Source organism: Pelmatolapia mariae, linkage group LG15 (assembly GCF_036321145.2).
Source record: "Pelmatolapia mariae isolate MD_Pm_ZW linkage group LG15, Pm_UMD_F_2, whole genome shotgun sequence".
Taxonomy (NCBI): domain Eukaryota; kingdom Metazoa; phylum Chordata; class Actinopteri; order Cichliformes; family Cichlidae; genus Pelmatolapia; species Pelmatolapia mariae.
Window position 1 is genome coordinate 20,177,164 of NC_086240.1, and position 144,179 is coordinate 20,321,342.

At 38.5% G+C, this 144,179-nt stretch overlaps 1 protein-coding gene across 1 annotated transcript; it reads right to left on the reverse strand.

Annotated features, from left to right (window-relative positions):
- Positions 1-4,387: 4,387 nt before the first annotated feature.
- On the reverse strand, positions 4,388-103,985 carry scara5 (scavenger receptor class A, member 5 (putative)). Its single transcript, XM_063495580.1, has 12 exons — positions 103,789-103,985; positions 98,390-98,507; positions 88,201-88,329; positions 58,652-58,851; positions 58,158-58,336; positions 57,949-58,075; positions 57,693-57,861; positions 45,524-45,604; positions 39,557-39,664; positions 31,561-31,626; positions 22,010-22,198; positions 4,388-10,267 (listed from the first exon to the last, which is right to left on the reverse strand). Exons 2-12 carry the CDS (start codon positions 98,499-98,501, stop codon positions 10,134-10,136), a joined length of 1,494 nt encoding a protein of 497 aa, XP_063351650.1. The 5' UTR covers positions 98,502-98,507; positions 103,789-103,985; the 3' UTR covers positions 4,388-10,133.
- Positions 103,986-144,179: the final 40,194 nt, after the last annotated feature.

Sequence of the window (144,179 nt, forward strand, 5' to 3'; positions counted from 1 at the left end):
GCAATAGTCAGGTACATGCAATTTGAAACCTGACATTCCAGAGCAAAGCATGAAGCACACAGCACGTGGTCAACATGACTCATATGGAGACTTACAACATTACAAGGAATAAAGGAAAATTGAGGACTTATCCACAGAAAAGACTTTCTTCTTTTCCTTTTTTTGTTACAGTAACTCAGAAAGTAGGTCGACTATTATTTTTGAATTCATATCATGGGTGTGAGTTTAGAGTTCTGATTTTTTCTGCACATTCTTTCTTTTTGTATTTAACTATGATAGTAAATACATTTTGCAACATATTTGCCTTCATAGTTACTGACTCCATCAAAACATTTTCTTTTGCTTTAATTAATGAAAATGAAGGGTTTTAGTTTCCCCTCAGATCCTTTCATCCTCTTGGTTTATGAAAGCCTCCACTTGCTCTTAAAGTAGGAACAGTTCACCTTTCCAGCTGTATTACCTGAAAACATACTGAGACCTGCTGATCACGAAGTATGTGGGAAATAAAAGCATGTTAGGAAGAGAATAGGGCCATTTTCAGTTCGTGCCTGCTTTCTCTTCAACGCCTTGGCTCAAAGAATGCCCTCAGTGATGATGCTGAAGTTGACCTCGACCTTGTGAGGCAATTTTTGTTTCATCTCCCACTTCACATGCTGCAGATGCTCCTGCAGCTCAGTCTTCTCATTGTTTGCAGGGATAACCATTTCATTATGAGGAAGAGGAGCAGGAATGTAGTCCAAAGACAAATGGATGTGGAGAGGAACACTGGGACTTTCTCTCTTTCTATCACTGTTTTTTAGTTGCTAGTTCCCCTCAAGAGGAATGAGCTCATGTTTGTGGCCTCTGTTGCCACATGTTGTGGTGCACTTTCTAGAATAAGGATGAGTTAGTTTCTGGTCAGACCACAGAGAAGCAGCCATAAAGAAAACGTGCTTCACTGTCAAGAACAAACACAAAACAGTTGCATGACTTAGTGTAATTATTTGAGTACAGAGATTAGACTTAAAGCAGGATCATAACAATTTGTGATTTTAAAAAAATTATTGTCAAAGGGAACTTATTATGCTCATTTCCCTTAAAATTCCTGGATTCTATCAGAGCGGTTTTGCATGATTCACAGTTTTTAAAAAATCCTTAGCTTTTTGGTTGAGATGAACATTTAGAGACATTCCATTCACCTAAAGTAATTTACAGTCAGTAGTATAACAAAACTGCCTGAACAAGGCATGACGGAGACACACTTTTGTGTTTTTTATGCAAAATTCTGATCCTACCTTCTGAATGTTGCTCACATTGTTTTTCCAGTCTTCTAATTTCCAATTTTGGTGAGCCTGTGCTGTCTTAGTTGACAGGAGTGGGACCTGATGTAGTCTTCTGCTGTTGTAGACCATCTGCTTCAGGATTCAATGTGTTATTCATTCAGAGATGCCTTTCTACACAACTTGGTTGATATGAGTGGTTATTTGAGTTATTGCTGCCTTCCTATTACCTTGAAGCAGTCTCGCCATTCTCCTCTGACCTCTGACATCAACAAGGCATTTTTACTCAAAGGACTGCTGCTCACTACATATGTTCCTCTTTTTAATCCCCAGAGATGGTTGTGTGGGAAAATCCTAGCAGATCAACAGTTTCTGAAATACTCACACCAGCCTGTATTACACCAACAACTATGCAAAGTTTAAAGTTACTTAACTCACTTTTCTTCCCAACTCTGATGCTAAATTTGAACCTCAGCAGGTCGTCTTGACCAAATGTCTAAAATGCATCAAGTGGCTGCCATGTGATTAGATGAAGTCTGAAAGGATTCAGGACTTTCATGCACAAGATCATAAAAAGTATGTGGATCCTTGAATATAACTAGAAGAATTTCTATCCTGCTTGTTCAGAATCATTATGGCTTAGGAAAAGAAATGCACAGAATATATTTTTGCTAAATGTAGTGTTTTTGGTGAGGTTAGGATAGCACTTCAAGTGCAGCATCATCCAGGATTTATGTGTCAAGACTCATATGCATCTTTCTCTCCCTGTGGCTTTTTTCATCTGGAATCAAACAGAATTGCAACTCATGAAAGAAATGTTTCCATACTGCAAACATGCAGAGACTGCCTTCCAGTTTAACTCCACTCCTCAGCTTGTATAAAACACTTTATAGTTCACTCTGTCTCCCTGCCCAAAAAAGCCACAGTATAACCAGAGATTATATATGCCAAGTAATGAGATGAAGAATAGGGACGATGCCATGTGGAGTTGATGCTGAGGAGAATTTACAACATCTGCCTTCTTTGTTGTGGCAAATGCATGAGTTGGACCAATGTTTTGGTTAATTTCATGTCTGAACCAGACATGAAGAACCCTCGGTTTCTTGTTATGAAACTGAGTGCTGTCATGGGATGAACAAGAAAATAATCTCATGTATTGTAATTGAGAAAAAACATGAGAAATGAGAAAAAATATTTTTAAAAAAAAACCCCAAAACAAAACACTGGTCATATCTTTAGAAAGCAACATTATGCCATCCATTAGTTTGCAAAAACGTGTTGAATCTGGGACGTGACGAGTGTGGATTTCACTGCTAAATTGAGGCACACACTCAAAGGCTTGCAAGTTGTCAGTTACACAAAGGAGAACATAATTTATACAATGAAAGTCACATTGTATTAAACAAGACTTGAAACTAGTGACTCTGGCCACAAATTCATCAGGAAAGTGTTTCCTGAGGTTGTGGATCAAAGTCTTTGTTTTCCAGACTTCCATAGAAGGAGAATTATTTTCAAAACCAAATGAGTCCCCTCCTCATGGCCATCAGGAATAATGAAAGCTGAATTATTGGCTTCACTTTCCAAACGCCAAAGCTACATTCATGTTTTATATGCAGTCTATGGTTCTGGCATGGATTGTTACTGTGACTGTGAAGTGTCCCTTGTGTTAACGGCACAAACTGCTTACAACAATCCATGAACGCTCCAACCTCCTGAAAGCATTCACTGTCAAAGTCTCGTGTCCATCTATGGTAGGTCAGCTACACAGTATTACACAGGTGGTTCTAATGTTAAAATCTTTCTCCTGAGATGCAAAGTTTTGAATTATCAGTTGCCATGATAACTTACAGATCTCACTGTGCCATATTATCCCAGTAGAGCACTTTAATCCACGACTGCAGGCTTCCTTGTCGTTCCTAGAGCCTCTAAAAGTAGAATGAGAGGCAGAGCCTTCAAGTCTCAGGTTCCTTTCTTGTAGAACCATTTACACTTTGGATATAGGAGACAGATGACCCCTGAACTTTTAAGGTTAGCCTTAAAGTGTTCCTTTTTGAAGCATCACTTAGTTGTGCATCTTACATCAGACTGATGGAGGCCTTCCCATGATAGGCACAGCATTTCTGCTCCACTCTCCACGTGTGCCACCGCTGCACGTCAGTTACAATGCCCTCTCTCTCCTGTAGTCTGTGTTTTGTTGATCGTTCTTCCTCTTTTATGTTTTTTCTTTAACCTAAGAGCTTGGTTCTGCTGAATGTTTCTTCCTATTTAACGGGAGTGATTTTTGGACTTCTCTCTCTGGTATTGTATGGCCTAGCTGATGATATAAAGCACTTTGAGGTGGGTGGTGTTGTGCATTGGCTCTGTAACTGAACTAGCTAATTATTCTGTATGTAAAAAAAAAAAAAATGCTAGTTTTCATCCTTTTATTAAACTCATTGGCACAATCGGGGTGTGATATTACACCAGACAGAGATGTGAACGGGCAAAGGCATTCCCATGATTTTCCAGCCTATTCTATGGACTAAAATTGACTAAAATTATTATTTTAGTTTCATCAGATCTCTCCATTGTGAACTAAAATGGCTCAAAATGATCAATATATTAAAAACATTTGCTTTCTTTGGAAAAAAAACTCACTCACCATCAGAAAACATCTGATTTTGTGGTTAGAGACAAAAAATATACTTGAAACATCAGTACAATAGTCTACATGTGTGTAAAAGTAGTCCCTCTTGCATACCTTCATGCTTTGATGTATCAAATAAAAAGTTAAAGTCTTACTTTCCTGCAGGATAACTGAAACCATGTTTACACGACTTCACAGCCTTTATTCAGACTGCCGGCCACGGGGTGATTTTTCATCCAATCATTTTTACATCCGTTTCGCATGTGGAAACAATCATACACGTGATTACTGCTAGAAGCTGTCAGTCAAAACACCTATGTGCTGTACACTTCCACATGCCTCAGCTGTGTGATCTCCGTGACACACACACACACACACGTCCAACTTAACTTCCTCCCTCTCTTTTCTTTTCACCTGCTGACGTGCAGACCTTTCCTGCTTCCAATTCCCCTCCACAAATCTGCAGAAATAATGAAGTTCACCTGTTTAAACAAATCTACATTTTATTATTTCAGCAGTACATATGCAGCATTTTAGTGGCACATATAAACAGTACACAAAGTAAAAAGCTCTGTGAGTTTTCAGGTGAAAGTTTTTAATTCCTAAGCTCTTCTATCTGTTATGAGCTGCACAGTGTTATAAAAGATACACAGAACACAGCCAAGACATTACAATCCACAAGGACAGTTTTTTTTTTGCTGTTAAATGTAATTGAATGAAAATGAGAAAAAACATTACAAGATGGTTGCAATATGTGGTCACTTCCAAGGGTATTTCTGAGTAATGGCATGAGGGTGTTTTTGTACTCAAACTATTATCTGAGATCAGAGGAGTCGCCAACTAGCCAGTTAATCACAGCACAACAGTTTTGTTCTGCTGATGTCTAACACACTGCAGCTCAGCCAGTTACCTTGAACCGAGTCAAAATAAACATAACCAAGAAAAGAAAGCCCACAGTAGAAGACACTGGTTTACATTTTCTGCCTGATAAATTGTACCCATAAGGTAGTAGTATATGATTAGCCTGCAATGTATTCACCAGCAGATTACATTCATCTGAGGTAAATTTAAGCTCTTCGCTGCAGTTGCTGTTTTTGGAAGGCCTCAGCCTGTTTTTAAAACGTGCTCTCAAATACTCTCATCATTTGTAGGACTTATATAAACGCCCACGGTTTGATTCCCTTGAACTAAAGTATATGATGCTGTTGTTCACCAGTATGTTCAGTTTTTCGGGTACAAAGAAAGCGTGGGTCTCCTTTCACCTTTGCCACTCCTCCAAGTTTCCTCTGGCATGTCTGGGCTTCCTGCCTTCCTCTCACAACATCCCTACATCTGTGATTTTCAAGCTTTTGGAACCAAAGAAAAAGCAGCACAATGGCCCCTAATGCATAATAGAACAATCAGATCCTTTCACTATATGGGGTTCAGTGTTTTTTTTAATTTATTTTGTCACCAATCTGCAGCTCTTTTTATTTAGAAATGTCCATCTGCTGAAATCTGCTGAAAAATACAGAGAATATGATCTGTACAAATCAACATGCTTCTTTTTTTAATTCAGTCTTACATTCACTGAGTTAAAAAAAAAAAAATCGCAATTTTTTGTCCCTTTACTTCCTGTTTGTTAAGTTGGAAATGAAATGGCACAACATTTGAGCTGGAAACAAAAGCTGAAGAAACTGCCACTTGGATGCTATGAAGATATACTGTAACTTTAATTAAAGAAACATGTTAAAACTACAAATAACAAAACATGTATAAATACTGTAGTACACTACAAACTGCCCTTTATTTTCTAAAAAACTAATGCCAGTACAAAATGATTTACAAAAAAAAAAAAAAAATTCAACCTGCTTTTGCTTGTTTTTATGGTTAACTTAACATATCGATTTTTTAAAAGGAGATGACAAACAAACAGACAGAAAAAATATGGAAGGAGTCAAGGGTGTTATCTCTGGCTGTTGTTTTATAAAGGAAGTAATAACTCTGCAGCCAAAGTGCTGAATCTGACGCCTCTAGAAGATAAATGAGAGACATCAGGACCAAACTCAGAGGCCTGGCCGCCACACAGTCGTACTGTTGCTGTGCACAAAAAAGAGTGCAGCTGTGTATTTACTTTCATTTATTGACCTGGGATGGAAATTATACAACTAAAATTCTGATGGGTTCCATTAATCTGTGGATAAATATATAACTAGAAATAGAAATGTAACCATTTTGGATTTCAAATTTCTAACACTCTAAATCGGTTTATTAACTTTACTATGTCAGATTTTATTGGATCCTGTTTTCATTGCAAATTAGTGTTGCTATAGGCATTTCCCCACTTTGGCAACTTTCTTTAGCAAATTTAATTTAATATATTTGTGAAAGGTGAAAGATTACATAAGTGGAGTCAGAAAAACAGCTCAGGGAGGCCATTTTTCATGCGTCACCTGGGTGTTGAGGAGGTTCAGTGTCATGGTGAGCTGCAGCATTTCACATTTTGCTTTATCGCTTCCTGCGCCGAAAAGAATTTCCACATATCCTTCTTCCTGATGTCTAAGAAGAATTTGAATGAGAATGAAATAATCTGCTGTAAAATTCAGCCAGGAGTTTACTCTTTAACACACAACTATTTATGGAGATTTCTACAATAAAAAAATATCTCCGTTATATGATATTGATGCAGGCAGTGTTTGTGTGGGTGTGGCTTAGGGCTGCAATCACAGACTGGATTCAGTGACATAGCCTGAAAAAGTGAAACAGTCATAAAACCTGCATTCTATTTAATGGCCAGCAGGGGGTGAAAATATAAGCCTACAAGCCTATTTGCAGATCTTTAACCTCAGTGAACACTTTTTACCGGGTTCACGGCTTCAGAGTATTTTTTAAATATAGCACAATCTTTATTTTCTAAATTGTAGTTTCATTGAGAATAAAATAGTAAAGCAGGGCCTGCCTTTGGTTGGCTGGCTTCTTTCTTCAGCATTGAGTTTCTCAGACAGATCCCGCCATGCTTTTCATAACTAGTTTCAAAAACACAAAAACAGTAATGCCACTCGCCACAACGCCACACATTTATATACAATCTAATGGTCTACTTTCCAGATTAAATTTATGCAAATTTTGATTTTATGCAGAGTAAATAGAAAGTCAAAGATGCAAAGTGATGCAAATACAATATTTCAAATATTTTAAGAACAGGTAAAAAACAAACAAACAAACAAAAAAACCCATCATGCTTGGCAGTAAAAGCCCGTGTGCAGTACAAACTTACTGCTGCTTGTACATACCTGCAGCTGAAAGATTTACCTTTGCTTTAATGTAGAAAAACAACAGCAAAAGAAGATGTCAGTTATTGGTTGTAACTGTATTTGTGAAAGATACAAAAGGCAAAACTTTGGTCTGAACACTGTATTGTTGAAACATTTATTGGCATTAGTGATTTATCTAATGATTATTTTGTTGTTGTTTCTTCTATAAAATATTAAAAAATACAAAATCCTGTCACACAGAAAGTTTAAGAAGATAATGTGAAGAGTTTTTGTTAATGTACTGATTAGCTGACAAACTATTTGACCTCTAATATGTTTTATATCAGTAATTAGAATGAGCAACAATACAGATGTTTAATTGTTGTTGCATATATTAAAGTGATTATGAAAAAAAGTCCAGCAGCCCAAAGTTTTCATTGCCTTTCACTATTATGCAACACGATGGAGGTATGTAATGTAATGCAGATGTCACATGTGATGATTTAATGTGATCAGCTAGCCAAAGAACACTGATATAACCTGATTATGCATGAGTCCTGAGTCACCCTGTCAATACTTGCAGAAAAATGTACAAGAAAACACATCAACCACTCTCGCTTACATCAATTTGCTGAATCTGGTTTATCACCTCATTTTCTCTTTCCCCAGACTCCCTCTTTTTGTTCGTGCATTTCTTTTTTGCTGTGGCAGGATTGCGGTTTAAAGCAAAAACCTCGACAAACACCAAGGCACTTAGACATGGGGCAGAGAAAACCATTTTTGGCCTCAGCAGAACAAAGTCAAGTTCATCTCCAAAATATTTTTTCCTCTGCTCTCTTGGATCCAGACACCAAGTTTGCAGATTGATTTTCATAAAAAGTAAGTGGGACAAATCTAAGACAGCTCACAGATTTTAAGGCCGGAGAGAATTTAACTTCAGTCTTTTGAGGTTTGTGAGATTGCCAGATTTTTAAGGTGCATAAAAAAACTTTCCAAACTTCAAATATAAAACATGGGTGTGTTCAGGTTCCTGCGTGTATTCTTTTCCAGCTTGCCGCTCCATGTCTTCTGCTGGCTCCGAAGCAATGACGAGGAAACCTGGGAGGTACAAAGTTTTTGGATTTGAAAGCAGCCGTGAAGCTGAAATTCCACTGAGAGTGAGGTAAAATGTGGGAGAACGGTCCATTGTGGTTGGTCTGATGTTTTGATGTGAGTGAGGGTGTGTGCATGCATGTTATTGCTGAAACAAGCCAATTTTTGGCAGTAAACACTGACAGACCCACAGTTATAAATCATACAGGGCAGGCCTCCATGCATCCATCTGTTTATACTCATCTGTTCTTCTTCATCGTCACTTCATCTGTCAACAGGAGTGACTGTTAACTCTTTCCAGAAGTTGTTATTTAATGATATTATTATAATTTTTGCATAAATATAGAAGCCCACGGTAAGCACAGGTTGGTGATTTGCAGTTTAAAGGATGCACACATGAAAGAAACAAACACATTTTTTGGCACTTTGTGCATTTCAAAAACAGACCCTACTTGTATATTATTGCCTTTCAAAATTGCTTATTTGTTTGCTACACAAACCACTACTGAGCAACATTCAGCTGATGAGTAAATGACCAGCATCCAAATTATGTGGTGATTTTAGCTTTTTTTTGGTATTCACAAACTCCTGAAGGAAATATTTTAGGACTTTGAAGCTGTGAAATGTTTTATTTGATTTATGTTTTACTCTTTGTTGTTAGGTTTAACATTTGTTGAGCTTTTTGGATAAAAATAGCTACCACCATGCAACTGGAAATGATGCTGATACTAAAAAGAATACTTAAGCTCAAAGAATCAGCTAAAAGTCTTTGCCAGAATGCAGATTTGACAGATTGCTTAAGCTTTAAAAAAAAAAAAAATCACTATTAGATACCTGATGGAGCTTTAATCACTAAGGACTATACAAAGTGACAGAAATACAAAAAAGTTTAAGTCTTAAACTCCACTTAAATCTCCTTACAGATAGTCAGTAATGGCCACAAGCAAGTGTAAATGTCACACTGTTGGATCTGAAATCATCAGATGCAGCCCTCAATAACTATACACTGGAAAAGCGTGAAAGTGGAGAGACTTTTTGACTCTGTGACGAGCACTTCTGATCGTTTACTGGACCCTAAGTGCAGAAAGAGGGGTATCTACAGGATGCTGTAAACAAAACTTCATTTAGAATAATTAAAAATTTCGTTTTGCAGCAGTTTTACGAATGGAATGGTATAAACAGATCTGAAAGAAAAGCATGCTTCGTTGAGAAATGGTGAATATAAACAGTACTTGTTTGCATTCTAATAAAAGAAAAAAACAAAACAAAAAAGTTCAATTAGTTTGATTTTGTGGCATCGCCTGGTTTGCAAACCACCAAACAGTTACCTACTTGGGCATTGCTGTAACGTGTAATAAGGCAACACTGTGGTATACTGAGCAAAAGCCATTGCTAAATAATACTGTGAAGAGCAGCTGCCTGCATATGAAAACCAGTTCTCCAGAGACTGTCCTGTCAGTTCCATTGCATGCCTTTTCAGCTCTTTAGTAAGTGGAAATGTAGATGAAGTTGTCAGATCCGACAATCCTCTCGTGGATGTTAAAGCAGCAAACCTGGTCTGTGGTGAGTCTCTATTCCTGTTAATGCTGACCTTTGCCCTTTAGTTCAGCCTCATGAAGCATCCTGTCATGTGATCATCCTTCAGCTCATACTGTAGAGTTAATGAAAACATAACTTTTATGTTGGCAAAGGCTGCACTGTGATTCAATCCCGTGGCTCATATAGATATGTTTAGTCATGAACTTCTAACCAAGCTGCAGGTTAAGTTCATGCATCAGGTGAGTTGGCACTTTTTTTATAGGTTTATAGGTAAGTAGGCAGCATACTACTAATATGGCACACGGCAGGGCTTTCAGCACTTGAAGTTTAAGGCAGCGTTTGGGTGATACTTGGCAGCTGCAGCAGTGTTGGGATCCTTAAAGTTCAGACAGTGCAGGTCACACCAGCGTCCTCGACGTGGCCACAGTTGGTTTTGCCCCAACCGGAAAACTTACACTGGTGAATACTGTCTTCTGTCCCTGCGCATGCGACATCATCCATCCAGATCAGACCAGTACCTGCACAGAAAAGAAGAGGAAGCATTACAAAAAAAGACATGTTTTAAAAAATTATCCAGAAAGGAGACTGATGGTTTTATCTGATGTAAGTAACATTTGCTGGCAGGGATCTGCTGTGAGACCTTCCTGACCTTCTGTAAGCCTGTGGGGAAAACTGGAGGGCAGAGCAGAAACAAAACCCCCAGCATAGAACAGAACATCAGTGACATCAGAGATGAAATGAATTAATGCAGACGCTACATGAAAAGGAGGAACTGTGGCAGAGGCGGTTTGCAAAGCAAAGCAAGTATGGGCAATGTAAAGCAACTCAAATACGGTGCTCTAAATAAGACTTCCCAAATGGATATGTAGAATTTTATGAGCCAAACCATCACCTAATGTAGGCTGGCACTGAGATGAGCTGATCTGCTGGGACTGCAGCTGAGCTTAACTTCATGAACTGCCTGAACTAATGCTATGCTTGATTAATAATTTCTGAACTACACAGACCCTAATGTCTCTGCGGTTTTCTTCTCTCCTGTTGTCTTTTTTTCCTGACCTGCTTTTATAAAGCCGTTCTGTTTTCCTCATACTGCTGTAAGAAGAATTAAAATGATAGATTTGAAGAAACTTTAAGATAAAAAATGGTCAAGATGTGCAATCAGTTGAAGAAAACATGAAAACATGTCCTGGAATTTAATGGGTTTTATGATTGAACGTAATCATATATTTGGAAGAAGAAAAAATAACATCTGGACTCAAATACCAACAGAGCACCTCCGACTGGTTCATTTATGCACCACTTTCCCTGTTGTCTATGTGCACATGTTAGAAGTGATACAACTGGAGCCAAAGAGACGAAATAAATTCTGAACAAATTCTGCTTGTGAGTTTAAATCACCAGCTGAAGTTTGTGAGTGCTGCAAATCAGCTTTGTGTATCTGTTTGTGCTTCAAATTCTAAAAAGTTTAGAAGGTCAAAAGTTTCAGAGACAAGTGGGATTAATCAAATTCTTCTCATCTCCAAAGAATCACTCAAATCATCCTATCCAAAGGAGTTTGTGTTTCACAAGACACGAATACAAAGTACTGACACTGCTTCCTCGCAGAACTGTGGATGAGATCGTTTGTATCCGGTAATAAAATAGACATTTCCAGCTGGTAAGCAGACCATTTGGCAGTATTGTTTTACATTATAATCTTTGGTTCCTGTTTGCAAAACTGGAATCGCTGGAGGTTTCAGGAAGTCCCAGATGCTTTAGTTTTGCAACAATTGTAGACGATTGGAGGTTCTCGGCTTCAAGTGTGGGTTAGTGAACATTTGATTGCACTCTCACGCAGATTATGCATTAAACTTAAAAGTAACTAAAAACTTTACTTATAGAGCATCTTTCAAGCTAAATTTAAAAACGAAAACGCTAAAAACATAAAGATAAAACGTTTTAAAAAGTTTAAAGAGATTCAAACACATTTATAAAAAAATAAAAAATCCAAAGGCGATGAACTAAAGGCATGAATAGCAATCTACAATTCAGAGTATGACACAGTGGACCTGGACTTTGCAATAAGTCTTATTTGATAAAAACAAGAGTGAACCAGAGATTTAATGTGAGCATCCAAGGTCAGAACTGAACCAAAAGTCATCCCAAGGTTCCTGAGAGAAGACTTGGCAAAAGGTTTAAGGCGTCTGAACGGTTCACTCATCGATAAAACTGTTAACGCGTGATCCAGGGACGGGGAAATGGCTGTCATCACTGATACTCTGCTCTAAATAACAGCTGTTAATCAGTCAGCAGCCTCCTTAATATCTCACTGGCGACCCTCGCTGGGTCAACAACTATGGAGATGACTGAAGATGAAAGTGACCCCAAATAAATTTAAATAATGACTTAAAAGATTACAAAATAACTACAAACATACACAAAAATGTAAAAAAACATAAACAAGAATCACACAAAGCAACTATATGGGGATGCAATTATCCCCATAAGGACCAAAAACAAGAGGCATAAATCTTCAAATTATTTTCTGTTATAAATATGTGCACCTCTACTTTGCATCTGTCCACTGAAACAAGCACAGAATTCATATAAAACAGAAACATAATCAAGTTCAGGACGGCAGGCTCACAACACCAAAGTTAAATAAACAAGTTTAAGGCAACCTTTACACTTCCAACTTTCCCTTTCTTTCTTACAGCAGGAAAATAGGTCAAGACAGTGACAAGACGAAGACAGCTGGAGATTAAATTTTAAAATATGCATGAATAAATTAAAAAAACTGTGATTACTCTAATTTATTTCTCACCTTATAGACTAATCAGAGTGTGAAAACTATATGAAGCTGACTGTAAACTGCTGCCCTGTAGTGAATGTGATAACATCATCACTAAGTCATAACATAATTAGAAATGTGGGTCAGTCCTGTCACACCAATATGGGAGCTGCATTAATAATCTATAATGTTCAATATACTGAAATAATAATGTCAAGTCTCTGGGCAGTTTAACTGAACAGCATATTAAACCCTGAAAGTCATTTTATGTTTTTGAAGATTTTTTTCTTAATGGCTCCATTGCTTCCTTTATCTGTGATAGATATTCTATAATGATCAAATGGATTTATGGTTTTCAGCCATGCAAAAAGGTGTTTATGCCACATTTGCTTGTTTAGAAAAGGAGATGTGTTGCCCCAAACTGCCCCTGCATCTGAAATCTACCAGCTGTTCATCCCCACATAGATCATGACAATGGAGCCAGTATTTGGGTAACTGGGCTGTAAACACTGTCCAAATGTCCCTGAAAGCAGCATTTTGGTCCATTGTTTGCCTGTCTGCTTAGATTGTTTGGCTGTTAAACTGCATGTACTCCGGGACATCTGTGAATCTTCACAGAAAACATCACAATGCAGTGATTAAAAGTGGAAAATTACAAATTAGACCACGCAACTTTCCGTTTAACCTGGCCAAAACTGTGAAAGGTTTTTGGAGAAGTTACATGACAAATTTATAGTTTATGATTAAAAATATCACAAAAGCTCAAAACATAAATATATAACTTGGTCATTAATAATCCCACTTGGTCAGTTTTCATAACTGCCAAGTAGTTCAAGGCTTGTTAAGATCAAGAAGATTTTATAGGACTATGATGTTATGATGATATCTGCTGTTACCCCAATGTATGTCCGATTCCTGCCCTATATTTTAGGTGATAAAGTCATCTCTCAGTTACAACTCACAGGAAAATGTGGGTCACAGTCTTCAAACCGGTATGGGAGCTGCACTCTACATTAATTATCTATAATGCTAAATATACTGAAATAATAATGCCAAGTCTCAGGATGATTTAGCTGAATAGGATATTCAAAGTGAGCAAACTAAGGATCAAAAACAAAAGGGGCTCATTCATTTTAAAACATTACAGCCTTTGAAGCATTCGTTTTATATGCTGTATGTGATTTCTTTTAAAAAATCTTCATGCCAGTAGGACTAACATGACAGCATGAGGTTTAAGTGTTCCATTGTGAACCAGTGTATTTGTTAAATTATGCTTTTAAATTGAATTTATAAGCACTGTCATAATACCACATTCTGCTTTTATCTTTTATTTTACATGACCTTCAATATGATCAATGAAAATAACAGTTCAGTCAGCAAACACGATGTTTTCACAACACTGTCAAAATGCCTGTTTCCCACTTTTCATCTGGAACACTTTTGATGCATGGACACAGATTTATCAGATGGACCGTGCATAAATGAAACAGATCCATGCAGAGAAAGCGTTTGCCAGTTTCCTCTTCCTCTGACATTTTTTATGTTTTGCTGCCTGATTAAAGTCGTGCTGAGAAGCAGGAGGCTTTCACAGAAACACATCCAGACTTCAGGAGAAAGATAAACTACAGGACCAATGGAATATCAGGCTAATGGAAATGACACTGAGATCTGGGTATACAGTTGTGTTTATCATGGTCAAAGGGGTGACAGCACTTTTTTTTTAAACTTTTAATTATTTATTGATTTCTTTGAACAATTGTTTTTGTCAAAAATATACATACAAGCTCAAATATACACATACACTCCCACTAATATTTGGTTAAATGTGATTTAGCTAGTTGCACCTCGACAAGCCACAAGTTGACCACTCTTCCTAACAGGATTAGTAGAGTTAATTTAAATTGGTTGGTTTTATGGCATGACCAGAGTTTTAAGCCTAGCACACACATTTTCAACATGAGGTTGGGGTTTTGGGATGGCCATTCCAGAAACTTAATGTTAGCCTGCTTTATCTGTTCCAAAACCGGTTTTCATGTATGACTGGAATAATTGTCCCGTTGGAAAACCCAGTTGTGTCCAAGTTTCAACCATTTAGCTGCTGATTTGAGGTGAATTTGAAGAATTTGCAGGTAATCCTCTTTCTTAATTATTTTATCCACTTTCGGCAATGTACCAGTATGACTGTAAACAGCCCCAGAGCATGATGCTACCACCACCATGCTTGACAGCTGGTACATTGCTCTTACATTTGAAAGCTTCACCTTTACTTATCCAAACATACTTGCTGTCAATTTAGCCAAACACCTCGATTGTCATGGTCTTGAGTCTGTGACTCAGGGTTTTTGTATTAATGAATATTATCTTGTGTTCTGGTTATGTTTTCTGTTAAGCTTTTCCTAGTTAGGTTTTGCGCTCCCCCCTGTTTAGTGTCAGGTCATTCCTGCCCGTGTGTTTCCTCTGTTCGCGGTCTGTGTATTTTTCCTGTTTTACTTTGAAAGTCTGTGTCTCGTGATGTCAATTAGGATCAGCTGTGTCTCCCTCCTGTTTTGGCCATTCCTCATTCCCTTCTGTGTGTATTTATAGTGTGTGTATACCTGTGCTCATCGTCGGTCCGTCTGTGTATCTCAGTGTCTCTCTGCCCTACATTCTCTGTGCCGTTTTCCTGTGTTTGTATGATTTCAGGTTTGTTCCCTAGTTTTCCCCAGTTTAGGTTATGACTTAGTTTTGTCCTCACTTCTGTTCATTGTCACTCACTTTAAACTCACTTGCATCACCGCCGTTGTCTGCAACTTGGGTCTTCCTTCACAACAGCACACGACCACTGCCCCAGCAGTGACATCGATCTTTTTCTTTTCTGGCCATCCAGAAAGCATTTGGCTTGTCAAAGTGGGCAGCTGCAAATTTCAGTTGAGCTTGAAGGTGTTGATTTTAGAGCAGGGGCTTGTTTCTTGAATGACACCCTCTCAGTCCATGGTTATGTAAAACTTGTTTCACTGTGGACAGTGTTGCTGGGGGTCCAGCAGTTCTAAGGTCATTCCTGGCTTGACAACCTTGGTGCGTCCTGGGTTGTTTTTGAACATCCTAACAAAGAAGAGTTGAAAGACTTGGCAGAGCCTTTCTTGGAAAAGTGGTGACTCATTTGAATAACTTGTATTTCTGCTGCTGTACAGTTGTTTGAACTGATTATCTTGGAATCTGGAGTTGTTTAGAAATAGCTCCGAGAGACCCTCCCAGCTTGTGTACATCTACAATTCTCCTTCTTAGATCTTCACTTTGTCCCCTAGACCTTCCCATTGTTCTGGGTATTGATCAATCCATTGAGTGCTGTCAAACAAATTCTTTTTATGTTGGCAAAAAGAGAAACTGCCAGTTGTGGTCAATCATCAGAACAGGTCAAAGAAATCATTAAAACCCCCAAATTACCACGAAATTTATGCCAATAATAAGTGTATTCAAACATCTAATCACAACTGTATATGTTTTATGTCTGAAAGATGTATTATATATAATCAGTTCCCTGACTGGTTGTGGGAACTGGTTTCTATCCAGTTCTGAAAGATTTAAATATTCACTTGAAGCTATGTTCTTCATGACTAGTTTAATAAACAGAGGATAAGACAGGAGGGAGAAAAATTTGACTAATGTATGAGTAATAAAATTCAAAACTGTTTACAGTTCTATGAAAAAGGCTAAACATTGTTTATACAAATATTATGTGTGTATGTAAGAGCCATTTGGAAGAGTTAATCACATTCTTCAGTAATTAAACCATATTTCAAATCTTGTAGCTCTTTGAACTGTGGATAACAAACACACAGGGCCAGATCAGTTTCACAAGTGTGGATAATGATAGCACTGCTAGCACCAACAGCCAGATTAACATCCAAATGCTTGTGCAGAATGTTGTTACAGACTGCTCCAGTCAGTTTACATACAGGGTACAAAGAACTATCAATTTTTATAATCAAAGAATTGCTGATTAGTATGGCTCATCTCTCAGCACTAATTATATATAAAAACATCTCAATGTTGTAACTTTTGTAATGAAGTGAACTGAGATGAACCTGCTGATCCAAACAGAGAGTTAAAATCAAAGTTAAACACTGAGTTAAAATATTTCAACTTCAACTTCAACATAATTATTCAGTGGTGCTCTAATGTGACTGTATTCAGGCAAAAAACACAAGGAGAAAAATTTTCTTTGCATTTTGTGTCAATTCATAATTAAATTTCCCTTGACTTGGTCACAGCTCTTTTTCACAGACGGAGAAATATGCAGCCAATGATCCATGGTGGGCGCCTTGGTAACGTCTTAGACTCAAAAGTTAACTGGTGTTGCACATTTATAAAATATGATATTTCAGCCCACTATCTTCCATCTTCATTGACAATTTTAAAATAAATCACAAAAATTAAAAATGAAATGCCTGTAAAATATGTTTGTTTGGAAATGAGTGTATTATATGTGCCAGGCTGCCACGACTCACACTTTGCACCTTAATGTGCACATCCACACAGGATGACAATGATTTCTTTTATGTCAAATGTTTAATTTAAAGGCTCATTACAGAATAATAATGGATAACAAGGGCAAACATCTATCTGATTCAATCTGCATGCCTTCTACATTCTTGCTCTAATTTAAAGATAAACTTGCTGCAGCATTGACATCCTGAAAGCAGCTGGACCCCATAACCACATGTGTCTCCATGCAGGCATGCACAGGGTGGAAATAAGGTATGTAGAGGGGAAAGAGCACATGAGGCTTCAGAGGTAGTTGGTCCATTGTGGTTGTACATGATACTCCAGCTGTTCTGCGGTTGAGCCTTCTGAGGGTTTACTTTAACGGACATGAGCCTTTAAGCCGTTTACTCTGGATCTCAACACACATTTGCAGCACTGTGTGCGCGCCGATGTTTTGTCCGTTTACGCCAAATTTATGACACTTCACACAAACAAGAGTTGAATCACCAAAGCACTGCGTGAGAGTTGAGGGAAACACCCAAGAGAGGGATTTAGAAGACAGAAAAGTAGACTTTTTGTGTAATCAGGCAAAAAACAGCACTGCTGTCTGCAGAAATGAATCAAGCCAAATGTTATTTCTGTGGAGTTTGTCCAAAGTACTGATAATAGCTGTGTTTCAGACAGAGACTTTTGATGTTTCTATTCAACAAGCAGTTTTTAGTAAATTAGACCACATACCTTAGTCCCGGTCTCAGTGTTTGTTACTTCCTGTTTTATTTTGATAGTGCCTTGTCTGTTGTGTGCTATGTTTAATTTTGCGTCCCCTCTTCTTGTTACTCTGATTCCATTTAGCTGTGGAGCCACGCGATGATTTTACCGTCCTTGTTGCTAACGACAATGCATAAAAACAGGCGCTTGTCCGTCCATAGTGTGGTTATATTAAATATAAGAGAAAGAGAGAACTTTAAGAAATTAATATAGCCACTACAGTGACCATCAAAACGATGAAAAAATATTGCCGTAAACAGTTTATTTTGCGACATCACGAAACAAACGATAGCGTAAAATGAAACGATAGACGTTTTTATATCATCGTCCGATATATATCGTTATATTGAACAGCCCTAGTGTAGGCACTCTCTGTTGTACCATAAGACTTGTTGTCACTGAAGTCCAGTTCTTCTTCACAACCTTTTCTCCCTGTTTCCCTTCCTAAAGAGTGGCTTCATGACAGCAACCCTTTCATGGAGACCATTTCTGATGAGGCTTCAGTGAACAATAGATGGATCAACTGAAGGTGCAGAAACACTCCTGTGTGTTATTATTAGCAATCAATATGATGTTTCTTTGAATATGTTTAGGGTACATACTGAATGAGCTGAGGATTTTAGGAGTTGAGAAATGTCCATAGTTTGTTTTACAAGTTTGAAAATAGTGTTTCAAGTTTTAAGTTTTGCTTTTGTGCTTTTTTGATAACTGCTGTGGTATTAATGGAGAAGGACAGGTCATCAGCTAGGTGTACACCCAGGAACTTAACACTGCTGAGGCCTTTCCACAGCAGATCCATCTATGGTGAGGTCTGTGTGGTGATCTCTGCCAGACTTTCTGAAATCGACCACCATCTCTTTTGTTTTGTCCACATTGATGGTGAAATTATGGGATCTACACCACACTTCAAGCTGCTCCACGTCCATTCTATAAGTGGACTCATCGTTGTCAGTGATGAGACCAACCACAGTTGTGTCGTCTGCGAACTTCACAATGTGGTTAGTGCTGAGTCTGGCTGTACAGTCATGTGTGAGCAGACTGAAAAACAGCTGGCTCAGGACAGTTTTGTATTTCCTAAAGAAATTCAGGGGTTGTAATGTCCAAAATTAATATAAAAGTTTGGAAAATACACAGGTTATTTTTAGTTTGGGCAAAAGTTAAAACAGAAAGCTGGGAGGTTAAAAGGGTGTACAGAGTTTAAGCAGGATATTTAGAGATTACACATAAAGTCTTCAGTTCAAATCTGTTTAAAATCAAAGATGAAAAATTGTAATGGAAAACTACTGGTCTGTTTATTGGAGCAGGGATGAAGCATGAAAGGTAACCTGACTTCTCTTTGGACTGCTAATTGAATGTATTTTTTACAGTTGTGCCTGATTTTGTGTAGATCTGGAAAAACTCACCTGTCGTTTCTGCAAACACTCACATACTGTATGTCATTTTGGGAGTCAGGAGGCAAATGAGTGGCTTTCTCATCAAGTCATTTTGTTGTGTTCTGTCCTTTCACAGATGCTATGAGTAAGACAAAGGCTAAAACGAAATCAGAAAGGTTAGTGAGTCATCTGAAAATGTATGTGAATTCCAGATAGTTTAAAATTGAATCCAGCCATGATGTTAGCCTGTGCTGTTTTCTTGAGGTTGTCCCCTGGAACAAAAGCATGATTTCCCTCAATTTTCCAGACTTATTGGTAACAACTCAGCCTGGACAGAGGCTCTGAATGATGTCAGGCTGACTGCTGAATGAAATAAAATGGGGAAAGAAACAGATGGATATGACCCCTGGGAGTCTTTCTTGACGACATCTGGCTAGCACGACTTTCACCATAAAGGTTTAATATTAATCCCTGCAGCATTTTAGGGTACTGTTGTGCCACTCAAATCCAAAAAGCAGAGTTAGTAAAAATCAGAGCGACTTCCATCATTAAGTTTCACCATGGATATGTATTGTAGATAAAAACAATGATTGCCACGTTCCTCATTGCAGATCATGAGTGCTGACCTATAAAGAATGAGCTTAAAAACTCAGAAAAGGCGATTACATTGCTATTACATCAGACTCAACAAGTGAAAGGTTTATTCACTTAGTCAACTGGTTCAAATGGGAACAGCCTGACTTGGTGTCAGATCCCACAGTTTGCCTTCAGAGGTCTTGCTGAGTCCATGCCTTGGTGAATCTGAGCTGTTTTGGCAGTAGCATGCAAGTAACCAACAAACATAATGCCATAAGGTTTTGGCCCATTGATATATGGGTGTTTTGACACAAAATGGTTTATAATGTGCTTCTAATTCACCCCAGCACTCACTCACACTTACATGCTGATGGTGGCAAACCCAAAACCCATTAAAGACACTGTGGCAGAAGAGCTGAAACCAAACATGCATTTTGTGGAAATTCTAACATTTCCTGAAACATGAGCACTACTTTACCACATGACAACAATAAAGCTGTGATTAAAAGACAAGAAAAAAACAAAAACAATGTGATGCCCTTATACTAAAATTCCAGTGGTTAATAGTGTCATGGTCCTGAGTCTTTGACCCAATGTTTTAACTTTTGTAAAGTTTATGGTTCATTGAGTTTTGTATTTTTGGTTATCATTTGGGGCTTTAGTTTTTAGTTCTGGTAACGTGTGTATTGTGGGTTCTCTTTACATCTTAATTATTGATTTGTATGTACTTCTCTGTGACTCAGTTTAGTATGGCCACCCTCAGTGTCCCTTTGTTTCTCATTAAGTCTTTATTTCTGTTATGTCCTGCTTCATTTTGGTACTTCTTTGTCTTTTGTGGTTTGTATATAGTTTGTTTTTTTTTTTTTTACCTTGTCTAGTTACCTAGATTCTGTTTACCTGTGCCTCACAGTGTCTGTTTTTGGTTGTTGTGTCTTCTCTGCCTGAATTATTGGATTCCTCTATTGACTTATATTTTAATTTTGGATTTTCCATCTATTTAAATAAAGCTACATTTCCAGTTTATTCTGTTGCCTTAAGAGTTTGAATTTGTTCACTGGTCCACTGCAGGATACTGTGTTAACGTTATGATCTGATTTAATCTGATATAAAACCCCCCACCTGTATTCAAATCACTCTCAATTCTTTTTTTTAATTTGTATTCAACGGTGAATGCACTAACATATACCTCACCCCCATCTTCTTAAAGGACTTAAACTCGGCCCAGCAGTTTTGCTGCCTCTGGTTCAGATCCAAACACTATTTTGAAATGAACCAAGTTTCTCTCCAAAGGGATGTTTGGTTTTCAATACCTCCTCAGCTGGCTTGGCACCATGTTAGCATTAACCACCTTTTCCTGAATCTTTGACTCATGCATGTAAGAAAGTAATGTGTTTCCTCCTTTGTTAACCATATTTCTGTCAAAAAGGGCCTTTGATGAGTTGCAGTCTCATAATTCCCACCTTGCAAGTGTAGCTGCATTAAATGAATGAATTCATTGATTGCAATAATAGCACATGGCCAAAGCAAATCTGGGCTTTTCTCAAGGCCCACCAGTGCGTCTTGTCACATCACACCATTGATGTAAAGGATGGTCAACATGCAACAGTAAACTACTCCTTTTAAATCATTATACAGTAAATGCTGATTGAGCAATGTTGTGAGTACAAATTAATAAGTCCTTTGCAGTTCTGTTTGGTTTTCTATAAGGCCTACTATACTGATCTGAATAGAAAATCTCCTGGGAAATTGAAGGCTAAAAGGAAGAGGATCTTGTTTATGTTACCTCTGCGAAGGAGGTTATATGCTTGTTGTTGTTTTTTTCATTTAAAGGATCACTTGGAAGTTTATGAATAGATTCAAAGTTTTTACCAGGGGTGGTCTGAGCCTGCTTTTACAGATTATTCTGGAACATAACTTTCACCATTCAAATCTGAAATTTTTCTGTCATAATGTCATAAATACATATAAGACTGGAAGATGTAAAATTGGAAAATTTAGTTTCAACTGGCAAACTGTTTTACTAATTAATGCATGGCCTAACCTACTACACAAGCCACAGCCAAAAAATATGGCCACCTATTTGGTGTTTCTAATTGATGGTTATCTCTAAATTGTCATACCTACTTGTACTTTTTATGCCAAGGTAAGGTAAAACGTAACACTGACATGGTGGACCAAGTTGCCCTATTAAATCCTTTGGCACGATATGAGGTTGAATAAACACACATAAGTGTTACATGAACTGAATGACAGCAAGGTTTGCAACAGATTTAAGTTAAACACACCAATGAAATAAGAGTGTTACGCACCCTGCCCGAAGCGTCCAGTCTTATGAACCTCGGTTGCTCCTTGGTATCCCAGCATCCTGCAGACTACATCTCCATCCTTTTTATCCCAGACATCATCGCACACGGTTCCCCAGCGATGTTCATGGAAAACTTCCACACGGCCTTCGTGAGGACCTGACCCATTCACCAACCGTACCAAGGTCTCCTCCACTGAAAACCAAACACACAAAAACAGAAGCTTTGTATCCAGATACACAAATGCATTGACAGAGGCATTCCTACAGTTTGTTGCAACTATTTAGTGTGTTTGCAGAGTGTTTATAAGCATTCAATTGTTATTTATGCCAAAAAGACAACAATAAAGGCCCTCACTCATTTTTATCTGGCAATGCTGGCATTGCTTCGGACTCATTCATTGTGTTTATAAGTTTAATGAAGCTCTGTGAATCACACCAATATGAAAACAAACTGAGGTGAATGGGATTTTCTTGACATGCTGAAAAATAAAGTTTCCATAAACCACAGAAAAACACTCTGATTTAACAAGAACAATAAATAAAAATACCCTGGAAACTTTTTGTGTTCTTTTGTGAACCCTCTTTAAAAAGTTTTTTGACGTAAGTTTCTTTCTGAATATACTGTTTTCTGTGATTGTAAAGCCTATAATATGGCAACAATCTCACGGATGTGAAGAGAATCCATTGAAGGGTTTTGAAATTCATAACTTCCTACTTTGGAACTTCACAGTATGCATCTGTAAGCATTTATCCAGTTTAGCTTATTTGAGCACTAAAGACTACCAGCTGCTTAAAAATACTGAGGAAAGGAGGGAAAGTGAGTGAATAAGTAAATGGAGAGATAGAAACTGTAAGTGGACATCAAAGATGAGAAGTTAAAAAGGAGACAAAGGGATGAATTAAAGTAGACTGCTAACAGGCTAAGAGTTTTGCATAGTCAAAACATTTTTATAATATTGTTCAAAAAACTGTAGGGGTGTGGTAAATTTGACTGAGGATTAAGGCAACAGTGGGAGCTTTAAGTTACTGATTGGGATTGCTCCACTTTGTTTCTGCTAGTTGTTGCTTTTGGAGCATTTTAATTTGTTTATCTGTCAAATGTCGATCATGTTTGTGCTTCGGTTTTGATGCAAAACCTTTTAGCATTTTATTAGTCTTTCCTTAACACTACTTAGCAGATATGCTTGCACCCATAAGGTCAATGGATACAGCAATGCTCTGGTCCAAACATGGTAACTTCTGGCTCCCCAAAAAACCTAACACAGAGTTAGGTATAACATTCACGTTAAAGCTTCAAAATGTAACCTAACACTGCGACTACACTTTATGACATTCTTTTATATACAGTCTCTGTAAAAAATTCCTCACATAGGTGGACACAACAACCATCTCTGTATTGTTGTTGTTGTTGTTGTTCTGGTTTGATAGAGTGTTTTGGCTCCTGTAGTATAATAAAAATCTAAAGGTTGAAATAAGGTCGCAGGGCCCTGGAGTGTAAGCTATCACAGGGCGGAATTTTAGGATCATCCTTTTTTGAAGGAAGCTGGTTAGTTTTTAAAGTTGTAAACCTCTAGGAATGCATGTAAATAAAATTACTAGAGATGCCCCATTTTCATGGATTTAGGGTTGGAAGGCCTTGCTCAGGGGTGCCATGTCCACAAACTTGCATGTAAGAGCTTACAGAACAAGTGTGTGTGTAAATGAGTGTGTTTGTTTTAGCAGAAGCTTCATGGCTCTGCAGTTCATCTGATATTCCTCAAAGTATGCAGCAGCTGTTCTCATGTAATTGATTTGATTTATCACCTTTCAGAGGGCAGAGAGGAAATAAGAAGAAGAGGTAAACACACACTCGCAGCTACACTTTTCTGGACTGCTCATCACTGTTAAGACAAAGTGCCGCAGAGTAAAGCCAGACATATTATATAGACAGGATATTAGTCTCATCAGACCATCATACATTTTAACTGTGTACCATTTAACTCTCATTACAGTCAAGTATTTTGCACTCACTAGCCCATCATAATTTAATATCTGCTGTATTATTATATTGTCATAACTGCTGCACATATTTGTATCATATTCCCTCCTGAGAACCAGCAAATTCAAACCAGAAATCAAATATTATTTCAACCTTCTGTTGTACTTTTGTACTGCAGGAGGTTTTTTCAGGCAACTCTGCCCCACAAACTGTTAAGAGTAGAGCACCGCATGTTTCGTTTTGAGCTAGGGACAAGCATTTGAATTACTTGAAACAGTTATGTTCACTCATCAAACAATAACACAATACAATTTTTGCTATTGCCATGCATATAAAATGATCACATTGATTAATGGCTCTTGTGATTGTTTAGTACTTCTCTAAACAGACAGTTTACTATATATCCTAAAGCTCTTCTCAGCCAAAATCTGAAGCAATAGACACCCAGCATGCAGTCTGCTAAATATTACATTTCTATGCCTATTTTGGATACCCACAAGTCCTCTAAATGAAAACTTAAATCACATGCTAATGGAAAGTAGATCTCTTCTTGCTATATGACATAATACAACATAATCCACAATTTACAGGAACTTTTCCAGATCAGTTGACCGTATGTGAATGTCCTGATACCAAGAACAACCAATGACATTTGTGGAATGTGTCATTTCCTTTAATAACTGCACGTTAATGAAGCAAGGTCGACATGTTAAGTAACTCAAGTCTTAAATGCAGCATCATTTTTAGCTTTGCATGCATGCATGAAAAAACCCGAGACATGAAAAACCATCTTCTTACATCCTTCTCTTACTATACTCTATGGGGTGATAGAGTATCACTAATGTTCATCTGTTTCAGCTCTTTGTTAGTTTCTTTCGAAGAGCTTGAGAATCCCCATGGAGAAAACGAGAGACTGGGGAGAAGATAAAGGAAAGGAAACGCTCCGGAGGCACCACATGTAGACTAATCTGAGCCATACAACAAAGCTTCACAGGGATTTATATCTTAGTCTATGAAGAGCTGGACAGCTGAACTCAGTTGAACGACGTCGTGTGTGCTTTGTGTTACAAAAAAATTGGTAGAATTCAGGCAATGCATGAATAACATTCAGTGAATAACACTGAAATGTGTTATTCACTGAAATGGCAAGAGTTGGACATGCTTTCAAACGAAAACAAGACCTGACTGCACATTAACCACTTCCCTCAAAAATGATCACCTAATCATTTGTAATCACACTCATTGTTTATCTACTGGTAATAGTATCCTTTCAGCTATACCTGGTCATTAAGATGTGCTCATATTTTGTAGCAGTATGTGTTGGACTATAATAAGAGCTGTGTTCAGAGGATTTGAAGTATGTAGGAAGCCTAGGAGGTAGGGGTTGTCTTTTCGAATCCAAAAACAAAATTGAATACACAAATGTCAAAAGGCAGCTCTGAGACTAAACTTTGAGAAACGTGATTAATCTGACTTTCACTAGTTTGTTTGAATCATCCAAACAAACATGCTAACAATTTAAAAATGATCAAAAATTAGATCAAAAATGATCACCTAATCATTTGTAATCACACTCATTGTTTATCTACTGGTAATAGTATCCTTTCAGCTATACCTGGTCATTAAGATGTGCTCATATTTTGTAGCAGTATGTGTTGGACTATAATAAGAGCTGTGTTCAGAGGATTTGAAGTATGTAAGAAGCCTAGGAGGTAGGGGTTGTCTTTTCGAATCCAAAAACAAAATTGAATACACAAATGTCAAAAGGCAGCTCTGAGACTAAACTTTGAGAAACGTGATTAATCTGACTTTCACTAGTTTGTTTGAATCATCCAAACAAACATGCTAACAATTTAGCCTAGTGTGTGTCCTGTTCACGGGACTCAGTGCTAAGTTAAATATTCAAACACTTTGAATAGGATAACAGATAACATCTGTTACTTGTATGCTTTGGTCTACATCATTTTGTTTTTATGACTCATGTAGACAGCTTTGCAACCTTTCACAAGTTTGTTTTAAAATGAGTCACCTAGATGTTATGCTAGCATTTTGAGTGTTAGCTCAAATAGCTAGTTGGCTGTAAAAAAATATACAAAAAATATGCCACAGATAGTTGTTGAAATTATAAAGTTAATGGTTGTAGACTAGAAATAAGAAGCAAATATTTGCCTGACACTGAGAACATGTTGTTAAGTCATTAGGAATTTTGAGCAATACAAGGACAGAAAGGTTGACAGGTTTAGCCAAAGTAACTAGGGGCAATACATTATTTGGTGAAATAAAAAGTGGGGTAGTCTAGATATAATAACATGTCAGAATAACCACTAATTACATTTTGGATCAGAATATGTGGAAACAGGTAGCTATTGGTGGACAAAAGTCCTCTGAAATGTGTTTCCCACTAAGCCCTCAACTTTATATAAGTAATGACTTTTTCTAGTGACACATGCTCACAGAGACAAAAGTCACTTCTCAAATTCCTGAAAGTAATTAAACCAAAGGTCAATATCCTGGTTTCTAACTTATCCCATTGGTACAGCCTAACAGCTTCTGTCTTACATTCACTTTTGACAGCCAGCAAAGTGATTCATCATAAAACAGAGGCAATCTAATCTGGACATAAATCATGTACTGCTTCTGTAAAAGTAAGGAAATTAAAATGAGCTTTGAGAGATATAATGACTGTTTCTGTTCAGTGAATACTAGTCAAATGAGCTTCAACTGCTGGGGGCCTTCCAAGTGGTTCAAGCCTCTGAGGCCAGAGAAGCTGCAGCAACCACAACATGAAGGCCAGAACATGGAGTGATAGAGTATTACTAATGTTTTTCTGGCAGGCAGGAAGAATCTGTACTGGATCGAACTACATGGCTCCAAGACAGCAGCTAACTAGATCCATCTGTTCATAACATCTTCTTTCAGCTGCTCCTTTCAGGGGTCACCACAGCTAATCATTTGCCTCTAGCTCACCCTGTTACTTGCATCCTGTCACACCAACCCTCTGCACGTCCTCCTTCAATACTTCCTTGACTCTTCTTTGTTGCCTTCTTCTTTGCCTTCTGCCTGTCACTTCCATATTCGACATCCTCTGTCCAGTATATCCAATATCACTCATCTAACATGTTCAAACCCTCCCAACTTTGCCTCTCTAACTTTATCTTTTGTAAAACATCCCTTTCACTCTTGCTGATCGTTTCCTCACCTGTTCCACCCTTCCTGCACTCTCTTCTTCGCCTCGCTTATGCACTGTCCATTGCTCTTAGATGGAGCAGTACATTCTGATATCGGATTATCTCATTTTTTGACACTGGAAGGCCACACTGAAGAGTAATGAAAACTTTCCTTCATGTTGATTTTCACATTCAAAGAACTACATGGTTTCTCATGAGCTCACGTCCCAGGACAAACACAAATTTCTCATTTCTGAGTCAGAAATCTGAACTCGTTAATGCTTGGATCTCTGTACCTGCTGATGTGCACAGGAAAAACAAACAATAAGTCAACTACACTTAATGCTGGAGTCCTGAGATCAGCTGTCAAACTGCCAGATTTTATGGATGTTGTAATATGTGAGCTCAAGAAAAAAACATTACATCAATGTTGGCAATGACCTCTACATGAAAAGAACATTTTGTTACATGTTGTACATGTCATAGAGCGACTGTCATTGCCAGTCAACAGGCAGCTAACTAACTAAGAAAAAGTTGGTTAAAAGTTATGGAAAAAAAAAAGCTGACATATTTTAACCTAAAGATCTTTTTGTAAACATAACAGTAGATTTAATGTCTAAACCTTTCCACCCTTACCATAATCAAGTTGTTTTTATTGCTCAAACCTAATGTATCTATCCTAAAGCACTTTGAGGACTCCAGTACAACAGAAAAGTGCTGTATAAGAATCAGTCCATCTACTATTTACCAATTAATGAAACCATGTATTTCTAATGAATAAAATTTTAAATTAAAAATGATCAAAATTAAAAAACAAAACAAAAATTAATCAAGTATGAAAAAATGTAGTGTCAGCAGCAACATTAATTGCTCCACAATTTTGTGCACATGGCCACGAATCACTACATGTGAAAATGGAAAGATGACAAATCGTATTGCAAAAAATGGATGATATGCAGGGAATTCCATGTTCAGAAATAAGCAGACAACAGCAAACTGTTGTAAGACCAATTTGAGCTGGACATTTTCTTAAACGTAAGTACAACTACCAATTATCGACTGATCACAAAAATATATACAACATAGATGAAAAATCAAATACTTTGTGCTAGGATGCAATACTAGCAATACATACAAGATAAAAAACTGTTTTTAAAGCCTGTTGATTAAGAGGTTATTAAATCCAGATGTTTGTGAATTTGCAAGAACCCACTTTCATTTTTTGGGGCAAAGTTTGGCATCTTTGCATGTAGCCTAATTAACCCAGTAAATCCAAGAGATCTTTATGCAATGTCTTTATGTAATTAACGCTAATTAAATGTAGTCAATCAACCAAGAAAGAAAAAAAAAATTAAAGCCTAATGGGTAAAACAACAATTACAAGGCAGCATGTGTTCAATGGTGCTGGCATGAAGAGTAAACAATACAGTCAACACCCAGCAGTACGAAGGATTTTGATAAATTACCATTGCATTCACAAATATAGTAGAAACAAAAAATTAACTACAAAAACCAGGAAGACTGGTGCAGTGCATTATATAAATAGCAAGATACAAGAGAATGTTGTTCATATAACATCAGTGCAAGACTAAATTAATGTGTTTATTATTTTTCTAATAGTTTTTTCTTTTCTTTACTTTTCTTTACCTTTTTTCTTTCTGGCATGCCTCGTTACTCTTTTTATTTGTTTTGTTCAGATACAGTAGAAAAAAAATCTAATCTGTCTTCTTGGACATAAGATTTTGCTGGAAATACGTACAATCTGGACTCCATTTGTTCTTTTTCACTCAGAGACAATCACTCATGCTTCGAGGAATCTAAGCATTTGATTCTGTCAGTGACATAACATCCTCTTCAGCAGGTTCATTTTATGGTAATACCCAACACATGTGGACTAACGCTCCGTTTTCCCACTAATTCCTCACAAACGTTTGCTTGTTCTGGAAAGTGATTACACAGGTATGAACTGTTTGCTTTAAAGTGTAAAACAATCCAAGTCACGCGTCCAACAATAAGTCGGCCGCATGAGGTTTGTGACAGAAATACAAACGACGTTATGATTTGAAATTTCTAACAGCCAACAGCATGTGGGCTCAGTCTGTCTTTTCTTCTCTGAAACATCAAACATCCGCGTCGCGTAAATGACGTGAGGAAAGAACTGATCTTTGACGGCTCTGTAATGGGCAGAAACTGCATTCATGTGGTCAAGGGATCAGGTTTATTTGACATGAACACCACCCCATCACTCAGCACATGCAGAACAGTCATGATGATGCAAAAAAGAAAGAAAAATACAAGCATGGAAAAAAGATGTAATGACCTTTTTCTTTCTACCTTGTGGTTTTGCATTCGAGTTCAGGTTACCACCACAGGACTTATACTTATTTTGAAATCCTTTTGATGTACACTGTGAGATTACATTAAAAACAAATGCACACCTACCAGCCTTTGAAACCATGTTCAGCTCTATGTGATTGATATCACATGAACCAAAGACGAATGAAAGCCATAAAGTTATCACGTCATAATTTATGGTTGATTTTGGATCACACGCACTGATAGATGTGAGGTACTCAACTAAGACTTTCATTCCTGTGACTGTGAAACACGCACAAGATTTGAAATGATACATTACAATATTCAAAGTACATTCTTACAAAAATGAAATAATTCAGAAGTTTGCTAAACATTTCTGTAAATGCAAACTTGCTTAGGCCTTCTATGTGGGATCACGTCTTGAACCAACATACTTTGGATACAATCACTTAATGATCTCCACATGTAGCCAACACTTTTCTCATCAGCACAGCAGATGTCTGTAGTAGTTAAGATGAAGGATAATGAGAGGAATAAAATGTTGCTTCTTTGTACATAAAGATATCATCTACACAAAAAATGTAAAATAATGCATCATCACATTGGGTGGTACACTTTCCAAGTGTAGGAGTTGCAAAATATTTCCCCCTTTTTAATGTTGTCTCTTTCTTTGTTGTATCGTTTTGTCTTTCCCCTGTTATGTGCTTCACAGATACATGCAAGCGAGTGAGCCATGTGAGGTGATGATGTGAATCTGGGGCTAATGTTAGATGTTCTACAAGCATCTGCCACCACAAAAGCAGCACAGCATTTTGGCAGAGGCGACAGGGCAAACTTTAGATAACCTAAATGTTTAGGTTTAGGTGTTTAGGTATGGTGGCAGGTGGCAGAGCAGGTCAGCCACTAACCAGAAGGTCGGTGGTTCAATCCCAGGCTGCTCCAGGCTGCATGCCAAATATCCTTGGGCAAGATACTAACCCCATGTTTGCCTACTGGTGGTGGTCAGAGGGCCCGGTGGCGCCAGTGTCCAGCAGCCTCACCTCTGTCAGTGCACCCCAGGGCAGCCGTGGGCTACAATGTAGCTTGCCATCACCAGTGTGTGAATGTGTGTGTGAATGACTGAATGTAATGTAAAGTGCTTTGGGGTCCTTAGGGACTAAGTAAAGCGCTATACAAATGCAGGCCATTTACCATTTTACCATTTAAAGGTTAAATATGGATAGAATCAGCTCAGTTGGGTACTGCTACACTAATCTTGATCCAGATATCCTTCAGCATCCATGGTGAGGGAATCTATCTTGGTCAAGGCTTACAGCTTCATACTGACCTTGTTGATTTCTGTGTCTGAAAGTTTGGTTAAATTACAAGTAATCAACATAACAACAGGAATATAAATCAAAGAAAGTAAAGTGCTTAATTTAAAAGCAAAGCAACCAAAAACACTTTGCTGGATCAGATGGTGGAAAAAAAGTCTCATTGGAATAATCTGCAGTTTGTTATGGTACTAATTAGTGGGTAGATTACTGTACATCTAATATTCTGTCCACAGTGATGTCTATAAAACACTTAATTTGCCTGTTGAATCTTTTAGCAGTCCATGTTCCCTTTTTTACTGTTTCTGTAGTAGTTTGCCTGCATGCATGTGTGGTCATCTAATAACTTTGAAGCTGCAGTTACTGCTGCCAATAAGACATTAATGAAATTTACTGAAAAAAAGAGAGAGACTTGGAATCACTTAAAGGAAATTATTATTTTGGGGCCAAATAAAACGTTTGCAGGTCTGCAACTTTTGTTATTCTCATAGTTGTTCATCAAGAAGGAGAGTAGAAGAATAGAAGGAGTATAATATACTGTTTTTGTAAAACCGTATGATAGTGTGCAAAAAATATTATAAATGCATTTAAAAACTATACAAATCAGGATAAAATAAGCCTGTATGGATCGGTTCTTTGCAGCCATACTACTTGAGTTGGTACAAACAGGCAGAATGATATCACATATAACATTTTAGGTTATTTAATATTAGCTACAAACAGCTAAGTAATACATTGTCCCTTGCACACTGTGGACTGGACTTGGCCATCATTTTCTCACCTGGTCTGTCTCCTCGCTCACCCCATTCACCCTTCTCTCCCTTGAAACCCCTTTCTCCTCGGTTACCTGAGGACAAAACAACACGAGACAACTGATTTACTGACAATGTCGATAATGATTACTTTAAAGAGTTTTATGTCACAGTACATGATGATTAAGCACGATGTAGTATAGAACATTTAGATAAAATATGAAATCAAGGAAAAAAGGAGGCTGGAACAGTAAGAGGTACTAAAAGGAAACAGCTGGAGGAACATTTTACAACAAAAAAGGTTAACTGGTAACAGGTCAGTAACATGATTGGGTATAAAATTGCATCTCAGAGTAGAGTTCTCAGAGTTTCTCAGAAGTAAAAGTGGGCAGAAGTTCAAAAATCTGAAAAAAACAAAACAAAACCCCAGCATCTACAAATTGTGGCACAAGAATGATATAAAATTGCAACTTTGACTATCTCAGGATCTACTTTACATGATATCATCAAATGATTCTGAGAATCTGAAGAAATTTCTGTACACAAGGGAATAGGCTGAAAATCAGTTATTGGATGCCTGTGATCTCTGAGCCCTCAAACAGCACTGCATTAAAAACAGGCATGAATCTGTAGTGAAAAGCACTGCGTGGGCTCAGGAACACTTCCAGAAATCATTGTGATTACAGTTCATTGTGCCATCCACAAATGCAGGTTAAAGCTCCTTCATGCGAAGAAGAAGCCATATGTGAAGATCATCCAGATGCCTCTGGCTTCTCTGGGCCAAAGCTCATTTAAAATGGTCTGAAGCAAAGTGGAAAACTGTTCTTCTGTCAATGAATCAAGATCTGAAATTGTTTGGAAAACATGGAGACTGCAACCTCCAGCTGGCTTGTTATGTGCACTCAGTTCAAAAGCCTGCATCTCTGATAGTATGGCTGTGCATTAGTGTTTATGGAATTAGCAGCTTGAACACCTGGAAAGGCATCAGCAATGCTGAAAGGTATATACAGATGTTAGGGCAATATGTGCTCCGATTCAGACAACAGGCCTTGCGTATTTAAACAAGACAGTGCTAAACTTCATACTGCAGCTACAACAGCATGGCTTCATAGCAGAAGAATCCTGGTGATAAAGTGGCCTCCCTGCAGTCCAGGACAACTAAAAACATTTGGCACATCATGAAACTAAAAACATGACAAAGAAGGCCTAAGATTGTTGTGCAGCTAGAAACAGATATCAGACAAGTATGGGACAACATTCCTCCCCCAAAAGTTCAGCAGCTGTTCTCCTCAGTTCCCAGATGTTTACAGACTGTTGTTAAATGCAGAGGGGATGTGTTACTATCATCAAATTCTAACACGAGCTATTTTTTTTAAATTTTACACCCTTTAGTACTGAGCGTATAAATTCAGTGATTGTACTGATCTCTTAGAGAACCAATATGTTAGTAAATTTGTCATTACGAATAGAAATGTTGGTAAATACCTAAGTTTTTTTGTTCAGCTAGACTGAGTGATATTTGTCATATTTCATCCTACTTTATACAAAATAACAGAAACCAGGGATATGAGTTTAGGGATTAATCATGAATAACTGAAACTTGTAAAAATTGTAACAAAAAATCAAATCATTTTCAGTGTTTTCTGTCAAATTTTGGTTTAGTGAAAAGGGAAGGAGAGTTGTCTGTATCATAATATCCAATAAAATCCTGGTTAAAGTTAAAAGGGAAGCAAGCTATGCATAAACTGAACACAACCAAGACTGAATTACACACAGTGCCAACCGCAATGTAGCACAAAACGGGGCAGAAATGAGGTGAAAAAACAAGCAGGACCAAGAGCCATAACCCTCAGAGATGAGAGCAGCTCAACCACTGAGAGGTTTTAAAACATCTGAACCTTTTCTTCACTTCGCAATCATTTCCTCTCATTTGTATATTTTTAGCTAATGTCTCTTAAATCATGAGCCCTGTAATTGACTTCTCATACATGTGGCTACGCCCTGAATCCTCTTCTTAAATAAATTCTAAACATTGTGGTGTATATGTGAATATTAATGCAGAGAAGAGCTGAAAAACAAAATGAAAATGCACTGACAAAAATCTTTTTAAGGTAATTGCTTAGGCTATTACAACATGGATGGAAAAGTTAATGGGACACAAAACAGCGACATCACTGCAAGTAAAAATCCTTGCATTTGTGGTTTGTGTAAAATTACAGTACATTTACGCACGACACCTCTCCCCAATCAGAAGCTTGGATACGACTATGTCTCATTTGTTTTCATTTCAAAATATAATGTTATTCCAAATTCCCATGAATTAGCCATCCAAAGCTGGAGAGCATTTCAGTTTCAGTGCCAGTTGCTAACTCTCAGCCGTGAGGTTTAAAAACCACAAGTCTGTTTTTGTCATGAAGCAACGAGAGGATCGGCTTTGAATGGGCACTTATCCCACCTTTAATTTGGCCACAGTGTAGGTGCAAGCCGTGGTGGTCCTCAGCCACATGTGTTACAGCCTGTGTGTGTGTCTAAGCAGGGCAGCTAACGCTTTATACACACCCTCCACGTGACGTCCTCAGCCGTCAGTGTCACTTCTATCCTGACCACATCCTTAACAACTAAATAACACTGCAGGGAAAACCTAAACACAGTGGTGGGCTACTGCTGAGCCACAAGAGACAACAGATGCATCTGATTTAAACCCTCACTGAGTAATTTTGCATACTGGTGGTCCTGAAAGGCAGCAAAGGGTAAGATGAGGGGAATTTTGTAAGGTAATTTGAAGCCTTAGTACAAATATTTATGGTAACCCTCAGGATAAACTGCCATAACTTTGATTAGCATCACACTTTTCATCTAGTGCCAACAGCAAGTAAATTCTTAATTTATATTTTTGGCTTATGAACAAATACCTTTAATAAAAAACAAATGAGCCTCAGTTGTATTTACTATTTTGTGGTAATGAGCAAATTCAAGCATTACAGTGTGCTAAACCAATATGGTCCACTGTCACAGCTACACAACACCTACTAAAGATCAGTATATTCATTATCACTGCATGCCAGTAAGTAATGGCTCTAGACTTTTAATAATGTTTATGTTCAATGTGACCCATTGTGGTTTTCATTTTTTTTGTCAAAATGTTAAAATGTTAGATGTTCATGTCAGAAAAATTCTCAAGCCTAGTGACAACTGGCCAGTGGATTACGGTGCAAGTCAATGATGCATTTAAATAATATGGGTATTCCCATAAGGTTAATTCATAGAGGCACAGATGCCATAATCCCAGCAAACATGGCTTAAAGAGACCCTGACATAATGTTGTGCATGGTTGGCTGTGGCTCAGGTGGTTGAGTTTTACTAAAAAGTACTTTAAATGGTCAACTGAGGAGAAAGGTGTTATATAAGCACCTTTAAACTCTTTTCATTTGTATGACTAAAGTCTCATTTGTTGTACGGTGAACTTACAGTAACATGTCGGACTGTTAAAAGCATTATGTCTGACTGCCCCTTATGTCAGCCTTATAAACCATGTGATGCACAGTTAGCAAAGTAGCATAAGGGAGCAACAGGATGCGAGTTTAAGTCAACCTTGTGGTATACATTTTTTCCTCTTTCCACCAGCATGAAAGGAAAGAACTGTATGGTATATCAGCAAAAAATAAATAAATCAAAAATCACCTCATTGTTAGCACATACAGCAAAGACAAATATGAGCTAGACAGGGAAAATATTGTTATGCATTAATATAATTTTTTAAAATCATCTTTTGATATGGCAATCAAACATTTTTGGGAACTATAGACTAATAAGAATCATTAGGTTACTTACATATAAGCCTGAAACAAGGCCAAAAGTTTCAAAGTTCTGAGATAAATCTGTAAAGGTCAGGCTTCAAACTGCTCTTAATGCAAGGTTTCTATTTATTTAATTGTATGATCAGCTAACAACAGCTCTTTACTAATTTTGGCCAGCTGTAAATCTGAAAAGGTATGACAGCATGAGAGCCACAGAGAGACAAAAATAACATCTAGCTTATGAAAAAACATAAGACTAAAGACCCAAGCAGTTTTCCGTAAGTGTTGGTAGAAACCAAAGTGGAGTTGAAAGAAGTTGCTCTCCAGGGGCCAAATTGCTAAAATTGCTTTGTGTCTGCTTTATGTGTTATACAGTTTGCTAACACGTTAGCAGTAAACACTTCACAATGTCACAGCACTTCAGAGTTGTCAGTTTTTTACTGTCCCCCAGTGGCTAAAAAAAGTCCAGCTTTACGCACCCAGAAATAACATAAAATACTGTCAGCAACCACAACTGATCTGACAACCAAAGGAACAGCCAACACCTTCTGCAGTCCCTATATATTCTTCCCACTGTTCATCTATAAAAAACCATGAGACTTCACAGTGCTGTTTTTACAAGTTTTTTGTTTTCCCTCCTCCCTCCTGGATGACTGTCTTATACTGAGGCCCCATTCATAGCCGAGTCTCTCCAAAGCCTTCCTCCTTCACTGGTCTGTTAAACCTGAAACTCCACCACAGACGCGTAAAGCAGAAATACACACTGCTACAAACTACCGGGATCTAGATGTGTAGTTTCCCGTGTCCTTCACTTTACCTTCATTTTTGTTTTTTCTGTGTAAAATGGTTATTGGTGTGATGTTTTGTATTGCTCGCTACATAACTAACTTGCCAATCAAATGATGCAGACAATGCCAGAGTTTTTGTAGGTGACAATCTTTTCACGCCTGCTTGGTCATAATGGATGTAAAGTGAGTTTTCTTGTGTTTCTTCTAATTGCTTCAATCAGGCTTATGGCATGCTATTAAAATACAGGACATGTTTAGCAATAAATTATAATTCCCTCTACTTCTGATACATTTGATTCAAGATATGAGTGACAGGCAGTGGTAAAATATGACATGCTATCTGTATAAGAACAGCTTTTGTGAAACCCATGTTTGATGTAAAATCCTGTGACTTCATAGACTCACTTTTTACAGTAGTGGAACATGTCTGCTATCACTACGGATACATTATATTAAAGAGACATCACATAATGAGGAGATGTGGCACTCCTGAAATCTATGGAAAAACAAATAATGGAAGAATTGTTCTAATCCAATATATCCTCTGACCAAAGTTTATTTACATCTTCTTCTGCTAATACTTTTGGTGTGCACTTAAGGCAGGAGTGGGGGAACTCCAGGCCTCGAGGGCCGGTGTCCTGCAGGTTTTAGATGTGTCCCTGATCCAACACAGCTGCTTTAAATGGCTAAATTACCTCCTCAACATGTCTTGAAGTTCTCCAGAGGCCTGGTAATGAACTAATCATTTGATTCAGGTGTGATGACCCAGGGTGATATCGAAAACCTGCAGGACACTGGCCCTTGAGGCCTGGAGTTCCCCCACTCCTGCCTTAAGGAGTAAACAGCATTATGTGCCCTTTCCCTAGCATCCTCTTCATATGGCCTCCTTCTTTATAAATGTGATTTAAAGAACTGAAGGTTGCCATCGAGCATATCCATTATCCGTATCACTATTGTGTTGCATTGTGGTATAATTCAAGCTGATGAAGTGTCCGGTGCTTTCAAACTCGAATTTTCTACCTGGAATTAGTTCTAACAATGGGGTCTATTAGGAGACCCCACACTATGACCCTTCTGCCACCAGATATTTGGTTTTTGTCTCATTTTATCTTCTTCTCCTAGTGCTTTAGCATCTTTCTTCTCTTAAACACAATAAAAACAGTCTTTTACATTTGTATAAAATGAGCATGAAAAGGCACATTATTTTACACTATGTAAAAATGCCTAAAAAAATGGAGAGTTGAGTCATAACAGCTAAGTGCAGGAGACAACAGGTCCAAGATTTCAAGAGCTACCGGCCAACATTTGGACTGTGGGACTTAACACTGGACAATTCAGCCAAACCCAGATCTGATTGGCAACAGCTGTTGGCTAAAGACACATTACACGCATACATACACAATGACATGTCCACACAAGAAACGCATAGACTGCAGTGCCTTATCATATTAGTCACGGCTATGATTAATTCAGAGCTGTGTTTATCTCAGTGTGTGTTTGTTATCATTGGCGCTGTCCAGCCCCCCGATGGGGTTTATGTAGATTTAGAGAGATGATGAGAGAGTATAAAGACAGCAAATAAGAAATAACGACATAATGGACACTATCCAAGCTTAAAGATGGCATTTATCATTGTTCTCACATTGTGGAAAACATGTAAAAACATTTACAGAGTGGAATGGAAAACTACTGGTAAATTCCCCACACTGTATATAGTGATATACTGAGTTGTCAGACAATATTAGTTCTTCATTATGGATTTTGCCACATATAAAATATGATCCTATTATAATGATAAAGGTGTGTGGGCTCTATTCAAAAGTACCTTTAAATATGTTATTCAGGTTTCTGTGTCAGAATGTGGTTGAAATTTGTTTAAGTGCATGCTTCTTGGATCTTAATTTCCGTGGTAGATTTGGACGGGTTGTGTCATGACAACATGATGGATGGGGGCAGTAAGAAAAACTGGCTGGATTAGTGCATACTCTAAATGAGTACATACACACGCATCAACAAGTTTTCCTCTCTTTTTCTGACAGTTGTTCCATTGGAGCTAATAATATAGAAATATTGTTGCTTTCCAGCTGTTTAGTTGATAATCACGGTTTCTGGTAACATCCAATAATTTCTTGCATTTCATTGAATGGAAAACCTATTAGATAAGTAGAGACAGGTGTTTTGCTTGAATAAATGGGAGAGGATAAGCAAATATAGCTCCCATGGCTAAAGACAAAAAGCAAACAGTAGCACCTGTTGGTGATGTAAGAAGTGTTGTGTTCCTGATAAATCCTGGTAAGGAATTTTTTCAGTGACATAAAAGTCAACAAGTCATGGAGTCATCTGAGGACTGAGTCTTTCAGTAGGCAAGTGTTGTTAAGATTCATTTGTGATTTACACAAGACTACAGGGAGAAAAAGGATATCTGTACTGATGAGCTGCTGTGTGAGAGTATGACTAACTTATTTTAATGTGGCTACTGCTGTTGCTCCACAAACACACAACTGCCTACATTGTTTTAAAGCAAATATTGCACTCTATGTTGTTGTAATGAAAAAAAATTCTTTCTCTCTGGACAAGAGCGAACAGATTAACCAGAGAGCAAGAAGCAGAAATAACCTGCTAAGCCCACAATTTTTACTGTATAGGAATAATTTTACAATAAAATTGAAGGAAAATGTATCTTCTTCCAAACGATGTCTTTTTAAAAGCAGACACACTTATGCTGGTTGATCTGTACACATTTGACTAACAGTGCCATTTAGCTGTTCTTGCAGAAACTCCTTCTTTTGACTCACTTTAAAAAAAAAAAAGTAGGAACAAAAATAAACACAGATCTGCAGAGAAGATTTTCAGGATGCTCAGGGTTTTTAAACCAGGTTGATATGAGTTATGATTCAGATTTTAAAAGCTGTTTTGAGAAAGGAGTGCCAAGCCTGTTTCAAAGTAAGTGACAAAGAAAGTGGTAACTTATGCTTTTTGTAAGTGCTGCTTCACACACAACAATGAAAAGTGATGAGGTATGGTGGATTTGAATGTCACCATCTAATTGTTTGATTTGAATCTCTCTCTCTATGATTTGTTGATACTTGCCTATGTTTTCTTTCTGTGTCATGCTTGGAATGACCTTTTACACACATTCACCTTTTTGCTATACTTAAACATATACATGGGGGCATCAGGGGCCACTCGATACTTTGATACGTAGATTGAAATAGTCAGTGATATCAATCTATTGACCTTCTGACTGGTATATGACCCTCACAGTTACCTGCGAAGGGATGGCAACCTTCTAGCAGCTCTGTATTGTATGCTCTTGCTTTTCCAGTACTTGGCTTTCTCATATTTGCATGCATAAATATCAGTGAGCTCATAAGATCAGGCCAAGTTAATTAGTATTAAACTCCAAACTATTAATATCACGACTCGCACCACAAATGTACCTTTAGGCCCGGCAGGTCCAACGTCTCCTTTTTCTCCCGGCATGCCATCGACCCCACCAGACCCTTTCATTCCCCGAGGGCCCTGGTTGCCTTTTTCTCCGGTAAATCCTGAAACACAAACAGACAATCATGAAAAAAACAAAAACAAAACCTGCCTGTATTTTGCAACTGCCTAAAAAGGCCAGAGACCTCACACATATGGACTATTTTGTACACTTTCTTCTCTTACTGGCAGCCAGAATGGAGCTACTGAGTCAACAGACAGGCAAACTTGATGACACACTGATTCTTCAGCTTGCAGATCTGTACTGCAATTCATGTGGAAAAAGAAAAGATGTGGAAGAATGGATGAGGATGAAAAGAATTATAAACTCTAGAGGGGAGTGAAGATTTTATCGCCTGAGTGTCAGCACTAACTGAACTAGACTGGAACATACTTGATCTAATCATGGTTTTCATTAGCTGTAATGTGGATACGTGGTGTAAATAAACAATTACTGAATTTCTGTTAGGGTCCAGTCATCAGGTCTCCCAGTCCTATCTATGTCATTCCAACACAGCAAACAAACTCTATATTATTCTTTAAAGTGTATTAAGGTTTTGGAAGTCCTGTTAATATTAGTCCTGCTCATGTTCCACCATCTGGAATACACGAAAAACATCTTTTGTTTTGCTCCTAAAACATATCCACTCCATACCCCGTGGCATACAATGAGAACATTTGTTTAGAGTAAGCACAGTGAAATGTCTCAAAATTAGTGTGGTAATGAGTTATTGATTATACCGCTGAGGTAAGAGAAATCTTTTTAAAATGTCGCTGTGTTCTGACACGCTCTGATTACACTGTTGTGACTGTTCAGAAATAAGAATAAAATAATTAGGCATTAGAGCCAGAAACGCAAAATAAACCAATGATGGATGAGGCCATATAACTCAGTTTAACTCAAAAAACCCACTGGGAAAATGCTATCTATCATAATTGGGATCCAGGGCAGAAATGTTCTTTTTATTCTGCAGACGAGTCCAACTGGACTGCTCCACATGTCAAGCGTCCTGCTGGATGTGATGACAGATTCCTTTGGCTTCAGTACAAGTGGAGCAACAGAACTCCGTGTAGCGCAATATAAACACAATGTGTAGATCTGGGTTATTAGAATTGATTATTCTTTTTAGAACCGGAAACAACAGTCAACATAAAATAAACAGATAACATAAACTAACATTGCTAAGGTCATTAATTTGAACAATAGGCAAAAAAAAAAAAAAAAAAAAAAAAGAACAATAGGCAGTGTTGGGAAGGTTACTTTTAAAATGTATTCCACTACAGATTACAGAATACAGGCCCCAAAATGTATTTTGTAACGTATTCCGTTACGTTACTCAATGAGAGTAACGTATTCTGAATACTTTGGATTACTTAATATATTATTATGCTTTTTACAACTACATGAATGTACTATTGCTGTGTGATTTATTACTATTACTGAAGGACACTCGCCATACCAATACCAACTAGATTTTTAAATCTTGATATAAATGAGTAACAGTAGGTTGACATTAGGCAAGCCTGCACTTTTTGCAGCGATCTCGTGTAGAAAACTATTCCGCGCGTATCTAAAACGGGTCTGCGGCTCCGAACTATAGTAAAGGGACCTCTGGCTCATACGTCGGGTTCCGTGTCGGGCTCGTAGCCGAAAACTAGCTTTACTTTGTTGTCTGGGTCAACTTTGCTACCAAGAGACAGAGAGAGGCGTTGAAAGGCTGCTCCAACAGAACTTATTGTTTGGGAGAAAAACAGGAACACAGTGTACAGTTGACTCTTAATAGCTTACTTACAGCTGGGCTCGTCAGGCACTCTTTTTGGCTGCAGTGGTTATTATTATATTTACATGCTTCCAGCTCCCGTTTCTGCTCGGTGACAGCTCGTACTTTTCTACTCTCCTTTTTCTCCCTCCCTCGTGCTCACAGACACACAGCGGGTATGGCAGTCCATTCTCCCTGCAGCGCCGACTACACTACCCATGAGGCTACATTCTTTAGTGATGTAACTGTAACACTCTGCCTATTGCCTTCATATTAAATAATCTTTGTGAATAATTTTTAAAAATATTTTTTCAAGTATTTTTAATACTTTTACAGTTAGAAAGTACTGCATCTGATTGAAGAAGTAGAAAGTAATTATCAGAAGTAACATTCTCCTAGTGGAAGAACAGCCTCAGAATTGGACCTGTAAGGTTGTGTGGTTGACTTTCTTCTTGGTAAACACAGTAAAAAGATATACAACTTGGATATATAAGAGACACACCAGCATACAAGTAAAAGCATTTCACGTCATGTTGTACATGGAGTCCTCAATGTGTTTTAACATTTCAACACAATGAATGTAATGGCAAATGCAGTTTGTCCTTTATGCCCAAAACAAGAAAAGCAGAACTGAACCAAGATTCAAGGTTATGGGAAGCTTCAGTTTACAAGACACCAAGTTCCTGTAAAGAGCTAATGTGTGTAATGGGATTCATAAAGACTTGACATCAGATTATGTCACAAGCATAAAAAATATTTATTTTCATAGTATAGATGGAGAAAATGTGTGTTTTAGGAGTGTTTGGTGAAATAGATGATTAAAATACCCCGTTTTCACCACCAGAAGTGCTACAGAGCAATGATTTTTATGTATAGGCCACTGGTTTGTCTATTTTCTCAAGATGATGTCTAGTTTTTCAGGATTGTGTGTGTGCTACAGTAGACTGTGTGCTACAGTAGTAATCATAAAGTATGAATCAGAAATTGTTCAAAATAAATTTTAAGCTGTAAGTTGACTTAAGCTTATTGCATATATTTTGTTTTTGATAATAATGTTTGTGAATAAAACTCCAGCTATTCATTTTTGTTCTTAAAAGTAATTTGAGTAAATGGCATGTTTAGGATGTACTGAAAGTATTTATCTCACACAGATAACACATCAAATGTTTCGCTTGAGTAAATCTAAAATTTTAAGAAAAAAAAAGTCACTTTCCATTTGATGGCAGTAACATGTAAGGAAGTGGTATAAAAAAACCCAGCACACTTTCTCAGTTTAAACATTTGATTTGTTTTCTGTGTTCTGTTGTTAATAACATATAGGTTTATGTCACTTGCGAACCATTCTTTTTGGGAACTAGAATAATTCATATACCACTCCATCTGTTGAAATACAAAACTGTCATTCATGACACAAAACAAAAACTGAAGGTTTTGTTTTGTGCTTTATTACTGCTAACATTAACAAAGGCTGATTGACAGTCATCTTGTCTAATTGGTAGTCCAAGTAGTCAGTGGGTGCAAAGCATGAAGGAAGGAAGTAATGTGTCAGCAAAAGAAAATGTATTTAGCAGATTTGTTAGACCTCAGGGATGCAAAGAGCCTGCTTCGGTAAGAAACACTGCATGTTAAGTTAACTGTCCTCTCTTTTAATTGGTGAAGATATTCCCACACTGTTTTGGTCTGTTCAGGTTGGATTTTCATAGTCTTTTGTAAGTGCCTTTATGTTTGTATTCATTAAAAAAAAAAAAAAAGGAAATGCATGTTAACAAGCACTTAAAGTCATCATGCACATATGTCAGATTTAGCCACATAAGCTAATTTTCATCTATAGTCTGGTAAGTTGATACAATATTAGACAAAACCAAACATTGAGAAGCATGTGAACATACATAAAAGACAAAAACACATACTCCTATAACAGATTAAATTGTGTAAAAATCATTGTATGTAGCAGGATAGTAGTAGCGTAGTATATTTTCTCAGTTGACCAGTTTCCATATTCGGTCAAAACCTCCTGCAGACTGTATTGCTAAGCTCTCATCCTGTCTTTATGTCTTTGGACTATTAAATTTGAATTAATATGTTTTTCCATTTTATGCTGTACATTGTATTATGATTGCTTAGACTAATTTGGTGTAGTCTGGTATGACCTGCAGGAATTTGTTGGTTGTTAGAAATGTTAAGAATTTAAGGAAAATAGCTTTAATTGAGTCAAACAAAAACAGCTGAACCCATCTCCCCTCTAAAAAGCCTTTTTTCACTGAAGTTAACATTAGGGGTTTAATTTTTCTGTCTTTGCTTTGGTCTTGCAGAGGGTTTGGTTCCATTCACTTTGCTAGGCCTTTGTAAACACTCACGTTAGTGATTCTTTTTTTTCTTTTTTTTTCACTTTTTCCTGGAACTATGGGCTGAGATGGGAGGGGGGGTTCCCCTTTCAACAGGAAGATAATGCTTCTTGGAAATGTTCATTTTCAGCCAGGGAATGTGGATGGATGATGACAGGAGACAACCTGAGGGGTGATGATTCAAGAGGTACCAAGCTGAAAGGGGGACCCAGAACATCTGGAATCATGCTGTTGTTGTTTGTATCACACCGTATCAATGAAAAATAGCCATGTCATGTTTCGGAGCTGCTCACTGTGAATGCATGAAGGTTTAAGCTGTATTGTTGGGGGAATTACCTGCAAGACTAAGACAGATGACACGTCTCACTGGCCCTGTGTAAAAATAAATCCCCACCCAAAGTCTGCACTTTGTTTTCTTAAGCAGCTTTATATGACCTTTAATTCTTTCCACTCATAGTGTTATTAATGCAACTGCATGTAACATAACCAGAGGGAGCTTAAAAACAGAAAGTGTCTAATTTTTCATCTGTCGTGTCACTCAAACATAAATCCTGGTGTTCCAAAAAAGTCTTGTATCTCTTAAATTTGAGATATTTACATATATAGTTTAGCTATATTTTATAGATCATATGGAACCTTTCTTTGTGGAACCTTCACGCCAAGACCCTTCCTTACCCTCCTTTCTTTTTTGTGTTCAGATAATTTGTCTTCCAAAGCTTGGAAACTACATCAACGCCCACAAGTTAAGCAGATCAGGATGAAGGTTTGGAGTATTGTAGCATTTAAATCCATCTATTTTTTACATTTCTATACCTTCTACTTGAAGGAAGATTAACCTCCTAGGACCTGGCGTCCACATATGTGGACATCACATTTTGGGATGTCTAGAACAAAATAATACATTTTGCTCCACAAGGGTCTGATATCCAGTTACGAGGACATTATACTGCCACTGTTCTATTGAAATTTAAAATGAATGTCCTCCTATGTGGATCTCATTTCTCTCATAAACAAAAATCAGGTAAAAAAAAAAAATCTGGAAATTCTTTGTTTTTACATTCATCAGGTCCCAACGTGCCCAAATATCAAAGAGAAATTAAAAATGCATGCCATGAAAGAGTTCGGGTCTTTGGAGGTTAATCTAGATAAAATACAGATAAGGACTAGATAAGTTTATTTTAACTAGATAAAAATAAACTTTAACATATCTTCATGAGGGAACAATTTCTTTTTATCTGCTTTTGTTCACAGACATGTTTAAAAAAAATTTAATATCCTGAAATCACCACATTCTGAGTTGCTATTTTAAATGTTTAAACAGTTCAAAATGAATATACAATATGTGCTTTTAGAGACAGTTTATCAATCTGACTCAGGTTAGAAACTTATGTGGAGAAAAGCTGGTCAAGACAAAAGGATATAAAGGATATTAAAAAAAAAAAATGTAGGAAAATCACCATACGCCTAGAGTAATAAATCATTAGAATCAAGTTGTTTGGATGCCTGCTCAATCATCCAGGTAAGGAAATCCCAAAAAAGTGGATTCTGTTCATCTGGATGTGTTTTCAATTGACTTTTTCAGTCTGACTTCTTCAGTCTCCTGAAGAAGTCAGACTGAAGACATGGATAATTGATGACACATTTCTCCCATTGAAAACACTACGTCCAAATAAACAGAATCAACTTTTTGGAATTACGGAATCAAGTTATTTAATCGTCATGGGATTTGTGACACCTTTTACGGACTAATTTTCTATTGGAGCAGTAACTGAAAACTTCACTATGAAATGTTTCTCAGTAAATGACTGGTCGTACTCACCTCTCAAGCCAGTCAAACCAGGAACCCCAGGGGGCCCCAATTCTCCAGTGTCCCCTTTCTCTCCCTTAGGCCCTGGAGGTCCTGTATAAAGAAGAAAAAAAATATTTTGTAATAAATAATTTGAATGCTGCAAGACAACTTGTCTTCAATAGGAGGCACACTTCTTTAAAGCTTTTCTCTCTTTTTTAAAATGTAAAATTAAGTAATATGTTGACAAAGAGACAAATCATCAGTTTGTTAGTGATTTTATGTTTATGTTTTTATGCAAACAAAGATAATCCCATTTAAAACAGAACTATTTTGTAATGATGTTGAGTCAGAAACATAGATTTAAGTAATATAAATAATGCTTTTCATGTTGTGCCTATATGTGATGTTTCTGTTGCTTTACTAAAAGATTTAACAGAACTTTAAATGAAAATAAGTCACCTGTTATCTTGAGGTCTGAAAAAGGCTACAAATAACTTTTTTTATTGATGACCTGCTGAGGAAATATCTTTTCTTGGAGATTAAATAAGAGCTTTTTGACTTATAGAAAGTGCATTAGGGTTAATTATACATTAAAAGTATGCTTTATGGTGCCTTCATTATTATTATCTAGCATGTTGGATGAGGAACATGTAGATTATCCCCTGAAAAGTTAATACATGGAACCAGACCTTTAATGCAGGCAGATAATAACTTTATTCATGTCACAAAACTATATTTATATTTGGTACAGAGCCTATCACACACAAAAAGTGACATATCTGGCAAATGAAGGCCAAAGTGGGTCTTACAACTGGGCTAGGGCTTCGGTCCAAGCATTTGTTATACTTGGAGGACTCCAGAGACTGAGTGAGAAAAGTCAAATAAAGAGAGAAGGAGAGCGAGAGGAGAGATCTGGCTACAATGAAAACCACATGTTAAACAAGGTGGACCACAACTTGGCTTGTGAGAAAGCTGAGAAATCTGAGGACTTGTTAGTGTCCTGTGGTTCTGATCCTTCATGACTCTAATTTGCAGGTTTCTGATTTAAAGAATAGGTATAAGCTGCAAAAACATGGTCAAAAAATCCTCAACTAGTGGGTTGAGGATTTTGTATTTTTGTCTCCCAATTATGACAAATTGCTATACAAAATAAAATAAAATACAACAATTAAAACAGTATAAATGGATAAAACTAAATAAAAGCAAACCTTCACAAGTTAGTCTTAGGATCTGTGAACACCGTTGATACCTTTAAAAAGAAGTTTAGGTCCAATGAGAGCGAGTTCCACAACTAGGGAGTCACAATCACAAACCTGCATTCTTTTTTTGTCCTTAAGCTGGACCTATGTACAACCAACAAGCACTGAAAAACCTAGTAGTTACTTATAGATGTAGTAGTTCACTAATATAAGGACAGATTTGAATGTGATCCTCGAAGAATCAGTGTCACATGGAAGCTTTTGGTGCACCTGGTGAGAAGACTTGCAGCAGCATTCTGGACTATTTCTAAGTGATCCAGGGATGATTTTCGCAGGCATAGGAATAATGAATCACAATAATTAGGGCATGATGAAATAAAAGCATGTGTAATCAGAATATACTTAATACTGCCAATGTTCTGCAGATGATAAAAACACATTTATACGATACAGCCAACATTCTTATCAAAACTCAATGCCTGATCAAAAGTAACACCCAAATTTCTCACAGTCAGGAGAAATGAACATGAAATGCGTCCAAAATTCTCAATAACTGTGGAAATGAAGTTGTCAGGGGCACAGATAAGAACCTCCGTTCTTATGTTAGTATTTAAAGACAGATGTTTGGCTTCCATCCTGTTCTTTATAACATGGATGCAGTCCTGAGGACAGAAAACTTGGCTACATTCTGAGGTTTAAATTAAATGTACAACTGGATATTATCTGTGTAACAATGAGATGCCTTCAGAGGTATTCAGGATGTGTCCAAGTGGACGCATATACAAAGCAAACAAGACAGACCCCAGAACCGTACCTTGGGGCACACCACAAAGTAAAGTTACAGGAGTGGAAACAAAATTAGAAGAAACAACTGAAAAGCTCTTGATATATTCGAATATAATAAGAGCTTAAGTCTCTTAATTAGAATATCATTATCAGCTGTGCCAAAAGCAGCAAAGTCAAATGTGACCAGTCGACTTTATGGCTTTTTAAATTGTGAAATTGCCAAGAAGGACATGTATTTTGAACTTCCATCTCAAGAGAGTCTGAATTTCCTTCTGAATGTGAAATAATTAGGTTATTAGGGAATAGTTTAATTGGACGGGTGCACTTAAGATCAAACTGGACTGGGTGAAGCCTATGAACCTAAATGAGTTTGACACCACTAAATTAGTCGTAAAAGTGACGTGAATTAAATTGGCTTGATTACAGCTGATAAAAACACATCAGGCATTTTAAAGTCATGACAGGCAGATGACCAAATGATGAATTGGAATGATGAAAAATCAGCTAACTGATCTGTAATAAAAACTATATTTAAATGCAGTACTTGTTAAATTAGGCAAAGGACTGAATCTACAATGTCTACATAAATATTTTAGAAAGTGATGTGTCAGAAAAGGTTTCCATTAAAGCCTTTGTGCACACGTCCCAACTAGATTTGCCATAAATAATCCCCTTTTCACTCAGTCAGTAATTCCTTTAAAACAGACAGTCAGCAGTGAATAACTGAATTTTGAACTAGCGATTTTCTTTAATCCCACAATTTTTCTTTGGACACACACGCACATTTTTTTTGTTTTTGGTCAAAATACTGACAGCCCAACCATTACTTCAGCTTTAGGCAATCGGAGTACAGTCCTTTTAAAAACCAAAACGAAAAACAAACTACACCCTTATTGCTTCCATTGGAGTTACTGAAGGTAAGAAGCAGCATGCTGACTGTGCAATGTTCAGAGAAACTGCTAAAACCTCAGAAGCTACATCTCAGACACTACAAGCCACAGTTACCATGTTAAAGTTCATGACAGCAAAATCAAGTAAAATTAAGGCTGATTTGGAAGTGTTGCCAGAAGAAACTCAAAGTGAAGATCCACTATGCATAGCACAGCCTATAAGCACATAGTTCATGTCAGCATGGTGGTGGAGAGGGGAAGATTTGGGCTTGTTGTGCAACCCTGACCAGGACCTGGATACAGTCATTGAGTTGATCTTGAACTCCTATACATGCCAAAGAATTCCAGAGTCAAATGTAAGGCCAACTGTCCGACACCAGAGTCATTGTGTTATGACAATGATCCCAAGAAATCGACAACAAAATGACTGAAAGATAAAAAGGATCAAGGTGTTGCAATGGCTCACAGTCCAGATCTCTACTCTGAAAATAGGGACAGCAGGACCTTCAGAGAGCTATGCATAAACTGATGCTGCAATGGCAATGAACTAAAGCAATGTTAAAAATATGTTATAAACGATTATTTCACTGTATAGTCTTGTGAAACTTTTCGTTTTCACATGACTGAGACACATTAAATACAGTTTTGCCTTTCTAGTGTGGGTTAAATTTAGGTTTAATACATATGATGGCCCAGACCTCATGGGGATAGAAAGATTTGCTGCTGGTAAGCAATAAATCAATACATTTGAAAGGAAGTACATCCAAGCAGGACATGCTGCTCATGTCTGAATCCCTATCACATCCACTCATAGTAACAAAAATGCACTGACACCAGCCAACAGGCTTTTGGCTTTTAAGCCTAATCTTTTGAGAAGACATTTTACTCTGGTGGTCTGTAAAAGTTTGTTTAAGCAGAGCTTCACATTATTAATCTTCTGGCTCTCGGAGACACTAGTCAGCTGACAGGGTTTCAACAATAACAAGCCCAGTGGCCCCTCCTGGATCAGCCTGAAAACATCTGACAGCTCGGTCCAAGAATACAATTCCAGTGAAGAGTTCAGGCGCCTCCGTCCAATATCCAGTCTTGTTACAAATCTGAAGTGTGGCGCAACAGCTCGTTTTGTTTTGTCTACACATGTGCAGTCCAGAAAAAAAATCATCTAATTTACCACAATAACAAATGACACAAGGCATCACCTGTGTTGATGTTAGTTGAGAATACAGGATGTTGTAGCAAAGAACAGACACATCTGTTTGCAGAAAGTGGCTGTATGGATGTAAGTGGACGGGATTATTTTATAAGAAGTGACTCATGATGGAGGCTTTAGAGCCAAAGTGTTTCTACACAGTGTCTCGGCTATTGCACAGTGATACTACACTGATATAGTAAAAAATATATCTGAATTTAATACAAGTATGAATAATGAGCCTTCTCTATTTGTTCCCATGCTTGCTTTATGTTGAACATTAATTGGAGGAAACAAGGAATTTGATCTGGGAATTTCTTTCATCACACTTTTAATCAAGAATATGGAGCTTCATAAATTGTATCATTCCTACTTTATCTGGAACACATGTTTAGTACACTGGCCTTGGAGGACAAAGTGAGAGTGAAAAAATTAGAAAAGGAAACAAGATCTTAATCCAAAACACAGGAAAAAACAAACACAAAAAGATTTGGCTGACATTTTTTGTCATATTCATTTATATAGATTAAAAAAACCCCCAAACAAAAAGACCCCCAACAACAACTAACCATTCAGATCCTGAGTATGTTTATCCAATGCTGGACAACATCTACTGGCATGCTGAGGAGAACAGTCTTTTGGTGATCTATTGCTAGCTAAATGTAAGTAAATATTAATAATAAAAAAAACTACAGACGCTATGTGGCCTAGAGTACCAGCACCAGAAAACAGTGAGTCACATTATTATGGCTTTTACAAATGACCTCTCATTTGGTGGTGTCCTTAAGCAATGAAATGTGGGGCTGCTCATGAATAGCAGCAACAATCCACACACACATTAACAGAGTGAAGTCAAATAGGCAACATGTGAAAACACACAAAGATACATGCACACTGCTGTCACAGTGAAAGATAGTTATGAAACCCGAGTAGACAACGCTTGCTTCATGCCAATTAAACACTGGCATGGCTAGAATACATGGTAACATACACAGAGACAGAGAGTGGAGAAAAGTTGTAATGACACAACAAGAGAGGAGGGATTAGGAACAAAAACATGGAAAAACCATGAAAAAACAAAAAAGAGAGGAAAGTGCCGCTGTTGAAGGGCACAGACAGGCTGTTATAAAGTTATGTCATTGCACCAATCTTAGAATATTTTCTTTATAATCCTGAGACATATGTTTACATTTTTGTTGTTTAGACCTCTAAAGGTGGAGACTCCACAGACCTATGAGCTCATACAGATTATAAAAAGATATTTAACACAAAAGAGTGAAAAAAAAGTCAGACTGGTTTTAATGTGAACTTTAAGAAATTTTTGTTCTTTTTTTAATCCTAAAACTGTAATTGAACACAGATAGCTGTGACCAAAAATGGGGTATTTGTATAACCATAAATGAATTATCTGTGAGAGAAATGTAACTCATTTAAATGTCAGTATGTTGTTTGATTGAAAGTCATGTGGTGATAAGCCCCAGTGACATTTTTTACAATTAACCTCCTAAGACCCGAACTCTTCCACGACATGCATTTTTAATTTCTCTTTGATATTTGGGCCTATTGGGGCCCGATGAATGTAAAAACAGAGAATTTCCCGATTTTTTTTTTTACCTTATTTTTGTTTTTAAGTAAAATGAGAGCCACAAATGAGGATATTCATTTAAAATTTTGATAGAACAGTAGCAGTATAATGTCCTCGTAAGTGGATATCAGGCCCATGTAGAGCAAAATTGAGTATTTTGGTCAAAATAACAAAAAATGTGATGTCCACATATGTGGACGGCAGGTCCTAGGAGGTTAAATACTGAAACGTGTTCACAGAAAATAGTTTTTTTAAGCTGAGATTGTGGAGTATGAAAGAATTATGCACTTAACACAATTACACACACTTTACTAATGAAAAGGTTACATGATGCAAACTGAAGGATTCAATATTTTTAAACTCGACGAATGAATAGGAGAAGAAAAAACAAAAAACTTCCCAGCCTGATTTTTGCTGCTTTGTTTGGCAAAAACAAAAGAAAAAAATCCCTGACCTAACTGTTGGATTTAATAGCTGGAAAATGTGTGTGTACTGTGAGTAAACTGATGTTGCACTGACCTCTTTTTCTTACAAAATCAATTAATATGACAAAAAACCAGAAAAACCAGAAATTTTGATCATATTTCCCATAAAAGTCTCTTCCATCAGGTTCAACTTCACTGAACTCCAGACATTATGCCTAGTTTGAAGGAACAATAATCAGAAGCTCGACTGGTCGATGTTTTGAAATATTACAAATGTTCTGTTGTTTCAAATGATTGAAATCAAAAGAGAATTAACACAAGAGTATAGATTCCACATTTCCATATCCTTCGTACTTGAATCCACGTTGGCCTTGAAGTAATTACTGAAAGTTCATTACTGAACTTGAAAATACCGTTTAACAAAAAAAGCATATTCGTCTTTAGTTCCTTTTGTATCGTGTGGAAAATCTTCGGTTAGCTCAGTCAGATCAATCTTAAAGATCACATTAGATCAGATTATTGAATAAGAATGAGCTGTAGATTTACCACACACTGACAGCCTAACAAAAATTCTTAACTTACATTATTCAAGCTGTAGAATTCGCTTCATTCCCTTACTTAAGAAGCCAGGCTCAGATATTTCAGTAATGTCAAATTTTAGACCCATCTCTAAACTTCCTTTTCTGAGTAAGATCTTGAAAAAAGGTTGTTCACACTCAGCTGATGGATTATCTAAACAACTCTCAAATGTTTGAAGTTTTTCAGTCCGGCTTTTGGACATTTCATAGCACAGAGACAGCTCTCATAAAGGTTATGAACGATATTCTGGTAGCGACGGACTGTGGTAAACATGTGGTGCTTATACTACTAGATATGACTGCTGCATTTGACACAGTGGATCACGACCTGCTGATCTCTCGATTACAGCATTGTGTGGGCATTTCTGGCTTGGCACTCCTGTGGATAAAATCATATCTCTCAAACAGGAGCTTCTGTGTTAAGTTGGACTCGTCATCGTCCTCTGTGGCCCCTCTGTCATGGGGTGTACCACAGGGATCTATTCTTGGGCCATTACGGTTTTCATTGTATCTCCTGCCACTGGGTGCGATCTTTCGTAAACACAAAGTTTCATTTCATCTATATGCTGATGATTGCCAGCTTTATCTTCCTTTCAGTCATTCTGATAGCTCCCCAATTAGACTCCTGCTTGATTGCCTTAGTGATGTTAAGTCATGGATGGCTCAAAACTAGGGCTGTGCGATATGACCAAAATCTCATATCCCGATATAAGACATCTATCGTCCCGATAACGATATAAATCACAAAAATTTAACATTTTCTGTAAATTCTGTGAATCTCGGGCAACTCGACTTGCGTGAAGTGTTTCCAGCTGGGCGTCGTGTACCTGGAGTCAAGTGTTTTAACCGATGCATGGAACCGATACATTTTTAGACATAAGTTGTAACGGCCGCTGTTTCTTTGTGAGTATTTATTACACGGCGTGCTGCGGGGAAAAGCCTGTTCTAACGTTTGAGTCTAAGGTTTATTGTTTAGCACCTGACGGCTCTCTTTTGCTTTTCATCCGTAAATATTCTGCATACTCTTTCACGTGATTCAGTTTATTTTGAAAAGTCTCAACAGGATCTTGAGCTTTATTGTGAAAGGTTTATGTGGAAAATAATCAAGCGGACACGCGGTGGTTTTACCGTCGTTGTTGCTAACGACAACGCATAAAAACAGGCGCTTGTCCGTCTGTAGTGTGGTTATATTAAATATAAGAGAAAGAGAGAACTTTAAGAAATTATTATAGCCACTACAGTGACCTTCAAAACGATGAAAAAATATTGCTGTAAACAGTTTATTTTGCGACACCACGAAACAAACGATAGCGTAAAATGAAACGATAGACGTTTTGATATCGTCATCCGATATATATCGTTATATCGAACAGCCCTGCTCAAAACTTTTTAAATTTTAATGAACGTAAAACGGAAGCAATTCTGTTTGGCCCGAATCGTTCCTCTGATATCCCTGATGTTGACCTTGCTGCTCTGACCCCTCACCTGAAGAGCTTGATTACCAATCTTGGGTTAAAAATCGACTCTGCACTTACCTTTGATGGCCACGTGAATGGGGTGGTGAAATCGTCATTCTATCAACTCAGGCGTCTGTTGAAGGTTAAACCTTTTCTTTCAAGGCGTGACTTGGAGACTGTTATCCACGCTTTTATAACCTCACGCTTGGATTATTGTAACTCCCTTTTAATAGGGGTTGGACTGGGCACTCTGACACGCTTGCAACTAGTACAGAATGCTGCGGCGCGGTTTTTATCTGGTAAAAGGAAATTTGAGCACATTACTCCGGTCCTGGCCTCCCTGCACTGGCTTCCAATTGAATTTAGGATTCATTTTAAAGTTCTTTTATTGGTTTTTAAATCTTTAAATGGTCTGGCACCTGCATATCTGTCTGATTTGCTGAAGCCCTATGTCCCCACTTGTTAGAGTGAATTGTTAATGTTTGTCATTTCTATGCTTGCCAACTCTGATGAAAGGGATTCCACTGTCCTTCCCCCCAGATTCTCGAGGTTCTGGTTGGGGGGGGCTGTAATGTTTTATTGCAGATACATCCTATCTGAAAGATCTGCTTCTTTTGATGTAAGCTTCCTGCGTTTACGACCCTTTGGTCAGCAGGAGGTCTCTCACACACACACACACACACACACACACACACACACACACACACACACACACACACACACACACACACACACACTCCTACTTATATATAGAAGTTCACACATATACATACAAAGCCTTGTCTTAGAACTATGTGGGCGTTACTTCTTGTGTGAACTGTCTCTCAATAAAAGGCAGCAGGAGGAGGCCATCGTCGGGGTCATTCGTGATGAGCTAAGATACCAACGAGGCCTCCCTTGTGCAAGTAATCGATCGATCGACTGTCTTGTTTTCTTTCATGATGAATAAGTCTCTAGAACTAGCGGGGTTTGTGGGAACAGACCCAACACCACTCGTTCGCTCCGGTCAGCTGAGCAGCTGTTGCTCTCAGTCCCCAAATCACGGCTGAAACTGAGAGGAGACTGAGCGTTCTCTATCGTGGCTCCTAAGCTTTGGAATAAACTTCCTCTTCACATTAGGCAATCGACATCAGTGATGGTTTTTAAATCCAGATTGAAAACGCATTTTTATTCACTGGCTTTTGACTCAGTGGTTGACTGACTTGTATATACTTATATTTTATTGTTTTCGCTATGTTTATTATTTTATCTTATTTATTATTCTTATGGTATCTATTATGTTTCTATTGTTCAGCACTTTAAAAACACACAAGGCTGACCAAAGTGCTATATAAATAAACGATGATGATGATGATGATGATCATTGGAGTGACATTTGCTGGGGTTTGTTGGGTATCAAATCAGCCTTAAAGACTGTGTGGCTACAGCTAGATCTTCCTTACATTGGGTCAGACATTCTTACAGGTGAATTTTGCAGTTATCAGTAAAGACATGAATTGAATTTGAATAATTTCACCATTATCACATTAAAATCTCAATTTCTACCATCGGGATACCTTTGGGATGAGGGGCCTGAGCTTTCTCTTTGGCTGGCAACTCATACCCTGAAGCACAGCCCGTTCTCACTCCCAAGGCGTAACATCCCGACGATTTGTCAAGTCCTGCGGCGTTCCTGAGGAACGCGAAAGGTGACCTTCCACGTTCTTATGCTACGCGCCGGGTTATGGGTGAAATCCAGTACAATCACGGTCCCGCGGTAATACACGTTCTAGCCATATATTCCAGCCCTAACCCCAACCTTGTCCCTAACGCTGACCATAACCTTATCCCTAGCCTTACCAGCACTATAATGACGTTAAATAGTGTTTTCCAAAGCGATTTAAGTAAAATGAACGAACACGTGTAGATTGATTCCAAACGCTTTTCATGTTTCCTCGTTTTTCCGATCTCATCATTTAGGGATGTGTTGGGTGCCCAGAAGCGTAATATGTTGACGATTTGTCACCTAGCTTAAAATATTAGGCTTTGGGAATGAGAACATGTTGTGAAGCAAGACCCCTGCAGCAAAGATTGGGTTAGGGTTGTAGGACACTACATCATATGAAATGTGGTTGTGAATAGTTATCTGTATTCAATAGCAGATGACCTGTCTAGTGTATCCCATGATTCACTGTACATGGGATACTCATGGGACTTAGGACCCCCATGGCCCTCAACGGGATAAGCAGTTAAGAAAATGTATTTATGTATGTATGCATGTATGTATGTATGGATGGAAGATTGCAAAACAGTTCACTAAGCAACTCGAGCTGCATTGCATCAGACACAATAACATGCCTCACGTCATTTACCAAACACAACCTCCCAGTTTGGAAAGCTATTTTGACCATGCTGTTTTGACCCTGATGGATGAACCAAACCATCCATTTTTAGGCTTTGATGGGAAGTTTACTTGTCACTCCTCAATTTGTGTATCATATTTGAGTGGAGTGATGAGTTCTGGGGCCTGGACACCTAACTCTAGCCGTAGTCTTCTGCTGTAACGAAAGAATCATTTCAGATGTGACTTGTCTGGCTGAACTAACATATGGAAGATGTAATTAAAATCATCTGGTGTATTTACCCTTAGCAGGCAGATGTTACCGTAAGTTATACAGTTTTTGCATCAGTCATCAAAAAAAAGTCTTGAAGCGATATTTTAAACAACTTCTCATGTTTCTGTTATTAATGCAACAAGTACCATGTGTGGCACAAAGATCACAGCGAGTCAGAGAAATTAAAGACAAATGAACTGAATAAGAAGAAAAGAGGAAAGAGATGAGAGCAAAAAGGAGGGTAAACATGGATAGAGATGTAAAACCTTTTTTGGCCGAGGTGACTGAGAGCTAACAACAAACAAATGGGGCTAAAGAGCTAAAACCAATGACAGAGCAGAGTGATTGAGTTTTCATTCTGTATGTAGAGTCTAAATTTAACCCACAATTGTTTCCAGGCTCAGGAGAAATGGCATCCCACCCACATGTGAAGCAGACACGAGATCAGGGGTCTCATTCAGTTTGAGTTGTCATCAATCAGCTTGGGCTGTGTCCCCTGCCAGCATTACATCATGGCATACCTATTTTGATTTTAACAAGCCAGAGAAGTCATTTGGTGCACTGGCAGCGAGAGTCATACCACGTCGGGACTAATCAGTTCTGCACAAATTGGAGGAAGAACATTCAGAGCTGCTTAAAAGCCCTGGGCAATATTCCCACAATGTAAAATCATGTTTGCATGCTAGGGTCACTTGTACTTAATCACACTACAAGCATCCACTGGCTCAGATGTGCTGTTGTTAAAGATCTTTTGGGCCATTAAGGTCCACCCAAAGGGATTAATTATACTATGATGTAAAGTTCTCATGTTCTTGCATGTTTTTAATGTATTCTCTTGATATATAAGGTACATTTTACTTTGTAAAGGTCACACTGGCTGTACAGTACAATGCAAAAGCTCTAGGTTCTCAGAGGGATCTGACTGTTCACGCATACAGCCATAATGATAATAATGAAAAACAATCCGCAGTTACATGAAGAACAAGGAGTTCTGCAACAGATGGTGCAGCTTCCATAGATCCCCAGTCTCAATATCATGAAGTCATGGAGTATTACGTGATCACAGAAGACACTGTAGCAGAATAAATCTACAGAAGAGCTTTGGTAAGATGTTTAGCAAGTTCAGCAAATTCAGTAAGTGTACCATGTAAGCCATTCTTGCTAATGCTTTTATGTTCTATGTTTTTACATTATTATGATGTGCCATATTTCAATTTCAGCACTTTGTGATTTTTATCTGTGAAAGGTACTATAAAATGCATTTTACTTACTTAGTTACTTACTAACTGAATCTATCAGCACATACTTCTGAAGAATTTAAAACAAATTACCTGTTTGAGTGTTGCGTGTCAGTTTAGAGGGCTTACTGTCTTCTTTCAAGTTTTTAATAAAGTATTAATGTTTTCTCTATTCTCTATTAACGCTATACCCCGACTGTTCTTCTTCATTCCTATTCATATTTTGCCGATGAGAACAAACAACATCTTTTTGCTCACCTTCTAATATTGTGAGGTTCTTCAGAGCCATGGAGTGCTCCCAGTCCTTTAGACGGAGGTCCTCTGTGATTGTGTTCAGGATCTCCATCTCATTCCTCAACTGGGCCTCCGTGTGGACGTGGGTCACCCATAAACTGCTGGTGTCCTCTGTTATGTTGCTGATCTGAATCTGAATGTGGGGCGTTTATGACTCAGTTTATGAAAAGTAGATCTGATGTAGAGGTAACTTTTGTGCAAGCTATTATGAACATCTAACCTGTAAGTCACGTATCTTCAAATGGTGAATACTGACATCGTTGCTGAAGGTGTGATTGACAGCTCCCACTGTCCAGTTGACCTCGTCTAATTTTTCCCTCAGTTCACTGACATGACTCGAGGTTTCCCTAAAGTAAATAAGAATCCCACAGAAGTTCATTTGAATGTTATTAAATGCAGTAGACTCCAAAAACTGTATTAAACGTGTACCTCAGCAGGACGTCATGATCACGAAGCCACGTGGATGCTCGGGCCACCTCCGAACTCAAGCTCGTCAGGTTCCGACCCGCGGAGCTGCTTAGCGAGGACAACCTGTCATCCAACTGCACCAGGTAGCCTTCTGACTGTAGAGAGTGAGCCTGCATGCTCCTCAGCTCCACCTCCAAGCCCTGCAAGGAAAAGGACTCTGACTAATGGTAGTATTTCTATCATCAGCCTTTATTAAGCTCCTGCTAACAGCAGAGGTGTGGAACAGAAGAGCCCCAAAGAGTATTCTTGAAAACACTACAGGGTGGCTGGGCATCTGGTCAAATGGGGAGACGAGCTTGTCTCTAACGATCAAAGCCCCAAAACACTCAATGATGCCTGGGGTGAACCATTTCTGAGTATTCCTGTTTAAATTGGGCCACCTTCATTAATCACACTTTCCTCTATAAACATTTAAGATACAATAAAATGGGGTATCCAGATATCTTGTGTTGTACCTTGATGAAGATCTCCAGCCTCTGCAGCCAGTTGCTGTGGTTCTGGAAGAGGTTTTCTAGTTTCCAGATGTTCTCCAGCAGGTCAGCCTGTTTGGACTCCTCTCCCAGGGTCTGCTGGAGCAGCTGGGAGCGCTCTGACATCCGGGTCGCATTCTCCGTCAGCACCTCCTGCCGCTGAGAAGACACCTGGGAGCGAGAGACTGGGGAGGGAAAGAGTGAGGAAGAGAGTCAGAGATTTGTTCTAAGTGTTGATGCAATGATCCCTCAGCTAAAGCAAAAGTCCCCAAATCGAGTTTCATTTACTATCAATCACGGCGCTCGCCAGCACTGTAATGTAGAGCAGATGTTGAGTCAGGCGCCTGCTGTGATTCTGGTTGTCTATTTATGCTGAATGTATTGTTTGGTTAAGTGAAGACCTAAATAGTTTTACGAGTTTCTTTACTTGGAGTGCATATGTAACATGACATGGAAATTCTGCCTTCATTTTGAGTAATGCTGAAGTTGGCTTCTGCATGCAGGTATTTATCCAATGCTTGGAGTTTTGTTTCACAGGTATGATGCATTGACTATGATAAAAATTCCATTTCAAACATATTTCCCTCCTTCTTAACCATCTACCTAGTGTTCTGACATCAACACCTACAAGGGTTATATAGTACAAAATTGAGGACGAGAGGACTTTTTTTTGTCATTCTACATTAAACATAAAACCAAAGTGAATCCTTTCTATTAATGAATTTCAATTTTGGAGACATGGTTAAATCTAAGTAGCGGCTGTTTAGCTGTAACATCACATTTGATGATGGTTAAAGCGCAGAGGAAAATTTCTCGTCTTGCATTTTCCTGTTGCATAAAGGTCACTTCTCTAGCCTTCGCTCTCTTCTGTACCGTATCTAATGAGAAAAACCACCATGATTTTATGTTATGTTGAAAGCATGCTGCATAGTAACAGCTCGATAGCCTGGCAGATATTTTGAAACCAGATCCTCAGCGCTGTGCCACGATGGCAACCTCTTCTCTGCAGGACCAGTGTGTGAAAAACCTTCAAAAGGAGAAAAAGGACGAACTGAGGAAATGGGAGGAAGCAGATTATTCCCTTCACACATGTTCCTCGACACGCTAATGCCCCTAACAGCTCGATATCACACACTCTGAATATTCCCGTTACCACGAATCTAAGACAGCAGTGTGTTTCTGCATGTGTGGCTTCATGTTCCTGCATTGTGGCCAGGAACCAGCAGCATGACTTCAGGGAAAGAAAAGTGCTGCAAAGCCACAGCACTGCAAACAAACCATCTGAATTTCATCTCATTATGTGTGTTAGGTTTATTCCTAATGACCTGAAAAACTAAATAAGCTGCAATCTGTCCACTACACAGGGTGCTTAATTGCTAAATGATGGTCTGTCAGCAGCAGCAGAACCTGACACTATGGAGCGTATCAGGAGTACTTCTACATGAAAACAAAGAAGGGAAAACATGAACAAGAAGCTGTAGGACAAGAAAAAGAAGAGGAGGTAAGAAAAAAAGTGATGAAAAATAGAGCAAAGGAAGAAGGAGAAGGATAATCACACAGGCAAATCTTGTTTGCAGTTGTGCTTATTGTTTGGGACAGGTACCATGAGTAGAAATGCAAAGCTCAAGTTACGCAGTTTGGTTCTCATGATCAGAAAAACGCTTGAATGATGACAGATGTAGAAGTCAGCCTGTTACGGTTCCCCATTTGAAAACACTGAGAATGTTAGAAGAAAAAAATGTTGGTGTATACACCACAAAGTTACTGTTTGTATCATCTTAAAACTCTTTTGAAAATGTAACCGTTATTATCTTTCAAAGACTATTTTACACATCTGTCATTTTCACTCTTCTTCACCTGCCTAAACTAAAAAACAGTTTCAGACTGTGAAGAGTTTCTCTCTTAATGTTATATACACATCTTAATCTTATACAAGTCTGTACAAAGCCTGATATTTATATGTTATCTACTCTTGAGGTGAAGCTAAAAGTTTGAGTAACACAGCTTCTCCGGTCACAGCTGGGAAGCTGGGAAATAACCCGTGTTAATAGGTCAGGTCAACAGAGTCACTGGTGTTTTTAAACCTTTTCTTTACAAGCTATCTGAGAACCTTGCATCACTTTACTGAATTTTTGACTTACTTTTATTTCTTGTTATGTTACTTTAAACTGTGTTTGGCTTTATTTGTCATATTTGCTAAAAGGACCAGAGTGAAAAGGAAGGAGGAAATAATTTATGGTTCTCCACTGACTTTGGTTTGCATGAAGGTGTCTCCTTGCCAATTCGATCTACTTGTAAAACAACTTAAAATTGCTTAAAAGCTTTAGTAAAGCGGGATTAATGACAACAGGATAACTGGAGGTTTTTACATACTTCTAACTTAAAAACGGGGCATTTAAATGGACAGACAGAAACTTGAATATAGGCAAAAGAAAAAAAGATGTGAGGGTGAAAAAAGAAGGGGAAAACTCATTATAACTACATCTGCAACAAGTACTTTGACACTGATGAAACAAATATATAAATGCCAGTTTCAGGCTGCTGTATTTCTATAAATTATGCTAAATCCTTTCGATAGTATGAAGCCTATAGAAGGATGTGGCATAATCTTAACATATTGACAAGGGCCTTGGTAGCTTGTACATAGTTATCATTAGCTGTCAGCTAACTAAATGTAGGGTGCATAAATATTTCTTCTGACATAGCAACAGTTGCATGTTGAGACCAAATGTTTCTGCTCCACTGGGCAGCTTTCAGAGAATGAGGCGCTACAGTCCATCAGTCACTGTTTACTTCATTCTATGCTGCTTGTGTACATGCCGAGTTTAGAAAGTGCTCTATAAATAAATATTATTATTGCAATTAAACATGATCTGCCAACACATGTTTTCCAGGACCTCGGATGTTGTCTTATGGTTTCAGGCATTATGATGTCACACAAAGAAGGTCCAGGGTTTGAGCTTGCATGTTCTCCCTGTGCGTATGTGGGTTCTCTCTACAGTGCTCATACGATCCAAAGACATGCATGTTAGGTTAACTGGTGGTTTGGTCTGTGGTCTGTGATATGAGCACAAATGGGTGTCTGTCTCTGTGTGCTGACCCTATAAAAGACTGGTGACCTGTCCAGATAATGCCACAGTGTTTTATGGCAGTTGAATGGGTATCTGCCTGACCTGTGGCGCTGTGTTGAAGGAATGTATCCTTCCATTAATGAGCTATGAAAAATATGGCATGAAGATTTCATCAACACCACTGGTTCAGATGCAGTCCCAAACAGAGTGATTTACACATGGCTGCGGATATTTGGATTCACTGGTCCCTCAGACCTGTTGTCATGGATTTTCAGTACAGTTTGTAATTTAGTATACCTCAGCGCTTTCTCCCCATTTCCCTTCATGAAGAATGGCTTTTAGAGAGCCATCCTTCCACTGAGACCATTTCTGATGAGGCTTCAGTGAACAGTAAATGGATTAGCTAAAGGTCCAGATGCATGTCTCAGATCCTTTGTCAGGTGTTTTCTGTCTACCCTTATTAAGCATGTGACTTTTAAATATTGCTCATCTGCTGTAAGCAGTTTTCTAGGGTTGATATTTCCTTTTTATCCTCCACTTGTCCAGTTTTCTCAATTTTGTTGGAACACACTGCACACCATGCTGAGATATACCAAGTTCTCAGCTAATAGCTCTTTAGGAATGAACTTGTTGGTCTAAAAGTACAATTTTCTATCTGTCAAACTATGTTATCACTGATATTTTTCATAGATACAAATGAGGGGTTTTGTTACAGGGTGCTAGAAACAAAGTGCCAAAGTTCTTCTGCTTATTTATTTTTGCTTTATTCATTCAAAGGCTTTTCTTTGTTTGACTTCAGAAAACAAATTCTCTCAAAATTAAGCAGTAAATGTCCAAAAAAACAAGAAAAAAAGAAAGACATTAAGAAAACCTGGAGAACTATTGCTCAATACCGCTTGAAAAATTACAATAAAGTCTGGCTCCTTGGAAGTAAAATAGAAAGAAATGAAGGGTGTTTCAAGACTTTTGTATTTGTACATCTCTTTCAGTCATTAACCCCAATCATTAAGGTCCTCTCAGTTTTTAAGGTGTGCATTTGTGACTTCAGGCAAAGCTGATGAGAAATGGCTTGAAAGTTGAGACATACGCCTGACAAATCCATTTCAAAGCTCTTAAAGCTCAGCTCTGTAGGATGGGAAAGTCATCTTGTCTCTTTTCCAACCCCCTTCTATTCTTTGCTGTGTATTTCACACAAGCACACAAGCACACATACACACACACAGTGGCATGGCAGAAATATTCAAAACAGATTAGCCCCATATTCACAGCTTCATGGTCTTTGAGTTCTTCTGTCGAGACACAGAGGAGGCAGACACTTGATCCATTCATGTATCAAATGCTGGGAGCACAGGCCAGCTCAACAGCTGGGCTTCTCTGTGTAATGTGGAAGAGTCCCACTTTGTCAGTATATATGAATGTGCAGATGATCTGAGGTATCATCTGCATTCAGCGAGGTCGGGAAGAACATTTACCAAGCAAACCACCCTGTTCTGAGCAAAACCTGTTTAGATGGTTCGTTAAATAGAAACAACCAGCGTGAGATTACAGCTGTAATTGTCACCAGTAGAGTAAGGCTGTGCTGGTGAATTGGTTTTAAACTCTTCCTCTTTATGTCACGGGTTATACATTTGTGAATTTAGTACAGTGTACACATTCCCCTCCTGGCTTTTTACTTTAGGAAAAGATCATGGTCTGGATTAAAATGTCACAAACTGGGAATTATAGAACTGCCTTATTAATGCCATGACCTGGTGCATCCAGGTCCATAGCTAAAAGAGGCCTTGTGCATAAATTTGCTATAACAGAGGCTTTGAGTTTGGGACACCTCAAGCACCAGTATAAATGATGACAGGATTTTGGTAACATTGGTGCACAACACAATCAATGTGGTAACCATAAACTAGGTTTCAAAATCCCTAAAAATGTCATTAGCCCTGATGCAGTGATGTACAGGTGCACTATGACATCCCATTTAATGTGCTTATAGGTGCAACAGGTGATTTGAAAATAGGCATAAGATAAGATATAAGACTATACTAAGCGTTTATGGGCTCTAAAATATCAAAACCAAACAGATTTAGGGGCGTTCAGATTTTAACAAATTGGTCAAAAATGGAAGTGACAATAAAAAAAATCACTTGAAGTGGAAAGACTGTATGCAATGCAGTTATGATTCATGCAAGTCAGTAGCACGTTCATGTTAGTTGTATCTATAAATACAAAAGCAGGGTGATCAGAGAGAGACAATACTGCATCACAACATTTGCTGCGTACCACTTACAGTGATGGTACAGACAATGATGGGTGTAGATGTTGTGTTTGTCCTATAAAAAAAGCATTGTACTTTCAGAAATAAGAGGCTGTGTTGATTTTGTGAATATCTGGCAACTTTGTTAATGCCTGTAACTTATGTGTCATATTACACGTAGATACCTTGGAGATGTAGTGGTAGGTGACGGTGTGGATTACAATAGAACGGATCATTGTTCTAAATGTTTGTACATGTGCGTGAACAACCTAAAGTATTTCCCTATGTACACAGGCACACGCACACGCACACACACACACGAACAAAGAAAATCGTTTGACATTGTCATGATCAGTGCAGCAAGGGGAGACAGAGTGAGGTCTATCAGAGTTGCACTCCTGTGTGAGCAAAGCCAAAGCCAACATGTTGCCAACATTTATCTCTTTATCTGCACCCTCTGTGTGTGTGTGCATACTTTTATAACATATATATGGTTACTCACCCTCCTTTTGGATACAAAATCCAACATCAACGTAATAGTTACGTTTTGGCCAGTGGTGATTAGGGTCAAGATAAGTCTGCAGGAAATTAATTTAAGTCAATGCAATGTCCTGTGAAGTGATCAATCTGAGTTTTCGACCTTGGTAGCCTGAGAATCAGGCAAATTTGAGAGCTCGTGTTTCCTTTGCTCTGGCAGAATCCATCTGGCTCTTCTCCTGTTGAAACATAGTTCGACCTGGCCTCGTTTTTGCCGAGCCAATCACAACTGTTTATCTGATCTGGTTTGTATTTGATTTGATGGCTGACATCTCTGTATTCCATTTACAGTTTCCATCTCTCAGTCCTTATCTGTGTTTCAGTGCTCTGATTGCTTATAGGTCTGTTCTGTGGCCTCCAAAGGTATTTTGATCTCTGATCATTTCCAATTCCGCTTTGAAATCTAAACTGAACAGTGAGGTTTCAAACTGGGAAGGCATTATTTGGATAGTGAAGATATTCTGGGATGTTGAGACAGACCTGCAAAGCCATCTTTGAAGTTACAGTTCAGGGTTTTCTGTGTGGAATGTGCTAAATTTACAGAAGTTGTATCTTGTGAAACATGCTTCAGTATTTCTGATGTCAAACTACATCCACAAAATGTGTTGCTATAAAAGAACCAAAAGTTACTTTGGATCTAATAAAGCATTCGCAGTGTTAATTTCTGCTTTTGTGGTGTGTTTTTCTTTTATATGGGTGTGCGCCACTGACAACAGAGCCAGTGAATGAAGTGAAGCCTCCAAGCTACTTCCAGCAGGCAACTAAAGTTGGAGTGCATCATTATCTTAACGTAACTAAATACCCTCCTAATTTGGTGGTCTATTTTTGGTCTATTTTAGGCCTCATCACATAGGCTTAGAGACAAATCAGCGGCCCATCAGCAACTTTCAGTCACTAGAGAAAAATGTGTATTTCCTCACTGACTGGTGAGTGATTGTTGGCAGTTGCTACATGGCGAAAGAAGTTGATGCTACAGCACTGAAAACCTCATTATAACTGCTAAGGTCTCCAGCAAACTGCTTTGTTTATAGTGTTCACCAGCTAGTGAAACTAGAAAAAGTACAACCCAAACTGGAAATGGAGACTGTTCACCTTCAAAGTAAAAGTTTTGTGTTATCAGAGCAAGCCATCCTTTTGTAACTTTTACTCTGAAGGCCAACAGTCTCCATTTCACGTTTGTGTCAAACAAGTTTTTCTGCTGCTGTCTTTTTCTGTCACGTCACCATACTTAGTGTTTATATTTTGAAAGTTATAATTTTGTTCACATCATGTTTCATAAGCGCCTTTCTTTGATTATCATATATTTTGTTATTCACTTCAGTTAAAATCTAATTTCCTGACAGTTAAATTGAATTTAGTGTAATTGAATTAGTTTTGCACAACATCGGTATGAACTTGCAGGAGGTCTGCATGTTTAATTTTATATCCGTTCCTGATTGTTCTTGCACATTAATGTGAAAGGCAAACAGTTTCTCATTAAACAGCCCCTCTGAGCTGCAGGTCTTTCATCATCCGTTGCTCTGTTGTGTACAAGTCAAATGTCCTGCAGTGCTCTGTCTTCTGGCCTGCACCCATGGTTACTAATCTCCCTGTTTAGCTCTCTCACAGGCTTTTTAATAAAGTTGCTTAATACACAGGAAGTCTCTCTCACTCACTCTCTCTGAGTGTGTGTGTGTGTGTGTGTGTGTGTGTGTGTGTTTCAAAGAAATGAAAGCAGCTTCATTTAGCTTTTAAGGACCATTACAAATAGATTCAGTGAATGACTTCAATTATCCAGTTTTTTTGTACAAATTTGTATAACATGGTGATATATTTCAGGGTGCTTTGGAGGACAACATTAGCAATGATTCCTATTTCCAAATAGTCAAACAACTGAGTTTAAATCGTGCTTTTTTTTGTTTCAGTTGTACACAGTGCACAGTTTTTACCACATTATTCTCAAAATACTGCATCTTTATTGTCTAAAGCAGTGGTTCCCAAACTTTTTTTGCTAGGCCCCCCTTGTTTTACAAGAAAAATGTTCGCGCCCCCCCCACCCCCGCGCGTGCCGGCACGCGCACGCACATCCTCCAACCACACACCCATATTTTGCTCCATTCTGATTTATTTCACACCTCAAACATTTATTAAACAATTAAGCAAATACAAGTAATCTGCAATAAATTACAGGCAGCAATGAAATAAACTACTAACTCTTTTACGCTACGGCCACACCTACACGGGTATTTTTGAAAACGCAGCTGTTTCGTTCACATGTAAACGGCGTTTCGAATCACCGAAAACGGAGATTTTTTTAAACTCCTTTTTTGCGTTTATGTGTGGACGAGGAATACAGAGTTCGTCACGCAATGTCAAAGGTATGTGCCTTTTTTCACGTCACGTTGTTTACATGAGATGAATTGCAGAATGGCAGATAGAGACAAAATACTGTTAATCTGACTATCTGCAGGTTTTACACGCTTACATTTACACATGCAGTTACTGTCCCTCCATTTAGAAAGGCAGAGGCCTCACGGTGTGATTATTTTACGTGTAGTTGTTTTTTTCCTGTGTAATAATATTCAACATTGCTATCAATACATTTTTCAAAAAATGCCTCTCTGTGCAAAATGGGTTTAAAAACATAAACAGCTGTGGGATACTGTTTGTCCGTGATTTGAACCGGGGGAACAAATCGTGGCAGGATCAGCCTGATATTATTTGTATCCCGCTGTAACTTTACTGTATAAAGAGCTAACATCTCCAACATGTCAGGAGTAGTTCGTCATTACAACAAGTGTTTGTGAACTAAAAATCAAGAATGTGGGATCCTGTTTGTCCGTGATTTGAAGAGCCCAGCGCGTGCTCCTGATGCAGGGAAAAGCAATTCTGCAGGGGAGACCTACCTTGGCACTTGTTCAGGTGAAGCCAAAGGGAAGATATGCTTCACCATATTTTCTAGTCTTTGGCTTAGAATGAAGTTGGTTTGGAAACATATTCAGCCATGCTTCATCTCCTGCTTTGCGTTTCTGTGGGTGCACCGTGCTAGCAGTGTCCAAGCGTTTTTTTTGGGGGTTTTTACTCTTTTCATCCCGCGCCCCCCCTGCCATGGCTCTGCGCCCCCCGTAGGGGGCGGGCCCCACACTTTGGGAAGGTCTGGTCTAAAGGGTTTGTCTACAAATGTTATTTACAATTTTTTTGCTTCCAAAAAATTACAATTTTCCAAAATATTAAATTTGTATATTTGTTCTTAACTTTTTGAGCTAGATAATATATATTCTAGTAAAACTATTACTTTCTCCCACTTCTTCCACATTCTGATGGCCCTGTTTGAACTTCGGCAGGTATTATTGACCACACATGCCTAAATGTATTTACTTGCTGCCATCTGATTGGTTGATTTATATATTTACATTAATGAACAGTTGAACAGGTGTATCTAATGAAGTAGCCAGTGCGTATACATTGTGTACTATTTTGCCCTTGATCCTATATTCCAGCTTCTTTCTGGCTTGGAAAATCCAGCAACAATCATCCATAAAAATAAACATACTGAAATGTTTGGATACAGTTTGGTAATGAATGCCAGCACACAGACATGCAAACACACTAACTCACACGCACACATGCATACACACACACACAAGTAAACAAGGTAAATGAAGTTGTCTGACAAGCAATATTTTTTTTACTTATAGCAGAGTTCATTGTTCTTTCTGTACTGTTTATCTTTCTTTGCAGGTGCAATATGTTATGTCAATTATTTTATAGTGACAGAATCAGTCTGAGTTGCTTTCTGGAGGCTGTTTGATATACAAAGATAGCTTCGTATGCACTGCAACTACATCTAAGTATACAAAGACCACACCAACTTTAACTGGTCCTAGTTAGTGTGGTCTTTGTATACACTACATTGGTCACTCTGGGGTCATGTGTGTGGCATTGAATACGCAGGTTCTGAATTTTCTGTTCAAACTTCTCATCACAAGTGTGATTTTTGTTGCCCACAAAATAAAAGTAGGAATGTAAATATAATCTCTATGATGATACCCGTCCACCTATTCATTATGCAGACCTATGCTTCACTATAAATAAACTCCTACACTGCAATTTATGGTATAACCCCTCAAAGCAAAAGTATGAAGCTCACAAGGTTTTCATCAGTGGACCTCCATGAAGGAGTCAGACATAGCAGATAGAGTTGTGACAAAAACAAGGAGCCTCCACTTGTCTGCTCCTTCTGTGATAGTGACCTTTCCATCTCCATACAGACTTTCATTTTAAGGAGGACATCTGATCAGTCATCAATGTGGAGAAGGTGTTGTCTTGACATTAACCAGAGCACTGTGTTTGAATCATATCTGGGCTCACAAGTTATCCAACCCAAATACTGCAACATCTAAAGGCCAGAACAACCAGTCCCAGCAGGTTGAGGCTGGAACTGGTTTATTCATTCAAAAAAATCAAAACAGAACTGAGAAAACAGTTTAGCTATTGAGACATTTAAGCTGGCAGAGATGCAAATTTTCTTTAAAAAAGATTAATCAAATATTGACACAATTTTTCAGTAGACAACTTAAACTAATTCAACATTCACAGACCATATAATGTAGCTCTAAAACAGAAATTGAATTTGGTGCAGATTTCGTAATTGACCAACCAGCAATGAAAGTGATCTGACCTGTGAGACAGATGAAAAATAGCAAACTGGAGAACCATTAAAACAGCTGTTTCTCACCTAAAAATAGGTGATTTTCAGTGTGTCCTAAAACACAAACTCAGACATTATTGTATAACACTGTTTTTCACATGTGTTAAAAACTAAAAAAGACCCGCCAGTAGTCAGACAAGAACTGACCAACATCCTTCTTGACTTTGAAGGGATGCCAACGCAGGAAAGAGGGAAGGAAATAAAGAAGAAAGAGTCTTTTACTGACCTGCAGACCTGAAAGCCTTCCAGCAGTGAATGAGAGTGAAATTACAGGATCTTAAAATCCGACAGTGAACAACCTGCCTTCTTTAAGCTCACATCAAAAAGACAGACATTACTTTATTTGAAGAGGAAGAAAAACAAAAGGTTGAATTAATATCCGGAGTAAAGCTTAGTTACTGCTTTGATGAAACTGGAGTGTGATAAAGATTAAAATAGACAGCTCTTTTTTTTTTTTTAAACAATTACAGAGAATCAGAATAAAATAAACCGAAAGAAATAAGAAAACTGAAATTACTATCACTACATATAACATCTACTGGCAAATTTGAATAAAAACATTTGATCTTTGACTCTTTGGATATAAATGTTATCACTATCCTGAATTTGTGACATAGTTTTGTATAAATTCTTGATGTATGACCAAAAACGTGATTGTTAAATTCACAGCCCAGCTAAACCAGAAACCCCTTCAAGAAATTCTTTCCAGGTATTTCTTTTTCACAAACTGACTTGTTGCAGCAGTAACCCCCGTTTACCGTGCTCAAACTCAGTGAAGTCTTTAGAGCCACCCATTCTTTTAAAAATGTTTTTAAATGCAGACTGCATGGCTAGATTTTAAACACCCTGTTACTATGAAACTTAAAACACCCAGCTTCAAAAAGGTGTGGTCAATACTTTTGTCCACATAGTGTAGGTCTAACTATATCTGTGTGTAGTTTGGTGCTGCAGTAGTGACAGAAGGAAACTCCACCCATTCCTTTTTAACAGTATACATGAGTTTGGTTCATGGGCGTAGCAAATTTCAAGACTTCTTTCTACCCAGCCATCTCTCTGATTAAGAGACAGACTCTCCAGTGTGTGTTGGGTCTGCCTGGAAGTTTCTTATATGCCCAAAAGATCTCACCGAGGAGACATCCAGGAGGCATCATGTTAAGTTTCCCAAAACACCTCAGTTGGCTCTTTTTTATTTTAAAAAGTCGTGGCTTTAGTCAGACTCTCCCAAATGCCTGAGATCCTCAGCCTGTCTTTGAAGGTGGTCAAAGTCACCCTTTGGAGGAAGCTTTTTTGTTTCTTAAGTTTCATTCTTATAGTCACTATTCACAGATAATGGCCATAGATCAAGGTAGCATAGATTGATTAAAAAATAAAGTCAATTTCACGCTCAGCTCTCTTCACCACAAAAGACCACAAAATCTGCAAAACTGTATTCATCTGCCAGTCTCCTACTTCACTCATGACCTGACATTCTTGAACTTCTACTCTTGAGGCAGTAACACATTCCCAACCTGGAGTGAGGACTCCACCCTTAACTATATGAGAACCAAAGCCACAGATTTGTAAGTGCTAATTGATTTCTTAGATACGTCACTCTCCTGCAAACTGCCCAAGGCCAAGCTGGAAGTCGCCAACAGAACCCCCCCTCTGCCCCTTAGCTGTCCCTAAAAGTTCTGTCCATAAAAATTATGAACAGAATCTGTAAAGAAACTCAAACCTAGATTTACATCTAGTAGATTACTTCATATAAATTTTATACCTCAGCATCACAGTTGAGAATTCAATTATTTATATTACTACAGTGGCCACCTCAAGGAGATTTATATTGTAAGGTAAAGACCTTAAAATAATACAGAGAAAACCCCAACAATCACTTGACCCCTTTGAGTAAGCATTTGGCAACACTGGGAAGGAGAGACTCAGCCAGAACCAGGCTGTGGGAGGGGCAGCGATCTGTCGTGACCGGTTAGGGGTGGGGGAGGAAGACGGGACAAAAGACACTCTGGAACAATGCTTTTTGTCCTTTCTTCCTTCCATCATTCCCAGAAGGAGATATTAGGCTTTATCTGTCACAGCATACAAAATACATCAGCTTACAAATAAACCAAATGTCTATAGAAGTGAAACATTGCTACATTGATTTATTTATTCACAGAATTTATTATACAGCAAAATGTCCCAGATTTCATTATTCATGTTTCTCAATGTAAAGATTTGCTGCCTTTATTTTTTTAAATGAAGTTTTAATTTATGGTTCATAATTTTGAGGTTTGGACTGGTGATTTAACAAAACACTGAAGGTGTTTCTTTAGGCTCCGGGTACTTGTAATGGCAAATTTCTTACTATGTAAATAATTATTAAAGAAGTTAAAATGAGTTCAGCCTCAAATATGCATCAATACATCAGCTATAATAAACACAGAAAATTACTGCTGTTGGAAATGGTGCAGATGAAACAAACAAAAAGTAAAAGAAAAGCATTAAAACATTTGAATTTGAATAAAAATGTAGGTAAAAGCAGCTTGAGTTCCAATGAGGTGATATACAATAGAGCCAAACATTACACTGAAACGTTGGAATGACACATTAAAATATAAAATATGTGGGAACGTCACAGTAAATTCATCATGTTTCACTGTGTTTATGTTTCTTGCTCAAACCTTTATCACAGGGTTGAATCTGAATCAGATTTTCAGTCCGCCACGGTCGGTTGCCATGAATAAATAATTCCACCGCATACTGGACACCACAGTACACAAACCACATCCCACATCCCACACCAGACACAACATTAACAGGTCCAAAGAGTTCAGCTGCAGGGAAGAAATTGGCCTTGATTGTTTACTGGGCACTATGTTGTTCTTTTTCAGCATACAGCATATCTGAGTTTAAACAGAGTTTAAAGCCATGTTATCGTAAATCAAATGAATATATTAACTGCAGAAATGAGGCCATACTTAACATCTCTTTGGTCATTGTTTTGGTTTTAGGACCAGAAATGCACAAATGCACTTTATGGTATATTACTAACCTTGTTTTCAGCAGCAGACAATTCTTTAGCTCAAAAGCTCCTTAAAGGAGAAAACAAAGAGCAACTGATTTTCTGACCACAGGTCAAAAAACATAAACAAAACAGACGACAGAGTTAACATAACTGCAAGTTTTTGTTATTGTCCTTGTTTTTCTTTTAAAGGTACACAAACAGTTTTTGCTCTCATTTATTTATTGATTATTTCAACACTGTGTAATCGCTATGATCAGTTTGGTGGAAAACCTGCTGCAAGGGATACTGGTCTATGAGAGCAAATGGAAAAAAAGCTTTAAAAGTTTGGCTTACTGGTACCATAGACTGATGAAAAAGAAAATAACTATCAACAAAGTAATCTTCTTCAACAGAAACAGCAGAGGAATTAAACATGGCAGACAAAGAAGGCAAGTTTTATGGGAACTGTTTTGCTTATTTTAGAAAACCACTTATGTCATACAGGCTGTCAGTGATTTCTTGTCATCTAATTTTCAATTAACAAGTGTCACGTTTAATTTTGAAATAGATAAAGTTACAAATGTATATATTATGGTTGAAATTATATAATTAGGTGCAAAGTCATGATATTCCATAGATCCTTTCATGCCTGCAGCTTTTATAGGTTAATGCTTGATCTGCTTTCACAAAGGACCCAGTTCTGCCATACTGCTGATAAGTAAACCGTATTGTAAAACCACAGGTTTACAATAGATGGAATATAAATATATATGCTAAACACATGCCTTTTAACTTTGTTTACTAAATCTGACAAATCTTTAAACAAGAGCTTAAAAGTGGGAGATGCGACCAATGAATGTCTAATTTTGTGGGATTTCTGTTATTTATTTTGATATGCACCAACAATGTCTCTGGTCTCTGCAGTTTTGTTGAAGTGTCTCTCTGGGGGAGATTTTGTGTGGAAATCAGCCAGCTGTAACTCAGCTGCAGGAATGTCCAAATGAAGTGACAGCAGTGGAGTTTGTTTGATTTCTAAGCGTGGGCCCTGTCTGATGTGGCAGACATCAAAGTGAAGCTCTTGCTGTGAAAGGCCAAATGACTTAATGGATGTGTGTCTGTGAGTGCGCGTACAAAGGAAGTACCTGTTTTTGCCTCCTGAATAGATTAAATGAGTTATTATTAAAAAAGAGAAAGAAATCTTAAAACCCTTTTGATTAATAATACAATGCAACACTGTGGCCTTCTTCTGCTGTAACCAGACTGCTTTAAAGTTCAACATTTTGTATGCTCAGAAGTGCTCTTGTGTACGTTGGTTATGAGTGGTTATTTGAGTTACTATTGGTTTCCTATCAGCTTAAAGAAGTCTGGAGATTCCCTTCTGACCTCTGCCATTAACAAGGCATCACGGGATGTTTTCCCTTTTTCCAATCCTTCTCTGTAAACCTAAGAGACAGTTGTTTCAGAAAATCCCAATAAATCATTGCATTCTGAAATACTCAGAACAGCCTGCCTGGCACCATGTTCAAAGGTACTTAAATGACCTGTCTTCCCCACTCTATCTGCATGCCTAATCGCACTGGGTTGCTGCCGTATGATTGGCTAATTATATAGTTACATTGATGAGCAATTGAACAGGCCTACCTAACAAAGTGGATTGAAAGCTGAAAACCACACCACTTTTTTTGAGTGTACATAAAATGTCCAATGATAAACAGTACAGATAAATCCAGGGCTGTTGGTGGATAGGCCTTCATCAGTGTGGTGCCATCTAAACCATACTGTATACACGTTTTTATCAAAAAAATTGTTTATTAAAATTGTGCTGTTATCTTCCAGTAAATCCACATGCCTTGTTGACATTGTGAGTTTACTGCCCCACCATGCATTTCTTGTGAATTTGTAATTGTATTAGGTGGCTTAATTAATTATAGTAACTTTTTCTCAGTTTAGTATCCAAATTTTTTTTCACAATGCTTTGAAGGTCTGACACATTTCAAGTGCTATTTCTTAAAAATGACAAACCAAGTTCTGAAATCTGCTTTGCCACTAATCATATTCCCCATTAGTCGCACAGCTGACAGGGATTATTGATATTTTATTGGTGTTCTTCCTTTCTGAGTACTTTACCACTAAGTTGACTGTGGTTTGTGCTGCAAGAACTGTTTCCTCATCTCAGTTCTTCTGGTTTACATCTGCCAAAAAGTGTACGTAACTGAAGGATATATGCAAACAAAGCGTTAAAAATACTTCATTTCATGTGCAATTTCCGTTATTCTAAATACTAATGTGAAAAAAAGCTTAATGCTATTTTCCAGAAAGCTGCACAAACAGATTTAATGTCTAAATACTAAATGTTTGGCAGTAAACAGTTTAGAACAAAGGAAACGTAAGACACACTGAAACACAAAGTGGGAGGTATGATAACCAAACAACAAGCACATTTCAAGCATTTCTGTGGTCAACATCAGAGTTGTTTGTTAGAGAGACAGGTTTGAGTGTGGTTTGAGTGCAGTTTATCAACATACTCTTGCCAACAGATCAGTGTTATTCTTCTGATCAACATGGTGTTACATGAATGAAGAAAAGTGCTAACAGCATGCAAACTAGGTAAGACAGATAGCATCCGATCAGGGCAAGCAAGGCAGGCAGTGCTTGCCTAGTGAAATCTAAAAAAAGAAATCATAAAACATGCCAAAGAAAGTGATCTCTCTCTTTTGATCTCACACAGCATTGTCATAAAGCTTATAGCTTACTGCCATATTGTGGGCCCAGTTGGCTATTGCCTCAGGAAGCAGGATTAATTTTGCTTCACTGGATTCTGTACAGGGCCTATGTTTTAGGAGGATGTATATCCTAGTTAACAATAACTCAAGTTTCTCAAACTGAGAGGTTACTATTCTTTTTTGGTTTTCTGGTTGTTTGCGCACATTGTGATAGACCTCTGCTCTTTGACATGTGACTGATAGAAGACCAGGGTGCTAGGCAAACAACTTGGAACAAGTGTATAGTTATTTTTTCCCTCTTGCATTAGCTTGTAACTTAGCACTTAGTACTTAACCCCCTAATCATAATATAGTCAGTTCCAGCTCCAGTGAAGCCCCATTGGTTTACATCATGGTGGCTAAATCCACCTTTTCCATACAGTCTCTGGTTATAACAAACTAACATCAAATTTTGTGGATTGCAACTTTAAAGACACTGCTATCTACTTGCTTTTGCTCACTTTTCCATCCTTTGTTTAAAACTTTCGTTCCAAACTATCACCCAACCAAACACAGTGGAAACTAATAACTACTCAGTTCTTGGGTGCCAGCTCTCATAACTTTACACAGTGTGCCTCTTTGGACATCAGCTCCAGCACGCATTTAGACAGATCAAACCCATGCAGTGTGTTTGTTTATGAGCATAAAACTATTTGGAATCTGTTGCTGCTTAATTAGTCTGCCAGTAAAACAGAAAAAAAGACATGTAGAAGACTAATTTGGACGCCTGCTATTGTACTCTGAAATCCCTGAAGCTTTATCCCCCCCTCCCACTGCAGCAGATTTATAAAATCCCTATAGCTGTTTATGGAGACAAGCAGGAGTGAGGCATGGTGTTTTTATTTGTGTTGGAGTCACTTACACACTGCAGTGTTTCATTTTATTGCATCTCTCGACCTTGTTTATCCGAACTGTAAACATGTAACGTTCTACATGTTTACAAGGACAGATTGTCATCTGGACATGACATCTGGAGATTTCTAAAAGATAAAAACAGTAAGGCCTGAACAACTAATCATTAAAAAAGATGATTTTTAAAGATTTTCTGTGTAGTTAATGGAAATGTTAATGGAAACCGAATACAGTGATTTGCAAATATCAAACCCATATTTTACATACAAGATAACATAGAAAATAAATCAAATGTTAAATAAATAAAGAAATAAAAAAATAAAAAAATAAATGTATAATTTAAGAAAAATATAGCTCATTTTGATCATATTATCCTTCCCCAAAACACTTCCCTTTTTGTTTTGTGATTGTGGCAGTTTTTTCTTCTATTTCCTTTGTATTTTATTCAACTTCTACTTTGTTTTCTGTGCTTTTGAAGTACTTTTCTATTTACTCTTGTTTTCTGAAGTTGCAGTGCATTTGCATTTCCAGGGCCACCATGAAAACCTTATACTTCATAGAAGATCTGTTTAAAATTAACATGAACAGAGTTGCAGCTTCACACAATAAACAAAAAATGAAACAAGACTGATGCTGTGAGAAGGTAAGTTTACACAATATAAATATTATATAACGTGTGTCTAACGTGTGTATATAGTCTAAGATGCCACAGAAATGCTAATATATTATTATCCCAGTCAATTACTGCTATTCTGTTAGAGCTCACTGGTGCAGCACAATTATTTGTGAGTACATGTGATAGACATGAAAGAGTGTGGAGACACTCAGAGCAGGATCTGGACTACCTGTGCAACCTGAATAGGCTGCAGGTACCATTTGACAAGGATAACAAGGATGACAATACCAGCCAAAAGCTAAACTAGGCAAAAAGAAAATCTCGATGTGATCATCGCCTGAAAAACTATTCAGTATAAAAGTACACTTCCAGTGCTGCCATTTTCATTTGCACCAAAGCAGGCAAAATTGAATCACAATGGTTTATGTTTCCTAACTGAACAGATTTTACTGACCTTTTGTTATACTGTGATGATGTTCCCTTAATTTTTAAGCAGAAGAGCATATCACAGACACTCACTTGCATCTGGCAGATTTATCTTTGTTGTCAGTAATGTTTTCCATGTTTCATGATAAAGATGAAATCAAAACTTGCAAACAAATGAGCTAAAGTGCAATAAATATAATTTGTTTAGTAATTTTATACCCCACCAATTAATATCCATGCAACCACGCAAGTAATCATTACTGCTGAATTTCTTGGCTATATTTGCCTCAAAATAAACTAAAAAAGTTCTTTGCAGTATTGAGAAAGGACACAGAATAGAAAGACATCTGGTCCAATTAGCCCTGACATGTTAATGGCCTGTGTCTGACTCTCTGAATAAGGTCATCTGCTGACTTTTTGGACTCCTCTTGTCTTGACTGACTTTTCTTCCTCTTTGGTCTGAACAAGTGCGGGTGTGCGTGCTCCTTCAATAATGGACCCCTACTGAGAATGCTGGAACATGTCCAGACTCTTTTCTTCAGAAAGGGTCATGGCCAGAGAACAGCAACTCATTAGAACAAGGCTTTATGTTCTTAGAGTCAATGTAAGGGCACCCAGACTGTGTGTAAATCCCAGATACATGTGTACGGTGGTGTGAAAAAGTGTTTGCCTCCTTCCTGATTTCCTATTTTTTTGTATGTTTGTCACACTTAAAGTTTCAGATCATCAAACAAATTGAAATATCATACAAAGATAACATAAGAAAACAAAAAATGCAGTTTCTAAATGAATGTGTTTATTTTTAAGTGTAAAAGTGATTGCCCCCTAAACCTAATAACTGGTTGGGTCACCCTTAGCAGCATCAACTGCAATCAAGTGTTTCCAGTAACTGGCAATGAGTCTTTTACAGTGCTGTTGAGGATATTTGGCCCATTCATCTTTGCAGAATTGTTGTAATTCAGATACATCGAAGGGTTTTCAGACACAAACTGCTTTTTTAAGGTCATGCCACAACTTTTCAGTTTTTCTTAAGTCATTTAGAGGTGGACTTGCTGGTGTGTTTTGTATCATTGCCCTGCTGCAGAACCCAAGTGTGCTTCAGCTTGAGGTCACCAACAGATGGACGGATATTCTGCTACAGGATGTTTTGGTAGACTGCAGAATTCATGGTTCCATTTACAACAACAAGTCCTCCAGGTCCTGAGGCAGCAAAACAGCCCCAGACATCACACTACCATCACCATATTATGCTGTTGGTATGATGTTCCTTTTCTGAAATGCTACTTTTACACCAGATGTAAAACCTACTAAAAAGTTCAACTTCTGTCTCGTCAATCCACAGCGTATTTTCCCCAAACCCTTGGGGATCATAAAGATGTTCTTTGGTAAATGTAAAATGAGCCTTTGTGTTCCTTTTGCTCTTCAGTGGTTTTCTCCTTGAACTCTCCCATGGATGCCAATTTTGCTCAGTCTCTTTCTTATTGTTAAATCATGAAATCAGACCTTACCTGAGACTTGTGAAGCCTGCTGTTCTTTAATGTTGTTCTGGAGTTTTTCGCGACCTCCTAGATGAGTCGTCAGTGTGCTCTTAGAGTAATTGGAGGTCACTCCTGGGAAGGTTCATCTCCTTTACTGTGTCAGACATGTTCTATTTAAGTGGTTTCTTGATTTAACAGGTCTGAGTGTGTTTAGTGAAACTGAACGGTGGTTAATCACATTTAATTCATGATTTAACAAGAGGGGCAGTTACTTTTTCACACGGGAACAGGTAGGTTTGGATAACTATTCACCCTAAACAATGAAATCATCATCCAAAAACTGCATTTTGCATTTATTCAGGTTATCTCTGTCCGCTATTAACATTTGTTTGATGATCTGAAACATGTAATTGTTACAAATATGCAAAAACCTAGGAAACCAGGAAGAGGGCAAACACTTTTTCACACACACTAGTTTCTGCATTCATTTTTGTAAGTGTATAGTACTCTATATCCCAATGTGTTTGTGGTATTATTTGGAAAGACTATGTATGTTTTATATTATGACTATGATAAAGTTTATTACATATTTAAATGTACTATGTTTCTACTCATGTAGTTATTTGCAGTCATAACTACACTATGTACAATGTGATGGAGGTTTTACTCTCCTGCATGCGATGTGTGTTTGGGAACAGTATGGCTTACGCGTGTAAAACATAAACAGACTGAGGTCAGAAACACCTCATCTTCCACAGCCAAAATGCTTATTGTTTCCACAAGAGAGGGATTTAAGACCTTTAAAGTTTGTCTTTAAAGTTGCTAGGAGTGGCAGTTTGTGGTGTCAGATTTACCCTCAGAGAGTTTTTATACTGACAAACTTAGTCTGACACATATGGTCTAGATTAAAGGCAGTTTTTTTAAATCTTGAATAATAAAGATTACGTGTGTGTCTTTTAAATATCCTCAGAAGAGCTAAAGTAATCTAAAGCTTGTGGTTGGGCTGAAAAGAGACGGTCATTGTTTTTTTTTTTTTTCTTTTTTTAACGGTCAGGTTTTTGGCATCCTGTGCCTCAGTTGTGTCCCACAGATCACAATTTATGTTAGTGCGGGAGAAAAAGTCTTGGGCAAAAATATCTTCATATGGAGGACTTAAAAACATGTGGCTATAAACAGAATAGAAAGGCACCTTCAACACAGAAAAATGTGAGTTGGATAAAGCACACAAGAAATCCTTAACCACAGTTAAACTCATTCTAGTACTTTCAGCAACTATCACAGGAGCTTGAATGTTATTAAAATATTTGTAACATCAAATAGAGTCATGAGAAGGCACATTTGTATATGTTTGTGGTTCATGGATAGAAACTGCCATGTATTTTTTTGTGTTAGCACTACTTTGTAAATAAAGTATTTTAACAGGATGTATATGTGTCATGGTCCTGGGTCGATGACCCAGTGTTTTGAGTTTAATATTATTGTCGATGTTTGATTTTGTCATGATTTATCATTACTAGTCTTTTGGTTTCTGGGTCTTCAGTGTTTTGTGATTTCTAGTTCTTGAGTTTTGCTCGTGTGCCCCTCATGTTTAGTGTAGGTTTAGTTCTGTCTTTATGTTTATTTTCTTGTTCCTCAGTCACTCGTGTCTCATGTCGCACTTTGTTACTCCTGTCCCTGTGCTCCGTGTTCCCTCTGTTCCTGACGTTTCAGTGTCAAGTCCGTGCCTCTGTTCCTGTCGTGTGTTTCCTGTTTTATTTTGATAGTCCCTGTCCTGTGTGCAGTGTGTCTAGTTTTGCTTTCCCCTTGTCTCATTATTTCTGACTAGTTCCAGCTGTGTTTCCACCTGTTCCCATCCTCTCGTTATCCTGCCTGCGTATTTTAGTCCTTAGTCTTCCCCTGCTTGTCGTCGTGTTGTTAACCCTCACAGTGCTGTGCGTTTCCCTCTGTGTTTCCAGCCATTTCCTAGTTACTGTTCCTGGTTTGTTTTCTAGTTTAGTTTTTGTATTTGAAGTGGGTTATTTACAGACAAAATAGAGCTGCCTCTTTTAGTTCGCCCTTTCGTTTATAAGTCCTGCGTTTGGGTCCTACATCCTGCCTAGCACACAGCAAGTCCATGACAATATGACTTGTCTGTAGCAAATATTTTGCCCAGACAGGATGGGTTAATGGGGCAACGAATAAAACAGAGCTTGAAAAGAAGTCTCAACTGCTGTAACTTGAACTGTGATCTCAGGTGTGGTGATAAAATAATTAAGTTTGCACTTCAAACATAGAAAGTATTAATTTTGTGAACATTAAAATGAATTATTACATAAAACACTGGGTGCATTAAAAAAAGATTTCATGAATATGAAAAATAAATACAAATTTAATTTACAATTTAAATTAATGCCTGTAAACATGAATTAACATATTGGAGGTCGTGAGTATTCCACAAACAAAAAAAATATTTCCACACAGTGACTTTGATCAAAATTGAGTTATCTTCATAAGCAGTATGATTATGATATCTAAATTATTATTTTTTTTTAATGTAGAATAACATCTTAACATATCATATATTACACCAAAACAATAAAACGAGGTAATGTCAAAGACTTTTTCATTTTGGTATTAGTTTCTGTACTCCAGCTTGGTAACCACTGTCAGCTGTCCCAGACAGACAGCTACTTACACACTAAAATAAGTAGGCAAGTAAAGTAGTCAGTTTATTTTCTGCCATTTATCTGGGTTTAGGTTACAGAGAGCAGCAGTCTAAGCAGAGGTGCCAAGACCTCCCTCTCCCTGGCCACCTCCACTAGTTCATTGGGAGGACTTGAGGTGGAATCCTAGCCAGATGCCCAAACCACCTCAACTGGCTCCTTTTGATGTAGATGATTGGCAGCTCTACTCCAAGTCCCTCTCAAATGACTGAGCTCCTCACCCTATCATTAAGGGACTGCCCTGCTACTCTCTGAAGGAAGCTCATTTCCACTGTTTGTATCTGTGATCTCGCACAGCCATGGATAATACAGAAACAAAACATTACTTTTAACATAAAACTTAAATGAAATGATTTTTGATTATAAAGGATAGTCGCTCTTTCATGAAAAGCAACTTTATGAAAATACAAAATTTTTTAACATTGTTGATTTATGATCATGATAAATTCTGTCCAGTTTTCCAATGTTCATTCCAAGGCAAACCTCTGCTTGCAGGTCATAGCTGTCAGTTGATATTTTTCCATCAATAATCTACTTTCTTTAAGGCCAAGGACAATTTAGCTGCAGCAGGGAAAACTGATGCAAAACACAAAATTATGATAACATAACCATGACCAAACCCAATTAATATGAAGGCGAAAAACCAAAATAAACCACAGCTGTTTCAGGACATGAGGCCTATTGCCCATTTCCACTTGCCAAGAACATGCTTGTTGTAGTACCAACAGTATCAGCGAAAAAACTCAAACTGTTGTTGCAAGATTTCATGGCTTAAAAGAAAAAACAACAAACATAACATCATGTTTTCCAGCAGTTAACTAGCAAAGGAAAACGGGACCACTGGAGCGAAACCTGTGAGCTCCATGTTTTTTACCAACTGGAAAACATGACTTAGTTTTCATGATCTACGCCAATTCTCCATCATATAGTACATGCTAAATGCTACAGCTGTAGGAACTGTTGTATATATTGCAATAGTGAACTAGTGCATGCAATAAAATTATAAACTGACCTTAATCAAATGACCCAGAAATATGCCATATAGCAGTTCTGCAATGTTTTTTCATGGTCGTGCGTATGATAGTAAGCAGTGACGGTCGGATACCTATCAAGCTCATAAACAGAGATTATGCATAACAAGCATAACACTCTTGTCTCAAACACCCTGACAGTTATCAACTTAGGTTCTGTCTGCAAGTCCATATATGGGCCAATCTCTAGCTATTAAATGTGTTTGTTAGGTGCATCTGAAGTCAGCCAAGAACTGACTCCAGATGTAGAGCAAGGTATTTGCTGCACTGTCTGGCCAAAATGCAACCAAAAACATCCCAGTCCTTCACACAGAGGAAAAAGGGGTTCTTCTGAGGATATATGCTGCCTATGTCTTACATGTCAGACAATTAAAAACAGTAAAAATCAAAAAAGATTTCTGAAATGATCAATATTTTTTCCCCACTTTTTTAACACTATTTAGCAAGAATGCAAGATGGCTTTATGTTCATTCTCATTCTTTTTATCTTTTGAAAACTTACAAATGCAATCAGTGCTTCTCAAAGTCAAGTAAGGATCATTAATGGGTCTATTTCTAAGATACTATGACCATAGAACTGTTTGCTTTAGGGTCCTTCAATTCCTACCAAGGACTAAGTCTTTTAAGAGTAACTGTGTTTCCTAAGCATTCTTAAACTGTTAACGAAGCTATACTGTATGTGTGGGATTTAAGGTGGGACCTTTTCACCTGGACACTTTCTAACACTTTTTGTTTTACAGACGAGAACCTAAAAAGAAAGACAGGAAATAAGTCAAAATAAATTAAATGTTGCAATATGTATGAAAGAGAAAGTTTCTCCTTAGTATCCTGCTAATGATGTGGAAAGCGCTCCAATTTATCTGGCCGAGGGTCACATCACCCAAGTTGAGAACCACTTCTCCACAACCCTCTCTTCTTTGGACTTTTGGGAACAAAAGTCTTAAAAATCAATTCCCATCTTGGCACCATTTAGAGTGACATACATTCACAGTAGCCAAGTTCAGCTCAAGTGTATAAAAGGCAAGCATGTCTTTCAAGAATCTACCCTGCTCTTGAAGCATGTCAGTCAAAATAAGTGACTACACAGAGACAAAGGTTTCTCCAACATACTTCTCTGATCTGCTAAAAGTCTGGACATTTTGGCAGACCTATCTCTCTCCTGCTGCGGGGACAGAGGTCTCTGCTATCTGCATGGAGATAACCTTGTAGGAGTAAAAGACTGACGAGGCAGCTCTTCACCACATGATAAATGGAGCAGGATTCATCTGGCTCTTTTATCCTCTTTCATTTGGCTTTTACTCGACTCTGTTTCTGTTTATGACCCTTCCATCATTCACTTGTCTAAATCTAAGATTTAGAATTAGAAGCGCTGACACAGAAGACACTACATTATACTTATGACATGAATGCAGATGTTTTCAATGACAAGGCATTATGCATAATGAGTCCGGAAGAAAATAAAATATAAATGTGTCTGAATGCACAGGAGACAGTGGAGGCTTTTTGTTTCAGAGGGAAAAGGCCAAGAAGGCAACATAAGAGCTGGAAAAAAAAGAGAAGCCAAAGTCAAGTGAGAATTCAAGCAACAAGAGAATGTGGACTGCACAGAAAACTGGCAGCATTTTTGAATGTGTCTGTACGTGCACTTGGCGTATGTGTGCTGAAAAGGGGCCTCCCGTACACTTAGCTGGAGCCACTTAGCTTTTGGATGGCGGCATTTAATTTAGGAGAGGTCGTCTGAAAAGCCTGGTTTGATTGCTTTTCTAAAACAACTTCATCTAAAAGCTTTAAATAACTAAATACCTCAGTGACAACAGCAAAGCAGTTCCAAACTCTTAACTACATCTCTGTGCCTGGGAATACACACAGAGCCACATCCATTAAATGGCATCAGTTGTGTGGTTACGGCATGAGTGGGTGGCTCAGAGAGAGCAGTGCCTTGAAATGAAATTAGTATTAGTGTGAGCAGTCGATTCCGCCAGGATCCTGCTGACTTGGAGCCAGACAGCAAGCTTCTTGATCTGTTGCTTCTTCTTCTTTATCTACTTTATCTCCCCTTATTTCTCTGCACTCACAACTTCTTTCAGTCTCTGTTTGTCTGTATCCTCCTCTCCTGTTATGGCTGAGCTGACATTTACAAGGAGGCCACAGCAGGGTTCATAGAAGGTAACAGTCATAAAGTTAGACACACCTCTAAAGGCTGTCTCATTCACGGACACATACAAATGAATTGGCCATGTGACCGCTGTGGCACAATGCCAGTGGGGTTTTTTTTTCCACCTGCAAATTAACCAGGAGGAGGTGGAACTACAACTCAGAAGATACTGGAATTTGTTACAGGACTGCCTGATATGAAGTCACAACAGCTCATACTAATTTCCCCCATAATTCACACGTCCAAATTTCCACTGTTCTGTTTCGCTTATGTTGTGCCGATCATGAAAACATGTTATGCTTTTAAGACAATTCTAGCTTTGTAAGCTTGGAGGATGTTTTGGTGAGTAAGTGAATGACTAATCTCGCTACATGTTGTACCAATGATGGTCACTGGCTGTTCATCAGAAGAAACATGAAAGAGCCTTTTGCCAGAGAAACGTTTGGGATTCTAGTTTCAACTTCTTTGTTTTAAGTAAATTTGATAATCGGTGTGCTACAGAACAGCACTGAGCTTGTGCATGAGTATATCTTCCAAGAAAAGCACAATAATCTACAGTTTCAAGAAAATGGGATTCAGCAACATCTGAGGTAAAATTAAACTTTCCTTGCTTGCTGTAAGATTACATTTTACCACAGAAGACCACATCAGTTGCCAGCTAAGAACAGGATACAATGTCATAAATAAAACAATTCAGACTCTTGTTGTCTCAGAAAAGCTGAAACAGTTCAAAGGTGGTGCTGTTTATCATCACCCAGAATATCTATCTATCTATATATATATATATATATATATATATATATATATATATATATATATATATATATATATATATATATATATATATATATATATATATATATATATATATATATATATATATAGTGGAGTCCTGTGCAAACGCGCAGCTGTGGATTAATGGCGATATGGGAACCATACAGGTCAAAGGAAATCACTGTCTTGCTTTATCTCTTTAGAAGAGCTGTCACATGTGGGAATTAGGTTTAAACCTGTCGCACATGTGTCGGGTTCTGCAGTAGGAGCAGAGACGCCAGAGAGGGCTAAAGGTCAACTTTATATTGCATTTGAAAAAATAACTTCACAACTCTGGTTAGAAGATGACAGAAAAAGTTGCATTAATGTTATAGAAACTGGTACTATATTTGGCACAAAAACATTTGTACAAACTTGGCAACAGTGAAATAAAAATCAAATTTTGTCAAATGAACTAAGGCAATAAAATCAGCATCATGACTTTGTTGGACATTGGCTGTACTTCAAATGACTGCTCATTCATATTGTGCATGCATGTTCTCAGTTCTTAACGAGATCAGACAGTTTAAGAGGGAGTAGTTTCAGACAGCATCCCGAAGTGTTACTTAACACTAACTAAATGGGTTTCTATGATGTAAGTGTGTATGTGTGTCCTACATTATAATTCAACCTTAAATCTACATGACAGAGAGTAAATGACGGACAATAAAATCACTTCCTTCAAGTGTCCAAGACATTACAGCCACATTTTGTTACACTCTACTTTTCTCTTCCTCTCTGTCAGATTTTCTACAAACTGAGGATAAATGTGTCTCATCTACAGCAGCCGTTCCCAACATGCAGAACTTTTTCAGTTACCAGATGACAAAGGGAAGATTGTGGAGTGGCTCATCTAATATGAAAAAACAAAACAAGCAAACAAAGCAATGGAAATAGTGACTCACTATGTAATACCAATTTAGTGTGTTTGAAAACTAATCAATTTTAATGAATAAATGATTATCTATAAGCAAAAAATTAAATGCAAACAGCATATCTGTTGAAATGTCCACCTCTGCCACACCAAGTAAACACCAATGCAAACTTGCCATTGGTACTAACATTTTAAATACAAAAACTTCTATATTCATATTTATTTAAATGTGATTTAACCAGTTACAACTTGACCAAATGCTTTTGTTAGCTATCACCAAGCTTCTGGCATAATTCTGACTGAATACTTGATCTTTGTTGGCATGGACCCAGCTTTTACAAGCTATTTTTTTCCAAAACCATTGTTAATAGGTATCCTGTCAGTTCATTGTCCTGTTGGAGCAGCCAATTGTGTTTCAGTCAAGCTTTAAGATGTTGATTTTAGGGCAGGGGCTTCTTTCGTGGTTGGCTACGGTGATAAAAGACTCATTCTAGTTAGTTTGGTGTTCTAGCAGTTTACAGTTCATGGCAGGTTTAGCCTTGATGGTTCTTGCATTGTTTCTGAGCATCCTAAGAAATTTCCTTTGATCTGAGTGTAACTGATTGGGTCTTTTTATGACCCTGGCAAAGTGGTGATGATCCTTGAATTTCCTTTTTTTTTTCTTTTAATAAATAGCCCATTAAGCTTCTGGAATGGGCTTCCCAAATCCTAGATCTCACAGCTGTTGAAGATTTTGTAGACTATGCAAAAGCCAGGTCTGCTAGCACACAGACTAATTTTAATTAACTAACAATTTTGTCAAGAAGAGTGGTCAGAATATACCCCAAAAATAATGCCAGAAGTGTACTGATGACTAGCAAAGCATCCGGTCGAGCAGTTTTCTAAGGCAAATTTAACAAAAAGTTAGTAGGCAATATGTGCTTGACCCTGTATGTTTACTTTTAAACCTCTGCGGATTTCCAAAATAAATTCCTGTGCACCCAATCCGTGTTTTTTTAAATATTTAAAGACGTATGGTGTACAGTCATTCTATGTCTCTTGGAAAAATAACTGTTCAACAAATGATTAAAAGCCCAGTATTACTATGACTTTGATGCCAATAATAATGATAATGAAAATATGCAAAGAAAATCTGACTTTACAGAAAGGTCTGAAGCAGATGTGTACTCCACGTAACAAAGAAAACAGAAGAACAGCTAAACATAGTAAAGGTTGGTCTTCTTAAGTCATCAAAGTTATAAGATGGCCTATTTTTACCCAAATTAACAAATTACTCGGTGACTAAAGAAAGCAAGTCTTTTTTACATGTAAAAACTTATCAAAACTGACTTTTGCAGGTTTTTATACAGAGCAGAGTGAAGGCAATCAAACAAACAAACTGTTTTGCCATTTATGAGGATGTATTGCATTTGAAACATAATGGTTGGTGCAAAAGTGTAGTTGGATTCAGCTGGCAAAAGCATTTGGAAAAACTGATCCAGAACAGCTGAAAGATCATTTGATATCCAGTCAGTCACAAACCTTATTCATGCGAGCTGAACAAACAAAACTGCCTTCTGTGTGTTATTTAAACGGTTTTCACTTTAAATAAACACCTCGTTGCATGCACACAAGCAAAACATCAGAACAAAAGCACAGCAGGAGTTATAGGAGTGCAGATTTGCTCAACTTCCACAGGAAAAACTCTCAGTTTTTCCAATTGAACAGAGTTTCCAAATAAACACAATATCTTGAGTATCTGTACAATAGGGCACAATATGCAGAGGAGGGATATTTGATAAATTGGGCAGAGAATAATGAATGTGGGGTTGCCAGGCTTGAGGAGAAGAGGAAGACTACATACACCAGAGAAGATGTTTGGATGTTGTTAAAGAGGACATTCAGAGGATTGCTGTGAAAGAACAGGATATAAAGGGTAGGGTGAGACGGAGGCAGAAGAATGTGTGAAATATGGACATAGCTCCTTTTTATGATGCTCTTCTTCTCACGTTAGGTCATTCTTTTTGTTATGTTTTTCATCAAAAACATAAGGAGATTAACAAAATATGTAGTGTTAGTGGCTTGAACTGAAGTTAATAGCTTTGAACTGATTTCATAAGAGATAAAGTTGAACCTTTGACTTAAAGATTTCTCTTAGATCACTGTTCAGTGTCTGTTTTGAGGCTCCTAAGAGCTTCTTAAACATCATAAATTACAGTTTATGACTAAGCTCTTCATTCCTCCAAAACCACCTAAATCTCCAGTGGAAATCAAAAACATTTTATGGTTGTCAAAGTCATCCACTGACACACACACCTTACCTGCAAGGCAAAGTCCAAATATGGTGAGAAGAACCAGGATGTAGAGGAAAACAATGGCGTACTTGATAGATGAGAGGGAGTTCAGATGGCTGCAACACTGGTCCTGCTTCCTGCGACGCTTTGTAGAAACTGAAAAGAAGGATTTACTATAAATACCAGCAAATGGCATTCTGAACAAAATCATTAACCATAAGTTGTTCCTAGTAAGAGCAACAATTCGGCTAAATGTCTCTTACGTTGTGAAAGAACAGAGGTAAAAGTCAGCGAACATAATGGAAATCAGATTTATTGCTGAATGATAATTTAAAAGAAAATCCAAGATTCCCAACATCCATATTTTCCCTCTTTGAACTTCTGAATGATGCCCAAAACTCAGCAAGCATGCTAACTGAAAGTTCATTTTGAACCCAAGAGGTATTTGATCACGTTTGCATAATATTCCATAATAATATTGCCTGTGCAAAAACAGAAAAACAAAGCTGCTCTCTATTTCATTCAAGGTTCAACCAAGCAAAAAGTTGCTGATAAAATTGTGAAAATAGTGATATTTGGTAGTATTAAGTAACAATTAAAAAAAGTTGGTTACAAAAGCATTTAATTGTATGATGACAAGTTTAAATTTGGTTGGAAATTACCAGGGGCGTAATTTCCAGGGGGGTTAGCCCCCCCCCCAATAATCAGACCCAACCAATATACCCCCCCCCCCAATAAAATTATGAATTATCTTGCATAAATAGGCTGTTGATTTTCTTTACTCATTTCAGTTATTACCAGCAAAATAGTTGCATGTTTAATCATCTTGGAATTTACCCAGATTTCATTATTTATTCAGACAGAGATCTTGCCCCCCCCCAATGTAAAGCACAAAGTTACGCCGATGGAAATTACTTGTATATTCCTTGTATCATATCTGGAAACATTAGGGTTATTACACAGGAAACAGTTAATAAATTTAAACTTATAGTACATCATAACACACATACATCACAAAGTTTCCTATAAGGGAATTCATCTGAGTGGACTATGCTACACAGCATGAACTGCACAAATGGTCTCACTAAGGAGCTCTTGCTGTAATGCATGTCAGCACTTAGCACTGCTCTCAAGGTCAAACAGATGTTTGAGAATTAGTCTTAATAAAACTGACACAGCACTGTTTATGAGTAATGAACTTTTTTTCCTTCTACATCTGTGTGTGTGTGTCAGACAGCTTGGCAGGAGGCAGCAATGAGACAGTTGATGTTGCTGATGGGAACATTCCTTTTAGGTCGAGAGGATGGGAAGAGATTTTCTAAGGAGTCACATTCTTCATCAGATATTGGAGTAGAAAAGAGAATTATGTGTTTTCTTCAGACATTAAACGTATAATTCAAAAATTATTGTGTTACACACAGATAAAGTCATTTTTGTCTCAAGGAAACAACAAGACGTAATTATGAGATTTGAAGCGCAGCTGATATGAATATACACTCACTGGGCACTTCATTAAGTACACCATTTTAACTGCTTGTTAATGTGAATATCTGTTCAGCCAATGCTTGGCAGTAACTCACTGTATTTACGCATGTACACAGGGTTAAAATGACCCCTGTTAACTAACTTGAAGCTGGGGCTACAGTTCGCAAAGAATCACCAATGTTGAACAACTGAAGATTGGAAAAAACATTCCCTGGTTTGTGTATCTTAATTTGTGCTGCAACATTCAGATAGTGGGGTCAGAAAAGTGTAAACACACTGACTCATCCTGCCTTATAGCAACATCTGACATTATAGGCTGATGGTGATTTAGTGATTTGGGTGATATTGTCTTGGCACACTTTGGGTCCCTTAGTACCAATTTAGCATTGTTTAAATGTCACGGCATACGTGACTTTTTGTTGCTAATGCTTATGAGCACTACTTCTAATAGTAGTTTCCAGGAGGCTATCATGCACACTCCTTCACAGTCAACAATTCTCAGTCTATTAGAGAACCTTTGGGAGGTTTTGGAGCAGCTGATTCATATCATGATGTGCATCTGACAAATCTGCAGCTACTGTGTGATGTTAGCACGCATTTATGCAATAGATTGTCCAACCCAGTACTAGAAAGATGCAACCAGTGAAGTGGCTATGATTGTAAGTAGCTTTCTGAACAGAATACAGAAGCAAGATTTCTGATTTGAAATGTAAGGTTTTTGTTTTTTGTTGGAAAAGAAGATCTTGATTTCATAAAGAACTCAGAATTAAAGCCACTGAGGGCCAGCACTGAACTGATTAAATTAAACTAGCTAGCTACTCTTAATTTCTGTTCACTGTCTGAATAATTAATTTTAATATTACACAAAGTTGTTTGGTAAATTAGAAAGGTTCTAAAATACAACTAGTATGGACAAATAAACAATACAATGCTTACATTGCCTTATTTAAAATATAAGCAATTTCCATTTACAGTAAAAAATAGTTAAGCCTAGTATAATAAAGCATATCTTTCGTTTTACAAATGCACTTAAGTTTCCAACTCTTATCAAGAGGGAAAAGCTATTTGTGGAAAGCTGTTTTACATATCAAGAGGAAAGCCGAAAACTACAGCTAAATATTAAACATTCCTATTAAGATAAACCACATGGAAAAATGTGAAATGTTAACATTATCTTGATCTCTTTAATTGGATTAATTTGCTTTGATTTCTCAGAATCCGATTACCTAAATACATTTGACCACATAACTGTACCAAATACATGGATCAGTCAGTCTCCAAAGGGTACTGAGGCATGCTTTCCACCGATCTTGCTTCATGGAACCAAGTGTCTTAGTTAAATATTACCCTGGGGATCTTTTAGGCTTTTAATAATTAAGTCTTTATTTTTGTAAAAGTGCATTATCTTGCATTAAAAACAAATTTAAACGGATCTAAGACTACATATGATCCGAAATGTCTTGGGAAAAAGGCCGTAGGTATCTGAGGGAAAACATGAACGCTGTGATAAAAATCTCACATGAGTTTATAATGAGCGTCCATCTTCCTGTTAACAGTCATGATGTTGGCTTGAATTTGACTTTTAAATAAAAACACTGATTCTGCAGCCTCCCAGCAGCAGGGTTTCATTTGGACTGTGACAATCCATCTCACACACACACACACACACACACACACACACACACACACACACACGCTTTATGATGAAGAACACACACACCTCCAGCATTAGACAAACACAGCTGGCTTAGATGTATGTACGTGTCACATAGTTGGAATGTATAGAAACCAAAATGGTCCTCTAAGCCAGTCTGCCTCTTTAAGGAATGTTGGAATACTAAACTGAAAACAATGACACGTAACACTCTTTAAGCTCAGCAAACATTTTCATAACAACATGTACCACGAGGGAAACATTATCGCCCAGTTTTCTATATTCTAAGGTTTTTTCTTTTCAGCGTGACTGTGAGACACGCGTTACTGGACCTTTAACAGTTTGGGATGTATACGAGATGAGAAAATCATTTCCATGGCATACATGTGTGTATGTGTGTATATTATGCAAGTATGGAGCGAGAGAGGTGATTAACTTAGCATAAACACTGGAAATTGAATATGTGACAGTTTTTCCCCACAAGAAATGAGTTGTAACTCCTTTAACTGGGCTTGTATGACTTAAATAAACAGTTTAGAGGTAGTAGGAGGCATATAATTAAACTTTGGACAGCCAGATTTTTTTCCCTCAGTCTTTATACTAAGCTAGACTAGTTGCCCCCTTTCACAAGCTTTATAGGCTACTGTAAGCACAGGTGGTGGAGACCAAAAAAAGACAGCTAAGCTTATTTACCACACTGTCTTTCAAAAACTCCTACATTTATGATTTTCTTCAGCATGATAACATTGCACTGGCTGTTTTCTAAAAAAGGAATACTATCTAAGCCTGAGTTGTTGACTTTAACTAAGAGTGTTTCTTTTTCAACTGACATCTGAGAGCGAAGGAAGCCAGTCAGTAAGTAACTCGACTCATTTGGAAATGATATTATTGTCCTGTTTTATGTTTTTGATTCATGTGTCTTTGGTGATATGTTGTTAGCATACAGCACTGTTTAATAAACAGATTAGACTGGAATTAGCAAACTTTGAGCTTCCCTTTATTAGTAAACTTGGAGAAGCAACAAAAAAATCTTACTGATTTTGACACATCTACAGAACCTGTTTGTTTCCAGCTGAGTTAGTGTGAGTCTGGGTATGTACATGCGCTTGGGTAAAATGGCTGAATTTTGCTGTTCTTTTAAATGTAACTTTCCAGATCAAATACACATGCTGTCTGGCAAGTATAACAGATTCCATATTTGGCACTCTGCAGGTCTCTGTAATTGACAGGTGATTTTTTTTAAAGACCCCATTCTAAGCATGCACGTTTAACCATTAACATGTGAACGTCAAATTAATTATAGCGTGCTATTATAATACCTAATCATCCATGAGACTGGGGGGGGGGGGGGGGGGAGAGAGAGAGAGAGAGAGAGAGAGAGACTTAATGACACTTTAAATTATAAGACCACCAAGCAAGGACTTTTCTTCCAAAATAAAAGAGACTCTCCAACACAAATACATGATGTCTCCTGAGTCGATCTGGTGGAGGTGTTATAACTGTTCTATGACTGGATAAAAGTAGATTAGGTTGTGCTTATACAGGGCTCGCAAAATTTCAAAATCCCTGGTAGCCCTTCGGGCAGGGACTCTTCAGTTTTTGGTAGCCCAAAATAAATTTAAGTAGCCCGAATAAAAAAAGGGAGCAATTTTTTTTATGTTTTGTTTCCTGTTTTGTTTCCGTTACAATATTATACTTTAATGTATAATATTGTAACGGAAACAAAACATTAATCAAAAAATTGGTGAAACACAAATTACAATATTGTATAAAAATTACAATCATCAACTCAAATACTTGGTTGTAATTGAACAGAAATTTCTATGAACTTGTAAGAACTGTACAACAGGAATCAGTCTGTGTCAGATCCTGAATTTGAAATTTCCACTGAAATCACAGGTAAGAGGCAAGTGGAACCAAGATCTAGGCCATTTCCTTTTTGAAGTTTGCAAAGACTGCTAAATTTTGCCAGTGGTAGTGCACTCTTTGCAACATAGTAGGCTGTTCTAAACAGATTTTTCAGGTTGATTTTTAGTATGTTATTTGCAGACTGAGCAATAATCCATTTCTTGCATTTCTCATGGGTTCTAATGGGGGCCTTTCTTAAAATTACTGGTCCCAGTAACAAAGGCACTTGTCGACTCAGAAATCGAGGGAAACCAACAACACACCCGGCAGAACATTATGTTATTTACACGGGTGCACATAAGTGGTCCGCATGTGCGCATTCGCTGTCAAAATAAAAGACGCGCACCAGGTAAGAAGTTGCAATGCGTTTGCGTCCATATAAAAGGCACTGTTTTTGTCTGCTAGAGTGGGATTTTCATGGCACATTCTGCACCAAATCTCTGTGCATTCATCATTTGTTTAAAGCCAGCTCACCTCCTGCAACCACTTTTCCGAGAATACGCGCTTCTTTTGTGGTTCGGACTCCATCTGACATTTCTTTGGAGGTGGAGGAACACCAAAGTAATTGCTTAAAGGAGCTTCTTCGACATCTTTAAGAGTTCTAAACAAATGTCTGTCCTCCTCCAGAAAATCTTATGGACGCAAACGCGCGTTGCAACTTCTTATCTTGTGCGCGTATTTTATTTTGACAGCGAATGCGCACCTCTTATGTGCACCCCTGGTTATTTAGCTTGTCATATTCCAGCCACAGAAATTCTTTTGTCCATGAAACCATAAAGCTGCACTTTCTTTTTGCCTTATAGTCTGATTTGTCATAACTTTTCCGTTTTGTGGTAAGCTTTTCTTTGGCTGTCACTTCTTCACCCTGACCGGTCTTATTTGGCTCAGCAGAACTAAAATATATATCCTGCTGCCTTTACACACGCACTCACATAACGCTCAGCGATTCTCTGCGCGATCAACCTCTCACATGTTTAAGCTTCCGGCGGGAGATTTCACTTGTCATGTTTGCATAGTAAACTAACGATTGATAAGACGATGTCAGAGGAATTGGTGCGCAAATTATCGTCACTCACCAATCAGTACTGTCGCTCTCTATACACAGTTCGCGCGATTGCAAAGTGAAAGCAAAAAACAAGCGCAAATTCAAATGCGATTTCAATATGTCACATATAGGGCTGCTCGATTATGGCAAAAATGATAATCACGATTATTTTCACTGAAATTGAGATCTCGATTATTTGATGATATTTATTTAACAATAACAATGTATTGAATAATGGATTTAAAGATTGTCAAAAATAGTATAAAATAGTGTGCAAATACTGATAACAGTGCAAATGTTTGCAATATAAAAAATAAAATGTAAACATCTATGTTTAGTGAACTTTGCCATGTCGCTCTGTGGTGCAGCTACGACACCAAAGTTTCCACACTATGTCTACTTGATCCACGTCTGACTCCGCGAACCCATAATGTTTCCACACCACTGAAGGGTTTTTTTTACCTCTCTTTTCAACCAACGGCAGTCACTCTCCTCTCCAAATAACTTCTGCTTAGCTTTCCGAGCTTCCCTCTGTAAGCTCCTCTTAATTGTTGTGCCGCGTGTTCGAAACGCAAAGAGGTGCGCTCGATTTGCCACACGGAGCAGCGCGAGAGTAAAGCACGAGGGAGGTGCTAATAATCGGCTCAGTCATTTTTTAATGATCGTTGAAAGCCCAGATCGTAATTTAGATTAAAATTCGATTAATTGAGCAGCCCTAGTCACATATTGACAGTGGTTCACCGATGCCAATGACATATTTACCCAGCTACATTTCCGAAAGAATGCAAAAGCATTGACATATATTTTTCCTTCCTATGATAGCCCTACGGGCAGGGCAGGGATAGATTCTGGTAGCCCGACTGGAAAAATCGCTAGCCCCGGGACGTCGGGCTAGCGATTTTGCGAGCCCTGTTATAGATTGTGAGCAAATGTTGAAAAGAAAATGCAGCTACAGTGCTGTGAAAAAGGGTTTGCCCTCATTGTTAAATCATGAACTAAACGATTAACCACAATTTTGGAAAGCTGAGCTCAATTTCACTGGCTGCACCCAGGCCTGATTACTGGCAGAGCTGTTGAATCAAAACATCAGTGAAATAGATCCTGTCTGATGAAATGAGGCAGGCTAAAAGACCTCAAAAAACATCACATCATCTAAAGAAACATTTAAAGAAGCAGCTGAGAAACAAAGTCGCTGACATTTATCAGTCTGGAAATGATTGCAAGGCCATTTCTAAGGCTTTGGGACTTCAGTGAAACATTGGTGAGAGCCATTATACGCAGGGAGAAAACGTCTAACAGTGTCAAATCTTCCAAGGAGTGACGGGCCTGCAAAAATTACCCCAAGAACACATTGACAACCCATCTAGGAGGTCCCAAAAAAAGCAGAATGACATCTAAAGAATCGCAGGCCTCACTTGCCTCAGTTAAGGTTCATGATTCAACAATAATAAAACAAATGGCTCTAAAAAACAAAATGACAGTTCTGGAGTGGCTTAGTCAAAGTCCAGGTTGAGATGCTTTTTGGTGTAACCTTAAACAGGCCGTTCATCCTTGAAAACCTTCCAATAACGCTGGACTCATTAAAACAATTCTGCATAAAAGAGTGGGCCAAAACGGCGATGTGAAAAGATGCATTTCCAGTTATCCCTGCTTGACTGCAGTTCTTGCTGGGTCTTTCCTATTTCCCTCTAGGCGAACACTTTTTCACAAAGAGCCAGGTAGCTTTGGATAACCTTTTCCCTCAATGAATGACAACATCATTTAAAATGAGCATTTTCCATTTGCTTGGGTAAACTTTGTTAACTTTGACTCTTCTCTGTAAATCATATTTGCATTATGTATTTTTTGTAGAGAATTTGCTGCTAGATCTTGTGCTGTTTAAAAAAAAAAATCCAGTTTTAGGGTGTACTCGCGGTAGGCTCAGTTGCTTTATTCTGGTCTCGAGCCTGATGTGTCCCCTCCTCACTGCCCTGCTGGCCTGTGCTTACGGTGCTCTTAGTGATTAAAGCCCTAGTAATCTTCACTTTACCCCAGCATCTCAGCTTTCTGATGATGATTTTGTTGACTAACTGGGGAAGCAGTGACACACTGGCTTCTCTTATATATGACGAACCACAGATACGGCCGGCCAAAGACACAGACCTAGAATCCCAGCTGTGCACAAAAACAGCCAAGCTATGACACAATTAAGAGCGCTCAGACTTTCCAATACTTCCAGCCTCTGTTATCTTACCTTTGTGATCTGGGAATAGCTCTCAAAAGTATAAAAATGTAGTAAATAGTTATTTTGATGCATAAACAGCAAATAAACAGAGCATAATTTAGCCTCAAATTGTTGTCCAGTACACCAGTCATCTGTGGATGTAACCTTGCCAGTCAGTCAGCAAAATTGCTCCGTTAGTGATGCTGATGACTTTCCCATCTTTAGCCTGTGGCGATAACGCTGTGGGATTGGTTGATGGTTCCTTTAAAACCAATAGTTTATGTGCTACAAGTGACTATTTATCTATGTGCATCATTGTTAAGCAACAATAATTCAAAAAACCAACACAGTGTGATATGACCAAGGTAATTAATAGAAATTAAACAATTGATAGGAAAGGAATAAGTTATGTTTGAAGAAGCTCTGGCATTCTGTGCCCAGATAATTATCACAGATATTGATAACCCAGGAACACTTTGACCCGTGGGTTGGAGGACAGGTTAGAATCAGCTCTGCAGTTAGTAGAATTAATGATAGAACAAGATATATTATTTATCACATAACTACATTAACAAATGTTTCAAATGCCTTCCACAGAGAAAAATTGGGAAAAATGTGTATTTCCTGAGTGGTTGGCAAGCGGTTGCTGTAGGTTGCTGGCTGAATCCAGATGAAATCAGTCACAGAAGCTATACGTTTGTTTTCTTCTTTTGCCTTCTCTCTTTAGGGGTCACCACAGCAGATCATCTGCCTCCACCTCACATTATCTAAAATATCCTCCTCTGTCACAATAAACATGAGTACAGTCTATCCAGCTCTGTAAGGCTTCAGTCACACAGGGATAGAGACCGGTTAGTGTATCTCTGGCAATCACCAACCTCCAGTTGTTGCCTGGGGTCACCAAACCATCTCTAGGTCTGTGTGACTTAAATGAGGTGAAGCTTAGCAAACAGCTAACAACTATAACTACCCGTTTTGGTTTTCACTACTTAAAGTAACAACACCTCACTAATGTTAACTGTAAGCCAAACTTGAAACTTAAATAGGTGTGTTATAAACAAATCACCCCCTGTTCAGTTGTAACAAAGATCAAGAGTAGCAGCCAAAGAGTGTTTCAGTAAAAGGTTGGCATCTTAACATGTAAGTGTGTAGCAGTTAGTCTCAAGCTGTCATTTGAGAAACTAGAGTTTTGGGCAATCCGCCTGGTTAATTTAACCTCTGTTCTAAAAATTCTGTCAGAGTCTTGTGCTTTAAAGCCGTTTGGTAGAAATGCTCTCTTTAATTGAATGAGGTGTGAAAGTGTTCTTGGATTAGTAAAAGTGGATGAGGACAGTTTCTGATCTGTACGGCCATTGTCCACTTTCCATTAAAATGTCAACAAATTCTTAAGTTAACATTTAATAAGTCTTTCCCAACAAACTGGCCGTTCCTGCACTGAAACCTGAGACCACCACAGGGTCAACTGCGGATTCATTCAGCTGCACCTGCATTTACACACATATACAGATGTTGCTCCTGGATATTTCTGGCTTCTATAGATGACCACAGTGAGAGCAGTGTGAGAGCCAAAGGGTGACAGCATTGTGCCTGTGTGTTAGCGCACTTGACAGATCCTGTCTTTGTTATCAGCGTGTGGGTGGCTTTTGTATATATGAATAAAAGATCCTGAAAATCAGTTATTTTTCCATTTTGCTTCCTGCTTTTTCTGGTAAGTTTTCAGAGCTGTCCTTGTCATTAGAGAACAACCTTCACTACAAACATCTGTGATCACCTACTTATTGCAGCAGGACATGCAGTGGGTGCGCTGGGAGGTTAAATCGAGGTTGTTCCTTTGGAAAAAGCCTGCATTTTAGTTAAAAGAACTAAAGCAGCAAGCCTTGTGTTCAACTCAGCACTTTCACAGCTCAGTTATTCCTCCTACCTTCATCACACAGGTTGAGTTTGGACAAGTTGTGTCCATCATAGGCCTCTTCATAAATCGAGACGTTCTCTCTCTCTTCATTTGTGCTCAGATACATGGCCTTGTTCTCCATCTCCTCCTGAGAGAACAGAGAAAATACATATGCTTATTTTAGGATTGTAATCTCTCTAAAACCAAAAGAAATATTTGAAAGTTTAATCTAATGTTGAGTGAGTTTACACGCACATGGAAACCAAAATCTGGATCAGTCTGCTTCCTGTATATTAGCTACATTTCAGTATTTTATTTTGGTTAGCCTCAAATGCTAATATTTAAAATGATCTGCTCAGAAACCATTCTGTTATACAATGTTCAAGCAGAGACACAGCTTCTTCTTCATCCCAAAACCAGCATGCGATGTTAACTGAAGATTAAATGTATCATTTTAACTACTTACATTGTGACTACAATGGTTGCAGTTATTGAATGTACTTTTTCAGTGACTGTCAACAACTGTCTATAGGCAAAATATGGGCACAGCCACCTTAGAGTCACCTTTTGGTTAATGAAGTCCCAGTGGGAAGCTTTTTCTGTTGCCACCTTTGTGTGTTGAAACCGGAGTGCATTTCTGCTAGTAGGAAACTAAAAGAGTCATGCTCATACAGGATTGACTTGTCAATCACAAGGTAGGCATGCACAAAACCAGACCATTCTCTATCATACCTTTTGACTACAAGTAAACAGCAAACTGTCTATTGAGGGCATGAATCAAAGGAGTCGACGTTTTTTTCCCCATAAACTTCCACAATCTGACTTCAAATTCCATCTTTCTTTCTACACAGTCCACACTGTCAGCGTCTCACAAGTACAGGTGGTCCTTAAAAAGTAAGTGTGATCTACTGCCTTCTATTACTGCGAATGAGGTAGAGCAGCTGTGGGAGCGCTGATCGGCCTTAAACAACAATAAACACACATTTCCAAGCTAAACAGAAGGAAATGCTTGTGATGTGGCAGTCTTTAAGCCAGTGTTATGTGATTTGTTTCCTCAGCCAGCAGAGATGGAGAGAAGTCATGTTTCAGCCCCATTACATTAGTCTTTTTGCTTTTAGAAAGCAACATTTAGAAAAGGTATGAATGAAAACACATAAAACATTATGAAAGGTCAGTCATAGGCCATGAGAAAAGGAGTTATTCACCTTTCATACCAACTGGCAGGGAGCAGTGTGTGGAAGTGGCTTCTGCTCCTCAAGCAATTTGGTTTAACTTCTGTGCCAGTTTTCCAAAACATGGTGGAGTATTTGAATGTCAGCCCAAGTGGAAATGGTAAGTGAGCAAATATAGAGCTGGTAGCCATACTCAGTTTTATAAATTATCTGATGAACAGTGTATCTAATTAACAACCACTTTCTGAAATATATTGAGTCTGCAGTGGCAGCAGAATAAGAAATTTTGCCCACAAAAATAAAAAGCAGTTTTTTGCTCTGTACTTTCTGGATGTTGGATTTTTGGTTAGATGGGATACTACTGTTGAGAGATTTCCAGTTTACACAAATGCAGTTTTCATATCTTTAAACATGTGACAACACAAGTTTTAAACATGGGAATGTACTGTGTTTGATTGTATTAGACATTTAAGTTTTCACTTACATGTTAATACTGTAACCAGTAAATAATCACTGTTTAATTACGCATTTTTTCCAGACACACCTAGGTAAACACAAGTACTTGGAATGAGAAGGATCCATGTTGTAATTCCAACTTAACCCTTGATTAAAAACATGACTTAATTACCAGTAACTAAGCTGGGGATTACAGCCAGTTTAACATCATATGAACACTACCATTTCTAATTTGATATTCCAGCAAGAATTTGAAGAGTAATAACTTATGATAACATTAAAAATAAATGACTTAATTAATCATTTGCTCAAGTGTATCTTTGAGCTAATGAACAACTAGAATCCGACAGACTGCTCAATATTTCCAAATATATTGGTGGAAAAAAAGAAGAAAATGCGAAGAAAAAAAATTCTAACACTGTGAAATGTAAAAAATTATATAAGCGAAATTCATTACTGCATTTTGTTTGACTCTATATTTTCTCTCAAATACCCAACGTGAGGAATGCAGAGCATTTTAACAGATTTATTTATGGATTCCAGTAGATCCTTCTCTTGGAAGCAGTAATCCCACCTTGAGCACCAGGTTGACAGTGTCATCAAGCAGCTGAGTTACATGACCTCTTGTGTAACTCAGTTTTAATTAAAAGCACACAGAGGTTTACTTATTAAAGTATTAGGAACTTATTAGCGTGCATGTTTAAGTTCTAATAGCTTGGACCCGTTCACCAGACTGTTTACTTTACGTCGAGCATGTTTACTTTTCTAGCTTGGGCAGGGTTTCCCACAGTATGCATAATGCAAACCAAATATGAATAATATAAAAGGAAACTCAGGACAAGTAAGACAGGGATAGAGAGGTTATGTCAGACACCTCGGAGGGATAAAATGAAATCTACTGTAGTAAGGAGTCGTGGGTTTTAAACTTCCACAAGCCTAGTGGCAGATCTGTGAGTGTTTGAGAAAGTCGTTAAAAAGCGTTCAGTCAAGACTCTCATTAAAGATAGGATAGGGGGTCAGGTTGACATTTAGACTAAGACTAGGCAGAAGCCATTAGGGTTGCTAGGTGACTCCACAAAAAACTCCACACTCCTATACATGTGTTTGTGCGTGTGGGGAGAGTTATCTTCTAATTACACTGCGTCTGGTGGGATATAACACTTTTAATCGCTCAGTGCCAACAGAGGATGGTGGGAAAGCCAAGCAGTTAGTGTTTTACCTCTCCAGCTCTGCAACTACGGACCTTTGGTTTTTCTGGACGTGATCATAAAAAATAAATTTAAACACCACGTGAATATAAGAGAATTTTAAGCATGAAATGAATGAGATAGCTACACACATGCCCATACTACAGTTTTGTTTACTGTGTGTGTTTTAATCGCTGATTATGTGGTTGCTAGGCAACAAAATGATGCTATAATATAAACATGCACGTTGCAGTGGATACAAATTAGATGTTAGTGTTGTGAAATTAAAAGGCTACAATGCTTTCATAAGGTGTTCATTTATAGGTGGTTGCTAGACAGTGTGATGACATCATATCTGATATAGATGAGAACCTTCAGTGGACTAAAACATACTTGTTTGCCAGTTTTGATTGGTTGATTCCTGACATTCTTGTATAGGCAAACCAACAAAGATTTTGTTTATTATAGTAATATAAAAGACAAATTTTCAGAGTTCTGTGGTACACAAACAAGGTAATTGCAGAGAAATTAGAGCAGAGAAACAGCAATCAAAGAATCCTAAATAGAGATTTATGTGAGAATTTCCTAACATCAAAAATGGCCGTTGTCACGGCCCTCCTGTTGTTAGCTCCAAATTGCAAAGTCTGTTTGATGTCTGACTTAGTCCATGTGAGAACAGTGCGGGTACTTGTTGGCGAATTAATACAGTAGCAAAGCACATTGGTGTCCTGTCTACTGCCTGTTGCACATTCTGCTGAGGCAGTGCACAGATCTAACCCAAAAGGAGAAAATTCAAGTAGTAACCAGGTCATGCCATGTTGTTGCTCCATAAGATTGGGATCAGGGGCACATCTAGTCAATACACAGACCTGATCCTCCTAACAGCATCCACAATTATGAGTGAAAAGGCTAACTTGTTTTGGGAGTCATCTTACATTTAAGTAGATATATATTGGGGAAAAAGATGTTAGCGCCCACAGGATAATCATACTGCTTTTCATTTTGAACTACAAAGATCTTGTAAATCCACTTTAGACAAGCACTTTGCATTACAAAAAAATCTCAAATCCAGCAAGTTCTTTCAACCAATACAAAAAATGTCTTTGTAGTGTCATAACAGTGACCAGTACCTGCTTAAGTGATTGGTTGCAGGGCAGATTCCAAAGCACATTTGGTTTGCCATAATCACTACAGTATGTCTAATATTTTGGCTCTTGGTCTATAATGCACCTGGCAACAAAATGTAAAGAGACCACTAATTACATGCCCACTGGTCACAGTTTGAATGAAAAGAAAAAGAAAAGCTTTGCTGTTAATAGCAAATTGTTGGGTCTGATAAAAGTAATAGAAACAAATCTAGTTACCTTGCCATCATGACTGTCTCCGCAACACCCAGGGGATTTATTTGGACATTTATTTTGAAACAACACATAAATTATCTTTACTGTTTAATTAATTACCTTTTTTCAAGTGTTTTGTGATTTGTATTGAACATGATAAGCACCACTTAAAGCATTTACTGACTTGAACCCGTGGAAGTTATATTTCTTCCATCATCTTTATTTTTGCTGATTTTCCATAGATTTCAATCCAGGATTCTCTGTGTGTCTCTTATAAAATCTCTGCTCTGGTCAACTTCACAGAAGATGAATGCACAAAGAGTGAATGGGAATTCACTCAGCACAACAGGCAGATCGCTCTCAATTCTAGTAGCATAAGAGGAAGCAATTATCTTGTCATGCACTGTCGCTCTGTGAGATTTGCCCTCAGCAGAGAATCTGATCATCTGCGAGGTCAGAGGGAGACGACGCGTGTGGTCTCTCCTGACAATTTAAGTAGATCGACAGAGATGAATGAGTGCAGTGTAATTGGAATAAATATATATTTTCAAAATATTACATAACACCCAACGTCTGACACTTAACTGCTTTTCAATAAGCAATGAAAATATCACTACAATCAAAAACATTCCATGTGATCAAAACAAAAGCTCACAGCTCAGTTTGTTCCATAAAATCTGAGCTTGGATCCCTTGAAAGCATCACAGTAAGGCAAACACTCCACGCCATTGTTCAGTCATCCGTGTGCAACATTAACCCATTTTTCTCGGTTAATTAGAAGCAGAGATACTTCATCCATGACCGCGGAAACACAAAGCAACAATTTTCTGAGGATGAGTTCCATTAAGTGTGGGTTTCCTGTCCTTGTGTAGCGCTGAGCGCCAATAAATTGTATGCAGCAATTCAGTCTAATAGTCTAATAGCAATAAAAGTGGAACACATGTCAATGAATCAGCAACTCTACAAAGGTCGAAACAGCCCAGTTGGTGGTTTTACAGATGAGGGACAAACGTCATTAACCTATGAACGCACTAATTAACTTTTGCCAAGCCTTGGTAAATCTGTTACTCTTACGCAGATTTTCTGAGAGCCTACTTTTGTGATTTATACTAGGGATCCTCTGTATGTACACATTGCATGATACCCTTTTTCAAATGAATGACAGACCAGACAGATGCATATTTAAGTCAAAATTCGTTAAATATTTTCTCAGATAATGCTAAGCCTGTGCGACATCCTGAAGGAGAGAAGCAGCATGAGTCCTCCTGTCTCACCTTTTCAGCTGTCAACGGGAAATAAAATTCACTGCTCCGCGTTTTTCATAATTGCCCTCAAAATTCTGCGTCCTGACGCTCTCTTCCTTCTTTCAGTGGCTCAGCTCTCAAAGAATAAGGAAAACTACAAAACAAAAAGTAATTGGTAAAGTTTCTAATAGTACTGGAACATGCACAGCCTCTATCAGTGCTGTGGAGACAGGCAGCAGCTCTGTAGTGGAGCGCAAACTCTGACATTTTGGGGTAATATACCCATAACAACGTCATGTGACCATCACAAAACTCCAGCTGAAGTTGCCGTGCAGCTGGGACAGAGGCTGCGAGGTGAAGATGATGACACTCACTTGTTGTACACGAGCGCCCTCTGTTGGATGGAGGTAATAAAACAAAGTGAGTTTGTGTCCCATCTTCTTCCACTTTTGGTTGCTTTCTTTAGGGGTAGCCACAGAAAATCACCGGCTTTCATCTCATCTCTCTTTCATCTCCTGCATCCTCATCTGGCACACCAGCCTTCTGTATGTCCCCCTTCACTACATCATCATTCTTATCTGCAGTCTACCTCTTTTTCTCCTGACAAGCAGCTCCATATTCAGCATCTTCTGTCCGGTATATTCACTATAACTCCTCTGTACATGTCCAAACCATTGCTGTCATGCCCCTATAACTTTGTAAACAACTCAAACCACTCATGTTGAGTGGTTTGGAGACAGAAGTTAGCACCATGGATGAGTTGCCTTGTTTCAACACTAAATACATAAAACATTTTATGTCTGAATGAACAAATGCAGTGATAATAAAAGTGTTTTCTCACTTCCTGATTTCCCATTTTTTGTATATTTGTCACACTTAAATGTTTCAGATCACAAAAAACAATGTAAATATTAGAGAAATATAACACAAGTAAACATAAAATGTAGTTTCTAAAAGTAGTAGTGGGGGGGATCCAAACCTACATGGTCCTGTGTGAAAAAGTGACCCCCCCACCCCAACACCCACAATTTTAGCATAAATTAACTGTGGCGTATCCCATCTTTGGAAATCTGAATTCAGTTTATCTAGCCACACCCAGGCCTGATTACTGGCACACCTGTTCTCAATCAAGAAATCACTTAAAAAGAACCTGCAAGTCAGACATCATGCTGCAATCCAAGGAAATTTAGGAAGAAATGAGAACCAAAGTAAGTGACATCTCTGAGTCTGGAAGGTTGTAAAGCCATTTCTAAAGTTGTGGGACTCCAGTGAACCACAGCAAGAGTCATTATTCACAAATGGCAAAAACATGGAACAGTGGTGAACCTTCCCAGGATTGGCTGGCTGACCAAAATTAACCAAAGAAGTCACAAAAGACCTCCAAATAACATCCAAAGAACTGCAGGCCTCACTTGCCTCAGTTAAGGTTATTGTTCATGACTCCACCATAAGAAAGAGACTGGGGAAAAATGGCCTGTGTGAGTTGCAATACAAAAACCATTGCTGAGTAAAAGGAACAGAAAGGTTAATCTTAGGTTTGCTGAAAAAAATCTTGATGCTCCTTAAGATTTTGGGAAAAAACTGACTGACAAGACAAAGTTGTGTGTCATTACATCTGGCATAAGGGTAACAGCAGTCTGCTGTCTACCAAAACATCCTGAAGGAGAATGTCCAGCCATCTGTTTGTGACCTCAAGCTGAAGCGTACTTGGCCTCTGATCCAAATGATCCAAAACACACCAGAAAGTACACCTCAGAGTGACTTAAGAAAAACAAAATGATGACTTTCAAGTCTAGTAAAACTCCTGACCTGAATCAGATTGAGATGCTGTGGCATGACCTTAAAAAGCTGGTTAATGCTCAAAAACCCTTGAATATGGCTGCATGAGTGGGCCAAAATTCTTCCACAGCACTGTAAAAGGCTCATTGCCAGTCATCACAAATGCCTGATTGCTGTTGTTACTGCTCAAGGTGGTCCAACCAGTTACTAAGTTTAGGGGGCACTCCCTTTTTTTAGAAACTGCATTGTGTTTACTTGTATTCTATTTGCTTTCAGTACTGAAACTGAGTTTGTGAACTGGTGCCAGAAGTACCATCTTCAGATCAGTGCTGGGAAAAGTTGGTGGACGACTGCTGCAGGTACAAACCTTCTCCTTTACTGGTGAACATCCAGTGAAGAGACACTGAGATGAATTCTGAGAAGTACCTGGGGGTTCTTTTAATAATAAGCTGGACTGGTCATATAATGGAAGAAAACTTTAAGAAAGGACAGAGAAAACTGCATTTGCTCAAGAGACTCCTTGTTTTAAACGCCAATAAGACTGAACTATATCCTAAAATCAGTCAGGGACTGGCTTGTTTTTGTTCAACTGCCACATCAAGCATTCAAAATCAGAGTAATATTGGATTCTTCTCTGGGGTTTGACTCACATGCGACAAACATTTTGTAAATTGCGACATAGGGTTTCCTTAGCTGAACTTAAGAATATTATTCATACATTACATTGTTACATTGTTAGGTCTTTCTCAGTTTTTACCATTTGAGTTTGTGTCTTAAAGTGTTATAGATATTAAAAAGTGACTGCATTTATACTAACATGATATAGACAAAACAAAAAACTGTGTAATTTTAGGTAAGAACAAGCTTTTTTAAAGTTTCTCCAGTTTGGTATTTTATTTTCTGCTTCACTTCCATCTATGTTGGTCAATTTTGGAATCTAAACCAAATTCAGTTTCTGTTTTAGAGTTAGAGGGTCTGTAAGTGCTGAATTAGTTTAAATAGTTTTATCAAGATATGCATAGTTTGCTGAGAAATGTTAATATTAGACAATTCTCCAATAATCACAATTTGTATCCCTTGCTAACACTCAGAGGGCTAAAACAATGTATTTTCTTTCCCTCATGTTTTCTAATATATGTGAAGTATATAATCATAGATTATATGATTTTCCATTGTAATATTGATTTTCTTTTACATAAGTTACATTTCTGTGTAGCTACATTGTTTTTGCAATATTGTTTAGACTTTTGAAATGAATTAATCCCTGTATTGACGAAGTACATCAGCATCAGCCAGTTGGTGTAGATGCTGGACATAATAAGCATTCAGCTCCAATGCTAGAGACACATTCTGGCTTATAATCTGTGTGTTTTAGTCAGTCCAGTGTGTGTTTACAGTTTTTTCTGAATGCTTAAACCCTAACTGTGATTCTTATAGCACAATTTCTAAAACTATTAATACTTATAGCAAAACCACTCACTGAGTTTGCAAAACTAAAAGCACAAACACTGCTTTGCACTCAGTTTGCCATTTTGTAACACACACTTTGCAAAACTGTAGGCACAATTCACTGCACAACACTCTTTTTGCAGAACTTTAAACACAACTCACTGCTTACACTCAATTACCAAATTTCCAACACACTCCTAGCAAAATTATACACATGTATGGCTATCATTAACACTATTTTGCCAACTGTCTGGCACACTTTCACATGTGAAAACTGTTTTAGATAATTAGTCCACTTTGCAATCAGCCTAAGCACTATAAACAGGCCACAGGTAAGCTGTCTATGTGGAGTACAATGGAAGGAGCAGCAAGAGTGAGAAGAGTGAGAATCAGAGGAGGCCGAGGGAGAGGACGTGGAGGTGAAGAAGTTGGAGGAAGAGGACGTGGAGGAGCAAGAAGAGGACGAGGAGGGGAAAGAGGAAGGGTAAGAAGAGTAAGAAACAGAATAACTGATGACATCAGAGCTACAATAGTGGACCATGTCATCAACCATGGGATGACCCTGAGGGAAGCTGGCCAACGGGTTCAGCCTAAACTGAGCCGCTACACTGTGGCAGGCATCATTAGGACATTTCGAAATGAGAATCGGTAAGTACTTTGTAGCACTGCCATATTCTAATGAGAAACACAACAGTACCATACATGCAAAAATACTGAAATTGTTACTTTACAGAATTGCTAGACGTCCAGATGTTGGGGGCAGAGGCAGAATGTTCACTCCAGAGCAAGAGACCCATATAGTGAACATGGTGATTGCCAATAATGCAATAAGACTGCGCGAAATACAGCAGCGCATAATTGATAATGACACCATCTTTCAAAATGTACACAGTGCAAGCATTTCTGCACTGAGTCGTGTACTTGCGCGCCACAGAATAAGAATGAAGCAAATTAACAGAGTTCCTTTCGAGAGAAACAGTGAACGTGTAAAGCAACTGCGATATGACTATGTGCAGGTAAGCTAGTGTCATTGGTTCTGAATTTGGAAGTGCATACTGTAGTGCTGTGCATGGGCCTGATGTGTTGCATTTGTTTTGTCTTGTCCAGAGAGTGATGGAACTAGAAGCAGATGCAATGGGACATGAGCTACTTTTTGTGGATGAGGCCGGTTTTAACCTCAGTAAAACCAGGAGACGTGGCAGGAACATTATTGGACACCGTGCCATCATCAATGTCCCAGGACAACGTGGTGGTAACATAACCATGTGTGCAGCTATAAGCCAAAATGGTGTTGTTCACCATCATGCAACCATAGGCCCATACAACACTGCACACATTATTGCATTCCTGGACACCTTGCATGACATGCTCACTGTTCAGAGACCAGAGCAGACCCGATATGTCATCATATGGGACAATGTTAGTTTCCATAGGGCTGCTTTGGTCCGCAACTGGTTTACAGACCACCCATCCTTCATGGCACTCAACCTCCCTCCATACTCTCCATTCTTAAATCCCATCGAGGAGTTCTTCTCTGCCTGGCGCTGGAAAGTGTACGACCGTCATCCTCATCAACAGGTAGCCCTTTTACAGGCAATGGAGGAGGCATGTGGAGATATTGACCAGGCATCATGTCAGGCCTGGATACGGCATTCAAGGAGATATTTTCCCCGGTGCCTTGGACTGGAGGATATCGCATGCGATGTGGACGAAATTTTGTGGCCGGACCCAGAAAGACGACATGATGTAGGCTGATTGTCTTTTTTTTTCCTTTTTTTTGTGAAATTCCTATTTTGTGTTCTGACTTTGTCTTGGTTTTGATGAGTGTGAATAAACACCAATACTTGAAATTTGGATCCTTGTATGTTTACATGACACTATGACAAAAGTGTGACCTCAAATTGACATCTGTACACAGAGAAAGAAAAAGCCAGATGTGTTTTGTATTCATACCATCAGTGTGCAGTTGGCGCATTGTGTGCTTAGTAGATGATGGCTTGTGTGTACTGTTTGATACGAAAACACCATTTTTACGAAGGTGTGAAGAGTTAATCTAGCTGTGTTTGCTTTTGCAAGAGAACTACAATGTTTTGATAATTGGGTGACAGGTTTTCTTATTTGTGTGTAGAGTTTTGCAAAAATAGCCAATAGTTACAAAAAATGTGCTTAAGCAATCAGAAAAAACTGTAATAACCAAAATTTTTCTTATTTTTGGCGTGAGAATGGTGGAAGACTAATAGCACCTGCACCTCTCAAGGCCATACTGGTGGTTAAGGGAAGGGCCCGAAAGCCTGCAGGAACCTATGGCAGCCTCTAAAAGGAAATAAAAGCTCACAGCTCATTTTATTTGATAACGTCTGAACTTGGAGCCCCATTTCAAAATATTGGGCAAAACCCTTCAATTCCTCCTGCAAAATGAAACTCTACATTCAAAACAATGTAATTTTTTGTCAAAATGCCATTTTGTTTTCAAATGACACACACAAACCATCATATGAATAGACATTTATAAGAACCAGTTGAACACTGATGTGCTTAATCTTAAACACTATCTTCTCCAGTCATCATGACTTACTGTAAGCCTCTTGTTCAGTTTTACACTTACTACAGACAGCATAAGTGCATTGTACAAGATTTCAGAATGTTTGTATACAAAACACAACTGAGTTTACAATTCTGAATGACAGTGTTTTTCCTGTGCAGACAAGAGATTTTCTTCATAAAAATTGTGCCAAATGCAGAGAATTGTGTGTAGTGTTTTGAAAAAAGTGTGTTTTACAACTGGAATTTGAGTGTGAAGCTGGAATTGTGCTAGCAGTTTAGCAGAACTGGTTCAGGGGGTTGATGCACCAGTTACATGTTGTAGTCATTGTGTCTGAAGTACAAGTAACTGTCTGTAAACAATTGGGAAAAACTGTAAATAACAGGAATATGACTAAAATTTTAAGAAGCAACCAACTTTTTGAATGTTTCTTTCTAAATATTATGTTTAACTTTATTCTTTTTGTTTTCAGTATGCACATGAACGCTTTGGAAATGCATGGAAAAGGAAGAAATGGGTATTTGGACTGATGGGAATTAAAAGCAAAAGGCGAAGGCTCATGTTAAAACCTGTTGAAAAACGATCAATGCGCCACCTTGTTCCTCTGATCAGACAGCATGTTAAGTCAGGTAGTGATATTATCAGTGACGAGTGGAGAGCCTACAAGAGTGCTTATTTTTATTTTTTATTTTTTTTAATTTATTTATTTGTTCATTTCAGGCACAACAAAAATACATATATTGAACATAAAGTGCACAAGCTTACACTGTAAATCACAGCAGGTGGTTTGTAGATCTTCAATCTGGCAGTCATACACAACATATCGAAAGAGCTTGGATGACCATCAAAGGACATGTCTGTAGACTAAGAGGAAATCGTACTGAGAAGTTGCTGGAGGAACACCTCATGGTTCTTGAATGGTCATCTTGGCTTGGTTGACGGCACCCTGATGGACCACTGGGACGCTTGTTCAAGGATGTACAAAAAATATTTCCAGTCTGAACCAGTCTGGCATGAAATTATTTTGAAGGGGGTGGCTGTTTGGTGTTTTAAATAACATATTTAATGTTACATGTGGTACTCTTACTATACATTGCCATTTTTGACAGTAGTTAAATGTTATTTCAAGCACTGATTGTAATTTAGGTCCAAGTGTAATAAATGGAGACGCTATTCATTTAAGTCTCACTTTTGGCATTTATAAATGTTTATTAGTCATTAATAAATGGTGTTGTGCTTTACACTTTACAATAAGGCTCCCATTTGGCATTTGTGGATATTTATTAGTCATTAATAAATTGTGTTATGCTTTACACTTTACAACAAAGCTCCGATTGATAGTTGTGAATATTTATAATGCATTTATAAAGTACAATTTTATATGCTAAAAAATATGTTTACAAATGCTTATTGTGATTACAAGATAGTAACTTAGTCTGAAATGTTTAATATAGCAACTCTAGATGAAATATATAGGTGAACACATTTGGCTCACTATTTGGCAAAAAACTGGTCAGGTTTCTCTCTTTCTGACCCTTAACTCATGCATAATAAACCATTAATAACGGTTTGTTACGCATTTACAGATTAATTATGAACTTAGCTATAAACTATTTATTAGCCATCATTTATGCTTAAAATGAAAGAATGCTTACACCCTAACTGTGATTCTTATAGCACAATTTCTAAAACTATTAATACTTATAGCAAAACCACTCACTGAGTTTGCAAAACTAAAAGCACAAACACTGCTTTGCACTCAGTTTGCCATTTTGTAACACACACTTTGCAAAACTGTAGGTACAATCCACTTCACAGCACTCTTTTTGTGGAACTGTAAACACAACTCACTGCTTTACACTCAATTTCCAAATGATCAATGCACTCCTAGCAAAATTATACACATTTATGGCTATTATTTACACTATTCTGCCAACTGTCTGGCACACTGTCACATGTGAAAACTGTTTTAGATAATTAGTTCACTTTGCAATCAGCCTAAGCACTATAAATAAGCTACAGGTAAGCTGTCCGTGTGGAGTACAATGGAGGGAGCAGGAAGAGTGAGAAGAGTGATAATTAGAGGAGGCCGAGGAAGAGGACGTGGAGGTGAAGAAGTAGGATGAAGAGGACGGCAAGGAGAAGGAGGTGAAGTTAGAGGAAGAGGGCAAGGAGGAGCAAGAGGAGGACGAGGAGGGGGAAGAGGAGAAGATTAAGAAATAGAATTACTGATGACATCAGAGCTACAATAGTGGACCATGTAATCAACCATGGAATGACCCTTAGACCCTTCAGCCTAACTTGAGGCGCTACACTGTAGTAAGCATCATAAGGACATTTCGAAATGAGAATCGGTTAGTACAGTCACTTAGCAATAAGATTTGTAACACTGCCATATGCTAATGAGAAACACAACAATACCATAGATGTAAAAATACTGAAATTGTTACTTTACAGAATTGCTAGACGACCAGATGCTGGGGGCAGAGGAAGAATGTTCACTGCAGACCAAGAAACCCATATAGTGAATATGGTGATTGCAAATAATTCCATAAGGCTACGCGAAATTCAGCAGCGCATAATTGAGAATGACACCACCTTCCAAAACATACAAAATGTGAGGATTTCTGTATTAGGTCGTGTACTTGCCCGCAACAGAATCCGAATGAAACAAATCTACGGAGTACCTTTTGAAAGAAACAGTGAACGTGTAAAACAGCTGCGATATGACTATGTGCAGGTAAGCTATAGTATCATTGGTACTGAATCTGGAAGTGCATACTGTAGTGCTGTGCTTGTGCCTACTGTGCTGAATTTGTTTTGTCTTGTCTAGAGAGTGAAGGAGCTAGAGGCAGATGCCATGTGTCATGAGCAGCTTTTTGTGGATGAGGCTGGTTTTCACCTCACTAAGACAAGGAGGCGTGGCAGGAACATTATTGGACACCGTGCCATAATCAATGTCCCAGGACAACCTGGTGGTAACATAACTATGTGTGCAGCTATAAGTCAAAATGGTGTTGTTCACCATCATGCAACCCTGGGCCCATATAACACTGCACACATTATTACATTCCTGGACACCTTACATGACATGCTCACTAATGACATGCTCTGGTCACTGTTCAGAGACCAGAGCAGACCAGATACGTCATCATATGGGACAATGTTAGTTTCCATAGGGCTGCTTTGGTCTGCAACTGGTTTACAGATCACCCACTCTTCACTGTACTCAACCTCGCCCCATACTCTCCATTCTTGAATCCAATTGAAGAGTTCTTCTCTGCCTGGCGCTGGAAGGTCTATGACCGTCATCCCCATCAACGCATAGCCCTTTTACAGGTAATGGAGGAGGCACGTGGGGATATTGACCATGCATCATGTCAGGCCTGGATACGCAATTCCAGAAGATATTTTCCCCGGTGCCTTGGACTAGAGGACATTGCATGTGATGTAGACGAAATTTTGTGGCCGGACCCAGAGAGACGACACGATGTAGACTGATTTCTTTTTTTTCCTCAGTGAAATTACTATTTTGTTTTGACTTGGAAATAAACACTTGTGTTTGTTTTGATGTGTGTGAATAAACACCAGTACTTGAAGTTTGGATCCCTCTATGTTTACGGACCTATGACAAAAGTATGACCTCAAACTGACATAGCCTACCTTGTGCATAGAGAAAGCAAAATCCAGATGTGTTTTTTACTCATACCATCAGTGTGTAGTTGCTGCATTGCGTGCTTATTAATGTGATGGTTTGTGTTAACTGTTTGATACGAAAATACCATTTTTTAAGAAGGTTTGGAGAGTTAAGCAAGGTTTAAAAATCTGAAAATTTAAATAGTTAAAAGTTGAACTGTAAATAGTTTATTTAAATAGTTTTTTGTATTTCATAATTTATTTTTTTATATTTTGTGTGGTGTGAATAAATAAAAGAATATTTATATAATAAACATATATAAATAAAAAACCATTTTTTTACATTAGTAATTCCTTTTGTGCATAATTATATATTGTTGTTGATAATAAATTAATTAAAGCAACAAAACAACCTTAAGAGCCGCTTGGGAGCCGAAAGAGCCGGCTCTTTTTAATGAGTTGAGCCGAAAGAGCCGGTTCTCTAAAAAGAGCTGGAATTCCCATCACTAGTCCACACATCCATATACACACACTCAGAAAACTTTTTTTTTTTTTAAGAAGGTTTGAACTTTGAGAGTGTTTAAACAAGAGAGAAATGTGTGAAACTGTTCATGCCTGTCTGAGAAAAGTGTATAAAGTGTGTAGTGACAAGTTTTACAACCTTAAAACATCTAAAATAATTGCAAAAAATAAAGCTGACTACTTCGCAGATTTTACCTATCGCTGGTTATTTTTAGAACATAACACCCGCGATAAACGAGGGAACTCTTTATACAAATACTGAGAAATTTCAACCCTTTCTCTCTTTTGCTCTGAGGCGCGAGGGAAAAATATCGACTTGCCGAGAATGCGAGCACGGACTCGCGATTTGTACAATTGGAACACCAGCGTACTTGATGATGTCACAGGTCCGGAGTTTTTACTGCCGTCCCCTCTTAATTTAACTGTGATTAATATGTTATGAAGCTTAACTTCAATCACAGCCAAACCGATTTACTCAGGAACAAATAAAACACTGAAATAAACCAAACATTAACATTTAGAAGTGATCTAAGTGACTTATATATCATTTTTAACCTCAGTAGCAAAATCTCTATTAATAAAAATAGTGTACATGTATACCTTAATAAAAACAAGCAGGTGAGATGTTAGAACGCTTTTATTTTTACTTTAGTGGACACTCAATACAATAGACAGCTGCTGGGGTTTGGGGTTTGTTTAACCTGAGTAGCGAAAAGACCGCGGGGGGGGGGGGGGGGGGGGGGGGGGGTTGAAAACAATGTGCTGGGAGTCCACTTCTCTCTGGCTCTAGTGATCCTTGACCTCGCTGTCTGCTATGGAGCTGGCGAGTCACAGACGTCTCCGAAAACGTCAGCGCACGTTTGGAAATATATGATATCTTGATAAATCGAGCAGATATTTGAAGTTTACACAGCTACATTCTTGCTTGAAAATAACTTAAAAGTTTATTTTGTGACCCAGAAAGAGTAATATTTAAAAGTTTTTAGCCGCGCTCGTCCGCCGTTGCCGCGTTTGAGTTTTGGGCGAAATGCATTCTGGGATATTTAGCTGTACCAAGTCCACACAAGTCACCACCGATCAGTGTTGCCAAATTAGCGACTTTGTCGCTATATTTAGCGAGTTTTCAGACCCCCTTAGTGACTTTTTTTCTAAAAAACGACTAGCAACAAATCTGGCGACTTTTTCTGGTGTTATTGGAGACTTATTTATGACAACTTTTTGACGTGAAAGCGCGTATCGCTCTTACTCTCAACAAGCAGCGGCTGCTGCCGTGGACACCTCGCCCGTTCCAAAGCGCTCACGGACGGAGGATAGTCCTCCCCCTGATGCTATCAGGGCAGGAGATGTTCCCACCTATGCGTCCAAGCTGCAAATGAATCGCACATGAGCGAAGCCGCTGCTCCCGCACTGACTGTAACGCAGTCAGTTCTTTTACTGTTATGCTGTTTTGTGGATCACAAGGTTTAAAACTACTTATAAACACACACACACAAAGTAACTCTACCAGAGTGCCTATTTCGGGTCACTTTTGCCGGTCCAACCCGGGTAAAGGAGCAGGGTTGGAATTATGACATTAAAAAAAACAATAATTGCTAAAAGAAATTTAATTTGTAGTTCTAAATAAATTCTAAATGCATTTAGGACGTTTTTTTACTCATTTTATGTCTCTTCCACGATGTTATTTCTCTCTCCAACAACGTAGGTTACAATTACATTAGCATGACCAATTATGCAAATTAGGTGATGACGTCATTTAGTGACTTCTAGCGACTTTTAGGACAGCCAATAGCGATTTTCATTACTGAGGAGTTGGCAACACTGCCATCGATGCATGCTCGATAAAACAGGCGGAGCGAGAACACATCCGGGACTTTTTCGCGTTCTTGGCTTGATGCGTACTTTGAATCCAGTCTTTAAGTGATGACGTGACGAATCCTGCTTCCGGGCCTAAAGTAGCCTGCGTTTAATATGGCTTTTGTGTTGTTAACATATTTAATGTTTTGTATTTTCTTCTATAAAGCTCCTAAAAACAGTCAGTGATCACTGTTGACCTCCCTCGGCTTTTATTACCGCTAATCATTTATTTAATCTTTAAACCTTACGATGTAACTACAGCCCAGCCCATGCAGCAGTATATTAATGACTAACCTCGTGTTGTGGATGGATTATCTCAGTTGTTCTCCTGGCTGAAGTTTGGTCCGTTTACAGCATCCTGCCATGCGATTACATTTTTTCCTGACCAGCGAGAATCCTCACGTTAACTTTTATCGAGTGGAAAAAAGTTAGCGTGTTTATATTATGCTCACATAGCTGTGTCGCTAGCGGTCACGTAGCACATCGTTATATACCAGCTAGCCAAACTTCAGTAACCCTACAAACCTCACTGCTGTTTAGTTTTCTGTCTTCATTTATGTTGGAAGTGATAGCAGAGCCGTACGTTTGAATTTGTTTCTAAAATCCCTCAGTCAGGACATGCTATATTGTATTTAGATGGAAGCTAGCGAGCTAACTTCCTGCTAATTTCTAACTCCGTTAAATGTAATAAATTACGTTTTCATGGATGCCTAGATGTTAAACTCAATTGTTACACCTGGTAGAGCAGAACGCTGATCATTTTATTACAGATGAAAGACTTTAGACAGTTTTTCAACTCTCAGTGATGCCACAGTGATCGTTTGACTTAGGGACCTGCAGCGGAGTTTGAGCCCAGACACGGCTAGTGACGTCAGACTTAAAGACCGGATTGGAACAGTACTTGGTCTCCGACTGATGACGTATCACGAGTACACGAGAACGCAAGTACGCACAAGTACACATATTGAGACAGGCCCAATGTCTATTGAGCTCTGTTAACCTTTATGCAACTTTAATTGAATAGGGCTCAATATTTTATAGCTAATTTGTTTGGAACGCTCAAAAAGTTTAAGAAGCATATATTAGTGATGTTCTGGTGGGTGGAGTCTTGTTGCTCCCTCAGGAAAGCTGAGTCAGCCATCTTGAAGCTGAGTCAGCTGCATGACTTTTTCACTTCTACGTTAATAAATCATTAATATACATAATATACATTAACAATTCTGTTCCTAATTCATCTTTGTTCATTTCTGTCTATTTCTGTTCATGGACAGGTGGTTGCAGAGTTCCACCGAATCAACAATGTTAACCTACACACTCAATTCTACAAGGAGCTGGACAGACACACGCCTAGACTCATCACTTTGTTCCGAGACAAGGCCATCAAGACTGGCAAGATTGCAGAGGAGCTAGCAAAGTTCATGAGAATTTATGAAATTCAGGTAAATTTTTCATTTCACATGATTCAGAATCACATTAACAGATGGTTTGTACACAGCTGTGAGAAGCCATAGTGTGAATTGCTTCAACTGTGCCCCGGGATTAAGTGATTATGCCATGGATCCAAGGTTGTCATTTTAGGAGGACATCTTGACAAAATGTATCCTATCAAAATGTGTTGTGTTAAAAAGATTTATCAGCTTCAATTTAAAGAAGTCCAAACAAGTACTGTTTTTGTAAAAATTGGTTTCCATTTGGAAGTTTTTCCTTTGGGAGTTATTCAAGTATTTACAATGGAAACTTATTAATTTAAAATGTGTATTACTAAAAATATGGTGAACCAAAACACTTAATTTACCATCTATGGCAAGGGTGGGGTAGGGTTACCCTTCTAGATTGACAAGTTTAGCCCGTTACACAAAAAGTTTGGACACCCCTGATCTATAACAATGACAATCAGAATATGGCTATCCAACACTTTGTTTTTACTCTGCATTTGTCTCACTACTATTTTAATAGATACTGTATGTTCATCTAGGAACAGCGTGATGTAAATATAAGACAGGCCCTTGTCCTTCGTGCACTTCCTGTGTACCTGCGTGAAGATGCCTCCAAGTTCTTCAGGACTTGTGAGGTAAGTGTACTGGCCTCAGCATTAACGCCTTTGCCTAGCTGTTCAGTCGAATATATGACATCACTCAGAACTCAAGGAGAACCAGGGTGTATATCGGGAAGGAGGTTCAACACAGTCCTCATCTGACTTGTTTTCTCCCATATATCAACTCCATCTCAATTCTAAAATTCAATAACATTTTCAGTATTAACAGCAATTACAGCTATTAGAACATTAAGGCATTTAACACTTAGTGTACCTTGACAGCTGCAGCTCACTTTCTTGTTTTAAATACATAAAAAAAAGTACTGGTTTCCACTGCCGTACTTCATAGGGAACAAACATCAAGGCAGTGCATCAGGGTATTAAGCAACAGAACATTAAAATGAATAGTGCATGAACTGAATAGTCATTCATCTTAAATGTGAGGTAGAAGAGGCAAATGGTAAAAACAGGTTTACAAAAAAAAAGTAAAAAAAATGGTATAAAAAAAACAAAACAAACAAACAAAAAACCTTCAATACTCAGCTTAACGAGTTGTCCATTCCGAGTGATTCACTTGAACAAATTCTTCTGCATCAGTAAGCGACCTAACAGTGGTTTGTTGTATTCAAGGCACATCACAATCTTCTGGATACATGTGAATAAAAGCTCGAGAGTCTTTGCATATTGTAGGTCTAGTGCACAGAACTACCCAAAAAGCAGGAGAAATGAGGATCCAGATTTGTACTGGTTTATACAGCTGTACATAACTGGGAACAAACATCAGGTAGTGCATTAAGGTATCAGGCAACAGAACATTAAACATGAATAGTCCACGAAATGAGCAGTCATTCACCTTAAATTTGAAGTAGAAGAGCCAAATGATTAGGGAAAAAAAACACACAAAAAAACCCCAACTTCATCAATACTCAGCTCAACAAGTAATCCATTCTGAGTGATTCACTCATTAAACAAATCATTCTTCAGCGTCAGTAGACGCCCTTTCAGTGGTTTGTTGTCCTCAAGGCACATCACAACCTTCTGGATAAATGTGAATGTAAGCTCAATTTCCTTTGGATATTTTAGGTCTAGTGCATAGATGTACCCAAAGAGCAGGAGAAATGAGTCAGCCAGATTTGTGGAACCATTCAAAAGTATTTCATCCTCAACGACAATGCAGATGCTTTAGGGACTGAAGAGGGCCGAATCAGTAGTGTCATCCGTGACAACTGTCAGCAGAGCCACAGGAGTGTCAGTGAGGTCTGGACCATCTGCTGACTGCAAAACACAAATAATACAAGAATGAGTTCACCCCCTCAAGGACACAAATCATGCTATTGATTAGAGGTGTGAATCTTCAGGAGTCGCACGTTTCTTTTAGGATTATAATGTCAACGATTTAATTTGATATTGCGATACATCATGATGCATTACAATATTCTTAATTTGGGTTTGGTTTCAATACATATGTTTAAATAAATGTTTTCAATAATAAATATATGTCAAGATATTTGTTTTTGTTACTTACTAAACATTTGTCTGACCACAACATGGCACCTCCCCCCCCAAAAAAAGAACATTTGAATTTTAAAAGGCAGATAGTTTTTCTGTGGATTTGTTTTTGTAAATAATCGTTCAACTATTTTCATATTTTCTGCTTTATGCGTAACAATCTTCTTGCAATCTTATTCAACAATAGTTGATATATGGGAGAAAACAAGTCAGATGAGGACTGTGTTGAACCTCCTTCCTGATATACACCCTGGTTCTCCTTGAGTTCTTAGTGATGTCATATATTCGACTGAACAGCTAGGCAAAGGCGTTAATGCTGAGGCCAGTACACTTACCTCACAAGTCCTGAAGAACTTGGAGGCATCTTCACGCAGGTACACAGGAAGTGCATGAAGGACAAGGGCCTGTCTTATATTTACATCACGCTGTTCCTAGATGAACATACAATATCTATTAGAATAGTAATTACACAAATGCAGAGTAAAAACAAAGTGTTGGATAGCCATATTCTGATTGTCATTGTTATAGGTCAGCGGTGTCCAAACTTTTTGTGTAACGGGCTAAACTTGTCAATCTAGAAGGGTAACCCTACCCTACCCTTGCCATAGATGGTAAATTCAGTATTTTGGATAACCATATTTTTAGTAATACACATTTTAAAATTAATAAGTTTCCATTGTAAATACTTCAATAACTCACAAAGGAAAAACTTCCAAATGTAAAACAATTTTTACAAAAACAGTATACATATATATATATATATATATATATATATATATATATATATGTATGTTTTTGACTTTGTTTTTGACTTTTGGCAGAAAGTTTAAATGCATGGAGTTAGAACTGCCACCGTCAACTTCCCAGGCAAGAATGCAATGCATTATGGGAAACGTCCCCCACGGAAAACCGCCAAAACATTACACCGTTGTAATCTGAAGTACCATTACGTATTTGTCACATAAGATAACTTCTAAAGTTACAATTACTTGGATTCGAATTTATTTATAACAAACATTCACTGTGCACAAAGTACGAATATATTTCCAGTTAAAAAATAAAAAAAGACTGTTTATTGAAATAAATTTAAACAAAACAAAAAACACGTTACACTTACCAAATTCAGGGCTGCTGATGAAAAAATTAAGGTGGTGGTCGTGGTGGTTTGAAGTTGGGGACCCTTAATCCACACGGGCTGGCCAAATCTTCCCCGCATCAAGGTAAATTCAAGATGGCTGACTCAGCTTTCCTGAGGGAGTGACAAGACTCCACCCACCAGAACATCACTAATATATGCTTCTTAAACCTTTTGAGCGTTCCAAACAAATTAGCTAAAAAATATTGAGCCCTATTCAATTAAAGTTGCATAAAGGCCAACAGAGCTCAATACTTTATAGTTTGCTCAACTACAAAACGACATTTGAGTGTTATGAGCTTATTAGTTATGAGCTAGAACAACTGTTAGGGATTACAGTGTAGGCGGTGTTGAGAATCCATTCCTCGCGCCTCCCACCTCATTTCAGTTCTCTGTATTTCCAAGAAATGATTCTCTCACTTTGAGACTGATGTTGTCACAGAGAGAATTTTAGAAATTTTCTGAAGTTATGATGAAAAAACAAAGATATAAACAAACCATGCGGACATTATGATGTTTGAAAGAGACCAAAAAACAGTGAGAACAAAGTATAAATGGAAACTGTCACTGCAGTATGTTTTAGTGATGGGATTCTTTAGAGAACCGGCTCTTTCGGCTCGGCTCCCTAAAAAGAGCTCCGAGCCGGCTCTTCAGGTTGTTTTGTTGCTTTAATTAATTTATTATGAACAATAATATAAAATTATGCACAAAAGGAATTACTAATGTAAAAAAAAAGTGGTTTTATTTATATATAAATATATGCGGTGGCCCCTAGAGACAAAGCACGTACAAACTCCAAAAAGCACGTACAAATTCCAAAGCACGTACAAACTCCAAAATACATTTCTAGCGTTAACTTCCAAAACAGAGCCACCTAGATCACTTAAATTACACAATTGAAAGCATATGTGTATGGTTTGTGTATTTATACACAAGCGCTCATATATATTCAAATAATTAAAAAAAAAAAAACTTCATTTACCTGTCACTACCACACACCAAATCCGGTTGTTGGTACTTGCTGGCTTGTGTAGCCACTAGGTAACAAAAGCTCAACACTGTGCCTAGCATCCTGGAGCACTTCTGTTGTGTTTTGTACGTGTTTTGGAGTTTTTATGTGTTTTGGAGTTTGTACGTGCTTCAGGGTTTGTACGTGCTTCAGAGTTCGTATGTGTTTTGAAGTTTTTACGTGTTTTGAAATTTGTACGTGTTTTGGAGTTTTCACGTGTTTTGGAGTTTGTACGTGCTTCTGAGTTTGTACTTGTTTTGAAATTTGTACGTGTTTTGGAGTTTTTACGTGTTTTGGAGTTTGTACGTGCTTCTGAGTTTGTACGTGTTTTGGGGTTTTTACGTGTTTTGGGGTTTTTACGTGTTTTGGAGTTTGTACGTGCTTCAGGGTTTGTACGTGCTTCTGAGTTTGTACGTGTTTTGGCGTTTTTATGTGTTTTGAAGTTTGTACGTGCTTTGTCTCTAGGGGCCACCATAAATATACTTTTATTTATTCACTCCACATAAAATGTAATAAATAAATCATATAATACAAAAACCAACTAGTCACAGTTCAACTTTTACAGTTTTTTCTGAATGCTTAAACCCTAACGCTGATTCTTATAGCACAATTTCTAAAACTATTAATACTTATAGCAAAACCACTCACTGAGTTTGCAAAACTAAAAGCACAAACACTGCTTTGCACTCAGTTTGCTATTTTGTAACACACACTTTGCAAAACTGTAGCTACAATCCACTGCACAGCACTCTTTTTGCAGAACTGTAAATACAACTCACTGCTTTGCACTCAATTTCCAAAGGATCAACACACTCCTAGCAAAACTATACACATTTATGGCCATTATTTACACTATTTTGCCAACTGTCTGGCACACTGTCACATGTGAAAACTGTTTTAGATAATTAGTTCACTTTGCAATCAGCCTAAGCACTATAATACAGGTAAGCTGTCTATGTGGAGTACAATGGAGGGAGCAGGAAGAGTGAGAAGTAGAGGAGGCCGAGGAAGAGGACGTGGAGGTGAAGAAGTAGGACGAAGAGGACGACAAGGACAAGGAGGAGCAACAGGAGGATGAGAAGGGGGGAGAGGATGACGAGGAGGGGGGGGAGGAGGACGAGGAGGGGGGAGAGGAAGGGTAAGAAGAGTAAGAAATAGAATTGCTGATGACATCAGAGCTACAATAGTGGACCATGTAATCAACCATGGAGTGACCCTGAAGGAAGCTGGCCACCGGGTTTAGCCTAACTCGAGCTGCTACACTGTAGCAAGCATCATAAGGACATTTTGAAATGAGAGTCGTTAGTACAGTCAGTTTGCACTAAGACTTGTAGCACTGCCATGCTAATGAGAAACACAACAATACCATAGATGTAAAAATACTGAAATTGTTACTTTACAGAATTGCTAGACGACCAGATGCTGGGGCAGAGGAAGCATGTTCACTGCAGACCAAGAAACCCATATAGTCAATATGGTGATTGCAAATAATCCTATACTTGGAAATAAACACTTGTGTTTGTTTTGATGTGTGTGAATAAACACCAGTACTTGAAGTTTGGATCCCTCTATGCTTACGGATCTATGACAAAAGTATGACCTCAATCTGACCTCAAATTGACATCTGTACACAGAGAAAGAAAAAGCCAGATGTGTTTTGTATTCATACCATCAGTGTGCAGTTGGTGCATTGTGTGCTTAGTAGATGATGGCTTGTGTGTACTGTTTGATACGAAAACACCATTTTTACGAAGGTGTGAAGAGATAATCTAGCTGTGTTCGCTTTTGCAAGAGAACTACAATGTTTTGATAATTGGGTGACAGGTATTCTTATTTGTGTGTAGAGTTTTGCAAAAATAGCCAATAGTTACAAAAAATGTGCTTAAGCAATCAGAAAAAACTGTAACTAGAGATGGCACGATACCACTTTTTTATGTCCGATACCGATACCGATATCATAAATTTGGATATCTGCCGATACCGATATGAATCCGATATAGTGTGTTTTTTAATTAATAAAACTGTTTTTTAATATATTGCTGCATTTTGTATAAGTTTATACTCAAGTTTAAATAAACAACAACACTAAAGCTATTCTGTTATACCTGTATGTAAAAAATACACTGCACCCAAAATATTTCATAGCTCAGAAACACTGATCAATCTAATAAACTTAAACCTACTCTATCCTCCCTATTCTGGTATTTTAAAGAGTACTTAGCAGAAATATTAAGCAAACTAACAAATAGGGTTGCAAACTCCCAGCAAAAAAAAATAGGGAACCACCCCCCACCTCATGATGCTTAATCGACGTAATCAACTTTTATTTGATGCAGTGTGAAAAAAATGCACAGAATTAAATTATTTTTCAAGAATGATTAAATAGATTCAATATCTTTCTTCAACAGAATTGCAAACTGCACAGATGGTATCTTCCCAAAGGAAAAAGTACTATAGCTTACTAGGGTATATTAGACTTAACAGTTAGTATATACAGTAATGGACTTCTATATATTTTACATCAGATTAAAACTTTGGGTGTAAGATTCAGATAATTATTTATTAAAAGCTAGACATTTTAAATGAGAATAAGAAAGATAAGTATGTCTTTGTGCCCCCTTTTCCCTGTTCATGCCCTATCGGCCCCCCTGGCTAAACTTTGCTAGATCCGCCCCTGCACAGTTACCAGCCGTCAGCTGCGTAGAAAAAGATCCTGGTGTAGAAAGTAATATTAAATAAATTCTAACAACAGCTTATGTGCTGCTGTTGTTCAGCCGCTGGTTTCCTCTTTCTGGTGCAAAGTGGGCCAAAAACAAACAAGAGAGACAGACTCGCGACAGAAAAGCCGATCAGCTGATCATTAAGCAGTTTCACGAAGTAGCGGCAGGAGAGGGAGAGAGAGAGGCAGTCGCTAAATATATCGGTTGTTAAGCTTAACGTGGGAATGCTTTACAAACATTCAGAGATGAACTTACACACTTGCTTTACTTCTCTCTGGGATAACTTCCTCGGAGATGAAATGCTGGTTTGGTAGCGAGGCTACAAATACACACAGCCGCTCAATCACGTGAGCACACTGCTCCGACGTGCTACGGTTATGAGCCGAGTTACGCCATGTCGCAAGTTTTGTGAGGTGTTTTTTGATATTTAATGGATCGGATTACATTTTTTATTTCTCGCCGATATCCGATCCAGTAATTTAGGTCAGTATCGGACCGATACCGATACGTAATATCGGATCGGTCCATCTCTACTTTTAACTATTTAAATTTTCAGCTTTTTCCTTTTAAACAAATTTAAAATGAAACATCACAAAACACTGCAAACCACAACACAATTAAATATAAATTACAATATGAAAACAAAAAGAAGATGCACATTCTCTGTCATATGGGCCTGCATGAATAAACTTTCTGAATCCTTTATCATCCGCAACTGAAAATAGTTGTGGATGATTACTATACCTTTCTAATGTGACGTTGTTGTCCCTGGCTCTCTTTCTCTCTCTTTCCCTCCCGCTCTGTTCCTGTGCTACTGCGAGGGTAACTACCGCCCCTCCCCCTTCTGCCCAGCGCAAAGCACAAGGCTCGCGTGTGGAGTGAAGCGGAAAAAAAGTGCGAGAGAGAGAGGGTGAGAGAAAGAAAAAAACAACAACCCACGGCTCGCCATAAGGAGCCGGCTCGCGTCGTTCATGTCAAAGACCCGGCTCTAAGAGCCATTTCGTTCACGACCGACCCATCACTAGTGTGTTTAGTGTAAAACAGTTTCCAGGTCAGCTGTATGATTTGGGACTGTTAAAATGTATTAGTAGAATTAACAACCAAAGGCTTTTCAAGTTATTATCTTATTCAATAACATGCAATAAAAAGATTTAACATTTTCAGCATAGTAACTATTTTTATGTAAGTATTTTTAAATAAATTAGCAGTCTGAGCTACAACCACATTTTTCGTGCTTTTGCTTTGCAGTTGTTTTCTCATTCATAGCCTAAAATAATGAACATATTGTCCTCTTGGGGGAGCCTATACACTGTGTAAATACAGAGTAGTTTAAGTTAGATAACACTCACTGTTTATTTATTATTTCTGTTAAAATTAAACTATCACTACAAACTACAACAACAATTTTTTACTCATCTAATTTTCAACTATTCTCTAAGTTTTAAATTGTATGTTTTTATAACATAAATTCTGTCATAAAGTTTAGGAACACAACAACCTTCACTCTGAAATTATAATGAAGTTGAACAACAAAAAATATAAAAACCTCAGTGCAGTGTTGCCAACTTAGCGACTTTGTCGCTATATTTAGCGAGTTTTCAGACCCCCTAGCGACTTTTTTTCTAAAAAAAAGTCGCTAAAAAAAGACGTGAAAGCATGTATCGCTTTTACTCTCAACAAGCAGCGGGTGCTGTAACGCAGTCAGTTCTTCTTTTACTCTTATGCTGTTTTGTGGATCACAAGGTTTAAAACTACTTATAAACACACACACACAAAGTAACTCCACCAGAGTGCCTATTTCGGGTCACTTTTGCCGGTCCAAGCCTGGGTAAAGGAGCAGGGTTGGAATTGTGACATTAAAAAAACAATAATTGCTAAAAGAAATTTAATTTGTAGTTCTAAATAAACTCTAAATGCATTTAGGACGTTTTTTACTCACTTTATGTCTCTTCCACGATGTTATTTCTCTCTCCAACAACATAGGTTACAATTATATTAGCATGACCAATTATGCAAATTAGGTGATGACGTCATTTAGCGACTTCTAGCGACTTTTAGGACAGCCAATAGCGATTTTCCTTACTGAGGAGTTGGCAACACTGCCTCAGTGATGACACAATGTACTTAAAAACGACAACTGAGTGCATTTGTAAATGCATTTGGTTTTGTGTAAACACCAAAGGGTTGTGCAAATGGTGACCTAGAAAAATATATGGAGGGGATCTGTTATTTTCACGTTTGGCATAGCTTTTGATATTGTTTTCAATATGAATGTCACCAGTGATGGGAATAACGGCGTTACAAGTAACGGAGTTACTAACGGCGTTACTTTTTTCAGTAACGAGTAATTACTATTCCTATCGTTACAACGCCGTTACCATTACTAACAAGAAAATGCGGTGCAGTCGCATTACTATTTTTCAACAAACAGACGATTGAAGCTGTGTTCAGGTTACCACATCTTATATCAGTTGGACGGAAGTAGCTGTAAGTAATCTGAGTGCTGCAGCTTTAAGCAGCTGCACGGGCTCCCGCAGGCGGCAATCACTAGTTGTGTCCAAATTCATGGGCTGCATCCTCCTGAGGACCCGGCCTTCGCGGTCTACGTGGGCTGGGTCCTCAGAAGGTTGGGTAGGCTGGAAGTAAACGGCTGTGAAATTGGACGGTCTAGCCTTCTGATTAGCGTCACCGCTGTCTCGGTGGAGTTTTATAAACTCGGCCATCTGCTCCTTGCTATCTAAAATATAACAGGACACTGGCGTAAATTCTCGACCATCTCACACTTCTGTTTAATCAGTTTTCTGTTTGACGTTTATTCAGCTGTGTAAAAACCAAGGAGGAACCCACCCGGGGGATTAATAAAGTTTTATTTTATCTAATCTAATCTAATAACTTTAATCTCAGCCAAACCGATTTACTCACGAACAAATAAAACACTGAAAAAAGCCCAACAATAACATTTTTAGGTTGTCTAAGTGACTTATATATTATGTTTAACCTGAGTAGCGAAAGTCCGCGGTGATCTGAAAATGATGTGCCGGGAGTTGTGCCGTTCTCGGCGGCTCTAGTGACCCTCGAGCTTTCGGCTAGCTATCGAGCTGGTGGGTAACAGACGTCTCCGAAAACGTCGAAGCACTTTTGAAAATATGCGATATCTTGATAAACCGAACAGATATTTGATGTTTACACACCCACATATGTTAAAAGTTTATTTTGTGACCCAGAAAGATTAATAAGAGTAATTTTAAAACTTAGTAGCAGCCGCCATTGCCGGAAACTGGAGTTTGGCTGGGCCGCGCTATGAATTCTGGGATATGGTGGGCCACGAAGGACACAAACGACCCATCCTTCAAATTCGGGGAAAAGGAGGACGCATTTGTCGGCTGCATTCGGAGGAGTCTACGAATTTGGACAGCTTTCGGCGTGTCGCTGTGACGTAATCGGTCTACAAATGCGTCCTCAGGAGGATGCAGCCCATGAATTTGGACACGACCACTTTTTGGTAGACAAATCATTTTTTGGCACAACCCCCTTGAGGTAGGGGGAAAACAATCGCATGAGTGCTGCTGTTTGACTGAGGAAGAATAAAGTATTCGTGGTAAGCTAATCACATGACCACTTCAAGATGACAAAGCAACAAGGTGATATATATAAGTTTTTAAATTGTGTTGATAGGCCACGTAAAACCAGAGTCATGATAAACAATATATATGCGGTGTTTTTTCCTCAATATTTTCATCACGTTTGCTGTCTAAGGACAGCGCTAGCAAGCAATCTCTGCTTATGACCAAAAAAAAAAAAACAAAACAAAAAAACGCCCATTCGTGTTGGTGGAAAAATGCACCATGTCGACTAATCAAAAAATTATATGGCGACATGACATTTGGTTGTTTAGGGAAGAGGGGACATTTTAGGAGTGACGGCGAGCGAGAGAGAGCGAGCGAGAGAGCGAGTGAGTGAGAAAGAGCAGAAAAAGAGAGAGAGCGAGTTTTGAGATGTTGAGAGATTTGTGACGTTTAGCGTGTTTGGAGTGTGTAGTTCATGTGTTGTCTTGTGTAGTTAGTGTGTAGTGTTGTGGATAGTTTTGTGTTGTGTGTCAGAACAATGCTGTCTCCAGGTAGAAAACAGGAGTGATACACCTGCTGCTGTCAGACCTGCAGGTATCAGGCTGTGATGTTTTCCTTTATAGTGGACAGAAATTATTTTTTTTGGAGTGGCACAAATAATTTGTATGGCATCTTATTGAATGCAGAACAGCTGATTGTTCTGTAAATAGTTTGAAATGGTTAAAAAAGAGCAAAAGGTAAATGGCTGCAAATAACTTGTTGTTGTTAACTTGTGCATATGATTTTAAAATTCACAATTTATATTTGCATTTAAGGTTATGAAATATGATTCAATGAACATGTTTGTGGTTGTTACAGTGAAAATATAACTTTTTCTACTCGGATTTGATGTTTTTTGTCTGATTTTAGATCAATTGTGTTAATACAGTATGTCAAAATGAAAACATAACTGTAAATTCAGACACGTGAGGTTGTGCTGATATGAATGATACCAAACAAGGCAAAGTAAATAGTTTTTAAAGGTGAAATGTCGAGGTAAAATCAAAAGTGGTTAAAATGGCCAATTATACCCTGGACCCCAGAGGCTTAAACCTTTTTTTTTTTTTAAAGTAACGTAATAGTTACTTTTCAAGTAATTAATTACTTTAAGAATCTGGTAACTCAGTTACTAACTCAGTTACGTTTTTGAAGAAGTAACTAGTAACTATAATTAATTACTTTTTCAAAGTAACTTGCCCAACACTGGATGTCACAGACTTTAAAAATGAAGGAAGCCCTCACGTTTCTGTAGCAGATCTGATGTCAGTGACAACAGGATGTTGTCAAAAAAACCTCTTGGATTTTCTTGCAGGTGACATCATTTGAGAAAGAGAAAACCCAGCCTTTCTCACTTTGCCCCATGTTGCAGTAAGCCAGAATTTAAGAGGACAGGAGCATACTTTCACCCAAAGCATCAGAAATCTCTCGTGTTTGTTGAATCTCAGTATCTTTTGATCTTAGCAGCCCATCAGTCATGGGCAACCAAAGACACATATTGGAGTCTGTTCTTTCCTGAGATGGTTTTATTGCACTCTCCACAGTTTCCAGCATGTCAGGTTATTTGAACAGCAGCATCTTGTTTCTATTTCTATCTAGTTTTATTATTTCTATAAAATGTGGTGTTTTGATCTCAGTGGGTTGATGTTTAAATCTTGGCATCTAGTTCAGCTGAGTCATAAATAAGTATTTTCATCTTTAAAGACCAGTTTAACCTACATATTGTTTTCTGAATGGTTTGTCTTATTTTCTTGTTCATCATCTGTGCTGCCTGAAGTTGCTGTGAAAGTTGCTCACAAGCATAGTGTTTGGTGTGGAATGAGCTAAAAATGACCCACTACTCAGTGAACTATTGCAGACCAACTTTATGAACAAATGACAGCCACTGTAGTCCAAAAGATCACTACCTTCACAAAAATTCCAACATAATTGTGTGTAATATGTAAATGCTCTACATCTGAATAACCTCCAGGGGGTGCCCGTATATTTCGATAGAGCGGACAACCTATATGCTGAAAGTCTAATGCTGGGGCTTGGTCTTTCAACCCTGGGCTACTGCCCCCTGCCCTCTATTCCTTCTTTCATATATTCTACTGTCCTCCCACAAAAATAATAAAGACCAAATATAAATCTTCAAAAAAGAATAAACTCTTGGATAAAACAGGAAGGTCTGGCAAAGTTTAAAGCACATTTCATATTTTACAGCATTTTCAAATACTTGCAAATTTCCAGTTAAAGGAAGCTAGAATTATTCTGATAATACAGAGACATATTCATAGTTTTCACTAGTGTAATACAATGCCAAATTGAGTCTCTGTTGGTTCTTTTGAAACATTTTAAGACTGTTAATTTAGCTAATGTTCTGTTTTAGCTAGCTTAACAGTAGGGTGAGGGTTCCAAATGCAAATTAATCTAATAGATTCTAATGTTAAAATTCCCAGAACTAGTGAGTAACAACATAGGGCATGCACCTTACACATTATATCTAACAGTACAAAGTGCAGTTGTCTCAAATGACCAGAAATAAACCAGAAATGAGAAACAATTTGCCACCCTTACTGTGAGCTTTACCTTTTGTCATTTAAAAACAATTCTTAATGGTCACACCCAGTGACCAAGAAATAAAAACACAATAAAATTGGACTGAAGCCACATATCTATGGTTTCCTTCAGGATGTATTATAATCAACTAAAATGTTTCAAAATTGTAAAATTAAAAACAGCAGTATAGGCTAAATGTAATTCCTACAGAGGAGTGTCCTTCATGTTTTAAATGTAACATCCTTCTTTGACAGCTGTGCCATTGTGCAGTTCTATTGTGGTACTGGAACAGTCGGTCAAGTCTGGCTGCATTAATCCAGGTGTGTATGTGTGTTATGAGCCACACGTCTTTCTCCAGTGAGGGTTTAAAGAGGGATTGAATTACAGCACGGGTCCCCAATCCCAGTCCACGAGGGCCGGTGTCCCTGCAGGTTTTAGATGTGTCCTTGATCGATCACAGCTGATTTAAATGGATAAATTACCTTCTCAGCATGTCTTGAGGTTCTCCAGAGGCCTGGTAATGAACTAATCATGTGATTCAGGTGTGTTGACCCAGGGTGAGATCCAATACCTGCAGGGACACCGGCCCTCGTGGACTGGGATTGGGGACCCCTGAATTAGAGGAAGGTTAGCTTTCAAGTAGGGATTAGGCTAAAGCCAGGTCTCTCAGGGTCATTATTCAATAGCCAGTGAGTGGCGTCAGAACCCCTAAAACCCAGCTGAGAGCAGGCAGAGAGTCATTATTCCATCTGTAATGAAAGGACAAGAGCACAGGAGTGTGCTTCCATAAGTGTGCTGGATAGTTCATTGTTATTAGAGAGCTGGGGACAATAACAACGATAACTGAAAAACTTACTTTGGAAGACAGAGAAAGTCAACAAACAACTCACTCAGGCTGTCCATTTGTAGATGTCCTTTCCATGTGTAGATGTCTGGATACAAGATACACCATTCAAACTCTAGCATACCCAGCTGATATAGCTTTGTTAACTGAATATGCAGTTTCTTATCTTTTTTTACCAGGTAGAAATGGCATTTGCACACAAGATGTAATATGTGTGAAACCTGAGAATAACAACCTAAGAGGCATGACCCGACCCATAAGAACCCATAAGTCATATTTTGACCATATGACTCTTCTAATTGCACAAACTAATCTAATAAGCACAAACAAGGCAGATATGTTAGGTGGAAGCATAAAGGCAGTGTAGAAGTGGAAAATGCTGTAACAGTGGCAAGAATGGTTTCAGATTTTCAATAAATATTCGTCACTGTTAAATCTTGGGCATATTCTCTACAACAGGAATTCAAGCCCATACAGTAGCTCAAAACTCAGTTCAGACCAAACGGTAACATGATTACCTGAACCAGACCTTTTCTTTCTTAAATTCACCAACCTGTGATGCTTAACAAAGCATTAGACATACTCATGGCTGATTTCATGTGAAGTGCTTGTTTTCTTCATTGCAAGGTCGTAAACCAAATGCAGCAAATTGACACTGGATAGCAAGGCAAGTAGTCATTTAGTGTTTTAAATTAGTTTTAAAATTAGTTTTTTAAGATTTTCTTTATTACGTTTTTTTTTTTTTTTTTTTTAATTGTAGGAAGAGCAAAGCCAATTCTGCAATTCTAGGCAAAAACAACAACAAAAAAGAATATTTAGTTGATAGTTGATTTCAATAATATAATTTTCTCACAAGTACATATAAGATTTCAGTGTTTTACATAAGACTCTCTACTTCACTATATTTCAAAGGGAATACTTTTAACTATTTTCATGTAAATGATATCAGGACTTTTTAAAATGTTAAACATTAAGCTAGTACTAGTATAGCTGAGTTCAACTGAAACAGCGGATAAGCTGATAATTAACTGATAATTATTTCATAATTATTTGAAACATTTCACTTTCAGGCTTCTCAAAAATGAGAATATTCTACTTTTCTGTGTAATTATTTTAACACTCCTTTCATTATACATATAGACAGTTTTAGTATGTTTTAACTGTACTGTAAGCATGCAAAGTTTTGGGGGATTTCTGTGGAAATTTATTTATAAAGTTAGCAAGTCATTGCAGCTGGTTAAAAGAGTTGGTTTCCAGTTAGACCTCATAACTGACATTTAAATTTGTTTGGGGAAGTCATTGCACAACACTGCCTTACCATTTTAGCTGTGGTTTTGATGTCTGCCTTTACACCAATTAACATAATGCTGTGCAATGCTGTCTTCTTGTGGTGATCTTTGCGTACATTGATAATAATAATAACAGCAGCACGTTTAAGATTGATCAGCTGTTGTTAGAATTTATTTAATATTAATTTCTAGTATCTGCTGATGTTTGCTGGAGCCACAGCCATAAAAGCTGCTGGTCATGATATCGGTTTGGATATGTGGTGAGAGGGAAACATGAAGATGAAACCAGGAGATGTCCTTACTGAATCATCAGAGCTGAACAGGTGATGGAGAAACAGGTTTACCTTTTAGGTGACATGAATGAGTTGAAGGGAAGTTATGAACTGTTTCTGAGAGACAAATAACACCAGGATCCTTTTCTAAGTAGCTGACAGCTGGTAACTGTGCAGGCGCGGGTCTAGCAAAGTTTTGCCAGGGGGTCAGGTACGGCATTAACAGGGAAAAGGGGGGCACAAAGAAATTCTTTTCTTTCTTATTCTCATTTAAAATGTCTAGATGTTAAGAAATAATTATCTGAATCTTATAACCAAAGTTTTTATCTGATGCAAAATGTATAGAAATCATACATATACCAACAAGACGGTGTACATCACTGTGACAACAGTGTTTGTTTTCATTCAAAGACTTTATGGCTTTTCGTATAATACCTGGTGGGCCGATCTCTAGTCAAAATGCCCGGGCCGATTTTTTGTCCCAGTCCAGCCCTGTATATATATATATATATATATATATATATATGTGTGTGTGTGTGTGTGTGTACACTGAATATCTATTCAGTTTGATTGATGTGATGTAAAATAGTGAATGCTTCATGCAAAACTTACTCATTAGTTGTCAGTAATTCTTATCTAGCTCAAGATCATTAGTCCATAATTTAAAGCGTAACCAGCATAAAAAGAGTAAACCTTAAACAAAGTAAAGTGCCAAAGAACCAGAGGATCTAGTTCATTTTTACCTGTCGCTGTGAATTCTTGGCCTCCTCAAATATTTGTGGTAAAGTGTAATTTGACAGCGCCAGCAGAAAGGGGGCTTACACCAGGATCAGACAGAAATGCTCAACTTGTGGGTCCTTATTGTCTTTTGGTTTGTTAGGATTTTCCTGAAATTCTGGTTGCTTGGCATTCCACATAACATTAAGACCTCAGACATCTTACAATCTCTTCTGTCACACAGATAGAACCAGCTTAGAACTGCAACTGAAAAAAATCCCCAGGGATCAGGCTGGATGGATGTGTAGCTCTTCTGTTTCTGGAGCTTCATTTCCTCCTGTGGCAGTGAGGTTTTACTTGGAAATGTCTCAATTAAACAAAATCAATAAGGTGTGTTTGGTTAGGGCCATTAATACCCCAGATACTGCAAATGTGGTCAGCCAAGAGGTATCAACTTAAACAAATAGCTCTTTTATCTTTGGATCAATTTTGGCCTTCTAACTGGGGACACTGTCAGGTTTTCATTATGACTTCAACCTCTAACATATAAAGAGAGCTATAGGTTTTAATATAGACATAGGTTTCATTATGACTTCAACCTATAACATATAAAGAGAGATATAGGTTGTAAGTCAGAAAAAATTAAATGAAAAGTAAAAAAGGGTACAAAAATGATGATTATTGTATTAATATTTACTGCAATACTAACTCTGCACACATGAAATAGTAATACCATTAGATTAACTTTGTGCATGTTGCAATCAAAAATACTGTAACTCAACAGAGGTCATCCATGGAAACCGGTCCTGCGGGCCAGACCCAACTGCGCATGCGCAGGCGGCCCGCGCTTGACCAGCGCTCATGGGGCCGGACACCACTGAGGAAATCGACCCCGGTGGTGTCTGGGAGCGTGGGGGCATTATGTTTTTCAACATACTTTCTGTGTTTTTCACACATTTTTCCCTTGCCCTTGGCAACATGCCTGGATGCAACGGTTGAGTTTTTAATAAAAAGTGTGTTTTTGTGAGACTGTGACATGCTTGACTCAGCTGAACAGTGTCTCGTCGTCTCTTTGTTGAAATGCGCTTTGTGGGATCCAACTCGAGTTCCAGGCACTGTAAGACGGAGGCAGAACACACTTCTCCGAACAGGCTCCGAAACTGAGCCCTGGAGTGAACTTGGAGCCCGGGCTGGTCCGGCTCCGATCTCCCCGTGGGGGATATTAGGCAGTCTGCTTCTTCTTGCGGTCCGACTGCTTGGCTGGTGGTGGGGAAGCCTGAGCGGCAGCAGGCGGGACATGTTTCCTGGGCCAGTGGGTCTTAGGGTTCTGCGACCCTAGGAGACCCTGGGCAGTGACCTGCGGGGCTGGGCGGCGAGGGATTTTAAACGTCGGCATGCCAGCTAGATGGCTGGTGACCTGAGCGAACGTGCGGCGACTGGGTGGAGGCGGGGGCGCAGCCTGGGTCTTCCTAGGGAGACACAGCTGCAGGGCCTCTCCCTCTTCCTTTTTCTCCTCGCACCGTCTTTGCATGGTGGCATCAGCGGTTCCGCAAAGGCCAGCGGGGTAGATGCTTTCATCCAGAATGTCACGTTTTTCTCTGTCCGAAAGCCCCGACAAGTTCAGCCATCTTGCCCTCTCCTGTAGGACGATGACGCTGAGAGCTCTGCCGGCCGCTTGTACTGCTGCTCTAGTAAGGTGGAGACATTGGTCCGTAACAACGCCCAGCTCTTCCCACAGCTTGCTGGCATCCGGGTTCGCAGCAGTCTGGTCCTGGAGCGCCGCTGAGTAGGCTAGCAGGAGCGATGAGGCGTTCAATGCCCTCACGGTGGTGGCAACTGATTTATACGCCTTGTCAATTAGGGAGGACTGCAGGTGTTCGGCCTTGGAGGGCAGGGATGGACCAGATGACATGGAAAGTTTCTGGTTTGGGTGGAGATGAGACGCCACCAGATTCTCCACTGTGGGAATTTGGTAGATGCCCTTCTCCTTCATTCCAGCGCAGTCAAACGCCGCTGCTCCCTACATGGGGTTGGGTGACGAAAATGGCTTTGCCTAGCAGCGTGTGACCTCGTCCATGCATTCGGGGAAAAGCAGCAGTACCTGCTTAGTAGTGCGCTTTGCTTCGGAGAGGCTTTTACCCTCGTATCGTGAGGTGGAGGTCTCCGTTGTCACCGCGGGCCATAGGATTGCCAGCTTTTCAGCTGCCCGTTTTGCAACGTCAAATAGCTCCATGCCGCGGGACTGTGTGCCAGGGTTATCACAATCGGCCCCTTGTTGTAGCAGAATTCCGACCAGAGGGGGCAAAGAAAACATTGTCATCCTCGTCTGAGACTAGATGTTCCGATGCTCCCTCAGAGGATTCGCTGAGTAGCTTGTCATAAGCCTCGAGGGAATCAGACAACATAGCTTTGCAGCTGACCTCGGCATCATCCACCAGTGGGAGCACGATATACATCTCGTCGCCCCAACTGGTGCCTGGTATGGCTGACTCAGTGTGCGTCACACCCTTTTATAGGGAGGAGGGTGGCCCCTCCCTGACACAAGCGTCACGACTGCCAGCCAGTGCTGGCTGGAGTAATGATATAGAGCAGGGGTCCCCAATCCCAGTCCACGAGGGCCGGTGTCCCTGCAGGTTTTAGATGTGTCCTTGATCGATCATAGCTGATTTAAATGGATAAATTACCTTCTCAACATGTCTTGAAGTTCTCCAGAGGCCTGGTAATGAACTAATCATGTGATTCAGGTGTGTTGACCCAGAGTGAGATCCAATACCTGTAGGGACACCGGCCTCTATCTTCTATCTCAAGCTTCTATCCTCAAGCCATCTGGGCCCTGAACCAACTCCCCCCCCCCCCCCCCCCCCCCCCCCCCCCACACACACACACCCGCCCTCTCACATCATCTATAATTGACTGAGACTCTCCTCCAGACACTCAATTCCTTTAACTTTAAATATGTTTATATTGTCCATTCTGTAAAATAGTCAGATGTCTATTCATATTAATGTACAGAATTCACCTGCTTGCTGCTACTACTGCACATTCACCCAATGTATATACTATATATATATATATATATTTATAATGTTATTCCTCTACCCCCCGCCCCCCCTTTTTGCACATGTTGAGGAGCGTGTCAGGATACATTTCACTGTGTGTAATACTTGTATAACTATGCATGTGACAAATAAAGAACCTTGAACCTTGAACCAAAACGAATGTTTGAAAGAGAACAACAGTTTTCAGGTGCACGGGCACCCATCAGTGCAATGGGAAGATAAAACACAATGAGTTGAGTGTGATATAAGTGAAGGTGCCAGTGTGTCTACCCACTGAGTGGGTGGGAGACCAAGGCTTCAATTTATCCACGTCTTAACCAGGTAATGACATGGAGACTGTGCACTGTGGCAACATCAGTCCCCTCTGAGAGAATTCTCTCCAAAACAGGACAGATAATTACTGACAGAAGAAACCGGATCAGCTCCTCAAAGCTGAGGCACTTGGTATTTTTAAATGCCAACCTTTCCCTTAATTAAAGATCTGGGCATTCATTTTTTTCTTTTTGTTTTGCATATTTTAATCAATATTTTATTGTGTTGTGGTTTGCAATGTCTTGTGTTGTTTCCTTTTAAATTTGTTTAAAAGGAAAAATCTGAAAATTTAAATAGTTAAAAGTTGAAATGTAAATAGTTGTTTTTTGTATTTTAGAATTTATTTTGTAAATTTTATGTGGTGTGAATAAATAAAAGAATATTTATATAATAAACATATATGCATAGAAAACACGTTTTTAAACATTAGTAGTTCATTTTGTGCATAATTTTATATTGTTGTTAACAATAAATTAATTAAAGCAACAAAACAACCTTAAGAGCCACTTGGGAGCCGAAAGAGCCGGCTCTTTTCAGTGAGCCGAGCCGAAAGAGCCAGTTCTCTAAAAAGAGCCAAAATCCTTAGCTAAGTATTTTATTTTTTGATCTCACTAAATTTCTAAGTTGGCTTACCACCTTGATAGTAGCCTGTAATGATGAAATTTGTGATCAATTATATTAAATAATGCAGTATTATATTATATTATATTATATTATATTATATTATATTATATTATATTATATCCTCTTGTTTCAATGGGTTAACTTAAGTTACATTGCAATATATATAAAAGATCTTCAGTTTTACCATTTTTCAAACAAGAAGAAGAGAATGGTGACTTTAACTCGTTTAGGAGTCACAACAAAAAAGAAAAACAGGAATTGGCTACACACACAAATACAAGTCATACATGTATGTGCATATGTGTTCTGACTTCACACTAACTAAAAACTATCCAAAGTCATTCATTTAAAATTTGTAAATAGATTTTTTAAAGTTATACAGCTTCAGTCTCTAAGACGATATTGTTGTAAGTTGTAAGTAAATATAAATTGGACAGTTTGAGAGGTTTTATCAGTATAAGACATTATCAATATTTCATATCTTTAAAAATGTTATAGAATAAGTGTTATGTGAAACAGGGCATGTGGCAGGCAGAGAGCAGACACCCAATTCAGGGCTTCATAATGATAATACAATGATGATAAAAATGCTAATTTCTACAAAACTGAAACACAGCAAAAAATAAAATAAAATAAAAAAATAAAATAAAATAAAATGAAATCAGAAAGAGAGAGAAAAACATTAACATCAACTCACTGACTGGCAATCATCAAATGTGACCAACATTACTAAGGAATTATAACTATAACTAGAAAATGTATTGTCTAAAGAAACTGCAGTGTGAATGCCGATAGCTGAATGTTTTGAGCTGAAATGAAATAATTGCTGAATGTTAAGTTAAAAATGTTAAATGAGATGAAAAATAAAGACATTTTCACCTGAAAACAAACGTTCAGAACTGTTGAAAGCTGATGTTCACACAGAAGAAGTTGAAAAGTAGGTGAACATGTTTAAAAAGTACAGTAGAAAAAGTTGACTAATGACAAAAGGAAATTTAGAGTCAGAAAATATCTGAATAAAAAATTGAAATCTCATATTATTTAAATCACTCAATGACTGAAATGTGGGAAAATCCACCACAGACAGCTGTAAGTTTTAATCATTCAGTCAGAAAGGATGATTCTAAAAGTCATCATTTGACTCCAAATTCATATCCAAAGATATGAACCACCTGTGTGCAGAAGACAAATCCACCAATGATCAATAAACATAAATTTAACAGGCCAATCAGAATACCCTATTTAGTTGGCCTGCACTAACTACTGGCATACTGTTATTCTGTGGCAAAACCCTGTCAAATCTGCCTTGGTGCACCTGTTGAAAAACTCCATCTAAATCAAGGATCCTAACTCCCATCAAAACAGCTTCTGAACTGTGAGGATCCCAAAGAATTGTTCTACACAACAATGTCTCTTTTATCCTTGTGGTGTCAAAAATGTAATGACAGGAGCAGTTTAAAAAGTGGGGTCATTCCTGCTGTTGAGACAAACTCCTGACTAAAAATACAATGTATTTCTATGGGTCAGTTAGAAGGTTATCCCTCTACTTGGATCCACACAATTCAAAAAGTTTACATCTCTGAGCTTTGAAAAACACAATGTTGGAAAGAGAACAACGATGGCTACGTTTTGAGGGTAAAATGGTGGCTGTAGAGCAAACACTGTGCGCACAGCAGCAGTTGAAACATAAGTTTTAAAGATTAATCTTGGCAGAGTGACAGACAGAGCTCATTAAGCAGGCAGGTGTGAGCCTGGTTGCTATAGCGACTCCACCCAGTGGCACCACACACACACACACACACACAGACAAAACCAAAACCAAGATTTGGCATGGCAGTGTGGCAGTGAAGGATGGGGATAACAATCACTTATAAATAAGCCATATTGTGTTCGGACCTTAGCATGCTTGCCTTTTTTTTTTTTATTGCCTGTCCCGTTTGGATCTTTTGCCATTAGAATTATTGTCTAAAGGCGAAGAAAGATGCCCAACGGATTTACTTTACCAAATGGACCATCCCAGCCTTGCCGTAATGGTCTATTTGATTCACCTTTAATTGTTTATTTTATTTTCACTTGTTGTATGCAGGACAGACTTTACCGGGGGAAAGAAAGGGGAGAAGGAAGGAGGGAAAGAAAAACAGCTGGGAAGAGGGACGGGGAAAAAGGGCAAAAAACAAAAACCAACAGAATAAGCAGACAAAAAATACATATTGACCACCTGGATCACCTGTTGAGAAAGAAAAAAGAAAACAAGCAGAAGAAAACAAGAGTAATATAATAAACAACATCACAATGATATATGGGAATATGGCAGTAAATACTAAATGTTAAACATTATTGTGCAGCACGTAAAATTGACAGCACACAGTGTGCTTTGAGGTAGGAGCCAAAAAGGGTGTAGTTTGTGTGTGTGATCACCCGTGTGTACACCTGTGAGCATGGACGCGCTTGATTTTTTAAAAGGTTCCTTCATGTAATGATCTGCTAGAGGGTGTGGGGGGCCACTGCCCCGTCCTCCAGGGCATGAAGCAGGTGTGGAGGAGATCAAAACTCCAGACATCCAGAGGCCCCCAGAACACAAGAGACCAAGGAAGACCAACAGAGGGGCAGCCGCGCCACTATCCCAGAAAGAGCTGAGGAGAGTCCCAGATGAGGGGTCACTCAGCAGCCGCGGAGCAGAAGCCAGGGGGGTTGCAGTGACGTGCACGTGAGCTCCGCCGGCAGCCAGCCGTGCCTGAGTGACCGAGCCCTGGGCCGAGAGGCCGAGGGCACCCCACCCCCGAAGTGGCCCGAGCGAGCCCCAGGCTCCAGGCCCCGATAAGCAGCCGCCAAGGAGTGAGCCGGTGTGTACCTGGGCGCCCACCCCCGGACACAAAGAACCACCAACGCACCGATGTCTGAGGGCGTCCGCCACCAGCAGGGGAAGTGGTGGGGGGAGATAGGCCTCCAAACCTTGGAGGACCTGAGATGTCCCCAGAGAGGCGATGTCTGATACCCAACCTGACATATAGACACAGACATACAGGCACACACAGATACAGACATCCATTCCCACCCTCATGCTCTCATATGCAATTACTCCACACTCAACCAACGTGGAGACAGACATAAAGAGACGCTGTACACACAATCACACTCCCTAAGCGTACTCTAAGAACCTGGTCTAGGTACCCTTGCCCCTAGAGGGGGAAACTGCACCCAGACCCAGGTGGTGTAGCATGTTTGCCTAAGGGGTCAACAATGTGGAGATATGTAAGGACGACACGAGAGCTTGTCACATTTCACTCCAACTCCATCTTACTAAATTGATTTCTCAAGGTGGCAAAACATCCCCTAGAACCCAGAAACATCACTCCTCCCACTTCCCTTCCCACTAGGCGTGAGTGGAGTCCATCAAAACTTCCCTAACCAACTTGCGAAGGCCCGGCCACACAAACTTGGAGCTGACTAGTTTAACGGAGACCCGGATCCCCGGATGCGATAACCCATGCACAGAGTCAAAAATGCGACGATGCCACGAAATGGCAACCATGAGCCGTGGGTGGCTAGTGGAAATGTCACAGACTAGAGGAGGACAGCCATCCTGCACTGGTCTGTCCTCCAGCCCGAAGTCCGTCAGTGCAGACTTAAGTGCAAGGATGTCCGAGTCCCTGCGCTGGTCATCAGCCATAGCAGAATAATCAGTGCCGACATACACAGGAAAAACCAGTACGCAGGACAAAGAGTCAGCCACGTGATTGGATTTGCCAGCCACGTGTTGGATGTCCGTTGTGGTCAACGACAGTGGTTAATGCAATATGTGCCGACGGGGACGGGTGGGTCAGCAGGGCAGTGTTAGCCAATGCGGACTTAGCCTCGCAAAATGCAGGGAGCCATTCCGGGACCCAGTCAACAGGCTCATTGGCGCTTTTACCTTTTAACACACCATACAGTGGTTGCAGCAGGTGTGCCGCTCTGGGGAGAAAGCGGTTGTAAAAATTCACCATCCCCAAAAATTCCTGCAGTGCCTTAATGGATGTGGGATGCGGAAGATCTGAGACGGCCCAGACTTTGTCTGGCAATGGAACCGCTCCCTCCACGGAAATATGGTGTCCCAGGAAATCTTGGACCTGCAAACCAAACTGGCATTTTGAGGGGTTAATGATCAGGCCATGTGCTGCCAAGCACTGAAAAACCTGACGCAGGTGGGACATGTGCTGTCCCTCCAAGCTGCTGGCCACCAGTACATCTAGATATACAAAAATGAAAGGAAGTCTGTGCAAGACCAAGTCCATCAAATGCTGGAAAGTTTGGGTGGCACCCTTCATTCTGAAAGGCATGCGTCAAAACTCCAAAAGGCCGAATGGAGTAATAACAAAGGTTTTGGGGACATCCTCGGCATGCACGGGAACCTGGTGTTCAAATCAATCTTAGAAAAAATTGTGCTCCCAGCTAGATGGGTGGAAAAATCCTGGATGTGGGGAATGGGATAGCAATCGTTCTGCTTGACATTGTTTCGATGGCGAAAATCCCCACAAGGCTGCCACCAACCGTCAGATATGGGCACCATGTGTAATGGGAAAGCCCAGGGACTATTCGAACGCTGCACAATTCCCAGGCGCTCTATAGTTGCAAACTCTTCCCGAGCGACAGACAGTTTGTTGGGGTCTAAGCGGCACGTGCATGCAAACACCAGGGGCCCAGCCCTAGTAATATAATGCTCCACCCCGTGCTTCATCACAGTGTTCGAGAAAGTAGGAACAGTCAGTGAGGGAAACTCGGAAAGCAAACACTGAAAGCATAACCTGAAACTACAAGATTAGCACGCACCATGGGCTCAGCGTGCCTAGCAAAACAAGGCAGTGAAGAAAATGAAACAGCATCAATCAAACATCTGTTAGCAACATCAACCAGTAGTCTGTGAGGACAAAGAAAATCCACGCCTATTATCGGCACCGACCTTGCAGCAATCACAAAGTTCAACTGGAAGTCACGGTCATGAAAACAAACAGTCACCAAACTTTCACCGAATGTTTTGATGGGGGTGCCATTAGCCGCCGTTAGTAGTGGCCCACAGCCCTCAGCTAGCCTGTCAGAACCAGCTGGGTGCAGGAGGGTCTTCTGGGACCCAGAGTCTACCAGGAAACGCCTACCCGAGTGTAGCCCTGGCTATATAAGTAGCTCATTTATTTAAATTGTTCATTTGTTTTGGTAGTTAAATGCAAATGTTCACTGTGTTCAATAATGTATACAAATGCCTGCAAGGTATGTGATGAGTGTCAGTTAAATGCACATCCTTTTTATTTGTATTTGAGGTGTATGTCATTGTATTTGAAATGTTATTGATATGTACTACAGATCCAGTGAACCAGTGAACCAGTGATCCCTGAAGTAGTCTCAGGTAGAGGGGTTGGGAGTAAGTGGGGAGCTGTGTGCACTCTGCAGGAAGAGAGAAAGACGAGAGATGAATAAACAGTGTTGAGTGGACGTAGAGTTCATAGAGGGGCGACAAACTTATTTTCAGTTTGACAGTCAGTTAACTGGAGTGGAAAACTGTTGTACCCTACCGAGAGGTAAATGTGAATTTTGTCTGACACTTGTGCTTTAAGTTATTGTGTAAAACGACTCAGGCCTGCAATGAGGTGTTTGCTAGCAGAAAGACTGTAGCAGTTAAGGTGTGTGTATGTGTCGGTGAGAGTGCGTGTGGGCCCACAATATTATTTGATTATTTGGTTTCTGTTGAGGTAAATACCTTACCATTGTTTAACAAACTTTATTAATTTTACTTATTTTCTTTCATGTCTTTGGAACTAATCAATCACTAAAGCGGAGCTAACTTTATAATTGACCTGCTTGCGTGTGGTTTCTTTCCATATAGTGTAGTTTTATTGCATATTTTATATCATAAGCTGATGGGAAAAAGATGGCCCCTTTCCGCAGTGTCGCCATGCAGGGATCCCAGCCACCATCAATGAGTCGGAGGCCTCTGGGAGAATTTGTGCGGGCATGGCAGATGTTGTCGGTGAGTTGGAAAACATCACCTGGATGCCGAAGCTCCTAGTAGCCAAGAGAATGCGGTCTGCTTCTTCCACCAGTGAGCGGTAATCCCTCACAGCCAGCACCGTGCAGTTGCCGAGGCCAGCCTGCATGAAAGTCGTCAGCTGTCGGAGGAAGAGGTTAGTGAAAAGGAATCCTCTGTAATCTGTTCCTAGCAAGGACAGCATGCTCTCCATGAGCTCGAGTGCAGTACCATCGCTCAGGCCCAAGAGAGTAGTTTCTTGGTCCGCTCCACGTCCTAGAGGGAATAACACCGCAATAGCAGCGCCTTGAGAGCGGTGTATTTCCATTGGGCAGGTCTGATGAAATGCCACAAAGAGCAAACTGAGCTTCGATGTGCACGAACCATGAAGGGGGATCGTGAAGCCAAAAATCCGGAAGCTTAACCACCACAGCCAACGGTTCTGGAGGTGGAAGTCCTGCAGCCGTAGACACTTCCAGGTAGGAGTTGGCTTCCTCTTTGGACCTTAGCATATTCGTCTCAGGGGTCAACAATGTCGAGGTATGTAAGGACGACACGACAGCTTGTCACATTTCACTCCAACTTTATTCTCAGCTTCTTAAACTGATTTTACAAGGCGGCAAAACATCCCCTAGAACCCAGAAACATCACTCCTCCCACTTCCCTTCTCATTGGGTGTGAGTGGACTCCCCTGGTGGTCCGCCACAATATAATAATTTGTATTGCCAGTGCTTATAGATTTTTCTTCATAAACAGGGTATGATCAACTGACTTGTGCTTTCTGGTATTAGCCAAAAAATATATTATAAGCAAGTGCCCCATGAGTTTTTGAGCCTGTTTCCCAACCAATTGCCACTGTAAAGTAAAATGTGAAATGTGGTAACCCAACAGTGAAGATGGGCACTACATTTCTGAAAACCGTACCATGACACTGCAAACTAGTTTAGCCTGTATTACACTGCACTAAACTACC

What these genes read in the sequence shown, in the direction of transcription:
- scara5 (XM_063495580.1), bottom strand. Translation starts at nt 98,501, where the DNA reads ATGGAGAACAAGGCCATGTATCTGAGCACAAATGAAGAGAGAGAGAAC. An exon ending in GAACCTCACAATATTAGAAG is followed by an intron (nt 45,605 to 57,692) that starts GTGAGCAAAAAG and finishes TTCTTTATACAG; the next exon opens with GACCTCCAGGGCCTAAGGGA. An exon ending in TGGTTTGACTGGCTTGAGAG is followed by an intron (nt 39,665 to 45,523) that starts GTGAGTACGACC and finishes TTTGTGTTTCAG; the next exon opens with GATTTACCGGAGAAAAAGGC.